At 40.8% G+C, this 101875-nt stretch overlaps 12 protein-coding genes across 14 annotated transcripts; 3 read left to right on the top strand and 9 right to left on the bottom strand.

Moving 5' to 3' along the window:
- Nucleotides 1-267: 267 nt before the first annotated feature.
- On the bottom strand, nucleotides 268-9710 carry tfe3b (transcription factor binding to IGHM enhancer 3b). Of its 2 annotated transcripts, none has more exons than XM_069713919.1 (9): nucleotides 9578-9710; nucleotides 6259-6493; nucleotides 5948-6172; nucleotides 4150-4245; nucleotides 3306-3417; nucleotides 3121-3177; nucleotides 2791-2866; nucleotides 2499-2664; nucleotides 268-1875 (listed from the first exon to the last, which is right to left on the bottom strand). In XM_069713919.1, exons 2-9 carry the CDS (start codon nucleotides 6448-6450, stop codon nucleotides 1417-1419), a joined length of 1383 nt encoding a protein of 460 aa, XP_069570020.1. In that variant the 5' UTR covers nucleotides 6451-6493; nucleotides 9578-9710; the 3' UTR covers nucleotides 268-1416. The 2 variants fall into 2 exon arrangements, with proteins under 2 accessions (XP_069570020.1, XP_069570027.1); XM_069713926.1 differs by having other exon boundaries at nucleotides 2499-2646.
- A 387-nt stretch (nucleotides 9711-10097) lies between these two features.
- gnl3l (G protein nucleolar 3 like) lies at nucleotides 10098-15738 on the bottom strand. The gene is made up of 15 exons (XM_069713915.1): nucleotides 15652-15738; nucleotides 15513-15556; nucleotides 14084-14194; nucleotides 13879-13995; nucleotides 13699-13782; nucleotides 13357-13492; nucleotides 13176-13279; nucleotides 12896-13040; nucleotides 12453-12540; nucleotides 11731-11908; nucleotides 11511-11653; nucleotides 11290-11426; nucleotides 10577-10743; nucleotides 10302-10473; nucleotides 10098-10187 (listed from the first exon to the last, which is right to left on the bottom strand). The coding sequence occupies exons 1-15, from the start codon at nucleotides 15662-15664 to the stop codon at nucleotides 10123-10125; spliced, it is 1704 nt and encodes a 567-aa protein (XP_069570016.1). The 5' UTR covers nucleotides 15665-15738; the 3' UTR covers nucleotides 10098-10122.
- Nucleotides 15739-20503: 4765 nt separating this feature from the next.
- Nucleotides 20504-23563, bottom strand: LOC138629904 (red-sensitive opsin). The gene is made up of 6 exons (XM_069713903.1): nucleotides 23461-23563; nucleotides 21560-21856; nucleotides 21291-21459; nucleotides 21039-21204; nucleotides 20709-20948; nucleotides 20504-20602 (listed from the first exon to the last, which is right to left on the bottom strand). Exons 1-6 carry the CDS (start codon nucleotides 23561-23563, stop codon nucleotides 20504-20506), a joined length of 1074 nt encoding a protein of 357 aa, XP_069570004.1.
- A 6989-nt stretch (nucleotides 23564-30552) lies between these two features.
- Nucleotides 30553-33954, bottom strand: LOC138630076 (blue-sensitive opsin-like). The gene is made up of 5 exons (XM_069714188.1): nucleotides 33576-33954; nucleotides 32540-32708; nucleotides 31596-31761; nucleotides 31115-31354; nucleotides 30553-30754 (listed from the first exon to the last, which is right to left on the bottom strand). The coding sequence occupies exons 1-5, from the start codon at nucleotides 33952-33954 to the stop codon at nucleotides 30650-30652; spliced, it is 1059 nt and encodes a 352-aa protein (XP_069570289.1). The 3' UTR covers nucleotides 30553-30649.
- A 987-nt stretch (nucleotides 33955-34941) lies between these two features.
- On the bottom strand, nucleotides 34942-37256 carry LOC138630086 (blue-sensitive opsin-like). Its single transcript, XM_069714200.1, has 5 exons — nucleotides 36878-37256; nucleotides 36587-36755; nucleotides 36336-36501; nucleotides 35742-35981; nucleotides 34942-35043 (listed from the first exon to the last, which is right to left on the bottom strand). The coding sequence occupies exons 1-5, from the start codon at nucleotides 37254-37256 to the stop codon at nucleotides 34942-34944; spliced, it is 1056 nt and encodes a 351-aa protein (XP_069570301.1).
- A 12723-nt stretch (nucleotides 37257-49979) lies between these two features.
- Nucleotides 49980-67354, top strand: hcfc1a (host cell factor C1a). The gene is made up of 28 exons (XM_069713878.1): nucleotides 49980-50113; nucleotides 51369-51569; nucleotides 52803-52951; nucleotides 53770-53930; nucleotides 54026-54234; nucleotides 54411-54495; nucleotides 54622-54728; nucleotides 54830-55009; nucleotides 55096-55338; nucleotides 55433-55581; nucleotides 55685-55867; nucleotides 55957-56178; nucleotides 56539-56643; nucleotides 56757-56973; nucleotides 57499-57635; nucleotides 58836-58983; nucleotides 59113-59333; nucleotides 59627-60626; nucleotides 60916-61064; nucleotides 61263-61397; nucleotides 61514-61826; nucleotides 62743-63018; nucleotides 63105-63211; nucleotides 63327-63461; nucleotides 63544-63729; nucleotides 63853-64150; nucleotides 64655-64718; nucleotides 64821-67354. Exons 2-28 carry the CDS (start codon nucleotides 51374-51376, stop codon nucleotides 64858-64860), a joined length of 5415 nt encoding a protein of 1804 aa, XP_069569979.1. The 5' UTR covers nucleotides 49980-50113; nucleotides 51369-51373; the 3' UTR covers nucleotides 64861-67354.
- Nucleotides 65749-69705, bottom strand: LOC138629899 (ras-related protein rab7). Its single transcript, XM_069713890.1, has 5 exons — nucleotides 69602-69705; nucleotides 69240-69366; nucleotides 68836-69054; nucleotides 67389-67514; nucleotides 65749-67300 (listed from the first exon to the last, which is right to left on the bottom strand). Exons 1-5 carry the CDS (start codon nucleotides 69655-69657, stop codon nucleotides 67214-67216), a joined length of 615 nt encoding a protein of 204 aa, XP_069569991.1. The 5' UTR covers nucleotides 69658-69705; the 3' UTR covers nucleotides 65749-67213.
- A 4306-nt stretch (nucleotides 69706-74011) lies between these two features.
- Nucleotides 74012-78385, top strand: gata1a (GATA binding protein 1a). Its single transcript, XM_069715625.1, has 6 exons — nucleotides 74012-74110; nucleotides 76009-76223; nucleotides 76324-76827; nucleotides 77172-77317; nucleotides 77433-77558; nucleotides 77683-78385. Exons 2-6 carry the CDS (start codon nucleotides 76010-76012, stop codon nucleotides 77968-77970), a joined length of 1278 nt encoding a protein of 425 aa, XP_069571726.1. The 5' UTR covers nucleotides 74012-74110; nucleotide 76009; the 3' UTR covers nucleotides 77971-78385.
- A 3807-nt stretch (nucleotides 78386-82192) lies between these two features.
- On the bottom strand, nucleotides 82193-85032 carry LOC138629882 (bcl-2-like protein 1). Its single transcript, XM_069713866.1, has 2 exons — nucleotides 84382-85032; nucleotides 82193-82819 (listed from the first exon to the last, which is right to left on the bottom strand). Exons 1-2 carry the CDS (start codon nucleotides 84892-84894, stop codon nucleotides 82679-82681), a joined length of 654 nt encoding a protein of 217 aa, XP_069569967.1. The 5' UTR covers nucleotides 84895-85032; the 3' UTR covers nucleotides 82193-82678.
- Nucleotides 85033-86311: 1279 nt separating this feature from the next.
- Nucleotides 86312-90136, bottom strand: adnpa (activity-dependent neuroprotector homeobox a). 2 transcript variants are annotated; one of them, XM_069713822.1, is made up of 4 exons: nucleotides 89980-90136; nucleotides 89408-89520; nucleotides 89218-89310; nucleotides 86312-89118 (listed from the first exon to the last, which is right to left on the bottom strand). In XM_069713822.1, exons 2-4 carry the CDS (start codon nucleotides 89513-89515, stop codon nucleotides 86779-86781), a joined length of 2541 nt encoding a protein of 846 aa, XP_069569923.1. In that variant the 5' UTR covers nucleotides 89516-89520; nucleotides 89980-90136; the 3' UTR covers nucleotides 86312-86778. The 2 variants fall into 2 exon arrangements, with proteins under 2 accessions (XP_069569923.1, XP_069569931.1); XM_069713830.1 differs by lacking the exon at nucleotides 89980-90136 and adding an exon at nucleotides 89726-89961.
- Nucleotides 90137-90322: 186 nt separating this feature from the next.
- mafbb (v-maf avian musculoaponeurotic fibrosarcoma oncogene homolog Bb) lies at nucleotides 90323-99446 on the top strand. The gene is made up of 5 exons (XM_069713843.1): nucleotides 90323-90393; nucleotides 91786-91857; nucleotides 92030-92134; nucleotides 93210-93287; nucleotides 97449-99446. Exon 5 carries the CDS (start codon nucleotides 97730-97732, stop codon nucleotides 98714-98716), a length of 987 nt encoding a protein of 328 aa, XP_069569944.1. The 5' UTR covers nucleotides 90323-90393; nucleotides 91786-91857; nucleotides 92030-92134; nucleotides 93210-93287; nucleotides 97449-97729; the 3' UTR covers nucleotides 98717-99446.
- LOC138629873 (DEP domain-containing mTOR-interacting protein) lies at nucleotides 91711-94923 on the bottom strand. Its single transcript, XM_069713855.1, has 9 exons — nucleotides 94781-94923; nucleotides 94466-94644; nucleotides 94241-94364; nucleotides 93828-94006; nucleotides 93408-93620; nucleotides 93181-93318; nucleotides 92989-93059; nucleotides 92019-92123; nucleotides 91711-91902 (listed from the first exon to the last, which is right to left on the bottom strand). Exons 1-9 carry the CDS (start codon nucleotides 94861-94863, stop codon nucleotides 91777-91779), a joined length of 1218 nt encoding a protein of 405 aa, XP_069569956.1. The 5' UTR covers nucleotides 94864-94923; the 3' UTR covers nucleotides 91711-91776.
- Nucleotides 99447-101875: the final 2429 nt, after the last annotated feature.

Below are 101875 nucleotides of genomic sequence, written 5' to 3'. Positions count from 1 at the left end.
AAATAAAAAGTAGGCCAGTGTTAAAAAAAACAAAAAACATGCAAACATTTTCTCAAACACACATTCATTAACAGTACATAAGGTCGTGTTAATCTGTCAAATTAAAAGACATCCTAAAGTTTGTGGCTATTTGATAGAATAATAATTGCGTTGCAGGTTCCACTCAACAAACAATTATACATTATTATTAATATTATTATTATTATTATAAAGGTGAGACTAGTGGTTGGTTTAAAAAAAAAAAAAAAAAGGGCCAAAGCCCTTTAAATTCATACTACAATGAACAATAATGCATTATTAGAAATATCTCTTTTCATCATCCAGAAGAAAAACAAAAAACAGTAGAACATGCTAATTGGTAAAATCACTCAGTGATCACCAAGGTCACTGAAGACAACACAGATATTAGTCAGAAGAAACTACATGTGAAACTATCAGGCATAAAAAAAAAAAAGTGTAATGAACTACAGTACTGTTGTAAAAGGATGAAATTGTTCTGCATTTCTCACACGGTTTTTACATTTCCGTTGACTGAGTGAAAATCTTGAAAAATAAAACGCTGATTTGTAATTTGTAGCTACTCTGGAAGAAATCCTGCTTTGGCGAGCTAGCTGCAGCAGCACGTGATTCTCCACTGCTTTTAAGGTTCATTACAAATACATGCGACCCGGGCGTTAGCTGTCCACTGTGTGTGTGTGTGATAGGAAGAAAAACGGACAAAAGCTTTCATAAAATGCATAGACTGCCATCAAATAAGGTGCAATAAAATTGCTCAAAATAAAATACTCTTATGTACAATATGCAGTAAATATTTCACAATGTGCCAATTCACTATAACAAAGATCCCTTCTGTAGCTGCTGGTGAAACAACCCAACACGGATGAGCATGCGACTGCTATGAACAAACCCTGATTCCAGTCAGTTGAAAAAAACAAAAAAACCCACAAAGATATTCTGTAATTTGGCATCTCTTACTAAGTTTATGCCAAAGTTGTCATGTAAAAGGAACCTCACAGCTTTCTTCCCCACAAATAATATAAGCACATAATAAATTCAAATATTATATCCCTCTTAAATCTTAAAGAAATCTTATAAACTATTTAACGTAATATTTCTTAATGCTAGGTCCATGACCCTATTATACAATAATCTTTTTCATTAAGATTGCATTTATAAACCCAGAAATAGTCATGTGATCAGCTCCAAACAGGAACAGTAATAATCAGGTCTGTATGGCAAATCATTCAAGGACAGCTTACTGTCTTCTGATGCAACAGCTATGTTAGTTTTGTTCTTAAAGATAGCTACTTTGACGTTTTACGTTAAGTCCTATAAATATACTTGTGTCATTTAAGGATAGACTGCACTTGCTGACATTCTTGTCCCTACAGACAGTCTCTGACCACACAAGGCTCATCACAAGTCCTCGTCCATTTCAAGGCTGCTCCTGCGGCTGCTGGTTTTAGAGGCACCTGGTGACAAAGGAGAAAACAGCGGCCCGGCCACCGTGTGTGGAGACAGTGTGCACCCCTCATCCATGAGAATGTCCCCCAAGCCCACGTCAGGGTAGAGACCCGAGCCGGAGCTGTCGTCCAGCTCGGCAAAGCTCAGGCTGCCCAGGTCCAGCGGGCTGCTGATGGTGACTCCTGCAGGTGAGTCCGAGGAAGGCGGGGACAGGAAGGAGGCCGGCAAAGGCTGTCCGATGGCTCCCAGACTGAAAAGGTTCTGGGTGGACACTCCTACTGTGCTGGGAGGCAGAGCTTGGCCACTCTGTGGCACTGCCTGCTGCTGCATCAGGGAGGGATTGGAGCTCAGACCAGATGAGATGTTGGTGGAGGTTGAGAGGCCATGGAGCCGTGCCTGCATTTCCAGTTCCTGCAAAAAAGGGCAGCGAAAATGCATTCAGATGCCACATCCTGAAATGACTGACAATGATGTTATTTTTACAACACTCAGACATTTTTATGCATTTTGGATGAGAAGAGTCACTCCTGACTGAAGCGGCTACATTCATCCCGACAGACAGGGATAACGTCAACATCAGATTTCATTTCAATAATCCAATATCCATTCTTAAAATTATGAGATACATTTTTGCATTTCTGTCTTTTCCTAGGAGCCATGTTGCATCTGCTCTAACCTTTATATGTATGCACTGTTGTAAATGGATCAATTAGTGCTGCATGATGAGTATAATATCTGCCTGGAGGAAAATCTAGTTATTACTACGTACATATTAAAGTTGTTTTAAGTTAAGAATTAACATTAATGACAGCTATTATGAGTTGCCTTGAGCCACGACAGTCCCATAAACACATATGCCTTTGGTGTGCACGTGCCTCAATGCGTTTGCTGGTCGAGCACTACTAACGAGCAACTCAAGAATTTGTTCAATAATAAATCACTCTACAGCACCACTAGCAGTCAAAAAGTCCAAAGTGTGCCTTTAAGGTATTCAGCCAGATATGGGGCCCAGAACAAATCATGCAAAAACTGACCTGGATGCGTAACATTAAACCGTGGTTTGCTTGTTCCAGCTTTTTCTGTCGCATCTCAATATCCTTGGATCTCTGCTGCTCCTTCTGTAACTTCCTGATGTAGTCCACAGAGGCTTTCAGAATGGTGCCTTTATTCCAACGCATCTCCCTGTCATCAGTATGATGACAGTAAACAAAAAGAAAACACACAAAAAGGTATGATTACATTGTAACAAAAGCTATAACACTACAACTACATATGTATTGAGTGACTGAGGAAGATGATTATCCTAAAAACTCAAACAGGACTTACGGGTCACTTGACTTTGGTATCAGAGTACCCAGCTCTTTTATTCTGTCATTGATGTTAAATCTCCGCCTCCTCTCAACTGCCAGAGTGACCAGCAGGGAGGAAAAACAAAGGCACATAAGTTTAGCTCCAACAATTATTAAGCAAGCATTATTAGGTAAACAGACAGAGACAGAGAGTTGAAACAGGTAAGAAGTGCATGACCATGTTGTTAGGATGTTGTGATTCTGAATCTGCATTGTGCTGTTACATAAGCTTTAGCTGTATTCCTGATGTTGGTGCATTCACATTCAATCAAGTGCTCATAATGGTCTGATATAAACGCTGACTTACTGAGGTTATGGTTGTCTTTCTTCTGCCTTTCTTTCATTAGTGCTTTGGTATCTGCATCTGAAAACCAAAGTCCGTGTTTCATACCATGAAAAGTTGTAGATCTCTATTCACCTGTTCCTCTCTCTAATTAAACAACAACAACAAAAAAGAATCACAACAAATCTTTTAAAAGTTAGTTACTGTACCAGTAATTTCCCTTTTAATTTTTGGAAGATCAGCAGGGCAGGAGTTGCTGACAGTAAGAGTAGGTGCTGCCATTCCAGGGCTGTGGTAGACATCCAACAGATTTCCTGGGAGCTAAACAAACAAACATCTTACAATACATATCATGAGTAGTCAGTGATTGTCATTAAACTAGAAGCAAACATGCCAAAAAGGAAGTCTTCCCCATTTCTGCTTTCATTTAGAGTGAACATCTCCTTGAGTTGAGAACTGGTTTCTGTGGCATCAGACAAATACTCCAAATACTCCTAAAATATTGCAGTGTCTTTTTTCTAAACTTAATTTTGAATGCTACTTAATGAAAGCACAAAACCCGACCACCTACATCACATTTTTTAATTGAAGCTGAACAATTCCTGAAGTCACTTAAAAAAAATCTGAAAAAGCATTTACCTCGCTGTGCTTCTTTTTTTTGTCCTCCAAAAACATCACCATAATTCTCATTTTTTGTTTTTGTGGCAAAGTTTTATCCTACAAATTAGTTGTCAACCTAATAATCCACTGTGTTGCCTCTCCTTGTTTTGTACCCTCTGATAGCTTTACCCCGCCCAGCCAGCACTTTCGTGACGAATAGTAACTCAGTGCCAGAAGTATATATTTACTCCTACAACTTCAGAATTCCACACATAAAAGAGAACATCCATTCACAGAAAAAAAGACACCAAGAGCACATAAACGGTTGGTGACAGAGCAGCCTTTAATCCACAATGTTACTCTGTCACTGTCCAATTATAGAAGAACCTGTAAATTCTAGAGGAAAGATGAAAAAGGAAGTATTCAGTCAAATCAATACATTGTTCTTCTTACCGTGCTAGGCAACTGAAGACCTGAGTCGATCAATGTAATGATGTCGTCATTAAAACTGGATTCAAGACTGATGATGTCGTCGATCACATCGTCAATCTAGATGAAGTAAATGAGAGAACCGTTGACAAAGTAATTGGTGTGAAAGTAGTCAACTTCTATGTACAGTGGTGTGAAAAAGTGTTTGCCCCTTTCCTGATTTCCAATTTTTTTGCATGTCTGTCACACTTAAATGTTTCAGATCATCAAACAAATTTAAATATTAGTCAAAGATAACACAAGTAAACACCAAATGCAGTTTTTAAATGATGTTTTTTATTATTAAGGGAGAAAAAAAATCCAAACCCACATGGCCCTGTGTGAAAAAGTGTTTGCCCCCTCCTGTTAAAACAGAACTTAACTGTGGTTTATCACACCGGAGTTCAATTTCTCTAGCCACACCCAGGCCTGATTACTGACACACCTGTTCTCAATCAAGAAATCACTTAAATAGGACCTGCCTGACAAAGTGAAGTAGACCAAAAGATCCTCAAAAGATAGACATCATGCCAAGATCCAAAGAAATTCAGGAACAAATGAGAAAGAGAGTAATTGAGATCTATCAGTCTGAAAAAGTTACAAAGCCATTTCTAAATCTTTGGGACTCCAGCGAACCACAGTGAGAGCCATTATCCACAAATGGAGAAAACATGGAACAGTGGTGAACCTTCCCAGGAGTGGCCGGCCGACCAAAATTACCCCGAGAGCGCAGCGACGACTCATCCGAGAGGTCACAAAAGACCCCACAACAACATCCAAAGAACCGCAGGCCTCACTTGCCTCAGTTAAGATCAGTGTTCATGACTCCACCATAAGAAAGAGACTCGGCAAAAATGGCCTGCATGGCAGAGTTCCAAGACCAAAACCACTGCTGAGCAAAAAGAACATTAAGGCTCGTCTCATTTTTGCCAGAAAACATCTTGATGATCTCCAAGACTTTTGGGAAAATACTCTGTGGACTGACGAGACAAAAGTTGAACTTTTTGGAAGGTGTGTGTCCCATTACATCTGGCGTAAAAGTAACACCGCATTTCAGAAAAAGAACATCATGCCAACAGTAAAATGTGGTGGTAGTGTGATGGTCTGGGGCTGTTTTGCTGCTTCAGGACCTGAAAGACTTGCTGTGATAAATGGAACCATGAATTCTACAAAGTCTTTTTCACACAGGGCCATGTGGGTTTGGATTTTCTTTCTCCCTTAATAATAAAAACCTTCATTTAAAAACTGCATTTTGTATTTACTTGTGTTATCTTTGACTAATATTTAAATTTGTTTGATGATCTGAAACATTTAAGTGTGACAAACATGCAAAAAAATAAGAAATCAGGAAGGGGGCAAACACTTTTTCACACCACTGTATGTATTGTGTTGTGATCTAAAACAGTTGGCATGACAACACAAAAGCCAAAGTAAGCGTTCTAAAAGAGGCCTAGTGTCAAAGAGAGAGACGTGTGCGAGAGAAGCGCTGGCATGGTTAAACTGTAAGTGCTGTATTTAACATGTTATTGTGACAACAGGCCAACAAGGGTATGATGACAGAAGGCATGCATCATCACAGTGGGACCTTTAGGCACATCATTACAGAACAAACACTAAGTAATTAAGCAAGACGTGAGCTGAAGGGAAGACACTTCCCCAAAAATGCACTGTAAATTTGCAGAAAAGCAACTATTCAGATGGTTGTGTAATCTGCTGTACCAGCGAATAAAATCCAACAAAGAAGAAATTAAACCACCGGTATAAAAGCAGGAATTTCCCATACTTCCTCCTTGTTGGATCCGATGTTAAGCAGAGCCATAGGACTGTTCGGTGCACTGCTGGCAGTCGGGGCAACTTCAGGGGCGGAACGGGCCTGCGCCACGGGCGACACACCGAGGGTCTGAGTAACCACCATGTTCCCCAAAGTGGTGGAGAGGTACTGCTTCACCTGTTGCCTCTGTGCTTGCTGGATGTGGTACTTGGTGGGGTTCTCCAAGTGGGTCTGCACCTGATCATTTAAACAGGTGTTAAAGCCTCATGTCGTAACATTAACCCACTGCACAAGTGATGAACACACAAATAGCTCACTCTTACTTTCAGCACCTCCACGGGCACCTGTGCCGGAGGGGGACGGGCAGCATTTGGGGGCATAGTGACAGAGATCGCTGGAGTTGAGTCAGAGCCCCGGAGCTGAGAGGCAGAAGCCTGCTGCTGGGCCTCACGTCTCTCCTGCTCCTGGGCTTGTTCTCTCATCAGCTGCTGCCGCAGCAACACGCGTGACGACATGACTGAGACTGAGGCCGAGGCCGATCCCGATCTAGGGGTGGAGCTGGAAAGCAAACACAGAGGGATGGAACATGTTAGCCAAGAACCACAGATATCTTTAGAAAAGTAATGCTGAATGTTCCGAAACTGCTCCTCTTGATGGGCGACAGAGCGCCGGGGGAAGTGAGCAAGTCTTGAGCAAGTATTCCAAGATATGTCGAGTTACACACATTTTTGTGACCCACTGGTTGATGTGCATTTTTCAATTTGAACATGGACCTGAAACTTGAACAGAGAGCACAGGACATTTTTTATTCAACTTTTGGGGAACAGAAAGAAGTCTCAGGGAGTCAAATTTGGTAAAGGTGGTTGGTAGTGACCATGTTGTTATTGCAAGCAAGAAACTAGTGTGTTTTCAATGCGCAATCAGCAGGCACATTGTCATGTTGCAGAACCGACATTCCATTGTGCCACTGTGGGAAAAATTCACGGTGCACAACTCCGCCAATGTCAAAGACGTCTTCCCCCTCTGGAAACCCAAATTTCACACAAAACACCTCATTTCTGTCGATTTTCTGAACAATTTCAAGGGTCTCCTTTGCAGATATCCCAAGTTTAACATTTGATGTGTGCTCTCTGCTGAAGTCCATGGTGAAATCATAAATGTGCCCATACCACCGCACATAAAAGCATGTGTAACTCAGGTTGGGATGTTCACCAAGGTTATAGCTTCCCCTTGCTCTGTGCATGTCACGTGGTGCGTACCGCTCGCGCACCAATAGCGCAGTCTAAGAACTTTTATTAAAATGAATTATTTTCTGTGTAATTTGAGAAGGTATGGGAAAAGGTTTGGAAATCTTGAGAATGCCTCACTGGCTCAAAAATGGACTTCCTGAATTAGTCTGTAAGGCTCTACTGTTGATTTTTCCTGAATTTAAGATATCTATGAACAGGACAAAGCCTCAGCCTAAACATGTCACAGAGCAACTACTCAACATCCTGCAATAAAACCTCCTCAGAGGGAACCTCCAGCTGTGTGGCTATTCAACTGTTCAAGACTAGATGATGAATCCTTCTGTGGGCATCATCACCAACAGGGACTGGTGAGTGCACATGGAGAGGGATCTTATCTAGTTGCCCTAAATACTGCTAACAAGGGAGAAACGGTCAGTCTACACAGCCCAAAAAATACTGCTTACTGTCTAAACTAAAATAATACATCTTTTCATACAGACACAGACAATGTGTTCTTTTATGATACTTATTTACTTTGGACAAGGCTGCTGCTGTCAAAATGCAACTGTAGTCAGCTGTCACCACATCTCTCAGCTAATTTTCAAAAAAAAAAAAAAAATAATAATAATAATAATATTAGGGCGGCACGGTGGTACAGTGGTTAGCACTGTCACCTCACAGCAAAAAATAAATAAATAAAAAAAAAAAAATAAAAAAAAAAAAGGTTCTGGGTTCGAATCCGGTCCTGGGCCTTTCTGTGCGGAGTTTGCATGTTCTCCCTGTGCTTGCGTGGGTTCTCTCCGGGTTCTCCAGCTTCCTCCCATCATCCAAAAACATGCACCTCAGGTCAGGTTACCTGGCGCCGTGCTAGTGGCAGCCTGCTGCAGCATCTCCCCCCTGAGAGCCCCCCTGCTGTAGTGAAGAAATTTCCCCTCGGGGATTAATAAAGTGTATAAAATCAAAAAATAAAAATAATTGTTGAGATTTGCTGTTAAGATGATGCACATGCAGCCGAAGTGGACACACGGGGACACACCGTAACTTGCAGGTTCATCACTTTCTGCTTAAAGCTTTATCAATATCATTTTGCTGTAAAGCTAGATTGGTAAGGTTATTATTGCTATATTTCCTGGCAGGAAACACCATTAATACGTTGGTAATGCCCTCTCCAACAATTGCTTCTACTTCTACTTGTGTTTACTACTTATGTTAAACTGCAACTGAAAGATCCACAAACTTCACAACAATTTAAGCAGCAATTGTGGCAACTTTAGTAGTAAGTGTCCTTCAGAAAACGTGCAAGTCTTAACGTGGTAGTGGCAACTTCAACAGGTCTCAGTGACACTAGCATTTGTTCCAGATTAGGTTTTTTTTCTGATTTCCAAAGCCTCTTCAAGTCTTGATTTTTTTTTCTTCAATGACTTTTATACACGTTCAGGATTTGAGGAACTGTGACATCGCTGTTACGTCCTCTCGTGTTGTGTTTCGTCTGAGAGACACTGAGGAATCATTTTGACCTCCTCACATCCCGACCCAGGGCTGCTTTGCGCACGCGCAAACATAAATTACACTCCCCCGTAGGTTAAACCACGCTCGGGACTTTCATTTACATCCTTCGTAATTATAACATTAAGTCACGACGTATTGCGACCACAAGCTTATAAATAACAGCGACGGCTTCGTACTCAAATCTCGCATGTCTTGTCGTATCTGGGCGCAAACCGATTTCTGGCTTTGCACCGCGACTTCTCGGGAAACGCGTCGTCGGGAGTAAAATAGTAACGCAGTCTCTGTCCCCTCGCCACGTTTGTTTCCAAAACAAATACAGACCCGCGATCCAAAAACACATGTTGAGCAGTTTTGGCTGACGAAGTGTTTCTTCGTAAAGATGCGTAAAACAAAAACATCGCGATGTCCCGCTTTAAAAAAAAAAAAAAAAAAAAGTGTCTCGTTGTCGTTTCATACAAACCGACGGCTATTTTTTTTTTTTTTTAAATTAACAAACTATATTTGTGTGGTCTGGGACCTTTTAGGTACGTCGGGTAGACGCTGGTTTACTTTCAGCCGTTTTCGTAATTTCTATTTTTAGTCATCTCCGCAGAGTTCATTTGACAGCTCAGTTTTGCTAACAGGCCCACGTCAACGAGCAGAAACGCGATTTAAAAATAAAATAAAAAGCTACTAATAAAAGAACAGACTGTTATTGTGCAGCTACAACTATACAACTGGAGGGTTTCCTGGTTTTTGTTGAAGGTTATTCTGTTCCGCAAACGACACATCCACGGCAAAGTAAAAAAAAAAAGAAAAAAAAAAAAGAAAGTAACCGCTTAGCTGACTACCGAGCGCCCATTAGTTGCCCAACAAGCTAATGCTACGTAGCACGGCCAACTTATTTCAGGGTAAAGATACGTACTGTGAAAACAGATGTGTTGAACGTAATCACAGCCATAAATCCTCGGAGTCCTCCGCTTTCTTTGCCATTTCTGGAGGTCGGTGGACGCAAACTCGACAGTCGCTAGCTTCGGCAGTAAACACGGTTGTTTACGTCGGGCTGACGGTCTGACGTCATCACACGCTTGTTACCCGGAACTTGTTGACAGCTATAAATAATATAAAGTTTAGTCGGAGGTGCAATAAGTTAACACTGTAGTATTTAAATGCAAACCAGTGTAGCTGCGGTACTTAATAATGTCATATTTTACCTGACCCACAATAAAAAAATAAATTTTAAAAATTTAAAAAAAGAAGAAAGAAGCAAAACGTTTGTAATAACTGAGGAGCAGTGTGTCTGAACAGGAACATCATCTATCTAATTAGAACACTGCATTATTTTCTTTAAATAAATAAAGAGGCTAAAGTTGTGCTGGTAAATTGTGACATATGTAAACATCAACCAGAATGCTGGCAACACCAAATAAAGACCAAACAAAATGTTTTTACTCTTTTAAAACTTTAATTTTAATCAGAAAATGAGAAGTCCATTGCAGATGTCAACGTGTCTGAGAGTTTCGTGGCAATTTTGTCTGCAGAGGAAACAAAAAGATTGATTTGATTGGAAGATTTATTTTAGGTTCTCAGCCTGAACACACTGTAGATAAAGTAAGAAGCGTTAGACTGAGACCAATAGTTATACAAACCAGCTCTTTTCTGTTGCTTCTTCCTCTTCTTGCCGGCAGCCAGCAGTGCCTGGCCCTGCTGCAGAGGATCTAAATTCCAGATATCCTTCAGATCTGGAGCCCTGGGTGCAGCATCATTTGCAGGCAAGTCGGTCTTCTTCTGGGATTTTATTTCCACGGTCATTGGTCCAAACTATTTTGAGCAGGACACAATATCAGATGTAAAGTATTCATTGAATGAAAACAGTCAAGGGCATGGCGTACTGTATTTTGATTAAGGACATATAGTTTCTCACCTCTGGATCCTGATCGTCCTCCATAGATTGAGTTTCATCTTTAAATGCTGGCTCTCCCACTGACCCTCCTTCCGTTTCCAGCTCAAAAGGTGGCACCCTCGGGCTACCTTGTGTCATTCCAGTGGTTTCCATGCAGAATCCCATTTGGATGTCGGGACAAGATGACTCTGAAAAACAAATCTACTTTGGAGAAACTATTGCTTCTTTTAAGTGTTTTAACAACACAAGCCGTTTAGTCTGACAAGATCAAGGTACTCTTAGGAATCCCGTTTCCCTGTTATTAATAGACCTGGATGTGAGATGCAGAACAAACTTAGATAAATTCTGCCCCTTACAGGATCTAAATAGACCAAGTAAAATGCTGCCAAGCAAAAGTTTTAGGGAGAGTAACCTTTCAAATGTCTTTTACATCCACTTCAGCTGTGAAAGGTGCTATAGCTGCAGCAGTAAAGCTTCAACTATTGCAGTATGTAGCTGCTGATGTCTGTTGAAAGCATCCTATTAAAGATGGGTGTCCAAATAAGACATCATAGAAAGGAAATCACAGAATCACGCACTTAACATATAATACTAATACAATGAGCGTGCAAGATATAAGTTTGTATTTTTATATTATTATGTTATTATTTCTCAATTTTATATGTGATACTATTAAATACAAGTAAAGCATTTGTAAGGGTCAGGTCAAAGTTTTAGATTTAGATTTTCTTTACCTGCAAGAACTTCCTGGTTTCCTTTTTCCAGCTCATCCCAGTCAAAGGCTTTACCCATTTCTGTAACAATCTCGGCACTGACGTGTGTTGGGAGAGTGTGTGTCTCTGGAGGGTGCGTGAAATAGCTGATCCTTCCCCTTAATAACATAATATGGGGAAATTAACACAATGATAAGAACACCAATTGACTGTCATTTCTAAAACTTTGAATTTTGACATACCCTGTCCAGTCCATTAATAAACTCTTTGCTGCTTTATCAGTGTCAGGCAGTCCTCCCTTCCTTAGTTTGCCTTTCCGCCGGGCAAGCAAAGCCAAGAACTCCAAAGCTGTATGAAAGTCTGGAACGCCATAGTGCTCCATGATCTGTGTATCCAGCAAGGCTTAGAGTGAGTAACATACCCACTCGATAAACAAGTTGTTGGAGTGGTGACATTATGTACCTGTGCCTTGTTGCACCGTCGGAGGATGGCTTCAACAGGTGGAAGGGGATCCACAAGCTGTTCGATTTTCACACAGTTACGAAGAATCATGGCAGCATCAGTTGTTGATGTTGCCATCACAATGCCGGGACAGTCCAGAAGCTTAATGTGTTTGTCCAAATGAACCTCTTGAAGACACCTGAAATCCAAAAAGAATATCAGCAAAACCAAATGATTAAAGACAAATTCACTGGCAACAGTAACTTGACCAATCATTAGTCAATTTATAAAGCAACATTTTTTTTAAAACTTCACCAGCACCAGCTTCAAAAAGGAATGTTTGTTTCCCCACATTTCTGTCATAATAAACTCATAATTTTGGGGGTTTTGACTTTTGCTCTGACAAAAAAAGACAATTAAATAGGGTTATTACTAAGGTTTTTTTGTTGGGGCCCTTTACACTACTTCTGACAATTTATAGACAACACAAAAATATATAATTAACAAAAGTAATTTTCAGACATTGATAATGAAAACAAGAGTTTTCTAAGAAAGGATTTTACTAAATTGCTGGAGGTTTTCCATGTGTTAAGATACTTACCACGGGGTAACATACAATATTTATGTCGACTCAAAAGAAAAGCATAACCCTGAGGCATTGGGACCCGTGGGCCCATTTGGACAGGGAGAAGACCAGCTTTAAGCATAATCAGCACAGGATCAACATCTTAAGTTGTACTTACTTAGTGACACCAGGAGTGGCTCCAACATTACAGGCTCGTGCCCGTTTCAGACTGTTGATCAAACTACTCTTTCCCACATTAGGAAAACCTGCAAAGTAGCAGGCAAAACGGATTAATGTTACACAACCTTGTATTATAAACACGGAAAATCTGGTGTGTTGTTTCTCGTCTTTACAGAAGTCAATTCAGCCACATCTGTTCGTCATGATTTGTCTGCACAGCCTATGAATCAACTCACAATTTAGTGATGCTTTGTGCATGCAATTTGAGACTTAAGCCTGTTTTCTTCTGTTCACTGATTGTGTATTGGACTCTGAAAGAGATGTGCGACCTACATTCAATACTGTACACAGACAGAAGATTGTAGCTGCTGTTTCATGCAGCTGACATGCTGCTGTATAGCCTGAGCAGACATTTTAGGCGTTCCTGGATGTGGTGCCTACCTACAACACCAACTGTGATGGCCGTCTTTATGTCCAGGTTGCGGCAGTAGTTTCCGAGTAGCTTCATCAAGCAGTCTGCTCCAATGCAAGCACTGCTACTAAGAAGCTGTGTGGTGGCTTGTGTCACTGACACAGTACTGCGTTTCTGCCCATGTCAAGACATAAAATGAAACCGTGTTCATGTCAAATCCACTTTAACAAACTTTTATAATATAGTTTTAATATTCTAATCTTCATTTGGATTTTTAGAGGGTTGAAATATAAATGTTTTACTACTTACCAAGTTCTTAGACTGTTGCTGAGTAGATGCTTTGAAAGCCACAGTGGGAAACTCATTACGAAGATATTTAATCCACTTTTCCACAATTTCCTTTGACACCAAATCTATAATCAAAGTCAAAACATTAAGTATTTGTCAAAATAAATGGCACTTATAACCACTTTGTTACTAGCTTTCTTACCGATTTTATTCAGGACCAAAACTATCTTCTTGTTCATTCCACTTTGAATGACTGCCTGCTCCACCTGAGGGCATCTACAGCCGAGAGGGTCACGTGCATCCAAAACCTCCAAAATCACATCGGCGGTCTCCACTACCTTTAAAAAATCCAAAAAAAATCCACCATGTCAAATCATGTTAACTCTATTATGTTTTATGATAGCTGAAGTAAAGAAGGCTGAAAACTAATTTATGGCTGTGTGTAATTAATTAAGCATTTACATTTCTTTTGACAGCTTTATCATGAACTGCAATATTCAACAGATACAGACTAATGTGTAGCAGTGATGCAGCAGCTATGTACCTTTTTAAATTCTCTGTAATATGCCTTTCTCGAATTCTCATTTTCAAAGTTAACATGTTTCTCCAAACTCTGCATATCTGTCTCCTGTGAGGACAAAGACAAAAACAGAAATCAGTACAACAGCATATCGTATGGCATGCAGTGATTCTAATTGGAATTCCTAAATAAACTCTTATTTACCCTCTGCTCAAACTCTCTTTGTCGCTGTAATATGTCATTCTGAAAGCTTTGCAAATTCCTCCTCTTCATCAGCTCTCGTTCCCGAGACAACTTCTGCTTCTCCTGGAGGTCTTGAAGCTAACGAGGCGATTGGAAGGACTGATTTACCAACATATTAACAGCATTGTACCATCAAATCAAGTTGAGCAGATTTTCAAAGATTTACCCTTTGCTTGCGGATTTCCTCTGGTTTTCTGTGGACCTTGGCATGTTGTACGGCTGACTGCTCTGTATTCTTTGCCCGCCCCGATGAGTCACCCTCTTGTCCATCTTTAGTCTGTAGAATATGTATTGTTAAACATGGTATTGTAGTTTGTTAAAAGGCATTTTTAAATAGGGCAGAAAAAAAAGAATCAAATTAGCTATTTGGAAAAGAAAGCCTGGCTTCATCAGTCTGCCAGGACATCCAGGTGTCTCAAAATGATTTTGTTCTTATTAATAACAGAGATTAAAAAGAGAGATATTTCCTGTGGGGTCAATCCTGTGGCGATGGAGGTTATAAACCTCCAACATCTCAACAGCATTCACATAATTTCTGGAAACTATAAAGACAGAAAACTATATGAATTTTCACCAAGCAGCTCTGAAAATGCCTGCTTGATTTTGGTCTACGTACCATTGTGAAGCAGCTTTTTCTGACATGACCGTTATGAAATCTAAGTTTAGAACAAGACTGACAGATGAACATTTAAACAACTGCATCAGAGTAAACTTAAGCGGATACACTCCAGCATACATCTCTCGTTTTGATTCCATGGAGTGCTAGTCCACCCATTAACTGTAGAAAAGACTCATAATACGCATAATACATACATGTGAACTACAGATGGAGAGAATGTGGAGGGAAGTGATATATGGACAGACAGAAAGCAAGGACAAGTAAGTAATAAACATTCTATTGCTTTCTATGACTGATGTGAGTAGTGAGCTTCATCAATTGAAAATGTAAAGAAATGCACACAGAAAAAAGCATGCACATGCTGTGGAACTTAAGCCGTTTTGACACAACATGCGTGCGTGTGTGTGTGCGTGTGTGTTGAGTATTGTTTACAGAGAAGGAGCTTATTCAGCTGGTTTGGGTGGAGCTCAGCTATGTGAATTCATGTTACTAAGCGTGAATAGCTGTCAAACACTTTCATTTTTGGTAAAAATAAAATAAAAAGGTAGGAGACTCCTACCATACAGGTAGTTGATACGTGTTTCATTTAAAACTACTGTGCAGTTGTTTGCGTTGTTAAAACCCTGTTAATAGAAGCATTAACAGTGGCACTGAATGTTTAATGTACACTGTGATAAAGGGAATAAAGACACGTGTTATTGTAGGTGCCACTCAGTACTACGGATACTCCCCAAAGGTCCATTACAGAACTCCTTCACACAAAGCAGCTAAAGTGGGACTTTGGCTGATCTTGGTATCATAATATGATGTTTCCAGACAGTAAAGGTCGATCTACAGTTCATGTGATACGTTTTCACAACGCTTGTAACACGGCTATAATCCTGTCGAACACATAATAGCTCACCAAACAACTGAAGTGTTGACTTTTAGCAGTAACACGTTAGCCACAGATAACATTAGACGGAGTAGCAATTACCTTCAATTTCCCGAGGAAGCCGAGGCGTTTAGCACGTTTCTGTTCTGTAAAATACAAGAGACGACAAAGTGAGTTCGTTTAAAACCGTCCGTACTTATTCACGACGAACTTATATTTAGTCAAGGCGATAAATACGCACTAGCTTTAGACATGACTTCCCCCGAGGTCCTGTGCTTCTGAGCTCACGTGTGCGGGGAGACGAGGCTGGCCAGGCGCACACGATGACGTCCGCTACTACATCCGGCTAAATGTCAAAATAAAAGTCCGCTCGATTCTTGACACTTCGGAAAATTTAGCCCTTTAACAAGTGTTCCGGATAGGACATCCACCTTACCTATACATTACACTGGTTTAGGTCCCAACCAATGACACAGACTATGGATATTGGCTTCTTTTTGCATTCATTGTTAAATTCACTTAAGCACAAAATAAAATGATGAAATAACTATTTTGGTGTCTTCTTTTTCCTTTCCCCCCCACGTATATTGCACTGACAACAAAGCACTTATAATGTAGGCAGGGTATAGGCCTCAGGATTTGTATTCTATTTTTTCATATGAAAATATTTCTGACTGCATGGTAACAATTAGCCTACCTCTCATCCCCTTTGTATTGATTTTGGCTTAACTCTTATAGAATTGGGAAGCTTCCCTGACCACAACGTGCAAAAAAAAAAGACAGCAAGAATTTAATGTAACTGGTGTGAGAGGAGCTTCTGCGCCCTTGACCCATGCTTTTCTGGGCCTCACACAGAGGTCACTATTTGCAGGAGCTTACTGAATGTGGTTTGTGTTATTGTTATATTGTCATGCAGCTTGTCAGAGCCCAGCCTAATGCGCTGTGCACAGAACTTGATAAGATTACAGTTAGACCTTGGTGACCACATAAGTCTTAAGACTTAATTGGATGAATGTAGGTTCCATAGAAATTTGTGATAGTCTCAAGAAGTGACATTAGGGAAATAATACAACTTTAATTCCTCCAATGGCTCATGGCAGGTAAAGGCCCAATCTCATTTCCCATCCCATGACCCTACCCCTCGTTTAGGAGTGCCCTCTACTTGGTAGTGGGCCTTCAGAGGGATAGGGCTTAAAATCTTAAACTAAGGAAATAAGACACCACTCGTTGAGTCAAAAGTAGCCGCAATTCTCCTAAATTGATTATTAATACGTTTGTAAGTCTCCAAATTTGAAGGGGAGGGGATTGGTTTTACCTTTCATCTTTGTTTGATCCATGGATGGATATCATAAGCACATGAGACAGACTGATGGTGATACAATTTTTTTTTTTTTTTAAACAGTTTACTGTAATGGTCAATTTTTTTACATTAATATTAATATCTTATCACCGTAGATAAACCAGATGATAGAATTGTCATCAGGAAAGGTAGGTAGGTAGGTAGGTATATACTTTATTAATCCCCGAGGGGAAATTTTTTGGCACTTTTAGGATGCTTTACTTGGTTTTGAATTTGGATGTATCAATGTATCAATACATGGTTTTCTGTCAGTAGTTGATAGAATTTGTTTCCTTTTTGCAACCCAATATGCAACCTGTATTTAATGTCTTCTAAGTTTGGTCACTCAGCCATTAATGCTTTGTCATTGTAAGCACATGTTTCATTCCACTGATATTCAAAGCGCCTTTTAAATGCAACATAAGGTAGAATTAGTTAATCTAATTATTTTAATCTCCTAGCATCTCCTAATTTGCTTAACTCTCATGCTTTAAGGGCAACCCCTTTAATCATTGCTGTCGAATATCATGGTAGAACAGATGGAAGTACTCAAAAGTACTTTAAGAGGATTAAAAAATATATCAACCCAAGCAAGTGTCTCACCTCAAGGGCAGTGGTTGACACTAATAAAGTATAATTACTCATCAAGTGCAGTTTTACATGCAATTTTGACTCAAACTGTGTAGTTTTTATGATATTTGATACACTTTGTAAGCTACTGTTATTGTTTGATTAATGTTCATATCATCCCAAATTGTCAACCACATTTTTTGTAATTGTTTTCTTCATTGGGACATTTTATAAAATTTAAGCGCATCAAATGTCTGTTATGTGATGGAAAGGTACAGCTCTATGGCAACTTTGCATTTGGAAATAATAATTGTATAGCTCTCTTATAGACCCAATGCATATGACAATATATTGAGTTCTATAAAGTTTCACTTCACACATTCACAGTTTAACTAAAACTAAAGCATAAGAGAATATTTTTGAATGGTAGCAACTGCCACAGCAGTTTCTCCCTGTCCGACCGCTGTATTGCCCTCGATAATGCAGGTGAAGATTTCTGACATACCCACAGGCCCAATTAGCTTAAAAGAACACCTCAGGTTGTACCACTAATTTAAGTGGGTCATTTATCTCTGCCATGTTTGCTCTGTAACCTTTTAGTCTCTCCAGAATAATAGTTCACATGAGGGGAAGGCAGATATTTACCATGGCTGGAGTAATGGTTTAATCTGGTGTGTTTGTGTTTTTCCCGAGTCCAATTCCCTCACAGGAAATGCGTCACAGAAATATGAAGAGCTCCACTGTAAACCCCGGTAAGTTACCAGAACTCAAAACAATTAAGGCGACTGATTGCTTTAAAAACATTTTGTTGATGAATTTACAAGTCAACTGTTTTTAGAAATTAAATAAACCCTTTGATTACATATAAAGTTTTCAATAATTGAAAACAAACTTACTGGGTCGTAAATAAAAACCCAGAAAAATAAATAATATTGGTTGCAAGGGCAGACAAATATATCCAAAGGTAGCACACTCACAAGGGGGAAAGGTTTTTCAGAAAAGAGATTTATTGTAAACTAAGCAGGGGAGCTTTAATGCCACTCTCTGAGGCTCAGTCGATGTGATATATTTCCGCTGTGGAGAAGATTGTGGGTCAGAACAGCCAGAGAAGCATGCTGGCTGGCATACTGCAAAGTACTAGCAAATGTAGTAGGACATCCCGGTATTTTTCACTGAATTTTTCATTGAAAAATATCACTTTACTCAACTCAAAAGGAAGAAAATGTCCCAGGATCCTTGAAGATAAACGTTTACTTACACAAGTATGTATAATAGTATTTTAGTATGAATTGATAATTCTGTAGCTTTTAAAGTATTATATCTTAAAAGCAGACTAATGCTTAATTTTTTGTCTACATTGAATTCACTTATAATCGAAGAGGTAGAGTTCATACTTAATATTTTTATGCACCTCATGACTAGTATTTCCATGTGATACCGTAATGTTTTGTCACTCGGTCAGACTGGCAATTATCATCACACATCTGTCCCAAATACATGGGTTAGTATGGACGCCAACTTAGTCTGACTTACTGGATGTAGACTGTGGGCATAGACCTGCCATTTGCCAGCTATTGCAGTCAACATTCCTCTTCCCTGCTGCCTTCTTTGTGTTACTGTCTTCAGAATCCTTGTCACAATTGAAAACAACAGTAGCAACATCCGAGCATCAATTTACACACTAAAAAAGTTTTCAAAAAGATGTGATCATGCAATAAGGTTCTTTTCAGTGTTTTGCTGTGATCACATTTAAATTTCAGGATTTACCTCCCCACTGGCAAATGTTCCACCAAAACAAGTTTGCTCAGACTCTAATTTGCAAGTACACGGATCCGTCCAGCATTCAGGGATTAGCGTCGCCCAAGATGATTGTGATTGATTAACAGAAAGACCAACAAGCCAAAGTCTTTTTTTTATCCCCAATACCAGAATGGTATTTGGGTGCCATGAGACACTTCACCAATGCAGTGAATATAGATAGGTCTAGCTATACACGACTAGGGCCTTCTAAACCTACTGGACAAACTGAACCAACTAATAGGTCAGAAGGTTACATTAGTTATGACCTGTTATGACCTGATTGTAGTAATATTGATGGGAGCAGAAGAAGTTGAGTGAAGGAGTTTGTTTCTAAGTCCATAAGGGCAAAACGGTTTGGGGTGGTGGGATGAATGAAACACAGAATTATTACCTAAGACACTTTTGTTTGTGTCCCGCGTGAAAACAAAAGTAAACATGAAACTTATTCTTGTTTATGTCTATCAGTAAGTGCTGACCAATTAGCACGCAATTGGTGTGCTAATACAATTATGGAAGAAGGGTTTGTTGTTTTTGTTGTTGTTGTTTTTTTTATTCTCCTACAGAACTTGCCTTCCTCTCTTTCTGTCTCACCACTGCAGTTGCTCTTTTCATTGACCAAAGTAAGACACAGAAACACATTGCTTTTGTTTATTGAACATTGAATATAAGTTTGGAAGCAGCACTGATTGACAGAGACATATGGTTTTAGTTTAGACTTATTTGTAAAAAAAAAAAAAAAAAAAAAAAAGGGGCAATTAAATTTTTCTTTAGTCACTCCCATTTTAAAACCATAGATCAGTTGCTGGTGGTATTTGATATTTCTGTTTGTCCAAAGCCAATAATACCAATGTGTATTATAAACACATATTGGTTTCAGCTGTGAACATCATTTAGTCTTTTTGTGCTAACTTAAATCCCAGGTGGATGACAAAGACAAAGTGAGACAAAGGTAATCTCACACTCATGACTCAGAATCTATCACTAAATCAGTCAAGTATATTTGTACTTGAACAAATTTGAGACCATGTGAACATCTGTGTTGTAGTAGCTTTTTAAGATACTAAATTGTTTGTAAAGTCTCTTACTCAGCAGTAAAATGAACACCACTGCTGTAGTAAAAAAAAAAAAAATCACCAACAGAAAGACTTGCAATATGCTTGATATCTTTATATTCATTTGAAAAAAGACCAGTAATATAATGATTCTTTCACTTCATATATGTTTTTTCGTTTTTTCATTTGCCAGATAGCTATATTTACTAAAAAACAAACAAAACAAAAAACAAGAGAGAGAGAGAGAGAGAGAGAGAGAGAGAGAGAAATATGAAATAATAAATATGCACTGTACAAATCAAGTTTTTTTCCAAAACAGAGAACCTGGCGGATTATGCTGGAGCCACAGAGGAGACCTCTGTCTTTGATGTGGATACTTCAGAGCCATCATCCACTTGTTTGCCAAAGAGTTGCATGATGCATGTGCGGAACTGATGAGGAAGGAATAAAAAATAAAAAAAAGTAGGTTAAAAATGGAAATAAACCACATTTGATATGGTAACTGGATCAAATTGGCAATGAGACTGCTATGCCCACCTGTCTGTTCATGAAGACATAGATGATTGGGTTGTAGATGGTGGCGCTCTTGGCAAAGTATGCAGGCATGGCAGCAGCCAGAGGATGAAAGGCATATCCAGGGTTGGCCGCAGCGAAGCAGGCAAAAAAGGTGTAAGGTCCCCAACAGAAACAATAAGCAAAGATCATGACAACGACCATCCTGGATACTTCTCTCTCAGCTTTCTGGGTGGATTCTGATTCCTTCTGCTGCATGGCAACCTGTGGTTAAAAAAGAAATCAAGTGTGTGAGACTTTGTCAAGCTGTGGTCTATTTTATATCCAGTTAAAACCACGAGTAAGACAACTTACTGCACGGATAGCCATCCACACTGCAAGGTAGCACAGGATGATGATCAACAGGGGAATGATACAACATGTAATCATAAGAGCAATCATGTAGGACTGGACTCCTGGGTCTTCACTTCCACTGAATACATCAGGTCCACAAGAAGTCTTCAGTCCATGAGGCCAGAACCTGATACAAGAAAATGTTTAAGTTTTTATAATGTCAATGTTTTTAGACATACAGCTTATCAGTGAGATGAAAAAACAGCGGACTACCTGCTCCATCCAAAGAGGGGGCAAGCACACCATGCTGCTGACCAGACCCAGGAGAACACAATTCCACCGGTGGCCCATTTGGCATCAAACTTAACATTTCCAAAAGGTTTGCACACCACTACCCATCTCTCCCAGGAGATGATAGTTAAGGACCAAAGAGCGCAAATACCTTTGTAAAGAAGCAAGAAACTCAGTAAATTCATGGAACTCCTGAAAACATATGACCAAAATATACGCTCTTGAGAAATAGAAACATTTTGAATACTTACCACAAGTTGAGACAATGAAGCCCTCAAACTTACACATTGGGTGTCCCAGAATGAAATAACCAAAAACCTGGTTGCACACACTGATGGTGCTGGCAAACAGTGTCTCTCCCAGATCAGCAATTGCAAGATTGACCAAGATCCAGTTCAGAGGGTGACGGAGTTTCTTGAACTTCATCGTGGCCACAATGACAAGACCATTGGTGAAGACTGATAGAATGACCACAACAAACATCCAGAATGTTGCAAGGTTGTAAACCCATCGGGGAGCAATATGGTAATTGGGACCCTCAAAGGGATCTGAAAAAGAAAAACCAAAAAACAATCACGTCAAGTTTGAATCTAATGTGGTCTCACAATTTCTCCTGTCCACATTGTCTTACTTTGAAAGTTCCTGGAAGCATTGACTTTGTGAGATAGCACATATCACTGTACTCATATCATTTTATCCTAATACACATGGTACTTACCGACATTCAAACCGACGACATTCAAATATACCTTCCCCTCAAATCTGGAACTGCCTCTATAAATTCATTAATGAGCTGCCTGGCTGATGTCAAAAGCTGGCTCTCACTAAATTTTCTACGCCTCAATGAAGGCAAAACAGAGATCCTGCTAATCAATCGCTTTTGCCTTTCAGCTGCTATACCGGACAGTGCTTCATTGTATCTTGGCCCCATGGCAACCCACTGTAATTTCCATGTCAAGAATCTTGGTGTGATTTTGGACTCATCTTTTTACATTGGATCTCCAAGTTACGTCCGTTGTCAAAGTCAGCTTCTTTCAGCTGAGATCTTTAGCTACGGTCAAATCGTTTCTCTCCTCGGAAGACCTGGAGAAAGTTATTCATGCTTTTATCTCCTCTAGATTGGACTATTGTAATTCTTTGTATTCTGAAATCGGCAAAAATCTTTTATCACGCCTTCAGTTGGTGCAGAACTCTGCAGCGAGACTTTTAACTGGTACATGCAGGCATGAACACATTTCACCGATCTTAAAAGCCCTTCATCGGGTACCGGTCCAGTACAGAATTCATTTTAAAATTGTAATGTTTATTTTTAAGTGTCTAAATGGAGCCGCCCCAGCCTATCTGTCCGACCTACTGCAGCCCTACATCCCACCTCGCTCACTCAGGTCTCTTGACCAACAGTTTTTAGTTGTTCCTAGAACAAAAATGACAACCTGGGCCGACCGTGCCTTTTCTGTTGCTGCCCCTAGGCTCTGGAACAACCTTCACCTTCATATTAGTTTGTCATCCACCTATTTATTTTTAAAAACCTATTTATTTTCACTGGCCTATCCACTTTGATCTTAACTCGGCACTTTTTTGTGATTTGTGTTAGCTTGTCTTGATTTTAACATTACTTGTTTTTATTAATCCAGTCTTTTCAAATGTATGACTGTTTGTCTATGTGCAGCACTTTGGGAAACCTTTGTTGTGTTTTAAAATGTGCTATACAAATAAATTCTGATTGATTGATTATCAACCAAATGTTGAAAACGTCAATAAAATGTAAACAACAGTACTGTTCTACAACTGTTCTGCATTTGAATCAGATTGTGGTTGAAGTTATATTGAACACTATCAGGCAGAAACTGATTAAATGCCCTGTGAAGAATTTTGTCTGTTTATGTGTGAGCAAATACAATTAGATTGACATCTGGACAACATATTTACTTACAACTGTCTTACTCTGTCCAATTATTTGCAATACTACTTTATTAAACTGCAAGTATTACCTAAATGTAGTAAAATAGTTACCAAATATGTACATTTTAAGTTTATAAATGTCAAGTTTGCAGATTTTTACTTACCTGGTTTTTGTCAAAGTTTCTCAATAAATCTGCCCATCAAATTATTGAAAAAAAAAAAAAAAAAAAAAAAAGCGTTAATACTGTACCTCTGGTGTGGTTGCTGTTTGTGTAAACGAAGGCAGAGCCTCTTGTTGTATCTTCATGATACCGCCTGGCAGCGAACGCCTGTTTCCCCCACTCTTCTGCCATTCTGTTCTCAGACAGGAGGTCCTCAGCTGTCAGCCTGTCTTGTCACTCGCAAACTCCTTTGGTGACCAGTGCTTTGCATCTCACTTTGGCTTTTATACCCATGTTTCAGAGACCTCTGATGGGATTAGGTCACAAACAAAGTAAAGTCGGGGTGTGCCACTTGACAGTGATACTCAGCAGCGGAGCAATAAACTTATTTTGAACTGTAATTAAAACCATCAGCTAATGGGGTTAAGACACAAACGCCAGAATAATCTTGTTTGAAAGCGGATTTCCGTCCTCTCAGTTGAAATGAGGATTAGCTCTAGGACCTTTGACTAACACATGAATGTAAATCTTTACTTTTCATGTTTCTCAGTGAAGCCTTCAGTAGACAATATTGTCTATTTCTTAATATAATAGCAATGGAGAAATGAAAAAGTAATAAAGTTACACTGCATTTGTCCATCAAATGATCATTAAGCTTAAAGCAAATGTTTTCTTTCTTTTACTTTAGGATGCAGAGAGGAATAATGATATTAAAACACTTTACATCTGCTACATAACATTTTAAAACGATCGCTGAAAAACCAGGCACAACAATTTCATTTCATGTTGAGTATGATGCTGTGGTCTTGATGTCACAAGGACAGATACAGGAGATCATTCCTGCCAACCGCAATAAGACTGTACAATAACTCACCTCTGGCAAAATCCATCACACAACAATAACACTGTTGTCTGTGTTTCTTGGTTGTTTGTATATAATATATATAGATATATAGCTATATACTGTACTGTATATACTGTATATACTGTGCATTTTATATTTTATATTTTATTTTTTTACTGCTATTTTACTGCTATTTTATTGCTTTTCTATTATTCTATTATTATCTTATTGCTTCCTGTATGCTGCTGTAGCGAAAAAATTTCCCCTCGGGGATTAATAAAGTAACTACCTAACCTAACCTATTGACCATGGTTGACACGCAAAGAGGGTCTGGTCCAAGGGCAGCTTAAGTGGACAAGTGGAGATCCACAGCACTCTAATGGTGACAGTTGCAGTTGTTGACATGTGAGGGAAGTAAGACACCTTTAATCCCTCCGGAATCACGGTTCACCTCAGAACATGGGATTTTTGGCATTCCCTTGAGCCTCCAACTCACGTCATTGACCTTATGGCAAGTGCCAAGTCCAGATATCCTCATTTATGAGGACATGAACGACTCGAAGGAAAACATACTCACTGATGGATGCCGCAGTTCAAGGCATGCGCTGGTTGTTTGTTTTGCATCAACAAAAACATGTTTCCATTATGTGGCTCAGGTGCAGCTTGGTTGGGCAAACCAGTCGAGGGAACACATGGCTGTGAGAATGGCTGCGTGAGATGGTGGATTGAAGCCCTGCACAAATCATATTAATGTTTATTAATTATTCTTATTTCGTTTTAATGTGATTATGGGAAAAACCTGACAGTCAATGTTTTTACTGTTAAATTCAAATACGTTTTATGAACAATTAATTTGATATTAAAATTATTAATATTTTCATTTAGTTGTGAATTTCCTGCTGTGCACTTTATTTTTGACAACTGACATTGAGTGTCAGCTGTCTCTAAAAACCTCTTGAGTCTTGTCAATTCCCAATAGGACAGTGTTTCATCTGAGGGAAAGTGCAGCCAGTGATTTGGCAATTTGGTGCTCTCTTGTATACTTAATACAAGCACCAACTGACTTGTTGTCCTAGTTTGTTTTTTGTTTATAAATTCTGCATTAAATTGAATCTTAATCTGAATTAACTTTATTTGTTCAGATTAGATGCTGCTGTTATGTCACATTAGTTTAGGCATGTAATGTTACATGATCCAAAAAAATGACTTAAAGACTGGATTACGTAAACATTTGCAATCCTTTCAAGGAGACATTCTGTTTGAAATTCCTTGTTTCTACTTTAAAAAAAAAACACATGCTTCCTTCCTAAAAATGTAGTTACAGTCCATGTCATATTCTGTTCTGCTCCTCCAGTCCTTGTTATCTATTTCAAAAGAAGTGCAATTTTTGTGAGGCTAAGTGTGTGAAAGAAGCCCGGGTTTTTCTCTCGATTTTTAAAGACTACATCCTCCAAGTCAGTGACTTCCATTTCTCCCAACACATTAATAAATAAAAAAAAAAAAAGGCAGAAGTGAGTACTCTTGCTGTTTATCATGGTGAACATTCCTGTTTATTAGCCCTAAACAACTTGTTGTGAAATTACAAATTCTAACGAAGCCAATTCATCCTGTCTCCTATGAGGCTATTCGAAAAGGTGGAAACACTTTTGTGTTGGACGCAATCGGGTAAGACACCACAGTACAGTACAGTTTAGCGAAAGTTTCTCAACATTTTTAACATGTCTGTCAGATTTGATTCTGGTTAGTCACATTCATTCTCTGGGACATTTGACAGAAAGCCCACCAGAACAGTTTTGTGTTGAAAGACCGTCTGATACAATTGGTTTTCTTTCATTCAACATAAAACAAAAGAAACCATGACACAAGCCCATAAGATTCACATGCTGTATTATCTGAGTTGCTTTATGACGGTGGGACCAGCCACATGTGAAGATCACAATATCATCAACTCATATTCTAGATACATTTTGAAATGGACACGCTACACGTTGATCTTCTTACCCGCTTATGTTAATGATCTCAAATAGAGTTTGCTATTTAAGGAGAATGCTTTGATTAGAATCCAGGTGGGTCAAGTAAAAAGTAATGATGACAGACTTTGTAGGTGCTACATGTTTTCTATCGATGGTGCCCATACACTGTGGGAAGCTCCAAAGTTTGGGACGTTAAGGCAACAAACTCCAGCACACGTCTACGTAGCAGACCGATGTGTACCCTGAATCTGTATTGGAACACGTCCACTGGTCGCATTGGTCAGCATGCATAGAAACAGAAACCATGAATTGGACTTCATGCTTCTGATTCCATTCAAGCCTCAGATGTGCCACGAGACAGCACCTCACATTTAAAGCAGCAGTTGTCACATTATAGTGACAAACCTCTTGTTTACTGTAGGTTGTATAACTTGGGAAGTTGCATTTTCCATCATGAATTATGAATTTAGCCTGTAAACTCACAGACCTTCACACACATCACAAGCTCCCCAGTATGCAGACCAACAGTAATGCTCCCGACCCAAAATAATGATACCAGGCTTTTTCCAAGAAAGACATTATGTTGGGACGTGGGCAGAGAAAGCACCAGTTTAAATTATGATATTATTGACAGGTGAATTCTGTTTAGTCGCTTTGGTTTCAGGCTCTTTGTGTTGTACTCACTGGGACCCTAGAACATTATTGTTATTATTATTATTGTTCATGTTATTGGGAGTGCCTACAGACAAAAGCGTCAGGCTTCTGTGCACTAGTGTAACAGCCACATCTCATAAAGAGAGTTAATTATGAACACTTTCAGCTGTCAGGTTTTCAAATATCTTATTTTGAAAGACACTCTTCATCTGCACTGGTGAGAAGCATATGAGGGGGTCCTTGATTGTGGATCTTTTATCTGATGAAGGTTGTTCCAAACAGATATGCCATGCAGCACTAGCTGACACAACATTAATATCCTTGCTTAAGGACAGCATCTGTGTTGTGACACTTTCATCTTGGTGTTGAATCTCTTTGACGCGTTGAAATGCAAGTGACTATTTCTCATGCCGCAGATGACCAAATCAGATTATACGGACAACTCAGGTTCCCCGACCAATCAGATTAACACAGAGTATTTAGTTTTGGCTCACTCCGTAACAGTTTAATCTCTCCGGAACAGAGGTTCACTTCAGTTGAAATTAAAGCTCCTATAGTGGTTTATTTTAATCCTGTGATTCTGTGTTTTTGTCTAGTCCACTTCTTGCACAGGTAACTCACAGATTTGGTAAGAACTCCATGTTGTCTAAGGACTTTACAAGAAGACTTTCCATGAAGAAGATGGACCTTGTAACCTGTGAACCTGTACATTTTTCTTCTATTTCCCACTACGGTATTTTCAAATATGTATGTATTCATGTCAGTACTTTCCTTAACTGAATTCCCACTGTAGTTTATTAAGTAATACTAATTTAAACAAACATATTTTTAGCGTGTGAAGTTAACTAATTTGTAAGGGAACCTTATTGTGATTTCAGTATCTTAATGAAAATGTACATATTATCAAAGAAGTGGATTGATAGTCGGTGGTGCTTTATTTTATTTTTTTTTTTCCTTTTTACTGCGATTTCCATGTGATGCTGTGATGTTTCGAGGATAGGTCTGGAATTCCGCTAGTTCTGAACTATTCGTGTTTGGTAAAAGTTCACTACTAGCAGAACTCGGATTTGCTCTCGACTACCGACAGGAATCTGCATGACCACCATGACCAGGGGATGAAGGTCTGGTTCTATTCATTTGCCTTCCGGTGGTCTACATGTGTAACGACAGTTAAACCCTGTAAAGAATTACACTGGTGTGAAGTGAACCAATTCCACTTTTGCTACCATGGTCTTGTGTTCCCTTCACATCAGGTAATAATCCTACTCTCTTATGTGTGTGTAATCTGTCGTCCAGGGGCAGAATTTTTTTGTCTTTACTTTTTCCCCCGCTGCAGCGCAGAAAATCCACGATGGCCAAAAACCCAGAGGCAATTCTAACCATGTTTTTTCCAGGTTTGACCGATTAAGTTCCATGTCTTACCAGCCTAATATTTAATAATCAGATTAATTATATAAATTGTATTTGTATCTACATTACTTATCAATTATGAATGTTATCTACACAGGAAACAGCTTAATAAAGCTTTTAGTTGTAGTTACTTAGGTAAACAGCAAATTATAAATAGTTATTCGGAATAATATTTTCTTAAAAACTGGTTGTTGTTTTTTTTTCTTTTATGATGTGAAAATAATCACAGAGTAGAATGGCTGATCCAATCCAACTAACCCTCTTTGGTTTATTGTTTTGTTTATTGTGTTGAAGTATTTCTTCTTCTTAATTAATAACTGTTGGCATTCATGATTAGTAATTACGATTCTGTTTATAATCATTTCTGTACCTCTAAAAAGTGATGATACTTGACCCAATTTGAAAATGTATTCTGCTTTCATTGTATGTAGAGATGTGTGTGTATGTGTTCACATCCCCTCAACTCTACCAGCTAAAGCTCTAAAGTCTGATTGGTGAACAACCTATAGTGAAGCGCACACCTTGCGGGCAGCAGGTAAGAACGACCAACAGACAGCGATGAAAAGTAACTAAATACATTTACTCAAGCACTGTACTTAAGTATTTTTTTGAGGCACTTGTACTTTGCTTGAGTATTTTTATTTGATGCTACTTAATACTTCAACTCCACTGCATTTCACAGGGAAATATTGTACGTCCTACTTCACTACATTCATTTTACAGCTTTAGTTGCTTTCAAGATGTAGATTTAACACAATGGATATTATAACAAGTTTTTAAATGACAGCATATTGTTAAAGATTAAACCAGTGGTTTCCAACCTGTTTGGTTCTGATGTCTTACAAAAAGCAGTGTGTAGTCAAGGTCACATTTCAGAAGTCTATGAGTTGTTAACAGCTCCACCAAATAGGGATTTGTCATGTTCAAAAACTGAAAATGGATTTGTGGTTTTCTTCTCTTCTCTCCCAGTAATCATCTGGTGACCCCTGTGATTTATCTGCTGTCCCTGTATATTAAACTGGATGTAAAGTTATTCAAACTAGCTCCACCTGCAGCAGCTGCAACAGTAACATACTCTCTGATGCATCACTATTAATAATCTTACAGTCATGTATTATATAATAATATATCAGTCAGAGAGACTCAACATGGAATATTAATTTGATACAATTATACATTGCGCTGCTAATATGCATGTACTTTCACTTTGATTGAATGCAAGATTTTTACTTGTAAGGAAGCATTTCTACATGACTGTATTGGTACTGTTTCTTCTGTTTCGGGCGGCATGGTGGTGCAGTGGTTAGCACTGTCGCCTCACAGCAAAAAGGTTCTGGGTTCGAATCCGGTCCTGGGCCTTTCTGTGCGGAGTTTGCATGTTCTCCCTGTGCTTGCGTGGGTTCTCTCCGGGTTCTCCGGCTTCCTCCCATCATCCAAAAAAACATGCACTTCAGGTCAGGTTACCTGGCGCCGCGGTCGTGGCAGCCTGCTGCAGCATCTCCCCCCTGAGAGCCCCCCTGCTGTAGTGAAGAAATTTCCCCTCGGGGATTAATAAAGTGTATAAAATCAAAATCAAAAATCATTATAAGTAACGGATCTGAATACTTCTTCCACAACTGATCACAGACCAATTTAAACCGTGTGCGGATGTGGGTTTTCAGACAGATTAACTCAATACAAACCTCTTAAATAAATGAAGATCAAATCATTGAAAACTCAGTATTTCAAGCGATTGTTCACGATGGAGCAGATACAGTGCAGTCGCCCACTGCTGTGGAGACTCGCTCATCAGGTATGGCGCCATCTGCAGCACAACTGCTGCACCTGTCTGCATCTTTCACTACAAAGTGGTAAATTATTGCAATTTATTTATTGCAATAGTAGTAATCTGAATTTTTGAATGTTACCTTTTTCCAAGTACACATAAGATCAGCTTTCTGATCAGCTGATCCAGGGTGCTCCTGTATCGTCAGTAATTGTTTATCATCACATATAAACTGTCATGTTTTTTAATTGTTTTTAATGCTTTATTAGAGTACAGATTATGTGCATTTACATGCAATATATACAAGTGTATACTTGTGAGTCTTGACATAATAGCTTCAAAATCGTTCATAGAAATTCCAACCATATTACAAGCTATAACTACAGTAATTATGGGTTTCAGCGACCTGCATCTTTATTTTATTAAGAGAAAAAGGGAATTGACAGAATATGAGACTCAATGATTGTGCACTTGTAGTGGAAAGCCTTTTAAGGAAACAATCACTTCATGCTGCAATCATTTATTTATTTCTCCATATTTTTTTTATTTCTCTTTGCATAAAACTCTTTATCTGTAAGAATCATAAAAATCTCTTTAATGCTATTTCCAGTTTGTGAGCATTCAAAGTTAACCTAAGCAGGTCCAACTTTAGAGACTTCAGTGACTGATTGACTCGTTGATGACTCCTCCTCGTCGCCTGCACTCATCCCCAACATCTGCCTCATACATGAGCGGAACTGAAGGAGGGATCAAAGGTAAGCAAATTAGTTGCATTCCTGTATTCTCTGTAGTTTAAGGTCAAATTCTGATAAAAGTGACTCCCAGAAAATGTATTAAAAAAAATACTTGGATAGATAATGATTCTTTTGTCCAGATCAGTCCAAATCAATAAATAATTAAAGACTAAGGTATGTCATATTTTCTCAGAGGATGGCACCTTTTGTATTTTCTGAAAGCCATGTTTAGAGAGCATCAGTGACCTTGTCAGTGATAAGTTCACGTGTGGTTTGTCATTCTTTTTAAACTTAATCCAATTTCAGATCAGTTGAACAAATACTGCCTGCCTGCAAAATGTTTTTTTTTGGCAATGAGCCCACCTGCTTATTAAGGAGGATGTAGATCATAGGGTTGTAGATGGTGGAGGCCTTAGAGAAGCAGGAGGGGATGGTCGCCAGCCTTAGGTCGAACGGTTGCCCACGGTTGTTGACAACCCAGATTGCAAATGAGGCATAAGGCATCCAGCACACCAGGAAGCCCAGCACCATAATGACCACCATCCTGGTCACCTTCCTCTCTGCCTTCTGGGTGGAGGCAGACTCAGCTTGGGCTTTAGCTGCCTGTTGAGACAGATTAATTGTCAGAATCAGTGTGAAAATGTTAAAGAAGTGTTAAAGAATATTTTTTCTTTCCCTTTCCCCCTCCCTGATGAGTTGTTAGAATATGTTTATGTTATTTATTTGTTGCTGTTGAGTAATAGTATGCTCGTATTTTTTTTTTTTATAACCTAATAATATTCCACATAATAAGTTGAGATAGTTTGGCCTTGCACTCTATCAGCCTAAACCATACATTACCTACCGATTTGAGCGTTAAAAGCAGCTGTGAGTAGCAGAAGACGATGGTAGTGAAAGGGACAGCAAAGCAGAAGCCGAACAAGAACATCACATAAGACTCATTGTTAAACTTGTTGTTTGTTGTGTACCAGTCTGGTCCACAGGAACATTGCATGCCCTCTGGGATGTACCTGCAGAGACAGACAATTAATTAGTTCAATTCAATTCAATTCAATTCAATTCAATTCAATTCAATTCAATTCAATTCAATTCAATTCAATTCAATTCAATTCAATTCAATTCAAATCCTTATATATATACATATAGTGTAAAATCACCATGGATTCTGGTCCTGATACATGTTAACATTATACATGGCAATAAAAATAAAACAAAAGGTGCAAACAAACAGAAAGAACCACCCAAATTAAAACATTGTTGTTGTTGAACTATGTCCATTTGTCAGCAAAGGGACATATCTTTATTAAAACAGAAGGTATTGTTGAAGGTGGATTGTGAGTTAGCCAGGCAGGGAGCTGGTTCCACGGACAGGAGCCTAAATACTGAAGGTCCAGCCTACTTCTGGAAACATCATAAACGGTACGCAAGCCTGCACTCTTAGCGCGCAGAGTTCTTTTGGGCTATCATGGTACTAAGAGACATGTGATGTAAGGTTGAGCTTGATTATGAAGGGCTTTGAATGCCAGGAGCAGAATTTTAAATCTAGTTCTCAGTTCAATAAGAAGGAAGTGTCGTATGATGTAGGGAAGCTAAGATGGGGGTAATATGCATTAATACTCTACATGCCTGCATATTTGGGAATTGGACCAGAGAAATGGTTCTTGTTTTCTTTTCAAGAGCTCTTAAAGGGAGGGAACGTTTTGCAACAAAGAGTAGAGAATAGTAATAACTAAAAGAAAGTTGAATAAAAAGATCTAACAAACTGTTGCTTGGTCTTTATGTACTGACCTGCTCCATCCAACGAGAGGAGGACCTGCAGCAGCTAAGGCAAAGACCCAAGTGACTGCACAGCAGGCTATAGCGTGGTTGGGCTTGAAGGCAAAGTTCCCCATTGGCTTGCAGATAACCAGCCATCTCTCAAAAGCAACCACAGCAAGAGACCACAGGCTCACCATGCCTGGAACAAGACAAAACAATTATAAAACACTCTTATTGACTTCAGTTCCCTCACTCAGCTGCAAATTATATTGCGTATTTTCATTAGAGATAACAACATGATAGATTTGGGGTTTGAATATTAGCTTAAGTTTAAAAACATGCGTTAGATATTGCCTGCAGTCCACCTTTTTATGGTATTTGGCCCAGATTTACAAATAAGTACATTTTCATCACATTTTCATTGAAAAAAGTTTTACGGTATCCAACTTTAAAAATGTTATAACTAGTACTTAAAATAAAAAATTATTGGAACAACATGTTCAGTTTTTTAAAAAGCTAAAAGGTGAAAAACTTCAGAGGCACTTGGAGGCTGTCCTGGCAAAAACAGGCAACTTACTGTATATTTAAAACAACAGACAGCCAGGGCAAATACAGTAAATGAAACGTAGTATTAAAATCTTCATCACCACAATCTAAAATTAAAACTTCAACTCTTTGTACAAGTTCAGACATTTATCCCACAGCTCTGTTGTAAAAAAAACTTTTTCTGTAAAAATAACATACATTTTGTCAATTAATAGCTATTCTTAGCCCCTCTTGGAACTAATCACTAACTCCATTTGCATACAACTAAACAGACAATAAGTATGTATGGTGTAATGGGAAGAAGAAACAGCTTAGAGTAAGATTAAGCTGTTTTTTCAGATTGGAAAAAAAATATTCCCATGCCGTGCAGGCTTGCAGTGTTATTGTAATTGTCCTTTACCAAAAAATTTAACATCAGTACAGATTTTCTACATGTTAAAAATGTTAAGGCTTCAGGATAATACAGTGATAAAAATGAATGCCTCAGTGGTGGTATTGCAAGTCACCAATTCTGATTTACCACCAAGAGTTGCTGCAAATCCTTCGATCTTGCAAAACAGCGGACCAAGAATCATGTATCTGAAGGCGAAGCAGTAGAAGCAAGTGAAGGAGCCAATGGAAGCGACGAGGAGGTTTGCCACTGCCAAGTTCACAAGGATGTAGTTCAGATGAGTCCAGAGCTTTTTGTATTGAACAGCACATGCAATAGTGAGGGTATTGATGGCTGTGCCCGTCACAAACAAGAAGAACATAAATGCTGACATCGAATAGAAGATCCCAATGCTCCCCAAATGGTCCTGGGGTACAAGGAAGGGGCTGAAGGCTGTGATGTTGTTGGTTTCCAGAGGCACTGGGATCCAGAAGTCTTCCGGCAGCTCCGCAGGATGATTGCCCCTCATTTTGTCTCTAATTGTGTTTCAAATATAAACTTGAAGAACTGTTTAAAAATACTTTAAATGTTTTTACTGTCCTCCACAGAAGAGCCCTTCTCTCTGATGGCTGCCTTTATAGGAACTCTGAATAGTACTCAGGCTCAATTTAATTGGCTCAATAACAGGATTTAAAGCTTTCCATTCATCCCCAGTATAACACCACCGCCATTGAGCTAATGCAGAGATTAGTATGTCAGCCAGATTTGGCGAAACATCTCATTACATCCCAGTCTAAGAGTCCTCTTTTTGTAATCCACATAATCTGATCACCTGCGATGTCCAGTAAACTGGTTAAATGCATTTGACTGTCAGTAATCTAGGTTGTGCTGGTTTACCTTTGGCTACATCTTATGTCTCTTGGCATGAAACCATTTCTTTTTTTTATAAGGAAATGGCCTCCTTGTTTCCTGAAAGGAATCCATGTCAATCAGGGAAGATGTGTAAACTTGATAATATGTGTAGTGTGACAAAGACATTGGCTAGCAACATGGTTGAAAGTGCAAATAAACTTGGACCATCCTGACTGGAGATCAAATAATGTAATAACCAAACATAGAATTAAAATGATTGACAAAAATAACCTTCCTGGCAACACCTTGCATTATACTGTATAACATAAATAACATAAATAATCACTCACTTTCAGGTAACAGCTTGTTTAACAACTTTTTGTGTGCTAAAGTGAATATGTCCCTTCCAAAACATAAGAAAAGTGTATACAGTATCTGTCCAATCTGGTAAATATATTATTTTCCAGTATTAAAAAATACCCAGACTCAGTAAACATGTTTGCAACTTTTTTTTTTATAATTTTTTTTCATTTGCAGATTCTTTATGCTGTCTTACTTGTATTGCAACATTTATTTTCATATGACAAAATATGAGAACATTCCTTGTTATTTACAATTGTCAAATCACTAGCGGCAGATAAATCGTCAAGAGTCGTTCTACAGTCTAAGCAGGCCCGACTTTGGAGACTTCAGTCACTGACTGGGTTGTTGAGCTTTCCTCTTCACCTCCACCCATCCCCAGCATCATTAACATGCATGACCGGAACTGAAAGGGAAAAAAGAAATGATTAGTGAAATCGTCAAGCAACTAGCTCCTTGTCTTTCCCCATGTATCTTTGAGCATTTCAGCACCTCAAGTGGTTGTATTAAAGAAGTCACTATGGCTATTGCTTATCTAATTCTTCAAACAAAAGCACACCCCACCAGAAGCGACAGTGACCTTAATTTAGATTACACTCCTGGCAAATGAGATAAAGAACTCGTTAAACATGTTTAAATTAGGATTATGCATGAATTCAATAAGGAAGATCTGTTCCCTGCTATTTCATCTTCCTTCCTCTGTGGGTATATTTTTCTTGCTGCTCTTTTTTTGTTTGCCACTTCCGCTTTCCCACATTGTCAAGTCACAAAGTCGTAATCTTGTCAGATCTTTACTTGCCCAATGATCTTTCTGCACACGCTTTTGAGCCAATCAGTTTCGCGTCCCAGTTCTTTAAATATAATGTACTTATAACATAAAATGTGACACTCACGCACCCCTACACTGATCTGTGTGCCTGAGACAGACATAAGTACATGAGATAGTAAGACAGCACATATGGTGCCAACAGGTTGGTGGAGCTTCTTATCAGTGTCTCTCAACTGTTGTTCCACATGCTTCTTGGCAACAAAGTGCATCCTTTCCTAGGTTAGCTTTTCATCACAACATCTGAGTGACAGAAGCTTTTTTGACAATGAACCCACCTGCTTATTGAGGAGGATGTAGATCATAGGGTTGTAGACGGCAGAGGCCTTAGAGAAACAGGCGGGGATGGTCGCCATCCTCAGGTCAAACGATTGCCCACGGTTGTTGATGATCCAGAGAGCAAAGGAGGCATAAGGCACCCAGCACACCAGAAAGCCCAGCACCATGACGACTACCATCCTGGTCACCTCCCTCTCTGCTTTCTGGGTGGAGGCAGACTCAGCTTGGGCCTTCGCTGCCTGTTGACGCGGGGGTTCAGATCAAAGACATGCTAGTTTGGCGTTTGCATTGACTGCACATGTGAAAGGTGATAGAGCAGTTTAGCTTGTGCTTCGATCTTGGAAATCATACTTATTAGGGATATTTATTTATGAATGGTACAGCATTGCAAGTCAGACAGTCAGATTATGATAGATTTGACCTGTTAGATTTGTGCTTTATTAAACCATAAAATTGACTAAAATAATAATGTTTCTCAATCATGGTAAGATGTTTTTATTGTTACAAGCAAGGATTATTTCTTTTTTGAAAACCAAAGGAACTTTTAAGCAATAAATTTTCAATCTTAAATTTCATTTTGTGTTTAGTCTCACCATTTTCAGTGTAATGAGCAGCTGGGAGTAGCAGAAGACAATGGTGGTCAAGGGAACAGCAAAACAGAAGCAGAAGAGAAAGATCACATAGGACTCGTTGTTGTATTTGTTGTTTGTGGTGTACCAGTCTGGTCCACAGGAGCACTGCAGGCCCTCTGGGATATACCTGCAGGGTTGATCACAAACATGTTGAGCACACCTTGCAGCTTTGTACGGCAAACCAAATGTAAGTGTGTGCGTTTGGTACTGACCTGCTCCATCCGAACAGTGGAGGCGCTGAGGCAATCAGTGCAAACACCCAGGTGAATGCACAGCATGCTAAAGCGTGGTCGGGCTTGAAAACAAAGTTACCGAGTGGCTTGCAAATGACAAGCCATCTTTCAAAAGCTATCACAGCAAGAGACCACAGGCTCACCATACCTGGAATGACAGAGAAACAATTTCACTCCTTTTTCAATTCGCTATAAGTTAGACCAGTGAGAGGAAGTCAGGCTCAAATGGAATGTGTGTGTTTTATTTGCAACCTACAACTTGAACCTTACCTCCAAGTGTTGCCATAAAACCTTCCATCTTGCATGCCGTGGGACCAAAGATGAAATACCTGCATGTAAAGGAGCAGCAGGCAGTGAAGGCGCCCACACAGGATACAAGAAGGTTTGCAATGGCCAAGTTCACCAGGATGTAGTTGAGGTGGGACCGGAGCTTCTTGTATTGGATGGTACACGCAATGGTGAGGGCGTTGATGCCAGTACCAACCACAAAAACGAAGAACGTGAATGCTGCCATAGAGTAGAAGACGCCCAAACTCCCCAAGTGGTCCTGAGGAACCAGGAAAGGGCTAAGTGTTGTAATGTTGTTAGTATCCAGGACGACTGGAATCCAGAAGTCTTCTGGCAGCTCCATACCACGAGTAGACCTCATTTAGCTTTTTCTGAAAAACTGTTTTCCTTACTTATGGTGTAGTCAAACTAGACGTCACAAGCAATGTATCAAATGATGAAAATAAAGAATAAAGTTTGAAGAAGCAGACACTGCAATGTCAGGATCTCTTCTGTCTCTCTCTATCGCTCTTGATGTGTATTGATGTTTATAAAGGGCCCAGGATAAAACTTATCCCAATTTGAAGTTAATCAATTATATAACTGACTAATTCATTGGCTGATTAGTTAGTTGTTGTAAGTCATTAAGTCGTTTATATAATGTCACCTCTGTGTTTTTGCTTTGTGGTGCCAAAGATGTAGGAGGCTGGAGGTTTTCCGATCTCTCAGGCATCTCTGATTACAGCTTGTGTGAAGGATGTAGGACAACTTCTGCTGCTTTTTGACCAAAATCACTCAGTAGTGCGAATTTATTTAAACTGCCACGGGAAAAACCCTTGTGTCTGCTAATGATTGGGATACATGTGTTCATGCTTATCTGATTATTGCTTAAGAGATAAAGTTTATCTTTATAAGAGGTTATTGTTTAAGGTAAGTAAGACAATGATATAAATTATGAATATGCTGAAAGTTGTCCACAACTTCCAAATTCCAACATTTAGGTCTTTTTTTGAACAATTGTCTACAGTTTGAATTAAGGAGCAGAAACAAGCATGCAGGTACCTTTTTTGATATGGACATGACATCAAAACTTGGATAAACATGTTAATCCCACTTTCTTAAAGACGTTCTCAGCAGGTATTTGCTTCTAATCTGGTTTCAAATAACATTATGTCTGAAGCAAAGTAGAGAGTAATCCACTCTGCTGGTTTAACTCAAGCTTTGTGTCACCTTTTTGGCATTTTGCCTTCTTCACTGACGTTAAGGGATTAAAGCTGATACTGAAACTGCAGAAGTTGCTGTCTGTAAGTCTGTCATTCCAGCCACCCAATGGGGACGACCATGTATGCATTATCCTATCAGAGCAGAATAATGAGAGCAATATGTTTATTATTGTATTTATTTATTCTTTTTTTCTTTTTTCAAGTTTGCAGTGCAAATAATAGTAGTATAATTCAGTAACTATGCAATTTGTTGCTCAAAACATCATCATGTGTACAAATTTATAATGCACAAATGATCAGTAATCATAATTACAGGCCAGATAGCATCAATTTATAATTTTTCTATATACTTGAGTTGTTGTTTGCTTTCTGGTTCTAATTAGCCACATTAACTTTATTATTATCCTGTTTCTAAGAATTGTTTATACCTATTTGTGTTTAGCTCAAAAAAGGAAGTAGCTCAAGCTAGGTTATTGTTTCGATGTAAGGGCATTTTTTTGTTTATATCTATCTATTGTTGTGGTCTATCAATTATAAATCATGAGCTTGACAATAGGAATAATGCTAAAATGTGAGGTTAATGCTGTTCTTTTTATTTTTTAATTTTTTTTTTTTTTTATTGTACTCTATTAATCCCCGAGGGGAAATTATTTCGCTACAGCAGCATCCCGAGCATTTTGTGCCTTCCTATCACTGTTTTGGGTTTTCAGAGTGACAGGACGTCCAACAGACCTGTTTATTGGGTAGAACGTAGATAACTGGGTTGTAGAAATCAGAGGACTTGGAAAAGACGGATGCGATAGAAGCAAATCCTTGGTCAAAAGGTTGTCCACGGTTGTTGATAATGCAGAGAGCAATGGAGGAATGAGGCAATCAGCACACCATGAACTCCATCACCATGACGACCATCATCCTGGTCACCTCCCTTTCTGACTCCTGGGTAGAGGCAGACTCAACTTGGGCCTTTGCTGCCTGACTCGCATAACTTCTGCATTTCCGATGGGTCTATCTGTTGCGTCACACAGGAGACGCTTTTAAGTTTTACATTTTGTGATTGTAACTGACGAAATTATTGTTTATGTCTCAAGTTCAGCTGATATTTAAAACATCCTTTCCCTACGGAGCAGCATTTTACATTCATTAAACAAAATAAAATGCTTTCTATTTTAATTTTTGCTTTACAATAAACATCTGCATATAGCACAGGGTAATGGTGGTGAAGGGGACGGCAAAGCAGAAACAGAAGAGAAACATCACATAAGATTAATTGTTGTATTTTTTTTTTGTGTGGTGTACCAGTCCACAGGAGTACTGCATTTGGGTGATCACAAACACGCTGAGTATAAATTGCAGCTTTGCATCCTGACCAAATGTAAACGTGTGTGTACTGACCTTCTTCATCCGAACAGTGGAGGCAAGAGACCACAGGCATGGTGAGCCTGTGGTCTCTTGCTTTGATAGCATTTGAAAGATGCCAGGAACCATATCATTTAGAATTGATTACATTAGCGTCTTGATACTCAAGTATCATTGATCTTTACACGTACATCTCCAAATTCATTTTACCTCTAAGTGTTGCCAAAAAACATTCAATCTTGCATGCCAGGGGTCCAAAAATGTCATATTTGTATGAGAAGTAGCAACAAGCAGTGAAGGAGTCCAGACAGGACAAAATAAAGTTCACCATGGTCAAGTTCACCAGGATGTATTCGAGGTGGAATCAGAGCTTCTTGTGCTGGACACTGCATGCAATGGTAAGTGTAATGATGAAAGTGTCCATAGTAGATACAAAAAACCGTGCAGTGGCCATAGCATAGAAGGTCCCTGAGTTTGCTGGATGGTCCTGGGGGAACAGGGAGGGACTGATGAGTGTAATGTCTGTATCTAAAAGGACAGGGATCCAGAAATCCTCCTGAAGCTCTGTGACACACCGGGCTTCATTTTTCCAAGCATTTCAACAAAAGAAATCTAAAATAAATGTTCAAGTGATCGTCACCTCAGAGTCTTTTGCAGGTGCAATGAAATAGAGTTAGCAGTAAATTAATAGGCCTGTCTGATTTTATTTATTAAATGGTTAATTAATTGATTCCGGCCAACTTTGATCAATCAGATTACACTGCAACAGGAAGCAATGCCACATCAAACTGGTATACAAAAAAAACAAATGTCATGTGGTTTTAGGGTATCTGCCAATTTCTGCTCCTATCTCAGCACTGAGACAATGTTTCAAGTCAAAATAGATGATGCACAGCACACTGAGACACACACACACGCACACACATGCACATACCCAGACAAATTATGTAGATGTTCTGAAATAAACATGTATGCACCAATAAGCAGTTTAGTTGAGTTTTGACTCTCAGTGGTTCAGTTGGCGCCAATAAAGGCGGAAGGACACAGTGTTGGCATTAGCAAATCCAGTCATCAACGCTATTACGACTGCTAATCACATTCAATCTGTCGTCCGTTGTCCTCCTTCTTTGTCGTATCAGGATCAAGAAAGGATTACACCATGTGTGGATCTCCGCACAAAGCAGAGCATTTTTCCACATCACAATCAAACATTGCAGCATGTTACTGTGTTGAAGGTCTGTGACCTTCAATAAACAGGTGGATACTGACAAATATCAAATCAGCCAAAGGAGATGAAGAAGATCATCATCTGTTGAAACTAGGACTCAATAAAAAAACACAAATATGAAAGTGGGTCCTACTATATAACTTTAGGTCTGCACTTCCTGTTTGTAAAATGTATAAAGCTCTGCAGTTTGTGGACACAAACGTGTTTTTTGTTTTCAACAAAATTTCTTACTGTGTACGGCCAGTGTTTCAGCACTGCCAAAGGACTGTGTGGGTCAAACATCTAAACCGGGCAGGGAATACGACAGGTGTACAAGGAATTTGTCCAGATGGCCTCAGCTGAAATTAAGGTCAGACACATGGTGCAGTACATATAGAAGATTTCCTGCTCGAACAGAGTTCATTCATACTCTTGTATCTTTGTACAACGGTCATAAAAAAGAAAATCAATATATTTAAATAAATATAATTTGTGTTTAGTATTAGTGCCAATATTATTATCATTGATGTTGACCGTCATTACAGTGTTGAACTATGCTATGTAAGCACCCATGCACATGGCCTGAGCAGTGGTCACATATAGTCACAGGAGCAAGAATGGCAGCACCCAGCCTTCTGACATCTTTGTTCAGCCTTCAGCCTCCTCTAAGTGAAATTTTACATCTTCTTCCTGTAAAAGAGTGGACAAGCAGAACATACTAACTATGTGTCACTGAATGGGTACTTAATACCTGGTTGTGTTACTCTCAGTGACAAGCCTGCAGGACAGAGTGTGGTAAGTCTACTTAATAAAGTTTACTGAGTGCTTTACGCTGCCACACATCATAACTAGTTCAGTCTCAGGCCCCTGAAAGGAGTGCAGCTTTCTCTCATGATGTAGGGAAAGCGAAAACATGTGTCCTAGGTCTGAGTGTCTTCCCAGTTCACTGGGCAAGCTTCGAAACTGCTGCCATCTCATTAGGCAGTTAATTTTGGTCAATTAGCCTCTGCCACCGACAATACAACAACCTGAGGCTCCTCCATGATATAAAGCTGTGCACATGATGCTTCAGGCTTATGCAATCCAGATCTGTTCAGCATTCACCATTGCCTCCAGCCTGTTCCTCTCAAAAAGGAACAAAAGAGGGGTTCAGAATTATTAAATCCAATTCTGTGGCAGCAATGCCCTTTTGTCCCATGGATGCTCACAATGCCACCAGCATGGCTGGAGTAATTTTACCCACTCCAACCTCTGTCTCCCTTCCAAATTCAGAGAGCATGAACAAAAAGGAGTTAAGGTCAATGAGAAAATAATTTTCCCCAAATATATTTTAGTTTCTAACTTTTTTTGACACGCTAGTAATTCCATTTCACTGTTTTTTTAGACTCATATATTTCCATGCCATTGTTGCTTGTGTGATTGAAAGTAGATACAGCAGTCAACAAAGAATGTCAATGACCCATGTCATGTACCCCACCCTGAACCTATGGATCATATTAGATCATCTCCATCAGCACATTGGAGCCTCAGCACTCAGTTGCTGTGGAACTGTCGATGTTCAAATACCTGATTCTTCTTGTAGGAGCTCTCATCCATGTAGGATTCAAAATTGAGATTAAAGATTTAATTCTTGACCCTGTATGCACAATGGCCTCACCCCAAGCATCAACGTAGCCTCTGTAACTTTTTATCTCATCACATGATCTTCACTTGGTCATTTGTGTTTTATCCCTGTTTCCACTAATAGATCTGTTAATATTTACTATCTGAGATGTGTCCCCCTGTTTCTGACACAAACTGCCTTGCGGTTGCCTCAGCCAAGTAGTCAAGTTGCAGTTTACATCCATGCCCAGACTCATATGATATATGTTGTGAGACTTTGTAGGAATCCTGATCTATACAATCACAACAGCTTCGAGATTGAGACCCATAATTACTGACACCAATTTAGTTATAGTGTTATAGATGGTATTACATTTAGTCAGAGTTATGATGTAAATAATGGCCATTTGCAAAAAATTATGATGTCCTTTGACATTTTGGATATAAAATTGTATCATTTTACCATCCTTTTTGTGAAATTTTGTCAGTAATTGCTGCATGAATTTTGTGAGATAACTTTGACCTTTGGCCACCAAACTCTAATTATATCATCTTTGAGTCCAAGTGAATGCTTGTGCCACATTGGAAGAAATTCCCTTGAGGCATTCCTTAGATATTGCTTTCATGATAGGGGATAGATGTGAGGTCACAGTGACCTTGAAGTTTCACCCTTGGCCCCCAAAATGTAATTAGTTTATCCTTGAGTCTGAGTGAACATTTGTGCCAAGTTTGAATAATTTCCCTCAAGACATTTTTGACAGATCGTGTTCACAAGAACTGGACGGACGGCCAACCTGAAAACATAACTCCTTCGACTATGACTGTCAGCGGCGCGGAGCCATAAAGACACTCTATATTAATTTCTGTTAATGATTTATGGCCTGCTATTACACCATTTTTATAATAACAGTACATTTATTAAACTTCTTTAAACATCGCATAAAAACACGCATACATATACACACACACACACACACACACACACACACACACACACACACACACACACACACACACACACACCACACACATGCCACACACTCACATTTGCACACATGCACACATGCACAACACACACAGACACACACACACACACACACACACACACACACACACACACACACACACACACATACAAGTTCAAAACTCCACGTGTGCAGCTGTCCTAACTTGCCTTTTGCTGTTCGTTTCCCGACACGGGAACACAACAAAAACAAACAAACACAACCATGCACACACACACACACACACACACACACACACACACATACACGCCACACATATGCCACACACTCACATTTGCACACATGCACACATGCACAAACGCACAGACACACAGACACACACACACACACACACACACACACACACACGCACACACACACACACACACACACACACACACACACACACACACACACACACACACACGTTCAAAGCTCCACGTGTGCAGCTTTCCTAACTTGTCCTTTGATATTCATTTCCAAACATGGGAACACAACAAAAACAAACACACACACACACACACGGACACGCACACACACACACACACACACACACACACACACACACACACACACACACACACACACACACACACACACACACACACACACACACACACACACACACACACACACACACACACACACACACACACACACGTTCAAAGCTCCACATGTGTGCAGCTGTCCTAACGAGTCCTTTGCTTTCCCTTTCCAACATGGGAACACAACAAAAACAAACTCACTCACACACACACACACACACACACACACACACACACACACACACACACACACACACACACACACACACACACACACACACACGCGAGGTGTGTGGAAAATTAGTTGTGTTGAGTTGGAATGACGTTGACTAACAAAATGTACCACAGAATTGGGTGATAATTTATGTGCTTCTTTTTTACTCAAAAATGAATTATAATTTCAGAAGAAATGAGCTCTAATGACCAAAAATTATAAAAAGCGTAAAACCAGTGTCAGTGAGTTGGAATGAAGTTGGCTGACAAGATTTGACAAAAAATGTTGTGATGAATTTTCCATTATGCCTTACAAGCACTAAAACTCAGACCAGGTCAGTTTTGACAACAGGAGGACAACAGGTGTGACTATTTGCTGCCATCGGAAAATCTGAAATAGTTTCAAAAAACAATTCTGACTAAAATATGACAGACACCAGTCTGTGATAACGCAGCTCTCGTATATTGTCCGCGAAGATAACAGGAAGGTTAAGGTCACTGTTTTAATGTTTCAGCAGGTTAATGAAGCTTTGTGTGCAAGCTTAACAGCTTGACGTCAGAAGCGATTAGAATCATTGCCATTCACAATAGGAGAGGAAGAAAACAAAGGCTTACGACCGCATTAGGATGTGACTTTGTTCTTATATTATGATCACATTGGTTCTCTGATTCTCTTTTTTCTCTAATTCGAGCCAATGGGGTAGTTGAGTCACCCCTTGTTTCTTGACAACTACAGACAAAATTGGTCATGTGACCACAACATTTTGAAGAGTCATCCATTTTACCCTGCGATGGAAACCAGCCTATGGAATATGTGGTGAATACATTTGAGTTCAAAAACATTTTTTGCGATTCAAAGTGATTTTTGTATATTCAAAGAATCATGATTCTATTTTCTGAACAATAAGAGACAAGTTTTAAAACTCTCATGTTTTTGCTTTAATAAGTTCCAATATGAGGCTATAATGTTGGCATTATATGAACTCTAAACCACTGGATGATACAAGTTTGTTAAAATGCAGGAGAGAGGTAATTTGAACCAAAGAGCCTGACAGTTCTGCTATTTATGAATTATATCATTTGATGACCTCACTCAGTACTATCTACAAAATCAGATATACAGAGGGAATGGGGGTGACTGTCAACTGTTTGTCACACTATATATAAGCTGAACTACGGATGAGAGACTTCGAGCAATGCTGGACATCTTTTTTGAGTGTACATGTATTTGCCCCTTCTTGCAAGAATAAATGTCCGATATGTTTGATTTTGAATACAACCTCTGAGTAATTTTTCTAACATCATTAAAGCATTATTAAAGTAACGTATTGATTATACACTGCATTCTTCCATAGTATCACCAACATGATGTGGCATTTTGAATTTTAGACCCAAACCCGTCTTCTATAAACAGAAGACAGACAGGGCTGAAACTCCACAAGTGCTACTGCGCGCAGGTGTAACTGTCAATTCCCTTTTCATCTGTACATTACCAGCTATTTCAGTATGCACAAATGTGCTTCTATTGACCTTCCTTTGCTTTGATACAGCATAATGTGATGTGGAAATGTTCAGTTTTACTTCAACATAATTAGTAGTACAGTTTAGCCCCATGTGGCTCAACTTATCCTCAGCTTCAGGGGAAAAGATGAGCCAAGAAAACATCTTTTGGTATTTTAGATCCAAAGTGATTATTTTCCAGTGACTGTCATTGGCTCATTTTAAAGATGTCCTAAGTAAAAACTGTCTTAAATTACCACACTGTCCTCTACATATTCCCAATGGCAGCTGTGCGGCCTCCAAAATCACCTCTGTCACCACTCAAAAGATAAGTGGCTTGTAATTTTGCTACAAATATAACATTCGGCACACATTTTTTGAGACCAATACAGATAATCGCCATTGTTTAAGAAGAGTGTACAGCCGATGTGCCATTTGTAATGCTATGATTTTTTTTAAAAAATACATTTAGTTGTTTAGACTTTTGATTTTACAATCATCTTTGGTTGCTTTCTTTTCTTTTCAATTAAAACAAAGTGAAGGCTCTTGAACCTGAACAAGACACTCAGATCTGCCATGAAGGATAAGTGGGAAAGCACACCTTCTCGTAAACATCCTTCTGCCATAATCCTTGAACCATGTCGCTGGTGTGGCTTTTCATCGTGATCTCTTGAGGCTTTCAGTGTTTATTTCTCCAGTTGCTTCCTAAGACTCTTACTGTGTAAACCAATACTGGCAGCTCAGAGCGGTACGGAAGATCAATGTGTTTGTCTGAGCTCCACGACCCTCTTAACCTTCTTTTGTGCTTGCTGGCAGCGGGTTAACACACATGTGCATGACCGATTATGTGACTAAGCCGTGACAGTACGATAAACTTGAGGTTGTTTTGTCAAATGAGTGGGAGGGATGGAGCAGCATGTAAGTGTAGATTTTTTTTCCAAATAAATCAAACCAACATAACAAGCACATCAAATTCCTCCATTTTCCTGGGTAGTTTGCTGTCATCTAAAAACGTTTCAGACCCAGGCACCTGCTATCTGTGGCCAATCAGGGAGATCCTTGGAATCTGTATCTACTTTGACTGCAGCACTCTTTCCTCATTTAGAATTACATTGGCCTTAACTGTACTTTCACAGAAACACTAATTAAAGTACCTCCTCAAGAGGCATAATCAGAACATACAAATTGTTAGTGAAATTGATAAAGAAAGAAATATCTCCCTCTTTAAACTGATCAATATTGAAGCAGAAAAACAAACAAAAGCAAAAAAACATCACAGACAACTCAAATAGAAAGGGGAAGTCCAGGCAGGTTAGGAGACTAATGGCTGCTATGGAAAACCTGCGTGAGCAAATAGAACAGACACAAGTTACCAAGAATTTCCCAAATCATCTCATCTTAACAATGATCAAATGAGCAAGAGGAATGTGCACCCTCCTCTCAGCATACTGGTGAATTAAGCCAAAGAAATGACATATTGACAATGGAGAAAGTCAGCTCCAAAGTTATGCAGTATAGAATGCAGTGCATGTATGCAAATTACAACAAAAATAAAAAAGAATCTTGCTTTTGTGGCCATGTTTGATTTAAATCTAGAGTTGTTAATGTTAGGCAATTGATAAAAATGAGAAGAACACTATCGCTCATCATTATTCACCATGACAGCAGCCCTGAGTCCACCATTCATTTGGTTATAAGTAAAACATAATAGGTTTTGACTTTACAAACAAGGAAATATGGAGTCTTTTGGTATCACCACTCTTCTCTTCTCTTCTCTTCTCTTTCTTTATTTCATGTTCTTGTCTTTATCCGATCATTATTGTGATAACATCCCTAATGAGTGTCCGAACTGTCTGACCGTATCTTCTACGACATACTTCCTTTCCTGCAGCACGCATGACAAGCATGCTGACATGTGTCTACCATCTTACTTTTACATTTCTTCACTTCTTCAATGAAAAAAACGTTTGGGACAAACTATATCAATATAACTGAACATTTTGCAGAGGGTTAAGTAAATGATCTCAATTGATCTGGTGACAAAACCTCATTTCTAACATGTGTTCATGCCGACTCTGTCAAGAGGAGACTAAATCTCTTTGTGGTACAGTGGTATTCAAATTTGTTCTCTTCCTTTTTCTTTTCCTTTTCTGTGTTGTCATTTCTGCCAATGTCTACTGCTGGGATGTGATTAAATGAGAAACACAAAGGAAAGATGTTAATTGAATACAAAGGAGTACAACACATAGAACACATAATAATGAAGGTTCAACTGAAGGAAAAGTGCTTTTAAACATGTGATGTCATGTTGTAGATGCACATAAAAATATATTCAAACACAAAAGAGTTTACATTTTGTAATGACATAAAATGATGTGAAAAGTTCAATGTGTGTGCTTTTCCTTTATTGGCCATGTGGGAGCTAAAGGTGCAACAAGCAGCTCAACTTCTGATGAAATATAAGTGGTGTCTGAAATTGTGCTGGAATCCTTTCATCATTCAGTCAATGTATATTTAATTGTTGAAGGCTGTGTGATACTGCAAAAATAAAATGTATGATTGTTATTGATACAAGGACTGCAGTGATCTCATATAATTCCCAGCATAGCTCAGCCGGCCTTCTACCAGGACAGGTTTAATCAGACAGAAAAAGTGAAAACAACTGTGGGCCTTCCAGTTCTCATTTGGACTCTTTAATCCATGACTTGCAATTTTGTTGATGTTGTTTTCACTTATGGACAGCACACTGACACACTTATAAAATATGTAAACGATGAGAATCAAAAACTCATTGTTTCCACCTGTCATATTTGTACATAACTTGCTCATTGTAAACTATACACCGCAAACTATATAAACAATGCAAGTCTGCCCTCTAACGGAGGAAAAATATATTGCAACAAAGGGCAATACTTTTTCTGAACAATAGCTATTAACACGACGCAGACAGATATTACAGATACAGAAGTTAATTTTCTTTGTAATAATTAGATGGCTCACATCTAGTATAACACCCATAAAGATATGATTTTTATTTTTATTTTTATTTTTTAATTAAAAAAAAAAAATTGTCATACAAAGAGTACAATTGTTGAGGGAGAAAAGGTTCCTCTGAAGCCTCAAATACTAAAACTATGGCGTAGTTACTAGCGTACACTTAGGTCACACAACTCAGACAAATGCTAACAATGTTTTATAAAACAGGCTGATAAAGAAAAAGAAACAAAAATCCACGTGAGCAAACAGGATTTTCTATATGTGCAGAAATGTCTTTTTTTTTTTTACATCGCATTAGATAGACCCTGCCCCATTATGCTCCATATTACCTGCTGAGTAAGCATTAGTCTGTCAAACTTAGTGTCAAAATCAGCCCTGCTCCAATTTTGTTTCAGTCTATCCTGCAGTCTAAGGCTTTTATGCTATTATTGACCAATGTTAATTTATGTCCACCCCAGGTACAACAAACCACTATCTATTTTCCTATTTTCTGTCAAAGTTGGATTTCCACAGTAATTCACTGTAAACTGTTTTCTATAAACACAAACACTCTGTCAGCTTCACTACGGTGGATAAGACTCCTGCCAGGGATATGTTGATGAATACCAACTAAATAGAGCCTTTAAGATTCATCAAATATTTTTTTTAAAAAAACAACCCGTAATGCAGTTTTCTCATTAAATCACATGAGAAAACGGCATTAATACGGCAAGTAAAGAATGAATGCATCTAAACTGCAAGACGCGCTGTGAAAGTATTATCAAATTTGTTTAGATACAATGAACAATATGATTTAAAATGTTGTATAAGTAGTCTAAAGATTTTTTTTTTTTAGGTTTCTAATGTCATCCATGAATATCAATCAATCCCAAGCACCCTTGTCACGCATTAACTCAAATAGGCCTTTCTGACAGTTATTTAACATAAATAATAATAATAAAAAATAACTTGTCAGAGAAGAGGAACGATGTAGTTGTGGACGCTGATGGTATTGTAGTAATGCAGTAGGCTATTTGTATCAGCGGAGGGCGCACTGATGGTGTACGTGGGCGTGTCAACTTTAATATGTGTCAGCGCTAAATCTGTAAATTGGTGGTCAAACATTATTGTTGTACATGTGTGGAAATATCTAAGTATGTTCAGACACGACTAAAATCAGCATCACCCGCAATATTTAAATAAAAGGGGCTCTAAACGGATGTCGCCATCTTTACTAAGGGACAATAACCCCACTGCTGCAACACAACTTGTTGTAATTTGCTTAAACTCGTGATTTGTTTACTTTCTATACATTTCGGGTATTTATTGAGGCACGTCCCCGTACGGAGCGTCGTATCCCGACGCACGATTGCAAATATCAAAAACGGTTTACGCGTTTCAGGCTGTAATGTTCCCGAGCGGGTCTCTGTCGCCATGTTTACTTTGGGTGACGCCAACTCTCGTCCATTTTCCTCCGCCTCTGGTTGTCAAGAAGATGGCAGCTTCCAGGCAGGCATGAGAGGAAATACTTCTTCACCAATCGAATGAATTTGGATTATTGCCGCCAGATTGAAGCGCATACTCGTGTTTTTGCAATTACCGCATCGAATTAAGTAAGTAAAAGTCGGGAATTCGCGTGCCTTTAGGGGGGTTTGTTGTGTTTTGTTGGGAGCAAGACCGCCCGGCCATTTTTCTTGAGGGAGCTGTAGAAGTAGGCCGATTGTCGAAAAGATGGCTGCTTCCAGAGACGGCGTGAAACAAAATAACACTCCGTTTTAGCCCTTTAAACCCATTCAGCCGCGTTTTAAGAGCGCTGTTGCGACTGCGTCCGCGCCAGGTAAACGACGCACGCGAAAACAACTCGAAACCGCGTTGAATTTAATTGTGAGATTTCACGACGCTTTGACAGATGCCCAGCCGTGCGGCTAACGCTGTTAGCTTCCTGCTAAACGTGCTTCCCGGACCGCGCTTGAAATATCAACACGTCCCTGCTGCTAATTGCGTGGCTTTTTGTTTTTGTTTTTGTTTATTTTATTTTTTTTAAAAAACAACGCTCCCGGCTTGTTGAAGTAAATCTCAGAAACACGTTTCCTCCCTCCCCCCCTCCTCCTCCTCCTCCTCCTCCACAGAAGTTAATAACTCCGTTAAATGTTGTCGCACCGGACGGCTAAAGCTTCGCAAGCTACAATATGGCGACTCCCAGAGAAGCATGAAAACAGCAGACTCTCTCTGACGGACTCAAACTCGACATCGAGTCCGGGGTTTTGCAGCCGCGCGTCGCTCCGCTCGGCTGCTCGACTCATTGAACATGTTGAGGTCGTAGTGCGTTTCCGCCCGCTGCAGCTGCAGCGGCGGCGGCGGCGCAGCAGCAGCGGGGCGAGCGTGTCGCGTATTTTTCTTTTTCTTCCGCCATTTTTCCGCCGGGCGAGTCGCGGCAGTGGGGGTTTGTTTGGCTGCAAGATGGCTGCTTCCATGGACTGAATTCAATGGTTAGAAACAACTCAGAAAGAAGTCGGGGTAACGAGGGAGGACGGGAAGGTTTGAGCGTGTTGGGCGACACGGACGGCGACGTCCGTGAATATTGAACCGGGCTTCGCCCCCAGAAGGTCCCTGTTGTGTGAATCCGGTAGTTTGTGTTGATTAGCCGGAGCTAACCTCGGCGGTGCTCGTCGCTGCTGTGGCCGCACAGACCGGCTCCGAAGTCGGCCTCAGCGGACGGTCGCACGCCCGCCGGTCGCTTTTATACGTGTTGTTGAATGTGGAGATAGCGCAGTGACTTTGAACAGCTGAGACAAACGCTTGTTTTTTTGTTTGTTTGTTTGTTTTTGTTTTTTGTTGTTGTTGTTGTTTTCCCCCCCTTTCTGGTAGAAGTCATGTCTGCCCCTGGTTCCGCGGTGTCTGGGACCACGGCGTCGGTTCTGCAGCCGCGATGGAAACGGGTCCTCGGATGGTCCGGTCCCGTCCCCCGGCCCAGACACGGACACAGAGCTGTAGCCATAAAGGAGCTCATGGTGGTCTTTGGCGGTGGGAACGAAGGGATAGTGGACGAGTTGCATGTATACAACACTGGTAAGCTGAACTTTGTGTGTGAAACTTGTTTGTTGATTGTTTCCCGAAGGGAGTGTATTTTTCTTTTTCTTTTTTTTCTTTCATAGATTTATAAATATGAACAAGTTTACAGTCTCCGGCTAAAAACAGTCCTAGTTAATATGTATATATATATTCGTGATGAGCAAAACTAAGTCGCAGACAGGCCTCAGCAGGCCAAACTGAGCCGTGTCTGGTTAAATGTGGCCCCCTCTGCCGGACAAATGTTTAATGCATGTTAAAAAAGGCGGGCTAGAATAAAATGGATGATGCTGGTTGGTTTAAGCACATCCACTGCCCCAGTTTCCTACAAATAAACCAATAAGCACAGACAGACTCAGCAGTTGTGGTGTATTTGTGTGTTCCCATTCTTAAATGTAGATATTGGTTTATGTTCCAATCTTAATTAGAGGGTTGTTTACCACCTATACTAGTCAGGAAATGTCAGTCTTGTTTATATCATAACTTCCTTCTTTATTTGAATGACTTGACATCACTGGGAGAAGTAGTATACATTCAGTAAAAGTACTAATACCACACTGTAAAAATACATCAGCACAACTTAAAAAGTCCTGCATACAAACCCTATTTCAGTAAAAGTGTGTAAGCACTATCAGCAAAATGTCCTTGAAGTATATAACATAAAAGCACAAAAAGCAGTACATTCTCCCTGTCTGTGTTCTACTATTATATGTGATGTTATTGGATTGATATCACCTTTGGATTAATGTGCATTTTACTGCTGTAGTTATTTAAGGTTGTACCTTTTTGGACTACTCTATATACTGCTTGTGAGTTTAATCTACAGTAATATATCATATTCCATAACGTCAACAAACTCCAAAAACAATGCAGTTTCCAGCAAATCCAAGTTGGTTTTAAATAGCTTATTTAGCTTAAAAAGTAGGAGGTTTTTCTCAACCCATAAAGGAATAACTAATCCTTCCGTTTATCAGAAAACTTCAAAATCACCCAGTTTGGAGGTACATTGTTTTTACAGGACAGAAAGGTTATTAAAACGCTGTATTAAATCTTAAAACTAGCAAAAGCTGTCACAGAAAGGTAGTGGAATAAGAGTGCAATATTTACCTGGTAAAGTATTGGAGTTGTATTTAAGTACAGTACTTGAGTAAATGTACTTGGTTACAGTCCAGCTCTGCTGATCGAGGTAAGCCTCCAAAGATAACCTCAGTGTTATTGTGTTTTCATTTCTAGCAACAAACCAGTGGTTCATCCCAGCAGTACGTGGTGATATTCCCCCTGGTTGTGCTGCATATGGTTTCGTCTGTGATGGAACAAGGTTGCTGGTGTTTGGGGGAATGGTGGAGTACGGGAAGTACAGCAACGATCTCTATGAGCTCCAGGTAATTTTCTTTAGAAATAACCAATTTATCCAGCAATAGCTAACTTTTCATAACATTTCCACATTAATGTAAAGAAAGGCTTCTAAATGAGGTATTTGAGGATTTTCAAGCTTAAGTTTTCTAGGTATGTTGTTTATTTGAAAATAACTCTTATTGTAACTCCTGAAAGAATAGAAAAGGAGACAGACATGGTTACAACATAAGTAGTGTTCATGTGCAAGGCATCATACTACTAGTTCAATACAGACGAGACGTTATGCACTAAGGGTCTTTCATATGTTATCGTTGATGATAATACAGTTATCATTTTTTCATATGATTTTTGAAAATACATATCTTGATAACGACAATACTTCAACCTAATGACATAATACTGTTACGCAGCGTAACCATACGACATGTGTTTGCAGCTTATCCAACAGCCAGTATGAATGAAAGCCGCTGTATTCTACAAGTTTACGTGCTTAGTTTGAGTTTAATTGACTGTCGCACTATTTCTCCTCTATGTGCTCTCACGAAGGGCAGTTCTGCCCCAATTCCAGACACAGTGTTCCACTTCACCCTTGTTTTAAAAACTAATCAAAGTTATCCTGACATGTCATGTTTAGTTTTGCCGAAGTGACTATTTTTCATATGACATTAAGAATAGCTTTAGTCAGTGGAAAAGTATGTTTAGTTAAAAGTACAGCTTTGACAACAAACGCGTCCTCAGTATTAGATTGTAAGAACATGGAATGGGGTCAACTTGTGACTTTTTAGTTACAGCTTCTGCTGAGAAATAATCAAGGGATATGTTTTGTCAATGGTTTCTGTCACAGGCCAGCAGATGGGAATGGAAAAAGTTGAAAGCAAAAAACCCGAAGAATGGCCCCCCTCCTTGTCCTCGTCTCGGCCACAGCTTTTCACTGGTTGGCAACAAATGCTACTTGTTTGGTGGACTAGCCAATGACAGTGAGGACCCAAAAAACAACATTCCCAGGTACAGAGGTTTTTCCAGGAGGTAGTCAGTGGGGCTCGTTGAAATTGCACTTTAACCAGAAACATGAGTGTGACTGTATTTCTTTTATGTCTCAGATACCTGAATGATCTGTACACACTCGAGCTTCGTGCTGGTTCCAGCGTGGTTGGATGGGATATTCCCATCACATATGGAGTTCTGCCTCCTCCACGTGAGAGCCACACTGCTGTGGTATACACAGAAAAAATAACCAGGAAATCTCGCTTGATAATCTATGGAGGAATGAGCGGTTGTCGTCTTGGAGATCTATGGACACTTGATATTGGTAGGTTTTTGAAGTGTAAATGACCAAATCAAATCACTTAAATTATGAATGTCTTCCGTGACCCCTTAGAGACTGTGTTGAAACACCCAATCAGACAACGATATGTGCATTTATCTGATTGCATTTAAGTAGACGTGCTTTCCGTCTAAGACTTTCCTGCTTGTCATTGTCTGCAGATACCCTGACATGGAACAAACCTTCAGTAAGTGGCACAGCGCCACTTCCCCGAAGTCTTCACTCTGCCACCACCATCACAAACAAGTGAGACGAATGCTGCGCATTCCCAATAACACATTGCATTTTTCCTTTAATCATTGTTGAAATTGCTTGTGGTAAAGTGGGCTTAGTAGCAGGAACTCACAGTGATTTCATTCTCTCATTGTACAGGATGTACGTTTTTGGAGGATGGGTTCCTTTGGTAATGGATGATGTTAAAGTGGCCACACACGAGAAAGAGTGGAAATGCACAAACACTCTTGCCTGCCTAAATCTAGGTTTGTCCACTTCTACATTTATTACAGTAAATTTCAAATTGCAAACTATCGAGTGAAATCAGCGATACCAGTGTTAACTTTTTTTTGTTGTGTTTCTGTAGACAACATGTGTTGGGAAACCGTGTTGATGGATACTCTTGAAGACAACATCCCCAGAGCCCGTGCCGGCCACTGTGCTGTGGCCATCAATTCCAGACTCTATGTTTGGAGTGGCCGTGACGGTTATCGGAAAGCCTGGAACAACCAAGTTTGTTGTAAAGACCTCTGGTACCTGGAAACAGGTAGGTGCGCTGTAACATGAAGGAAATTAGTGGTTCACCTTGTCACATTGTTATATTTTGTTAAAATTGTTATTTTCCACCATCAGAGCGGCCGCACGCCCCTGCCAGGGTGCAGTTAGTCCGTGCCAACACAAACTCTCTGGAGGTTAGTTGGGGGGCCGTCTCCACAGCGGACACCTACTTACTGCAGCTGCAGAAATATGACATCCCTGCGACTCCAGCTGCCGCCTCACCAGCCATGTGCGCCACCCCATCGCAGCCTGTTCACTCTCCAAAGAGCCCTGCACCAGCTGCTGCAGCACCATCTGCTCAGAGTTTACCACAGACAGGTATTACACTGGTGACCGAGGATTCCAAGTCCTCCATATCTGTTGTTAATACACCAAGATGACACGAGGTCTAATCGTTTCCCTTATTTTACAGCCGTTTTGAAGGTTGCAGCTCATCAGGCTGCCACAGGCGCTTCTGTTGTCACAGTTCGCCCCAGCCAGCCGGGGAAATCCCCTGTCACTGTGACATCACTTCCTCCAGGTGTTAGAATGGTAATGCCTGCTCAGACTACTCAAGGATCGGTGAGCAATTTTGCATGGCATTTTGTCCCGTTTAAGATTTGACATTAGGTGTATTGTCAGATCAACAAATGCACTAAACAATATTCTACTTTTCTATTTTTAGCCAATAGGAAGTAGCCCTCAGATGAGTGGCATGGCAGCTTTGGCTGCTGCAGCTGCAGCAACACAGAAGATCCCGCCTTCTTCTGCAGGCACTGTTCTCAATGTTCCTGCAGGTGCCACCATTCTCAAAACTGTAGCCGTTTCCCCTGGCACAACCACAATGAAAGTGGCTTCACCAGTTATGGTACACATCTCAATGATTGTTGTCATTTCCAGCATTGTGTGCATTCTGACAGTCACAAGTCAGTGGTTAAGATAATTTTGTGCTTGTAGGTCAGCAACCCAGCCACCCGTATGTTGAAGACAGCTGCAGCCCAGGTGGGCACAGCAACTGCGTCCTCTCCCACCACCACCAGACCAATCATCACTGTGCACAAGTCTGGTGCAGTCACAGTGGCTCAGCAGGCCCAGGTAGTAACCACCGTGGTGGGAGGAGTCACCAAGACCATCACCTTGGTCAAGAGTCCCCTCACCATGGGCAGCAGTGGCACTCTGGTAAGAATTTTGTAGCACATTGTAAGACTAAAAACAACTCTGAGAGCACCCTTTGGTGCTTTCACAGGCATGCTGTAAGTCATGGATTCTGTAAATTGCTCTATTCACACTTGGTTTGTGTGGGTTTTGTTGTTCGGTCACAAGATGGTGACAACATGACTGAACTAGGAAGGGAGGGTGTAAACGTTGGCTTATAGTGGCGACTGTTGGAAGTACCTTGATTTAAAAAAAAAAAAAAAAAAAAGGAGCATGATGTTATAGATCTGCATGACTTTCAGTCAGTTAGGCCTGGCATGATCCACCTTCCCCCTGATGTTTTCTGGTGACTGATGAACTTGAGTCTCTCTCCCATGTCGGCAGATCTCCAACCTTGGCAAGATGATGTCTGTGGTACAAACAAAGCCAGTGCAGACATCAGCTGTCACAGGCCAGGCTTCCACTAACCCTCTCGCACAACTCATACAGGTCAGATATCTGCACGAACGCAGGAAAAAAACAGGAGGTAGCATAAAACCCCTGAGATAGGCACCAGATAGCTTTCTCCAAATGGTTTGTATAACGTGTGCCTTTCTCCCCAGACAAAGGGTCCCCTCCCAGCCGGCACCATCCTGAAGCTGGTGACCTCTGCAGATGGAAAGCCCACAACCATTATCACGACTTCCCAGGCAGGAGGCGCAGGAAACAAGCCCACCATCCTCAACATCAGTGGCGTCTCTCCTACCACCACTAAGCAGGGCACCACCATCATCAAGACCATCCCCATGTCAGCCATCATGAGTCAGCCTGGAGCTACAGGTCTAAACTCATTCAAGTTTACAGTGATAGAATGACATAATTGAATAGCCTGTGCATTGAGATCAGCACTATTAAATGGTACTGAAATAGACGCATTCATACAATTTCTGGAAATAAAACGACTGAAACAGAAACATCTGGATGTAAATCACCATTAACGTTGTTGTTACAACAACATGGATGATGCCAACTACTATAAGATTGGATACTTTTTTAATTTAAGTTCAGTATTAATAAATATAACCTTCCCAGCATTCAATTAAAAACTATTGAAATTTTGCAATCAAGTAATACTAACCGACATAATCAATATACTTTTCATGTGACAATGTGGAGCACAATACAGCAATTAGAAAAACTAGACACATCAACGAGTTTAACACATCACCCCACCCCAGTGTGGATGAAAACAAAAGGCAAGAATTTGTTTGCAGTTGTAAATCAGTCATTAGGTTAGGGGTAGTGGGTGTTCAGTTCTGCAGAAAAAAAAATGTTTTTCATGTTCACATGTTTTTGTCCATGCAGGTGTGACGAGCAGTGCGGGCCTAAAAACACCTATCACAATCCTTACCACGAAGGTGATGACCACTGGAACTCCTGGTAAAATCATCACTGCAGTACCCAAACTTGCCACTGCAGCCGGCCAACAGGGACTAACACAGGTAAACTGATTCTGTTTTTGCATTCTTGTAGATATTTATTCAGTCCCACCAGGAAATAGCAATCTTACAATCACAATAATTCACGCAAACTCCGCAATATTTCCAAGAGCTTGCAAATTTGATAAATTCCCGCGATTTTTTTCTGCAAAAAATGTCGTCAGCAGAAGCTGTGCTGAAAGTATTAACAGCATAAAGTAAGTCTTTTCAAACCAAACTTGCTTTATGAACACAAATAACTCCTCATTTACAATCAGAAAGGCTCTGCTCAGGCTCATCTCATCACGAAAGCCAACTCTGTGCAACCAGAACAAGCGGAAAAAAACAAACTGAATACATATTTATTCCTCTATCAGGTAGTAGTTAAAAAAAACTGTTTATTTTTCTCAACTTGCAATTTTTCTAATTCACTCACTAAAACGCTGCAAATTCCACCGCAATTTTTGCCACCAAATCAAGCATTTTTGATCGCAACAATCACCAAAAAAAACTGCAAAATCCCGGCGGGACTGTTTATTTTGCTGTCCTTTAGAATTCATCATTAGATTTCCACACAAGTCCTAAAGGTGGGTAAAGAGAACCCAATCAAACAAATGAGAAAAACAATATGTTTCAAGAAAATCATTCAAAATCACATATCTGTCAGTGGCAAAAGTATGTGAACCTCAAGGATTAGCAGCAAAATGGAAGTTTAAAAAGGGGTCAGGAGTCCTCGGTCAATGGCATGATAATCAGGAATGAGTGGGCACCCTGTTTGATTTAAAGAGCAGGGATCTTTCAAGTCTTGAGTCTTCACAACACACATTTATGGAAGTGTATCATTGCACAAACAATATCTTTTTTTTACAAGCTTAGACAAAAACAGTTGTTGATGCTCATCGGGCTGGAAAAGGTTACGAAACCATCTCTGAAGGGTTTGGACTCCACCAATCCACAGTCAGACAGACTGTGTACAAGTGGAAGAAATTCAAAACCATTGTTATCCTCTACAGAAATAGTCATTTAATAAATGACCAGATAAAACATTTGTATCTCGTTTGTTCACTTGGGTTCTTTTTATCTACTTTAAGGACGTGTGTGAACATCTGATAATGTTTTAGGTAATTTATTCAGAAACTATATAAATTCTAAAGGGTTCACAATCTTTCAATCATTACTGCATGTTGCAGCTGAGAAGACTAAACCTGAACCATCTGTCCCTAGGTGGTTTTGAAGGGTGCTCCTGGGCAGCCCGGCACTATTTTGCGCACTTTACCCATGAGTACGGTGGGTGGTGTTCGTCTCGTTACCCCAGTCACAGTGTCTGCCGTGAAGCCCACGGTCACCACCCTGGTTGTCAAAGGCACTACTGGTAAGAATAATTATTCTTGTGATTTATTTTTCAAAGTGACTCACTATCAGATGGCAAATGAGTTATCACAGATTTTGTACTTTGTACAATAGTCTCTGATTTCCTCTTTGAATGGCTACTTCTTCCCAGGTGTCACCACTCTTGGCACGGTCACGGGTACAGTTTCCACAAGCTTGGCAGGAGGCGCAGTTGATAGTTCCAATGCCTCCCTGGTTACCCCCATCACCACACTGGGAACCATCGCTACCCTGTCCAGCCAGGTCATCAGCCCATCTGCCATAACTGTGTCAACTGCTCAGACTAGCATGACTTCTGCCTCCACACTGCCTTCCTCAACTATCACAGTCCAGGTAAGAACCAGCAGCTCATCTGTCATCAGTAAATAGCATTTGCTTTTTTTAGTTGTTCAGCTATGAAGTCATTCCAGTAGTAGTTGTCATTAGCTTCAATTATTATATTGCAATCTAATAAAAAGTTTGCAAGGGTGAAGATCTTGCTGCCTTTTCTTGTAACCACAGAACAATGGCAGAGCTGCTGCAAAGAAAATAACAGAATAGGATCAAGGGAGAGATAATAACATTGTTTTTAGTGTGCAACATACTTTATGCCGTGAAGATCTCTGAAATTGCTTTCTTCTCCACAGAACCAGCCCACACAGGTGACTCTGATCACAACTCCCAGCGGTGTAGAGGCTCAGCCAGTGCAGGATCTACCTGTGTCCATCCTGGCTTCACCGACCTCTGAGCAGCCCAGCTCTACTGATGCTGGAGCAGCTGGAGAAGGCTCTGGAACAGTCACCCTGGTTTGCTCTAACCCACCGTGCGAGACCCACGAGACGGGAACCACCAACACAGCCACCACTTCGTCTGCCACCATCGGCGCAGGACAGGTCTGCTCGAACCCGCCCTGTGAGACCCACGAGACGGGAACCACCAACACAGCCACCACTTCGTCTGCCACCATCGGCGCAGGACAGGTCTGCTCGAACCCGCCCTGTGAGACCCACGAGACGGGAACCACCAACACAGCCACCACTTCGTCTGCCACCATCGGCGCAGGACAGGTCTGCTCGAACCCGCCCTGTGAGACCCACGAGACCGGAACCACCAACACAGCCACCACATCCTCTGCCACTATGGGAGCAGGGAAGGTGTGCTCCAACCCACCGTGTGAGACCCACGAGACAGGCACCACCAACACAGCCACGACTGCATCTTCCAACATGTCTGCGCTACGCATGTGCTCCAACCCACCATGCGAGACCCATGAAACGGGGACAACTAACACAGCTACCACAGCGTCATCGAACATGGGAGGAGTTCAGCAGGTGTGCCCCAGTCGGCCTTGTGAGACCCACATGACGGGCACCACCAACACATCCACCCAAGCTTCATCCAACATGAATGCAGGCCAGACGGGCACCGTGCAGAGAGTATGCTCTAATCCACCCTGCGAAACTCACGAGACGGGGACCACCAACACTCCGTCCACAGCCACCTCCAGCATGGGAGCAGACCAGACCAATACAGCGACGGGCCTGGTTCAGAGGGTTTGCTCTAACCCGCCCTGTGAAACACACGAGACTGGGACCACCAACACCGCCACCACTGCCACCTGCAATATGGAGACAGGCGAAGGCACAGGTATACAAACATACAGATACTATATATTTTCCTTTTTCTTTTTTTCTTTGTAACTAATGCCCTACAAACAAAAAGCAGATAGTAATTCAGCCATACATTCAGAATCCTTTGCATTTAATTGTTCTTGATGTAATTTCAGGCTATATCAGCTATCTACTTGTTCTTGTTTATTTACAAACAGAAACTCAAAGACCCAATTTGCTTCATGGTTGATGCTTGTGTTGCATCCAAAGGTAAAATTAGTGTATTGGTAAGCATTTTTATGATGTTTTTCTGATCTTCTTAGCAGCCCAGCAGACAGAGGAAGGAGCAGAAAGTAGCAGCACCAGCACAGAAGTGGCCTCCACCACTGCAGCTACCGTCATGGCGACCACCACCCAGAGCAGGGCCATCACAACTGTCACTCAGTCTACACCCGCCCCCGGACCTTCTGTACCTGTAAGATTACTACCACAGTCCCTGACTGAGTTACCATCAGCCATTACTGAGTGATTGGTGTAGTTAATGATCTCTACCTCAAGGCTGCATGTCTGTGTTAGATGTCATAATGTAAGAGAAAGATGTTATTTAAACAAAATTTAAAAAGAAAAAGTAATTGCTGACAATGTGTATGTTCTTGTCTTTGGTTCCCTGCAGTCAATCTCATCGATCACAGAGGGGGTGAGTACTGCTGCCGGCTCCACAGAGGAACCCATGCAAACTGATGAGGCAGCATCAGCAGAAGCTGCACCTGCTGAGGAGGGAGCCACTGCTATGGAGACACAAGCAGAGGTGAATAAAGAATAATGTCTCACAAAGGCAATGTTAGCGTCACATTTTGAGATTCCCTTCAGCCGTGCATTTTTTTTGCAGTCATCTGATGGAACTGCTCTAATGTGTTCCTCCAGGGAGAAGCGGCGGCGGCAGCAGCAGCAGCGGCGGCGGCGGCGGCAGCAGCGGCGGCGGCAGCAGCAGCAGCAGCGGCAGCAGCAGCAGCAGCAGCGTCAGCACCAGCGACAGCAGCAGCAGCGACAGTGTTGAATCTGCCTTCAGAGCTGATGTCTGAGGGCCAGGGAGCCACGCTGATGGTGACAGGGCTGTCAGATGAAGAACTAGCTGTGACTGCCGCAGCAGAAGCAGCTGCTCAGGCAGCAGCCACAGAAGAAGCCCAGGCCCTCGCAATCCAGGCCGTCCTTCAGGCAGCTCAACAAGCCGTAATGAGTGAGTATCAGTAAGGCTTAGTTAAGTAAACTTTGGCCTTGATTTTGAATCACAATGTCACAGATAAAGGTCTCGCTCGAATTATGTGGGAATAAACGTGGAAAGCTAAATGTATTTTATTTTTACTAGCCAAAAGTTGACAGGACGATCCTAGGCAGAACCAACAGCAGTTTGTTCGAGTTGTGCAACTACTGAAACCCCCAAGATTTTGCCGTTTCAAACAACAGTTTCTGGGCGTTTATTTTTTTTTTTGCTTCTGTTGCATTTTTAGGCACCGTGGGCTCATTTTTCACCGCACCAGCAAGTCCTGTACCTTTTTATGTAAAGAGCACAACCATGGCTCGAAGTAGGAAGAACTCCAAAATGTCTTTTATGCAGTACAACACAGTTTTATTATCATTAAAGAAGAAAAAAGTGAATTAGATTAGACATTCGATTATCTATTTGCAAAATGTGAAAAAATATTTCATATATATATATATATATATACAAGATTTTTCCAAGTGCCTACGAATGTTAGCAATATAGGAAATAAAGGGGTCGGTTCCACATGCTATGCATATTGAACTATTTGCATTTTTCCAATTTATACAAACCTCTCGCCGTGCTCTCCGTCTTATCTCCTTTATGCTTATTACGTTACTGTTGGTCATTCAATGCGTTATGGAGCAGAATTTTCATTGTTCAAATGAATCTAGATCATGCAAATGGTTAATTATAGTGCAAAATTTAAAATGAGATATGTAGATCATAGGGATTTTGATGAAATATCACTGTTTTAAGCTTAGATTTGGTTATTTTTCCTAACCAAAGTGTTCAGTGTACATGACTACTTCAAGGAATTTTTTGCTAAAGAAAACCTGCCTTTCCAGCCCGTAAGGTTCAGAGGGTTAAATATTATCTCTGTCATTTACAGATGAGGGTGATGGTGCTGGAGAAAGCCAGCAACCCACCACCATCCCCATTATGCTGACCCAGCAAGAACTTGCAGCGCTGGTCCTCCAACAGCAGCAGCTGCAGGAGGCTCAGGCTGCGGCCCAGCAGGCCGCCGCGGACACAAACTTGCCCACGGAGGGCCTCGCTCCTGCCGACAGCCTCAACGACCCGTCTGTCGAGAGCAACGGACACAACGAAATGGCTGCCACGGTCACCAGTGCGGTGGCGTCTCTCTTGCCGCGTGCGACTGCTGAGAGTAAGTCTGCGTGCTCTTTGTAGTTACTTGGTATGTGGCTGTGTACAGTAGATTGACCTCTTTGTGGTATTCGTTCCCCGACACAGCACTTGCTCCATCAAGTACATTCGCACCCTCTGCAGCAGTGGCAAGTCCAGCCAAGCTGCAAGCAGCAGCCGCTCTCGCCGAGGTTGCCAATGGCATCGAGGGAGAGGTGAGTCATTGTAGTATTACGAAACATCTGATTGGTTCATTCAGGGAAAAGAGAGGGGGGGGGGGGATTTTTTTTTGTTTTTTTTATTGACTGTAAATTTGGTATTTCTATACAGAAGCAAGCCCCTCAGCCAACCCCAGTGAAGCCAGTTGTTAAAAAAGAGAACCAGTGGTTTGATGTTGGAATTGTTAAAGTGACAAATATGGTTGTCACCCACTTCTATGTGCCACCAGATGATTCTCAAGGAGATGTAAGTATCTCAGGGGGCTCCGTTCATGCTCAGATGGCTACGCCCTCAGTGGATCTCTAATCGCTTCTTCCCCTTTTGCCAGGATGACTCTGGCATCATGCCAGACTACAACCAGATGAAGAAAATGGAGCTGCAGCCTGGAACGGCTTACAAGTTCCGTGTTGCTGGAATCAACGCTTGCGGTCGTGGAACTTTCTCAGAGATATCTGCTTTTAAGACTTGCCTGCCAGGCTTCCCAGGGGCACCTTGTGCCATCAAAATCAGCAAGGTAAACCCACCTGTAAACACCCCCCCCCCCCCCCTTGTTGTGTTGTGCATTTTACATACTGCTGTTACCAGCTCTTGAGCCATTGCTTCAGACACTGAATACCTGTTCACTGTCCCTCCTCAGAGCCCCGATGGTGCCCACCTGACCTGGGAGCCACCCTCGGTGACGTCGGGGAAGATCATCGAGTACTCTGTGTACCTGGCCATCCAGAGCAACCAGACTTCAGAAGCCAAGGCCTCCACCCCGGCCCAGCTCGCCTTTATGCGTGTGTATTGTGGACCCAACCCCTCTTGCTTGGTGCAGTCGTCCAGCCTCTCCAATGCCCACATTGACTACACCACCAAGCCAGCCATCATCTTCCGCATCGCCGCCCGCAACGAGAAGGGCTACGGTCCTGCCACCCAAGTTCGATGGCTGCAAGGTGAGCGCCCAAACTGAAAATACCGTGAACATCCACATTTCAAAACCTTCCACCTCTCTCGGCCTTGCAAATGGCACACCAAATGCACGTGCATTTCGCTTGGCTTGAAATGAACCGTCAAGGTTTTCCACTGATTAAACTAAATACCAAGATAACATCTGTTCTACTCGACTATTTATGTCTGACTCAGAGGTACAGGAGGTATTGGAAGTTTATCACTTGTTGCCATATATGAAACAACTTTTGGGAGATGTATAGAGACCAAATGAAAGGTTACTGTGATTGGCTAGTTAGGTGCCCTCTAATCCTGATTGATTGATTGTTTCGGTCAGACCACAATCAATAGAACGTTAAATGTTGTTGGTGACACGCAGTGGTCAAAATTTGTTACTGCAACCAAAACTCGAATGAGAAAATATTGCTTATTGCAGCTTTAAAATGACTGATTCAGCGAACAATTTATTGATAAATAGATACATTCTAATCCATTTTTATGCTTCCTAGAATCTGGTAAAGACGCCGCGTCTGCAAAACCAGCCCCCAAAAGACCAGGCACCTCTCCCGATACGTAAGTACAGTATTCCTGCTCCACAGTGTGCACATAAGCTCGACATGAATACGGCACTGCTGAATAAAACAACTTCTTCTGGTTTTACATGTCTTCCTGCAGTAAGACTACTGGTCCAAAGAAAGCAAGGACGGACCAGTGAGGTTGCCCAGAGACCCCTCCCAGTCTTTTGTCCTTTGTTCCACTCGCTGTCCTTTTATCAGGAAGACTGACCTTCAGCCCTCCTCCACCTCTTCATCCTCATCCTAATCTCATCCTCCACCCCTCCACGTCTCAGATCAAGACAGCAATGGAGGCAGAACAACCGTATGAAGCCAAGATGAAAGTCAATCTGAGAGATGTTTCTGTAGATAAAACCCTTCCTCCTCGTTCTGTTGGTCGTACTATTTTTAGAGCAACACAAACCTAGAAGCACATTATCTTTTTCAGTCACATCCCCTTCCATCCTTTTAACATCTATTTTTGGCTTGTTTCAATAGTTGAACAGTATAGAGAAGCATTTACATCTTTCACAAACTGGGAGCCAGCCTGAGTGCATTGTTACCTATTTTTTTTTTTTTTTTTTTTTTTTTCTTTTTGGTCTGTTTTGTGAATTCTGGGGGGGACGTAGAGAGAGACTACGTGAAATGATGTACAGTGTTGAAAAGGCTGCGGAGGCATTAGCTTAGATGAGAGGAAAAATCGGTATGGAAACAATAAAGCACTTGTCCTCAACGAACGAGGACATTTTTATTTTTTTTTCCTTTCTTTTTTTGCTCCAAACAAATTTGCTTCATCGAGAACCAAGTCTTGTACAGTCATCGTACTGGACTCCAGTCTACTGGTAATGTCATCACTGTGCGCTTTTTACCCCAACGTGAGAACTGGTGGCCGACACTTTGAAATGGACTAAAAAAAACAAAAACAAGAATGACAGAGGAAGAGATTTGTAGAGTGAATCACAAGACTTTGCGAGGACTGAGACTTGCAGCACACACACAAAAAAAAAAAATCTTGCAAAATCTTCCCAAAAAATTAGCAAGCAATGATCTTTTGTGTAGTTTATTTTTGTATTTTTTAAGCTTTTTTTTTTTCTCCTGTGTGTATGTATGTTGTGTGCATTTTTAAAAACATCACTTTTTTTAACTGTTGTTCATCCCCATAGTTTGTGTTTGTGGGAAGATGGGTGGCTGTGTTGAGGTTGCCACTATATTTTTAAAAACAAATCTTCATTCAGTTGGTTGTATGTTCTTGTTGTTAACCGATGGTAATGGAAGACAGAACAACTTTTGTATTTGTTCCAAGTAGAAGCGCAGAGGTTATAGGACTGAAGGGAACTTTTCAAGTGGACCCAGGGAGAGGAGAGTTTTCATTTTGTTTACTACTCAATGCTTGTGTTGCTTCATTTTGCCAAACATGGAATTTCCCGGGGAGATGAGGAAAAAATACCATCAGATCTTTTCCTCGCCCCCTTTAACACCCCGCTCAGTTGTCCTACGCTTTTTATGCTCATGAATGTGGTGTCTCACCTCTTCTTTAATCTTTAGAACGGCAAATTATATAAGTAGACCTATTTTTTTTCCCTACCCTATTGATGTATGTGAATCCATTTAATAAATTTGAAATTTTTTTTTTTTTTTTTAATTTTTTTTTTCCTTCCACGGCTCTGTATTTCAGACGACAGATGGTGTGCAAGCGAACTGTGACATGTAAAACCCGTATGTCTTTGAATGGGGATGTCTTGGGAAGAAAGCTTACATAGCTGGAGTGTACTCACTTGTAAATTAGTTCGTTCATAGAGCAAGAATAAAACAAACAAAAAAAAACATCTTGGCCTTTTATATAATTACCTGTATCAAACTGTTTTTACATGTTGGTCATCTCTTGATTGCCTTTTGTGTCTTTACTTATAAAAGAAACAAATATATATATAAATATATATAGTCTCCCTGATTGTTCTAATTTGCTTCTGTCAAGCTGATTCACTGTAGGAGTCTGGATCACTGCTAGGTTCATTACAATACAAACTTGTACAGGGAGGAGGTTTCTGACTGGACATGAGTGTATATCTACTTTGTAAGGGTGGATTCAGTTGTTATGGTAACGGCCAGGACGAGCAGAGCTGAGGTTTCCGCTTGTCGGCCTTTTTATCTCCGGCTCGCACCTCGGCTTTCGTTTGTGATTTCTCCCGATTTCTTTCTAGAAATGAACTTTCTCTTCATATGCATTCATAATTTTGTGCGTGTCGGTGTGTCTGTTGAACAAAACTAGACATGCATGCAAAAGCAGTGTATTTTAGTAGTGATGCCTTAAGTTAGACCATAAGCTGAAGGTTCTCAAAAAAAAACAAAAAAAAAAAACATTTAATGAGTTTGTTCCTCTCTCCATGTGGTATACAATTGTGTCCTTTCCTTCCACAGTACCTTTGCTGGGTCACTATTTTTGCACCCTCGTTAGATAGGTCATCATCAGCAGTGCCGAGGTCTCTGAACTTTCCACTGGGACGAGTGCTCCTCTCAGCACTCACAGGTGTTGCGAGATTCTCTCGGCTGTTTGCAGGTTATCTGGAAATGTCCTGTATTTTCCAATGTGTGTTTTTTGTACTGTAGGGAGTAATGTATCTTTTATCATCAAAAAATAAACATGTTAAACATAGACTTTGTGTCTTGCCTCTCTTGGATACAAACTCACCTGTTGCAAGCCGCTGTGAGCCGCCCTCACGAACGGCTTCTCTACGTCTCGATCCTCCTTGGCGCTTCCCTCGAAGTACTGTGCTCCTATTTCTTCACACCACTGCATGGCCTTCCTGCGAGACACCTGCAAGGAAACAAATAGTTATGACATGACAGCAGAGAGCACACAATGTAGAAAAAAAAATGTAAACACAGTTCCAGAACTGGGCAGTAATTACTAAGTGGGACATTTTTTAATGTCCGTTTTCATTACTTTATAAAAGGAATCTAAAGGAAAGGTGACTATGACAGAGCAAACCTTGCAGTGTAGTAAGATTAATAACAACTGTTCATTTGAACAAGTTCTCTGGATATTATGTTGACTGTGACTGAGAGCTGCAATGATTATTTTCATCAGATATTCGGTTTACAAAGATACCCAACACAGAAAAGTAGAATATTGTCACATCAAAGAAACTGTAACCAGAGACTGATTCATATCGTTAATACATTATCAAAATATTCTAAGCCCACTCATTTCCAGCCAACTCTCAGCTGTAAAAACTTCACTGGTGAGTTTTGAACACAATTTATTTCTGTTCTGTGTTTGCAGTGCTTTAGTTAACTGTATTTCTACTTAAATATGGCTCACAACTACCTTCTTTTTATTCATGAAATATAACTTATTTTACAGCGCACTCATTTCAACACCGAACATTTCACTCCAGAAGTGGGCTCTAAACATCTTCAGAAGTTAATCATAATAGTGACGCCATCTGTGTCTGAATTCTAGACATCCTTTCACTTCTATTTTTGTCTTCAGAGCTCACACAATCTTTAGCGTGTCAGTGTTTTTACTTTACAGCCGCCTCGGTCCCATTTATATCAAACTATGAAAACAGTGATTACTTGTTAAATAAAGAAAAGAATAATCAACTGTAAAATCAATAGTGCGGATTGATCATAAAAAAAAAAAACTTGAATCTAAAATTCCTATTTATTATTTTAACCGTGGCCGGATTAGCCTCCCGAGGGGCCCCAGGGCAAAGGTTGTTGTTGGGCACCTACTGACGCTCACAATATACGTTTCATTGTTGCCTCCAGTCACCAACCAGAGCTGAAGTGATGTTGGTCAGTCAACTGGCCGAAAATCAGTCGTTAACTGTTTGGAAAATTAATTAATTGTAGGCCTATAGGTCTTTTTTTTTTTAATTTTTTTTTTTAATGTTCTCAAAACTCCTTTTTGATGTCTTTGGCCGCGCCGAGATTTTTATTTTGGTCAATCAACAATACCAGAGCTACAAAATGAATGGTGGAGGACCAGCCACAGTTGATATTGAATTGCGTTGGTTCTAATTTCCAACAAATATGCAATTAATCCAATTATTTCCACCTAAGTGACCCAAGGTGGTTAACCTGGGCCTCTCAAACAGGCTGCCGTGTGACTGGAGAGGACATGGACTGACCTCCCTGCCGCTCAGGTCAGTTTTGTTGCCCAGTACAATAAAAGGAAAGTCAGATGGATCCTGGGGCTCGCCCTGGACCAGGAACTCCTTCCTCCAGCCCTCCAGCGCACAGAAACTGGCCTTGGAAGTGACATCAAACACCAGCAGGCAGCAGTGGGCTCCTCTGTACAGAGGTGTACCCAGAGACTGGAACCTCTCTGTCCCTGCTGTGTCCCAGATCTGACACACACACACACACACACACACACACACACACACACACACACACACACACACACACACACACACAGTGGGAAATATGATGCTGTGGATGTGCTGTCCCATATGAAATCAACATTGTGAGTGTGTGGATCCTGGTCGTGTGTTTGTTTTTCATTGCACCTGCACCGGTACAGATGAGTTACCTGCAGGGTGACTGTGTCCCCTCCGAGGTTGACTGTTTTGGAGAAGAAGTCAGTCCCTATCGTGGCCCGGTACATGTTGGTGAAGCGGTGATTCACATATCTGTTCATGAAGGAGGATTTTCCCACCCTGAGCAAACACACATAGGCCACTCGGTAAAGGTACAAAGTACAGTACTCTTCCTCTTGTAGACACATTAAAACATCCAACTGGTGTCTCACCCTTAAATAAACGATTAATGTTGAAACCTTTGTGAATATCCACAAGGAATCAGGGTCACAGTAATTCGAGAAGACAAGAAAGTGAAACTGAAACAACCGTAAGCAAATCACAATGTTTCAATTAAATACGATTTGAGAGTTACCCGGAGTCTCCAATGAGGATTATTTTCAGGGTGACAGGATCCTTGTTTTCTATCATGTTCTGCTGGGCTCAGGTTCCTTCCTCCGGAGCTCCGGTTGATGATGCCTTCAGGTGCTCCTCGAAGTTTTCCGTTTTCTTGATTCCACGTGTGTCGCAGGAGCAGCAAGATAGTGTTACTCAGGAACAACCCACCCCACCTCCCCCTAATAAAAAAGTATTTGTATGCATCACATGATCGCAACTCTGTCTGGTTCGCACACATCTGACCTCTGTCCTCTTTTTCCATCATAACACAAAGACACCGCTGATTGTAACACTTTGCTAAAGTAGGAAATATAAATGAATGTCCTATCATACAAAAACACAGATAGACTTCTAGTGTCATTCACAAAAAAAAACAAGGCCTTTTTTTTTCTGTTTAGATATTATATATTTACTTCAATTATTTTTATGTACAACATTGTCAATTCAATGATTTCTTTATTCCCCACTAGAGAGCAGTGTAGGCTTCAGGTGATACACCTTTCCTTCAGGACTTTCTGACAGTTTGTGCCATTAGGTGGTGTTATCCTCTATACTTTAAGGATACTTCTTGGTTGTTGTTTTTTACTGAATGTGAAGCTTAATTATTCAATAAACTTGAGATATGATCAATAAAAAGGGGAGGGGCGGGGGGGAGTTAACATGAAAAGTAGGAAACAACAACAGAGGTTCAAATGCTGACGCTAACTCAGATTTTGTTTGTTTCAGCTTTTTCTCTCATTCAAGCAATAGATAACAACATTTAATACATCTGCCCCCCTAATACTTAACACAAATGCAAATATCACAAAAGAAAACAGGTAATACTGTATAACATCAGTGCTGACTTTATCCAGTGCAACCAAACACTGTTTAAACCCACACAACTGTGTTTTAAAAGCTTGTGGAGATCCCAGATTTTTCCGAGGCAACATATGACTTTGTGGATTTCAGACAAATTAAACATCTTGATGCATGTTTACAACATTTCAATGTGATGTGATGCCGATGGCTTTGAATGTTTTACTCAGTGTAAACATCACATAATGTCAATGAGAGCGGGAAGCAACTAATACAGACTACACAATATACTGTATGATAGTGACAGGAAATGTGGGGTAAAATGATTTCTCCAGCATAATCAAGTGTTATATAAACTGGGGACTGGATTTAAAGAGGTTAATATGACTTTTTAAAGCATAATTAGATTGCTGACTACCAAAGACACAAACACACATAATACATAAGACAACAGATATGTAGAATTTATGTGATAATCAAAGAGAAAAATATCTGTCAAATGGTTGTTGAACAACTAATGAAACAAAACTGTTCGTTTCGTTAGTTAGAACTACAAATATGAAAGTGAAAAATCAGAGAAAGCACATAATTACATGAGGTAACATTTCCTGTATCTGTCATGCTCAGACTGTCAGACTGCAGCATACTGAGATTACACAAAATCAGCAATGGAAAAAGCTACAATATCTCAGCTTTGGTCACTCAGACGCATAACTTTATTAGTCATTGCACCGACACACACCCATAATGCACTGCTGCTGCACAAAACATCGCTTGGACATCATGATCCAACTCATGTGCAGAGAAAACCACTACAAATGTTACTAAACCGCTAAAAATGTAACGTGTGCGTGTATGACACAGACAGAGAGAGAGCTCTCGTACGTAGCCTGTTGCTGCAGTCCTGCATGGCAGAGATAAGACCACCGCCTTCACAGAGGCCTGTTTCTTGGGAATTAGAGAACTGTCCTCAAAGTCCACTGGTGACACACACTGTCATTCGTCCCTCAGCTACAACGGGCTCACAACCTTTCCAACTGTCCAACTGGTCTCAGCTCAAACTGTTTCTGACGTTGATACTGGCAACAGAGCGTCTGGCTTGTGTGTGTGTGTGTGTGTGTGTGTGTGTGTGTGTGTGTGTGTGTGTGTGTGTGTGTGTGTGTGTGTGTGTGTGTGTGTGTGTGTGTGTGTGTGTGTGTGTGTGTGTGTGTGTGTGTGTGTGTGTGTGTGTGTGTGTCTCTCAGTCACAACACGCATTTTTACAGCCTTGTGTGAGTTACGCGGTACAACAGACATGCTGTAGTCTCCTATTGGTCAGAGTGTGTGTCTGTGCTGCTGTATGACAGTGAGCGGCAGGCTTGTAATTCCTGGCCTCTTCCTTTCATCTTGATAACCTCTTATCAGAGCAGAACAGCGGCAGCAGCCACATCCCTGCCCAGCTGTCCACACTGCCACAGAAACCTCGTCTCACTCTCTTTCTCATAATACAGCGCTCATTCACACACGCTGATGTTCTCCGTGATATTCAGCTCATTCCCATTTAATTATTTACATTACTGTCCTTAAAAGTATTCCCTGCCCTGCCAAGTGAACAAAGGGATACGCACAACACAATAAAGTAGCATCGCCTGCTTTCTTTCCTGTCTATCCTGTTCAAAGCCATGGCAAGCTGGAGCCCACCCAGCATGCAACAGGCAATTTTAGTTTTAAGATCACCATACCTTACTTAAACTCATATCCATAAAGCAGAATCTTCGATTTCTTCCCTTTGGAAATGTTACTGAAAGGATCTGAAGTAGCCCATAAAGGAGATGGAGAGCAGGACTGGAACGGAGAATCCCGTCTTTTATAGATGAGTTGTTTTTTTCTGGTTTCCCTTCCGTTTGTACAATCTTATAAAGTAAATGTTCACACCTTATTCCCTCTAAAACCTGATATGTATACATGTAACAGGTTTCCACTTCTCCTGTGTTCCCTGAAACAAAGAGAACACCAGCTGTTAAACAAGTTAAAGGTGGTAATGCTCATCAGGTTTTCATAATCTAAATGGAACTGTTTGAGATATCGAATAAAAAGCTAAACTTATCTTATCACAACCTTTTTACTTTTTACAAATGCTCAAATAAGAGTTTTACTACTTAGATGTTTATAGCCTACTTGTTTTGTTTGTTATTGTCATGACAACACTGAATGTACGCTGCATCATGGTAAACATATCCTTTGAAATTAAATCGAAGCAACAGAAATTCTGGAAATTTCAACTTTTTGGACTTTTGTCTCCCATAAAAAAAAATTCAGGCCCACATCCGCAACTCATTTGAACTTTAGGGTCACGAACCACCGGTGAAGGACCACTGCCCAACAGTTAGTGTCTTCAGTTGCTCCAGCCCTGTTAAAGGACACATTTCTGTGTATTTCCTGACACCTAACTAGTTGACCTTGCTGACCTACCTACACACAGGTAAACTGGACAGTTTAGGGAAATTTGTGATTTAACAACAATTTTGTGGCACAGTTACCATGACACATAGATCGATTTGCATCTGGCTCAACTGATGAAGTTTATCTGGCTCTCACTTAACAAGGATCATTTCTGTTGAACAGCTGTGGGTTTGTAAATGGCAGAAAAAGACCTTGTTAATTTTTTTTTTTTTTTTAAAGAAAAAAAACTTTCATCCTTCCCAACTGTTCTCCCCCTCTGATTTCCCTGAAAACTGTAAATGAACAAAGAGAGAGGAAAGTTGGGAAGCTGCTTTGACTACCAAATGACTGGGACAGTGTCGGGCTTGTGTGCAGCCACGCCGTGTCCAGACCATATCTCTCACCTTATGATTGCAGCTCCTTTACCGATTTGCATTACTGTGCTCCACTCCAAGCTTTGCCGGACCACAAAGAAATTGCATCTTTGCATTTTATATCTGCTTTGTTCAAATGACTGTCAAACACTTTTCCATGTGGGCTTGGTCTTATCAGGGGCTGTATGCACCATTCATCAACAGAAAAAAAAAAAAAAAACAATGCTCACTGTCCTGCCTGCAAATGTTGTATAATGCCCAATACATCACATTTCGGAGTGGATCTGGTCAAACTTTAAATCTTACAAATAGAGAAACTGTACATGTTTATGTCATGTAAAATACACCTAGGCTTCTTGTGTCTGTCCATCAGCTATAATTGTAATAATTACCTTGGTTTGGTGCTGATATGCTTTTTGTATGTGCTTCTTCAGTGGAAATCATCAGAGATACATGCATGTTATCAACACTACACAAGCAGCACACACAGCCATTAAGGAAGAGCAGAGGAACTAAGATTTAAAGCCGACACCTTCACCTTCTGCACATCCTTCAGAGGCCACAAACCTTTGATAAGACAAGGCATTACTTGTGTTTTGTAGATAAATTACACAGCTATATTCATGATTCGGGGTGTAAGTATGTTACATCTGCCCTCATGCCAGCTTTCTCTCTCTGGACCAAAGAGGTGTGTCTTTTTGAAAAAGTTGTCCCCAACCCCTCCCACGGATGGTCTCGTAGCCCTAAACTTTGCTGCTGGCTGGAGAAGTTGTTCTTGTAGCCGTCAGCCTACACTGAGGTAGACAATCGAGCCGAGACACTTTCCTACCTGGCTGCTCAAATTTGACCCCGAGTCCCACTGTTGCCCTCGCTCATCTGTGACATCCACTCAGGTAGGTGACCTGCAGATTTTTGTCTTCTGCTGGTCTTATATTTTTCAGCACATATTAGTGTATTACTACAATCGATTTGTTTAGAATGACTGGCAAATTATGCTGATTAACTGTAACTGTGCATTTGAAACTTTCACTGAGAATTCAGATCACCTCAGACCTTTTACTGCTTGAACTGTGACATGTAGAGAGGTGCGAAAACTTTACATTGAGGATGCCCGAGATTCTGTTTCCTTCTCAAATGAAAATTATTTTTCTTTTAAATTTCAGTATTGTATATGGATTTTTATAATTTTTTCCTACATTTTACCATAGATATATCAAATGTTATGATTAATAAAATGAATTTGGCTTGATCATTACATTACTTAGAGTTCAATGAATTTACATATAAATAACACATTTCATCCACTTTATGTTGTAGGTATTCGATTTGAGTCTGAAAATCATTTAAATGATTAAATTTTACCTGACAACCAGTTGAAAACCAGAAACAAAAACAGGCGCCTGTAGGTTACAGTATTCCAGGACTCTTATATCTACATATATCTACAGGCGCCTGTTTTTGTTTCTGGTTTTGTCTGAGCAGCCGTCCACAACAGGCTGCCTCACCCTGCTGTGTTTTGACACTTGTCATATTTCTTCTCCACCAGATTTCTATTAATCAGATGAGATTAGGGGTCATGTTGTATCAGTGGAGCTGGATATATTTAGCATTATAATAACACCGTCTATCAGATTTTCTCAGACTTTATCAGACACTATCAGTCTCGTCTCTTCCCTCTCCTCCTTCCTATAAAGATACAGAACGAGAGCGGCCTCGACTGTTATTGCAATTCCCGTCATCTCGCTGCAACATACGCTGCGCGTTAATCAGCGCTGTTTGTGATATAGCAGATGAGCTTTCCAGCTCAAGGACTAAAAATTAAATCGTTACTTTGAATTCTTTTTTAAATAGAAATAAAAAATTGATCAAAAGAAATAGTAAATGAAACAAATTTAGAAGACGGGTGTGAAACAATTTCACATAATCTGTCAAGCAGTGTGACAGACTGTTGTTAACAGTCTCCCTTAAAAATAAACAGGCAAACAAAACTGTAAGCGTGAGAGTGTGTATGCTGTGCTGTTTGTCCACCCTGCAGGGCGTCCCCAAAGGCATTATCTTTTTCAACTAGCACACCTTTTGTAGTAAGGCCACTTACTTTGGGAACCGTTTGGTCACTGGCTGCATCACTACATTTATAGACCCATTTATTTTTAGTTTTCGCTTTCAGCCACAGTCAAATGAGGATCCTAGAAAAGGAAGTTTGAAAAAGCCTGCTGTCGAGAGATCTCATCCTTGATAACTTAAAGTTGCTCTGGTTGTTAAGCGAGTACCTTGATGATAATGCATCTGCTTCAATCAGAGTCAAAGCTTGTCCAATCATTCTCATTTGAATTAACAGAATTGAACAGTATGACGAGTTCAAGTTCAAGGAATTTAGCTCTGTTTTTTAAGGTGGTTCACAGTTTTCTTAAACACAGTTTCAAGAGTAATTTCCACCAAGACAGACACATGCACCTAAAAATAAAACCAACAAAGCCAAAAGATGCAACTATTTAAAAAAAAATATATATTAACAACAACATACACTGTCTGTATAAAGGGTTGTGTGCAAAGAGTCCTGGAATACTGTAATAAACACTAAATGACTAAAAGGGCCACTATTTTCAAACTGTAAATATACTTTAACTGTATTGTAAATCACACAGCTGTACACACTGTGTCTTTTCAGTGTGACCAATCACAAGAAATCTAATTTTAGTTTAAGTTTTTGCTAAATAAACCCGTAAAGTTTCATTAAACAGAGAGTTTACTGTAAATGTCCTATATCTGTACTCTGGTTTTTCCACGGCAGTATGGAGGATTCATCAGACCAGTCCCACTGGGTGTCTCCAGCTCTGCTCAGCTCAGATCCTCTGGCCGGTTTCTCCTCTGATCCCAGCCTGTTGCCTCCAGGAGAAGAGGGTGAGGCCTTTTACTCCAGCCAAGACACAGACTACACGACCCTGCCCTCTTTCTTCTCCAACCCAAGCCACAGCAGAGTGCCATCCACCTACAGGCACGGCACGGGTCAGTGCCTCCACCCACTGTCACTCAACAAATCCATCTCCTCGTTCACCCTCCCAGTCCTGATCTAACTTGTCTCTAACTGTCTCTCCTGTTTCCAAAGTTCGACAGGTGTTCACCTCACCGAATCTCCTCAGCAACCTTCAGCTGCTGGATGGGCCACCCAGCCACTCCCTGAGCTCACCCTACAACTCCCAGTCCTCCACCTGGAGCAGCAGCTCTCTCACCAAGACCCCACTGCATTCACACACAACCTCCCTCTACACCCCCGGAGTCACAGCCTCTTTCACCACCTCCAGAGACGGATACTCGTCTCCGGGCAGAGAGGACAGGGAGAGCCCACGGCTGCAGGAGGCCTTGAAGGCGGAGCGCCTGAGCCCGCTGGGGGGATTGGGTGCCAGCAGCAGCTTTCTGAATCTGACTCCTGCAGCTGGGAGTCTGTACACTCCTTCATCTCACTCCCACCCGCACATGCTGAGCCCCTACAGCTCATACATGAGCAGCCCACAGGAGTACAGCTCTGCTGCCCTTTACTCCAGCCCCGGAGCCTGGATCAACCCCTCGTACTCCCCAAAATTCCGCAACAAGATAAGGATTTCCACTCCAGGTGAGAATACACTGACATCTGTCATTTTCTGTGATTGGATTCATTAGTCTACTACATTACACACCAGCAATGGTGTTTCTGGAGCTTTTGATCATACTGCATGACCTTTTTCAGTAGATTCCTTAAAGAACATTTACAAAATGAACATTCAAACATTTTTAGTTCCATGACAACAGGGCATGTGCAAAAACACGACTGAATGTGGTGTCATACTTTTGTCAAATAAGAGATTGTGTCCCCTCGTTAGGTATTAACTTCTCTTTTATGTAACGTACTATTATGAGTCATTATAAGTCACCCTTGACAAGCCCACTGTATAATGGTGTCATTATAATTTCTAACAGAGGCAAGAGAGTGTGTTAATTGTGGAGCCACAGCTACCCCTCTGTGGCGCCGGGATGGTACAGGCCACTACCTGTGTAATGCCTGTGGACTGTACCACAAAATGAACGGCCAAAACAGACCTTTAATCCGGCCCAAGAAGAGACTGGTATGACCTGCTGAGATGGCCTTTCTTGGCTCCTTACTAAACTATTAAATTAATCATATGCCATTGTCAGAGTAGTTTAGAAACCTGATTTTTTTTTTCCTTTTCTGTGTTTCAGATTGTCAGCAAGCGTGCAGGTACTGTGTGTGCCAACTGTCACACAAGCACAACAACACTGTGGAGACGCAACGCCAATGGAGAGCCTGTGTGTAACGCCTGTGGACTCTACTTTAAACTGCACAATGTGAGTCAGCCCCAATCACAACAAAACATTTTTGAAAAGCATCCATAAACTGCTACAGATCATTTTTACCCTACATCTGCTTGTACATTTCAATTCAGAAGGCTTGATTCCTTTCTTTTCCCAGGTCAACCGGCCCCTCACTATGAAGAAGGACGGCATCCAAACACGCAACAGGAAAGTCTCCAACAAGAACAAGAAGAGTAAGAAGGCTGCCTTGTTAGAGCCGTACTCAGAGTTGACACAGATGCCCTCCCTGAACGACAGCGCTGGCCCCTTTTCCTTCGGTCCCGGGACTCTCCTTACCTACAACCACACGCCGCACCTCATCCCTACACCATCTCCCCTGCACCCCTCTGCCAGCCTACCCTACACACACCACCTCAGCACTGGCATGGTTCCCACACTGGTGTGACATAACAGATCAGGCAGATGTACATATTCAGTAATCAGCGTCTTGCTTGTTTGCCAGTTATTTGAGTGGATTTGTACAGATGTGTTTTTATATTGAATGGAGGTTTCTGTTTATTTTCTCTGTATTTTATCAGAAAAAACATTTTGTCGATAATATCTTTATTAGGCACTTGTTTCAAGTCAGATGAAATCGGTTGTCAACACACCGATAAGGGAATTCATTCAGCTATAAATACACAAATCTGATTGGACTGCCATATCTGTGTGACTATCCCTTTTTTTCTTATTCATGATGTGAAACCATACTTTACTTTTGTGTTCCGTGGGTCTGTTGTTGTATTTGCATAATTGTCAGTACCATTTTTAAAACTCCACGGAGAAAATAATAAAATGCGTGACTTATTCTGTTGGACTTATGAAGGCTTTTGTTTCAAGTCATTTGAATTCTCATCTCAGTGGCCTGACCACAGTAATGCCTCCTGTGTGGTGTTATTGTACTCACCTGCTCAGGTATAGTGATGCCTTTGTGCAGGAACTGCACACTTTAACAGTGGAAGTGTACAGCAGGTATGCAAATCCTCCACTCCGCATAGGTGACAAACTTTCAACTAAAGTGCAACACTTAATTTTATATTTAAAACGGCATTGCCAGTTAATAAACTCTCTCTCTCTCTCTCTCTCTCTCTCTCTCTCTCTCTCTCTATCACACACACACACAAAGTTCATGCTTGTATTTGCAATTACTCATCATTTGAATGCTTGGAGGGGGATTATTTTTTTTTCATGCATAAATTTTCCATTTTTATGTCGGAACTGCAAAGGTCAGAGTATATGCTTCGTTATCATAAGTAAAATATTGCATGATATCACAGCCCTTCTTCAGCCGAGGAGTCAATGCACCTCCATTTTGAGGTGAACTCTTAAATCATTGCTTAAAACATTAGCATTCAGATCCTTCTCCAGTACCATAATTATTTTTCTTACCACACAGGTTAAACTCTAGTACAAGTCACAATCTTATTTTAGTGAAAGAATATTATCAGCAAAATTTACAGTATCAAAAAATTTGTTCAGTCTGAAAATTCTAAATCTGAAAGTAACAACTGGCTAAAGTAGCTCAAACAAACATAATGGATTAAATGATGTAATATTTCCTTATTCCTTATAGTATTGAGTAAATGTACTTAATTTTTAAAGAACATTTCTTATTACTATGAAATTTGACATACTCTAGATGTAAGCAATATTTCAATCTTAAATTTTCTGAAATGTTGGGCTACTGCGATTGTTTATATCGAGGAAACTCGCTCATTAAACCAGCTGTTTCATATTGATCACACTTGTGGCCATGTCTTGATAGATTAGATTAGATTAGATTAGATTAGATTAGATTAGATTAGATTAGATTAGATTAGATTAGATTAGATTAGATTAGATTAGATTAGATTAGATTAGACGAAGCTCTCTCACTGAAACTGGCCTAAAAAGACAAAGAGAAACCCCTCAAATGCAAAGAAACACGATGAATGCAGTATCCTCAAAAGGTGTCCGTATCTAAAATGCTATACAGTAAAAACAGCACAGTGGCATGTCTGTGTAGTGTATTTTTTTTTGTTGAGCAGCAGGGCTGGGGTTGCTCACTCAGGACTGGGGGATGACTGATAAGTTATCACTGAGGCCACAGACCCCAAACTATCCACATACTGCTGGCACCGCCACTCTCACCCTCCCTGTCAGTTGCTCTGTGAGGGCCACAGTGTGTGCTTTAGAGACAAATACACATATCACTGGAATCATCTGAGTAAAGGGTCATATGAGCGTGGATTAAAAACAGTTTGGTGTCATCCCATCATGTTTCATAATCAGTGGGCACACAGAACGCTTCACTTGAGATAAATCTCGAAACCATCACTTGTATCAGTTGTGTTTATTTGCGCGGTCGATTTGTGAACGCTTCGCTGCAGACATCAAGGAGAAATAATACTTTCATTTATGCCTTTGGTTTCATCGTGGTGAGCACAGCCCTGTTAACATCTGGGCAAGCCACCCACTCATAACACGCACCACTGTGTATATTGGCGGTAAAGCAACTATTAGACAGAAATTTCGGTGAGAAGCATTTTCCCATTTAAACACCTGAGTAGAAAAAACCTAATAGAATATTTTAATTTTGAATGCAGCTTAATTTAATTGAAAATCATCTGTTAAAATACTTCACCCCCTAGTTTTCCAGATGAACCTTGATGTAGTGTATCGTAAATTACTTGTAATGATGCCCTGGGAAGTTGAGTGAGATGAGGGGCTTTTCTATGTAAATCCATTTGCCACATCTACTCAAAGGTTCCCGTAAAATACAGAAGCCCATACTGTTAAGGAGTAATTAGAATGAGTAAAAGTGAAAAAAAAAAAAAAAAAAAAAAAGAAATTCACATGATTTGGCAAGCACATCCATAATTTATACTCTTTTCCTCAACTGCCTCTATCTGCTGTTTATCTGCTGCAGCTGTCAGCTCCTCTCTGGGGAAATGGCAACAAATGACGGGGATAGATTAGCAACCACAGGCCTGCTCCTGTTTGCTCACAAGGCCATCCGTTAGTGGCCTTCTCTCTCCTGCCACTACACTGTTTGTCTCTTTTCCCATTCAGACTGTTGTTATCCTCCAGAGCTGTACAATGTCTTTGCAGAACCTTTTATAACATGATTCGATCATACGTTGTGTTATATGATCATTTTGGGAGACAGAATAAAAAAGAATTAAAGCCATTCCCGGGCAAGTTCATGGTTTCATGATGTCTAATTTAGCTTTCCTGAGGAATAAAAACAGAATAGCTTGCAGACACTCCAAATGTTACATCTACAATGAGAAATGAATTTAACTTAATCAAACTATCACAGCTTGAAAGAGTATAGTACGCTCCTTTTGAAATATGTGGTACACAAGCACCCCCAGATGGTAAAAGCACAACACTGCTTACTACTGACGCTGTGCACAGGATGTAAAACCCTGGCCACTGCAGTTTAGAGATAACACCATTTATGTTTCTGTGTGTGTGCAATTCACAAGTTCATCTACACAGCTGATGCACATTAGGAGAGCACTGAACTGAATATGAGATGAGGACAACACATTACATATTTACATTATCAACTTCGCAGGCAGAACCTGCATGATTTTATTGTGTCAATATGGACCAGAATCTCGGGACGAAGGTTTCCACCACCTTGTTGAAAATATGCCACGAAGAATTAAAGCAGTTCTGAAACCAAAAGAGGTCCAACCTGGTACAAGCAAGGTGAACATATTAAACTGGCTGGTGAGCAGCGGTGGAAAAAATATTCTGGTCTTTAAGTTAAGGTACTACTGCCACACTGTAAATGTAAGTCCATTCCAATCCTGCATTAAAAAAAAAACCCCTTACTTAAGAAAAAGTATCTACGTATTATCAGCAAAATGTACTTGAAGTATCAAAAGTGAAAGTACGCAAAGCAGTAAATGATCTCCGTCAGTCTTTTACTATTAAATATGATATTTTTGGATTAACAATTACTGTTGCATTCATTGGAATTTTACTGCTGCAGTTAATAAAGGTTATGCTTATCTTAACTACTTTATATACTGTTAAAGTTAATCCACAGTAATGCATCATCATTCCCAAGATTATCAAATATTTGTATAATTTCTGTTCTGTAAGAACCACATATCTCTAAAGAGTCAACAAACTCAGAAAAACAGTGAATGATCTAGCAAATCCAAGTGAGTTTTCAATCAGTTTTTAAACTAAAAAGGAGACTTTCCTAAACCCATAAAGGAACATCTGATTATTCAGTCTATCATATAAATTTAAATTCAAAATCACCAAATTTGGAAATATATATATTCTTTTGCTGAACAGAAAGGGTATTAAAAACTGTCATCTTAAAAGTAACTGAAGCTGTCAGACAAATGTAGAGGAGTGCAAAGTGCAATATTTGCCTGTTAGTTGTAGTGGAGTAAAAGTATATAGCTGTATAAAATGGAAATATTTAAGTAAAGTACAAATACCAGAAATTTGTAGTCAAGTACAGTACCTGAGTCAATGTATTTCCACCAGTACTGTTGATTGTATGTGTACATTGATATATGGAGTACTCGGGTTGTTGGAGATTGAATAGAGTTGTGTGTGTATTTCCACATTATTTCTCTGGACAAATTATTCAGCAAAACCAGATAAAGACACAAGAAAAACATAAATATATTTATTATTTGAAACATGCCAAAAACTCCAGCACAGCCAACAAAAGGAGCTGAGAATTACACAGTGAGAAGGAAATATAACTTGTGCTCTCTGTCAGTTTGTGAGTCATAAAAGTTGGTCCTGGGGTAATGCACAAAGGAAAACAAATTAAAATAAGCAGGCTCATTGGACCAAGTGAATCTGTTCCACTGTCTTTTAGCTTATCAGGTTTAATCCAAGCACTTCCAGTCTGGAGAGTAACACCCTTAAACAACTGAAATACTGGGTAAATAAAATAAAACGACACTGGACAAAGCGGGGTGAGTAGTGAAACAGCTCACCAAGCTACATATTATAGATACTCCTACAAACTTATCCACATTCGGTCAGTGCACAAGCAGACTGGGCTCTTTTGTAAACATGAACTATTTAGTTTTATTTCTGTTGGCATAGCATTACACAGGGTGTGCTGTGACGAGCGAGACGCCGCGCCTTTACCGTTTCTTAACAACGAACACACCGACCAGCACTCCCGTTAGCAGCGCAACTCCAACTAGCAGCCATCTCTTCAGAGTCTCCCGAGATCTCCTTGCTTCTGCAGCGGCGTCTCGCCCAAAAATCTCAGCAAAGCAGGCCTGAAATAAAAAAAAAAATTAAAAAAAGGAGAGGAATTTTAATGTTACACAATGTCTAAATCTACAGTTATGGGCAAAATATATATTTTTACTTTTTGCACACATTTTTTTTTTTTTCTCAAATGACCAATTGGTTACTGTCATTTTGGGTATGTGTAGATCACATGTTGCTTGTATTAACTTGCATATGTTTGTGTGTGCCCCCCTTATACCTTACACAAGATGAGCTAAAAGAAAAACTAAAATTAAAATGTACACTTAGTACATATTGTAAATGCTACAATACTAGTGTTTTTTTAAAAGTTTGTATCATGTATCAGTATATCTTTCTTTTTTTTTTGGTGTGTGTGTGTGTGTGTGTGTGTGTGTGTGTGTGTGTGTGTGTGTGTGTGTGTGTGTGTGTGTGTGTGTGTGTGTGTGTGTGTGTGTGGGAGGGAGGGAGGGAGGGAGGCGGGGGGAGTTGTATGCACACTTATACACCAGTACCTGTTTGACCACATGGCAATTGAACCCTTTTTTCTTAACTTCTTTGTTTGTAATCTAAATAATTGTGAATGCTATGTAAACTAGGAACAACTCGTCTAACTGTCACCAAAGAATATTGCAGAAATCAAATATGAAATCAAAATCAAAAGGGTTTCTTTTCTGGTTTACAGTGAATAATAGAAAGCCCGTTGTGGAGGTTAAAAAACAATATATGATCATGTTAAAACTTGTAGAAGTTGTGAGGAGATCCGGGACAATATTGTTAAATCACAGATATACTGGTATCGGCGTATATTTTGGCTAATAATAAAACTTGTTTGTACAGAACATTACACAGCACCTATCACTTTACATTCATCATTCCAAACTGTGTTTATTTATATTTATTTTTGTGTATATAATGTATATGTGTGTGTGTGTATTTTTTTTCATTGCTCTTATTTATTTTTATTTTTTTATAATTATTTTGTATCCATCTTATTTTCTATATCTCATAAGTATTTGTAAATGTGTTCATATTATGTGCACTTTTTTTTGTATTTCTCTACGCTGCTGTGACGAGTAAATTTCCCCACTGTGGGATTAATAAAGTCAAATCTATCTATCTAAGCGTGCTTTGGTGCAGGAGTAGTTTTTACCGTCACTGCCTCTCAACTTTCACAACCATATTTCAACCAAATTTCCATGAAGTGAGAATTTAATTCTCAATAAGGTAGAATTAAAAATGTTTTCCTTTTAAATTGTGTGACTCAGTCATGCTTGTACCAATCCAGCATTGTCTTTTTACTCCAGTTTATCCCAATACCTCAACTCAGAGTCTCTGCCAGCACCGAGTACAGATTTCATGGCAGTCCTCTGTTTTCCCCAACATTTACTACCTCACAACATGGACGGTGTGGCACCAACACGTAAGTAGACAGCCCACCATAACTGGATGATTGTAAATTACAGTGGAAACGGTTCAGTATATGTATCACGAGAGCCACGGTCAACACCCGATCTGCTTAGTATAGTCAGTATTGTCACACATATTGTCCCCAGACCCTGAATGTGGAGTTCATCCCCCGCTGACTCACCCATCCTCCTTGGCTTTCGACCCACGGGCTGATGTTCTCATCTAGGTACGTGGTCATCCAGTCTGCGATGCGGGACACCAGCTCGCTCATATCCTTCTCCACACACTCCACACAGAGCACACCTCCGAAAGCAAACAGGCCTACGATACGTCCCCAGTTGACTCCATCCTTGAACACCTCATCCATGACGCTCTTAAAGCTGCGGTAGGCTGTGTCAGGTGTGATGTCGAGCTGCATGGAAAGATCGCTAAAAGCCTGCGTGAAGAGCAGTTCAAACTCGTCTGCCGAGTCCTGAAGAGCTGATTTTACGGCTTCTAACTCACCGTGTTGCGGCCGAGAAGCGTCCGCCTGACCGCTTCTGACCAACATGCCATTACTGGCAGCCGAGTTAGCCTCGTCTCCATCGGTCCTTCCACCAGCATCCTCCGACCTCAGCAGAGAAGTAGGGTAGTTCCTCTGAGACAGCTTGTAGCTTACGAAGAACTCCACCAGTTCTCGGTTATGGCGCGACATCGTTTCGACCCTGTAAACCTCCGATGCACAGCGAGCCTATTTAAACAACATGATCTCTCCTGCCATTCCTCCGGGTCCTCCAGCTGTCACATCAGAGCTTCTTCACTTGATTCAGCACTCAGCAGCAGCAGCAGCAGCAGCAGCCTGGAAGCAGACAGGGATGTTAGTTGCATTAACACTAAACATTTAGTGACCCGTGCTGCTTTGTGACAGCATCAATCTCTACAGACCATTTAAACTGGCTTCAGTTGTGCGCTTTTAGTTCTGTCTGTTACATTAACATTGCTGCGTCATTCACTTTAAAAGCAGATTTCCAAATGTCACATAACTGGAGGGTGAACTCGGGGGAAATACAAACCTTTATCCACGCAAGTAATCTGGAGCAGATGTTTGGAAAATAACGCTTAATAGGAGCTAGCACACAGCAGCATTATCTGACTGGCAGCCTTTCAAGCTCAGCATTAGGAGGTCCAGTAACGTCATTACGGTGATCATCGTGCCAGATGGGTGCGTCTAGATGCCAACTTGCGATCGCTGACAGCTCCAGCTACAAGTCACGTAGTAAAATGCTACCAGCTTTTAGCTTCAGGTGCTAACTAGCTGCTAAACCAGTCCACAGGAAACGCACCAAAAACAACTCCAAACTACATCCAACGTGCTGAAATGAGGTGATCATCGTGGACAGTTATACTTACAGTTGCTACAATACCGTCTCCCGGTTGAGGATGGAGCTATTGCCCTAATAAAATATGCACTTCTAAATGCAAACACAACATGGACATTTTTGCAGCTGCACACTCCATAGCCTGATGCACGCTGGCGGTTGGCCAATTATGTTACTGTATCGGCCAGAAGTCCCGCCCCCTCCTGCTCCTGCACCAATCAACGAGTGCGACGACCTAGAAAATTGAGAGGTCTGTGAAACGTAGATATGACAGAAAAATCATGGGGGGGGGGGAAATAAATAAATGTTTTAATAAATGCATTTATTGATCTAAATGGACTGGGTCCTGACCTGCTTTTATTATTTAATATACTATGAAGGTATTTCATTCAATTTAATTTTATATAGAATTGCAGTTTACTTAAAGTTTCCTATATTTGTACAACTTGTCAACAAAGAGAACTTATGCGAGTTCAAACTTGTGTGTCAATTAACAAAGTGGCTATGTAAAAATGTAGTGGTCAGCTGTAATTAAGAAGCTCACTAATGTGTGAACTGTTTTAAACCTTCTCTTAAATTCACAAATTCACATTTAGAAAAAGCATGTATTTACAAAAGGTTTACCATTTTCTCTTTCAGTTGAACCTTTATAAATGTAACGCTTGAAGCTCCATTATGTGCTGCACAAAACGTTTTAAAATGGCTTATTCCCTTGAGACCGGCCACTAAAGATAACTGGCACAGACTGAGCAGCAATAAAAAGGTTTTTTTAAACAAACAAATTTATTAAATTGTGTACATAAGCAATTAGCAGATCCTACACTTTTTAAATGTGAAATGACAATTTGATACAGTTCAGTCAGTTGAAAAAAAAAAAAAAAAATATGGAAGCAGGTAAAAGTTGGCAAAAATCTTTCATACATAGTGTGACAGCTAATGAGTGAATTACACAGATTTTGTGAAGAAACTAACAAAGAATAATGGCTAAGATATATACAATGTCACTTAGATATGCCATATACAGAATATATGCACAATAGTGTAACATTTTTTTCAACACTGGATGGGAGGTCAACATCTGGAACTAACGAAGTTTAAATGTCCTTGCCGTTTAACCGAAAATTTCAGGTTTGTAACTGTCTGTGGACCAGGATTATTTGTCGTAATGCATACACTTTATAAACTGTTACTCAACCAAGGCACACTGCTAGGCAGGGATACTAACAGAAAGTCATCCAGGCATTTGCGTTCCCATCTTGCAAAGAGCTCTCCTTTTCTCTCGAAGAACCGTCCGTGTCCGCAGGTTGTGTGTCTTCAGTCAGGTTTATCAACTCCTCGGATTGTGCATGCTCGTGTTGGTCTGTGTCGACATTTCCATTATCAGTAGGTTTATCTTCCGTTTCTGGCTCATTGTCTGAGTCAATGAAAATGGTTTCTGTACATGTGCTGAGTTTTAAGGTACAGTTTAGTGTCTCACACTGCTTGTTTTGGTTTGAGCGTGGAGGACCGACCTTAAGGCCTCCAGCCCTTCCTGCTGAGGTGCCATCCAGCTTGCGCTCCTCAAAAATCAGGTCATGTTGAACTTTCTTTAGAGCCTGCATGTCAAAACCGAGCAGAACTGCCACCTTCTTGTTCTCACAGTGTCTCTCGCACATCTTTCGCTTGGTTGCAAAGTGACATGTGATGTCAGATTTCCACAGCCACAGACTTGCAGAAAGCTTCTCCTCTTCTTGAGAAGAAAGGTACGGTCGTCGGTTGAAGTATTCTGTCAGGAAATTTTTCCTGTCCTCGTATGTCTTGTGCTCATAGCTTCTGGGATCCAGAGCAAGCCCATCAGATTCAGCCTGATTTCCAAAGGCAGTGGTAGAAATCTTAGAGTCCTTGCCCAGTTTGAGCCTCTTGAGGTTGGGTGTGGCCTGCACTGGTGGCTGCCTCTTGAGAAAGCCAGCCCCAGACGAGTTGAGAGTCAAGGCAGACTTGAAGCCTTGGCCTGCCTGGGTCCGACCAACAGCCCTGCACTGCACGAGATGCAGCGTGATTGTGGATGCTACCATGTTACTGGTGTACACCCCTAGGCAATGAATGCACTTGTATGTCATCTTTTTCTCAACAGGGTGCATTGTCTGGAGCACTTGATGTCGCTCCCTCAGATGCATGGCCAACGCGTCAGAGATGGGACCTTTGAGGATGGTGAAACACAGCGGACATACCGTCTTCCCAACCTCCCCCTTTTGAAGATTTGAATGGAAATTTCCAGCAAGAGGTTCACTTTCCTTATGAATCATTCTGGGAGCGGGTAGTTTGATCGGAAATGGAACACTGTTCTGAGGAGGTGCATGCTGGTCTTGACCATTGATAGGTTCCTTCATGTTAAAAGTGAGAACAGCAAGCTGAACATTACTGGGCCTATCTTGTTTAATGGTGAGATCAAAGGTTAGAGGTGATGCGCCAGGGGGTCCGACAAACTCATCAGGGTGGGCCTTAGCTACGTGCTCTATCATTTTCTCAACATTGTGGAAAGCCGAGTGGCACTGTGGACAGGTTAACCCGTGGATCAGCATGTGGTTGAGCAGAGTGTCGCTGGGCAGATAGCGGTTGCAAAGCAAACACTTGCTAGTGAAGTTGTGGATTTTCATGATGTACTTGGCCAGGGCCCACACTTTTTTTGCCTTGTGTGCACTCTCAAAATGTGCACTGTAAAGGTTTTCAGGAAAAAGCTCATTGCAAACAGTACATATCTTCCATTTCTGTGTTTGGGATGTGTTTACACCAGCAGCACTATTTTCTGCCACAGTGCTGTTGCCAGGAGCGGAGACACGCACCTGACTGACTGCGATGGAGGACTGAGTTTTAACAATGGGGGCCACCGGCTTTAAATAACCAATTACTGGTTGTGGTGGCTCCGATCTAAGAGTGTGGCCTCTGCTGATGAGTACAGGAGCCTTCTGAGACATGGTTGGTAAGGCTTGAGGCCTGGAGACAATAATATTAGCATGTCCAATCATGGTTGTTACTTGAGCACCAATTCGCTCGTGGTACTCTATAACATGCTGCACTAGCGCCTCGTAGCTACGGGTGGAAAACTGGCATCGTTTACAGAGGATGTTGTTGCCATTAAGAGAATTAGCACCATTTTTGACCGATGACTCAGGAATCATATTAAGATATGGAGAAACGATGTGATGAAAATGTTCTCTGTAGATGTGCCTTCTCACAATATTGTAGAGAGTGTCCCGGAAGGTGCATTTTTTGCAAAAGTACATCGCTTTCTCAACACTGTTCCCCTGTCTGGCTCTATCAAGGTACAGTTTGTCCTTCTTTCCCACCATACCGCCCTGTGAGCTCCCATAATTTTGCCGTGCTGAACTGGGGAGGTGGAATATTTTAACATGCGTCTCCAAAGTTCTCTTGTTTGCAGTGAACGTGCAGTACGGACAGTTGAGCAGGATTTTAGCATCAAATACTTTCCTGTGCACGTTACGGAAGTGATTCTTGTAGCCTGAGTAGTATTTGGAAGAAAACGGGCACTCTGTGCAGCAATATGGCTTTGACCGGTACTCCTGAAAGACATCAGGAGGAAAAAAAAACAAGAGGCATTAAGAAACATACTGATTCGCGAACAAGGTTTTGAAAAAGCCTCGGACAGATATGAGGTTCACCTGTGTTTTAGAGTATGCCGGGTCCCATCCGCAGATATCAAGGCAAAACGTGTCCTTCACAAACTGATCATTTGGGCTAAACTCTTTGAATTCCTGTGGAAAGAATCACGTATTAAATCACGCAGGTCTGATAAGTAAACATCCTGGTTATTGATCGGGGTTATCGATCGGTTCTGTCGAGCGACTTCACCTCGGCGGCCTCTTTGCAGAACTCCAGTCCGATATCTCCAAGTGTTTTTTTCACTTGTTTCCTGGCTCTCCTGATTCTTGTAAGGTTGTTTACTGGTAGTTGATACATCTCTCCTGCAAAACAAACAAACAAACAAAAACAACAACAACAAGCTGCTGATTATTTTGAGGTGGTTTAGATTGAAGACAAATGGAAGCAAGCAAATTCTTATTTATAATGTAATGACAACAACAACAACACCCTTCCTCCTCGTGTCTCCTCAGTAAATGTCTGTCAACATATTTACTGATGATGATATAATCTTGTTCAAAGCCTCACGGGTCCGTTTCTGCGGGCAGGATTCAGGTCAGCCGTCTTCCTAACGAAGTGTTGACCAGTGCCCCCTGAACCCCAGAGCAGATCTGTGAGCTGTGCTCCTTCACGTCGTCCAGGGAGTTCAGGACTTAAAAAAGATTTACGGTTCATGTTGTTAGCTTTATTGTGTTAGCCCGTAATTAGCACCGAAAACTAGCCGGTTAGCTCTGGTTTCGTTTTACGTTGACAAAAAAAGCGGAGAAGCGCGTTTTACTCACCTCGCGGTACGTTTGCAGACTTAGCGGTGCAGAGGTTGTCTCCGCGACATCGATGACGGGCAGAGATGTAAAGTCGGGTCTGTGCAGGCTGGCGGCGATGTCCGCTGCACTCGACGCCGGTGCTAATGCTAATGCTACCGCCAATGCTCACGGCTCTCCGGCTGAGCGAGCGAGTTAGCCGTCAGCTGGAAGGACAGAGTGACGCAATAGAGAGGAGACAACCTCACGGGGGACGGGGATGTCCCGAAGGTGGTGAGCGCCAGGACCACCGGATGTCCTCCGAGTGTCTCTTCAACGTGCACCGGTGGTCAGGCCGGCTTGTTAGCTAACGCTATGTATCCCGATGATCATCTCCCTCGATCCAAAATGGCGACAACAAAAAGACGGAAGTCGTCGGAGGGAGCTTCGTACATCGTAGGTGGAGGTTGGGTGGAGGTTGGGTGGAGGCGGACTGACCCGAAGTTCGTGTTCATTTTAATGATGCTTGTTTGTAATTGTGATGAGCGAACACGTGCTGTTGCTGAAATCAGGTTCATGGAAACACAGTTTGATCTATTCAGTTCAGTTCAAGAAAATAAAAAGGGAAAAAAATAAATACACTGCTCAAAAAAAAATAAAGGGAACACTTAAACAACACATCCTAGATCTCAATGAATGAAATATTCCAGTTGAAAATCTTTATTCGTTACATAGTGGAATGTGTTGAGAACAAAATAACATAAGAATGATCAATGGAAATCAAAATCATTATCTCATGGAGGTCTGGATTCAGAATCATACTCAAAATAAAAGTGGGAAAATCAGATCACAGGCTCATCCAACTTCTGTGGAAATTCCTCAAGACAAGTCAAAATGAGGCTCAGTAGTGTGTGTGGCCTCCACGTGCCTGTATGCACTCCCTACAACACCTGGGCATGCTCCTGATGAGACCACGGATGTTCTCCTGAGGGATCTCCTCCCAGACCTGGATCAAAGCATCAGTCAACTCCTGGACGGTCTGTGGTGCGACGTGGCGTCGGTGGACGGAACGAGACACGATGTCCCAGATGTGCTGGATTGGATTCAGGTCTGGGGAACGGGCAGGCCGGTCCATAGCATCGATGCCTTCATCATGCAGGAACTGCTGACACACTCCAGCCACATGAGGCCGAGCATTGTCATGCATCAGAAGGAACCCAGGGCCCACTGCACCAGCATTTGGTCTTCCAATGGGTCTGAGGATCTCATCCCGGTACCTAATGGCAGTCAGGGTACGGCCCCCTCCATGTCTCCTGGTGTACTGGCCTGTCTCCTGGTGTACTGGCCTGTCTCCTGGTATCTCCTCCGTGCTCTTGACACTGTGCTGACAGACACAGCAAACCTTCTTGCCACAGCGTGCATTGATGTGCCATCCTGGATGAGCTGCACTACCTGAGCAGCTTCTGTGGGTTGTAGACACCGCCTCATGCTACCTCTAGTGGTGAGGGCACTGGCAAAATGCAAAAGTGACCAAAAATCAGCCAGAAAGGATGAAGACAGAGAAATGGTCTGTGGTCACCACCTGCAGAATCATTCCTTTATAGGGTTGTCTTGATAATTGCCTCATTTCCACCTGTTATCTGTTCCATTTGCACAACAGCAGGTGAAATTGATTCACAATCAGTGTTGCTTCCTAACTGGACAGGTTGATTTCCCAGAAGTGTGATTGACTTGGAGTTACATTATGTTGTTTTAGTGTTCCCTTTATTTTTTTGAGCAGTGTATAACTCTTGCAGTTATTTTTAAAATAATAAGTAGACTTTAACAACACATTTGTTTTCATTCCAGTGGTTCCATAACTTCCAGTACAACAATGCGAGGTCCTGTCATCACCAGTCTGGTGACAGTCCTGTAGTCCAGGTAAAGAACACACTGTCCATTCACCTGGCACACAAACTGCTGCACCTAAAGAAGACATTGTAAAGTTCATAAGTTAGATTTGTCTGTTGGGGTGCCGTTTGTGCAGTTTATAAACAACAACCATATCGCAATTTTTTCAGTTTGTGTAACAAGTATGTAACCTTAACTCCAGCAGCTGCTGCAGGGCTTCCAGGGTCAACCGCCTGCACATAACAGGGAGCCATGCCTCTGGTGACAAAGCCCCAACCAAGGTCATCCCCTATCACCTGGAATCACAGTGAGATGAATTATACTTTAAACTTGCTAAAATAGTACTTCTTTACAATAGCTTACAGTGAAAATAAATTTTCTATTGAAAATATATGAAGGTTCTTTCTAATATCATTTAGACTTTCTGTATACTTGAGTTTGGAGGGTAGGGGTGAGAATGGGGTTGCATTATGAGTATAAGTTGAAATGTTTTAAATAAAGTTGAAATACTATTTCAAGAATGAAGTCAAAATGTTGAGAATAAAGTCAAAATGTTGAGAATAAAGTCCACATTTCAAGATTAAAGTCAAACTTTCAAGGATATTGCACACGGCTTTAGGCCGAACAGTTCCACCTGAATCTGTCTATTTCAGTTTGCAGCAAGATTGCGGCCACATATTCCAAGTTGGTGTGATTTCTCTTCTGGAACACATGGAAATTTTGCTTCCGATTTCTGATGCTTATTGCCTCACTGTGTTTACCCTTAAAGAGAAATAATAATAAAACGGTTTTACTAAAACCGATTCTAATTTCAACTTTATTCTCGACATCATGATTTTATTCTTTACATTTAAACCTAATTCTCAACATATTGACTTTATTCTCAAGAATTTTACTGGATTCTCAATATTTTGACTTAATTCTCAACATTGTTCATTTAATTTTACATTTAGACTTGTTTTTGTCGTCTCCACTTTATTCTTGACATTTTTACTTCATTCGTGACATTTAGAAATTATTCTCAAAATGATATTCCAACTTTTTTTTGACATCTCAACTTCTCTTTTACCTTATTGTGGCCATAATACCACATCATATTTTAGGGACTATTGTTAGTTATATTAAATGAATTCTGTTAAATCTTGGATTATAATAACTCACCGTCAACACTTTCTTGATGAAGGGTGCACCAGGTGCCAATATCTCGCCACATGTAAAATTCCTTTTAAGGACTGTAAAACCATTGAAATGTTATGTTTATATACTTTCACAAGCAAGCCTCTATATAATGAACAATACAACTTGAATAACAATTTGAAATATGTGTCAGTTGAATAATAATTGCACACGTGCCTGATTTGGGGTTGAATCTCACCACCGAGGTTGAAGACAGCTGAACAAGAGGTGGGAGTCCAGCCGAATGTAGCTGAAGGGAATTCAAGCTGCCTCGACGTCCACTGGTAAGCTGTCTCAGGTCTTTACTTGACCCCACTGTTAGATTAGTGGCAAAATTATTATCTAATAGTTAGCATTCACCACAAAGTGCATATTGCAGAAACAGCAGAGACGTTTTCTTTTACCAGACTGGAAAGCACTGTTGTGCTCCTGAGGTGTGCTTTTGCGTAGTATGAATGGACTGTCGGGATGGTTGTCCTCTTGTGTCGACACCACCAAACCCTCATCAGGGTCTTGCTCACTTTCATTTAACAGTTCAGCTAGGCGCCGGCGTCGACGGAAATTGATGCAGAACTGATAAATTAAACCACCGTCGAAGAAATCATGCTTCTTTGCTCCTGGTGGTGGGAGGTGGGGAGAGACAGAAAGCATGTAACAACAGCGGAACTTTCTGTTTTTTTTTTTTTAAAGGATGAGTGAAAAACTTTGCAAAGACTCGATGAGAGTGTTTGCCTTTGATTGCAAAAGTCCCAGATGGCCACGCACTGCTAGCAGCCACCGACAGCTGTACTGTACATCAAAGGGCAAACGAGGACTCCCCTCACCATGCTGAATGATGCCATGCTCCTGCAATGCACGGCACAGCTCAAGGCCATGACGCCGGCTCTCTGCCTCTCCGTTCTGAAGGAGCCAGTCAATCAGTTGACACCCGGGAAAGGAGCGCTGATAGGTAACACCATGCTCCTCTCTCAGCTGCAAAATGGAGTTCTTGTCGGCTATGAGACTGAAGAAACAGACACAAAATCACAGATTCGATTTCTCATACCAAATTACTGAAAGAAAAACATGGATCGAACATTTAAACATACAAAATAACCAATATACAGCACGTCTGACAAGAGATTACTGTATTGCTGTGTCAGTAATTTGATCTCAAGCCTATTAATCAGATTCAAATATGATTGGCAACGCACTTGAAGATCATAATCCTGTTCAAATAAACAAAAACAACTCTTACTGTTCATACAGTCGTTGTCCTCGCATGAAGACTTTCACCTCTGTATTGAAGGGAAATGTGCCATCATCCTTGCGGAAACGGTAAAGCAGTTTGGCATCCTTGAATACTGGCCTTTTATCACAGACTGAAAAAAAAAAAGCAGCATACAGTTAAGAAAACTCTTTTCATTTGTACACACTCATAAAATATCTCTCTCCAAGCCACAGCTCGGTGCTTCCTTCTTACCGTGGTGGACAATGTCGTGGTCCATGAGGTGCTGCATGAGACACACAGCTGTTGCTCGATCCGAAGCTTCCTTGTGGCTCACGAGCCAATCTATAAGCTCCTGTGCTAGAAAGCAGTTCGGATATGTACGCAGGTGGTAGCGTCGGTCCTTTATCAGTTTTCCATCGTGAAGTTTTAACCTTTAAGTGATGTTCAAGTCAGCAATTAAACCTTAAACTTGTCATGTCATATACCTGCCCTTAAATTTGATATTTTCTGCAGTCATTTATCACCCCACAAACACACACACACACACACATATCTGTTTCCTCATACCTGAGTTGTTCTCCTGCAATCATAACTTCAGCCTTATGCTGTCTGGCCATGGCCTTTCTCCTAACGCTACTTGTTCGCTCCATGTTTGTTATCTCTGGACTAGAGGGTAAGTGACGCTCACTTTTAGTTGTGGCCCTTTGTGTTTACAAAATAGTTACTAAAACACACAAAGCCCCAATTGCCATGTGGGAGAGATGTTGTGTATACAGAGAGAGAGAGACATGGTGTGTATCAGGCAGGATGTTACAGAGAACATCCTAACTAAAGTGTAGAAATTCAAGTTTTTCTGTTTTGTTTTATTCAAGTTTGCATGAGATTTTCTATTGGCTGATTTGATCGTTCATACTATAGAATATTTTTCTCTTCTCCCATTATACAGAAGTTACATTTTCATTTAATTTGAGAGAAATAGATAACCTATATGTTGCCTTTGTGGTGCTAATGGTCCTGACCAAGCCAGCCACTTGATGTTTTGATGTAGTATTTTCTGACGTTAAATTTAAAGAGTTGCCTTTTTGAGTGCAGTTTAGTGTTTCTGTTTTTAACATTACAAAATCTGCAACATTATAGATAAGATACAGATATATGGTCTTTTTATGGTTGCTATAATTTCCCTAGATGACATGCTGTCGTGTATCATCCTGTAAGAAATGGATGAACATGAATTCATTCACATTTTAAAGTTAATCGTGTGGTTGTCCTTTATAAGAGAACCAAAAAAACATTCTAGTGACAGTAATTGTCTTCTGTGGTATGTGATATGTAACAAGATGAAAACAAAGGTCATGCAAAGTAGTCCTACAGGGAGACGAAAGCGTCTCTACTTCCCTGAGTAGATCCTCACAGGCAGTCCTTCCTGTCTACTTTGGCAGACCTTGACCCAAAACTAAGTGTAAGCCTAAACTTCATCACCTATCAAGCAGCTATTTGATTGGTGGATATTGTAGAAGGTTTTTATCAAGTGTCACTTCTCGGATGCAGGTAAAGTGAAACCTAAAGTTTCCCAGAACTCTTGATGCTATGGTGATGACGCCGTGTAAATTCAAGTTTTGTTTGTGAGACTTTTTATAAATGCTGGTTGTGGCAAATTATAATGTGAGCGTTTGCTGGTGATGTGTACTCATGCTTTTAGCATCCTGTCATTAGCATAAGTTATACAATAGCGTCACTCTGCCCTGCTGGCACAAATCCTATAATGTGTCCCTGAGAAATCCTTGCTCAGTCACACTGTCTCCTCTCTTCCTCTCTTCCCAGCAAATAAAACTGACTGAAACAATGCCTGGCCATTCTCGGACAGCAATTTCTATTGGTTTTGGCTTGAGTCCTTTTACCTTGTCAGTGAAGCCTTCACTGTCTTTGGAGTAAGCTCCGCCTCAGAGGGTCACATCAGGGCAGCGACATTGCTTAACCCTTTAATATCCTGTGCAGTGACTTCATTTCTGGACACCGAGGTGTTTACAGTGTCACAGGTGTTGCTGATCTATTGTCATAGAGCCGATGATGGTTGGATGCTAAACTAAAGCCTGCAGGGACTTCTCTGTTAAGGGATAGGAACCAGTCCCAGTTTATTCATTCCTGTTAACCGTGGTAAAATGAGCCTCCAGGGGCTGCCCTATGAATGCTTTGAGCCTTTATGCATGTGCACAACCCAGACTGTCAGAATAACCTAGAATTCATTGAATATTGACTCAGAATAATAAGTACCCCAAAAAAAAAAAAAAAAAAATTCATCAAAATAATAAAAGATGCACAATTGGGAGAAGATAGACAGACCACACCTGTACATTACATGCAGTTTTTTCTCATGTGTATTATCTGATCTGACCTAACCCCGCTATGTTATGAATGAGAAATAACCTGTTGACAGACTCACAATTGTAAATCCATTTAAAGTATGAATCTCAGTTTACTGGCCACCATAGAAAAAAACCCTGCTCCCCCTTGTGCTCTGCAAGCCTATGAGTGTTTGTCAAACGGTACTGTATTATTTTAGTGGGACTCCTGCAGTGTGGACTGTTGGCCACAAGATATCAGTATTTACCTGTGAACCAAACAAGGAACACAGAAACCACAGAAGTGTCAAAAGAATTGTCTTGCAGACTCCCTTTTTGTTGTAGGAAGTGAATTCAGGCAGCCATGACTTGTATATGACCACCAATTTGATTATTATGAATCAATAATCACCAACTCACGGCTGAAAGACAAAATTGAGTTCAAACAGCCTAAGAATATAATATGTTAATATAGATTTGAAGTAGGCATATGTAATCCCATGTGTTTGATAAATTTACTTGATAAAAAAAATAACCAGTAATGTCCAGCGAGGGGAGCATTTATGCGCATTCAAATGGACACTATACCCTATATGTATATATAAAGATATATATATATATATGCATATTTCTAAAAGGTTCTATGGGATTAATAGGCCATTAATGTAAACTACAAGAAAATTAAACAAGAAATGCACATTGCAGGAGAGATATGTGCAGACATATACAGATTTTGGTCAAATCACGACCGCTCGTGGGGACAGACTCCGAGCAGCTTTTATGCAAATCATCCTCTTCTGCGTGCTTTCATTGGAGAGCAGCGTGGAGGTGTAGTCTGGAAGGCGTGACATCATGCCAATGCAGCTTTATGAAGAAAGTGCGCTTCTCCTGAACAGGCAGAGGTGCGTCCAGTCCTTTGGTACCAGCGGACTTCCAGTTTGTGGCTCCTGAAGCCAAACAAGCGGCGCGGCGCAGAATCACAACTCTCTACAGAGTTTTGAGAAGGTGGGCGCTGCTTTTGCAGAGAATTTTCTCACGAATGTTTTTTTTTTCTTTGTGAGCTGAAATCAAAGTTTGGACGTACTCCCATTTTTTTCAAGTGAGTGAAATTTCACTGACTGCATGAAATATCACTGGACATTTGGAGCTCTTTGAAGAGACCAGCTTGCCATTTAAAATGACCGCTGAGGCGCATTTACATTTGGGACTGCAGAAAACTCCCATGGATTTCGTCAGCGACTTTGACTTGATGAAGTTCGGCGTCAAGAAGGAGACGATGCAGGGGCTGGATCGCGCCTTCATCGGGCCGTGCAGCCAGCTTCAGAGACCAGACTCCGTCTCTTCAACTCCTGGCAGCACACCTGGCAACTCGGTGCCCTCATCACCAAATCTCAATCCAAACGAGCAGAGAAATAACCCCGGGAGCGACCAGTTCTGGATACCCAATAACGGGGTTTACCCCCAGCAAATGTACCCTCAAGCTTTTGGCCTGACACCCGAAGACGCAGTGGAGGCCCTCATCGGCGCCACAGCGCAGCAGGGACACCCATCTGCGCCCCACAGCCACCACCCGCCACCTTTCCAGGCTGACTACGAGGGGTACGGCCACCTGAACGAGCCTGTCCAGCATTACTCGGGCCTTCCGGGTCATCCCGACATGCAAGGTATTGCCAACAGTCACTGCCCTGACTCCTATCTCAAAGATGACATCGGGTGCCCGTCCCCACAGTCGCCGGAGTCCCAGCAGGTCATCGGTGCGCACCACCATCTCCAGCAGCAGCACAGCCGCCACGACAGGCGATCCAACGCCGATAACCACTTCTCAGACGACCAGCTGGTGTCCATGTCCGTCAGGGAGCTCAATCGACTTCTCCGAGGCCTAGGCAAGGACGAAGTGATGCGTCTGAAGCAGAAGCGCCGGACCCTGAAAAACAGAGGTTACGCACAGTCCTGCCGCTACAAGCGTGTTCAGCAGAAACACATTTTAGAGCACGAAAAGACGAGCCTGGTGTCACAGGTCGATCAGCTGAAACATGAACTCAACAGACTGATCCGGGAAAGGGATGCATACAAACTCAAATGCGAGAAACTGTCCGGTGCAAACTGTTACCACGAAACTGGCTCTACCAGTGACAACCCTTCCTCACCCGAGTACTTAATGTGAGTTTTCCTGCAGAACTGATTCTTTTCCATAGGGAGGCATTCATGTTGACAGCTGGCCTTGCTCTTTAACAAACAATCCCACGGATTCATCGAGTTTTAAATCATCATAAGGACATGACTCAAATAATTGTAATAGATACGACTATAAGCAACAAGTTATGAATGGAAAATTGCAATGAAGCATGCATGCAGGACATGTATGAGATGTTTTTATTTTATACAGGCATATCTGTATTTTGTCTGAAAGGAGATACTTGAAATCAGATGATATCTGCTTTTATCAATATACAACTTTGATCCTTCTGCTTCAGTTACAGATCTATCTTCTATTTGGTGATTTTCCTTCTCTTAGTTTTTGTTGCTCAAAATGTATTTTTTTGTGTTCATGCTTTTGTTTGAATAGGGAATGTGACAAATGATGCTAGAAATGATACTTCAATTATTTTTATGAAGGTAATTCTGCTGGACAGATGTGATCCTTATTTGCTTTTTGGTTTTTTTAATGATATACAATTATGCAAAAAAAAAGTTATTCAAATTGTTTTTCATCTATGTTTTTCATTTACTACGGATCAATAAAGCTATTGTGACTTTTTAAAATTGTGTCTCATCTGCTGACAAATCTTTTACCTATAAAAACTGTCCCTACAGGAAAACATTTACCTTAGATGCACAATTTTGTTGGTTATGTAATGTGTTGTAGTTATAGGAGCTGTAACATTTTTAATAATATTCACATTAAAAAAGGAAAAATGTTTGTAAATTCCTAAATGCATAAATCCAAAAAAATATTTGCATACGCTACATTCGACTAGGATATTGTAGTGTGTCCGTTAATGCATAGTGTACATAAACATGAAAGAAATTAATTGATTCATGCACAGTGTAGCTATAAAAACTACAAGGACAAAAACATTGTCTTCACTATCATTACTCTCGTGAAGACCTAACAACATTTTTAAAATACTAACAACATTTTTAAAATACTGAAATTCAAAGCGTGAATTTCAAGAGGTCCACAGTACTTTATATATCATCAAGTATTTAAAAAACAGAGGAATAATCACAGTGTTATTTATTAGTTAGGTCAGTGGTGAATGAAAGGACGAGTGGCTTTCTCTCCTCCCTGACCTTTGCCCTTCATGGTGTGCTGCTTCCTGTGGGAGCCCAACATGTGAAAGCACGGGGGGCTAACTGGCAGGGGCTGTGGGGCACAGATAAAATGGAGTGGAAATCAGGCTTCCCCTCTGCTCCCTTCCTCAGAAAAACAGATCACCTCTGCATTCATTAACAGAGGAAGAGAGAAACAACAACCACAGCACACTGCTTTGGCTGGCTCCGAAAGAATCTGTTCACTCGATATGTTTTTTTCTTTTTTTAAATGCTCAAGCAAATTTCTTGAACACAGATCATTCTCAGTTCAAGCCTACAAAAATATTTTGATGGCCGTAATAGTTCCAAGGCCAGTGTGATAAAGTGTGATAAGTGGTCACATTGTAAATTGAGTTTATAACCTCTGTGACGGTCTCTGCTCAGAAAATCATAGGGAGACTTTGTCACTGTTCTTTTAGCTGGGCAGGTGGCTCGGTTAACGGCACATCGCTTTAGCCTGGAAACCAGGTTCTCTTTTCATGTGTGACCCCTGACAGTTTTGACCTCGTTCTCTGTTTAGGGAAAGCAGCTCTAAAGTCACACCACAGGTGCAAAAGCATTTTCCTTCTGAAAACAGGCCTAATCCCTGAAGGTCAGCCCGCTGCACCGGGAGTCAATGACGTAGATGACTGCGTTTGTGAACATCAAGGATGTAGCAGCAAATAACCAGATGGTCATGTCACTGAATATTGATCTTATTGGGAAGGGTTAAGTAATAAGTGCCCATCATATATGACATAAGACTACATTTAAAGGCACAGTTTAACTTTACAACAGGGTTTCCTCTGTTTTAAATGTATTCATTAACCTAGTCAGATCACTACTGAAAATGAAATATATTTACCATCATTTTACTTATTTAAATGAAACTATTTGTTTATTAACTCTGTCACAAATCATTATTTTCAATGTCGTGACGTCAACTATAAATTACATAATCCCGTAAAATATAACAACGTTCAGTGCCAGCAGCACCTAAAATTATACTAAATGATATAACATTTAGACTGAATTATCTTGCGTAAGTGAATATTTGCACGTGTAATACTCGAGAACATTTTTGTGCAAGGCTTGCATGTATATACTTACATGTAATTTACATTGCGTACTCTGGTTTACTTCAGTAGGTGTGGTTTTTCAAACAGAACATCTCTTTGTGTGTGGTTGTGTGTTTGCACACTTGCATACATCTTATGTGGATTTCTAAGCAACAGCAGAATAATACAGTAGAAGTGTTGGCGAGGAGAGCGGTTTGTGGTGCTGTGTGACAGTGTGCAGGGTGCCATTGTAGAAACGATTAGCCAGCTCTTTTTCCCTCGCATGTGATAGGCTGGTGGGCCTGATGTGGGAGCCTCGCACTTCCATCCCCCTCTTCCTCCTCCCCGCCACCAACACCCCCAGCCCACAGCGCCTGAGGCTGACTACTGAGTCAGCAGGAGGGAAAGGTGTCTGCACGGCTGTGGCATCAGAACAAGAGAGAAAGCAAAATAGCTGGAGAAGGATAAAGAGCGGTGAAAATGGTTTAGAAAAGACACGCTTGCATTTTTTTTTTTTTTTTTTTTTAAACAGAAGGCACAATTGCACAGAAAAAAGAATGAGATGATGAAGCAGGTTATAGATGAATCACCATCATCTCTTATATTACTTCAAAATCTCATCTGCAGAGCGCTTTTTATTTTATAGCCACTAATAGGACATGATGTACACTCTGGTCACATACTTTAACACGTTGAATAATGTCTCAGAATGGCTGATGTTCAGTGAAAACACACAAACGTGTCCATCGGAGTCAGTTGAATGTGGTGCCAACCTCTTGGCTGGGGATTGCCAAGGCCTGGCTGTGTCTCAGACAGCGGACACAGACAGAGGAATGCTGCAGATACTGACCATTGTGTGGGGAGAGGCAGAGGAATGCAGGCTGCCAGGCTACGTACACTAACACCAATGAACACAGCCAGAGGCCTCGAGCTATGAGGGGAAGGCCAGGCCAAAAGACCCCACAGTCAAA

Source organism: Brachyistius frenatus, unplaced genomic scaffold, assembly GCF_029030835.1.
Source record: "Brachyistius frenatus isolate BFR_SWC_R1_liver_20210118 unplaced genomic scaffold, ASM2903083v1 Contig_4, whole genome shotgun sequence".
Classification (NCBI taxonomy): domain Eukaryota; kingdom Metazoa; phylum Chordata; class Actinopteri; family Embiotocidae; genus Brachyistius; species Brachyistius frenatus.
The sequence above is the reverse complement of the archived record's forward strand: the minus strand, read 5'-3'. Positions and strand labels throughout refer to the sequence as shown.

Coding starts and splice junctions, on each gene's coding strand:
- tfe3b (XM_069713919.1), bottom strand. CDS start 6,450: ATGTCGTCACGCGTGTTGCTGCGGCAGCAGCTGATGAGAGAACAAGCC. Junction 2,665..2,790: donor ATACCAAAGTCAAGTGACCC/GTAAGTCCTGTT, acceptor TTTTGTTTACTG/TCATCATACTGATGACAGGG. Junction 1,876..2,498: donor GTTTAATGTTACGCATCCAG/GTCAGTTTTTGC, acceptor CCTTTTTTGCAG/GAACTGGAAATGCAGGCACG.
- gnl3l (XM_069713915.1), bottom strand. Junction 11,909..12,452: donor GCCACTCCTGGTGTCACTAA/GTAAGTACAACT, acceptor TTTGGATTTCAG/GTGTCTTCAAGAGGTTCATT. Junction 10,744..11,289: donor AAACCAGGAAGTTCTTGCAG/GTAAAGAAAATC, acceptor TTTGTTTTTCAG/AGTCATCTTGTCCCGACATC.
- LOC138629904 (XM_069713903.1), bottom strand. CDS start 23,563: ATGGCAGAAGAGTGGGGGAAACAGGCGTTCGCTGCCAGGCGGTATCAT. Junction 21,460..21,559: donor CTTCATTGTCTCAACTTGTG/GTAAGTATTCAA, acceptor TTCTTTACAAAG/GTATTTGCGCTCTTTGGTCC. Junction 20,949..21,038: donor TGTGGATGGCTATCCGTGCA/GTAAGTTGTCTT, acceptor TTTTAACCACAG/GTTGCCATGCAGCAGAAGGA.
- LOC138630076 (XM_069714188.1), bottom strand. CDS start 33,954: ATGAGGGGCAATCATCCTGCGGAGCTGCCGGAAGACTTCTGGATCCCA. Junction 32,709..33,575: donor ATTTGCAGCAACTCTTGGTG/GTAAATCAGAAT, acceptor GTCTTGTTCCAG/GCATGGTGAGCCTGTGGTCT. Junction 30,755..31,114: donor ACATCCTCCTTAATAAGCAG/GTGGGCTCATTG, acceptor TCCCTCCTTCAG/TTCCGCTCATGTATGAGGCA.
- LOC138630086 (XM_069714200.1), bottom strand. CDS start 37,256: ATGAGGTCTACTCGTGGTATGGAGCTGCCAGAAGACTTCTGGATTCCA. Junction 36,756..36,877: donor TTTTATGGCAACACTTGGAG/GTAAGGTTCAAG, acceptor CTGTCATTCCAG/GTATGGTGAGCCTGTGGTCT. Junction 35,982..36,335: donor TGCTCATTACACTGAAAATG/GTGAGACTAAAC, acceptor CCGCGTCAACAG/GCAGCGAAGGCCCAAGCTGA.
- hcfc1a (XM_069713878.1), top strand. CDS start 51,374: ATGTCTGCCCCTGGTTCCGCGGTGTCTGGGACCACGGCGTCGGTTCTG. Junction 54,235..54,410: donor TCTATGGACACTTGATATTG/GTAGGTTTTTGA, acceptor CATTGTCTGCAG/ATACCCTGACATGGAACAAA. Junction 63,730..63,852: donor GTGCCATCAAAATCAGCAAG/GTAAACCCACCT, acceptor GTCCCTCCTCAG/AGCCCCGATGGTGCCCACCT.
- LOC138629899 (XM_069713890.1), bottom strand. CDS start 69,657: ATGATAGAAAACAAGGATCCTGTCACCCTGAAAATAATCCTCATTGGA. Junction 69,367..69,601: donor ATCCTCATTGGAGACTCCGG/GTAACTCTCAAA, acceptor GTGTTTGCTCAG/GGTGGGAAAATCCTCCTTCA. Junction 67,515..68,835: donor CTGACCTGAGCGGCAGGGAG/GTCAGTCCATGT, acceptor GTTTCCTTGCAG/GTGTCTCGCAGGAAGGCCAT.
- gata1a (XM_069715625.1), top strand. CDS start 76,010: ATGGAGGATTCATCAGACCAGTCCCACTGGGTGTCTCCAGCTCTGCTC. Junction 77,318..77,432: donor TCCGGCCCAAGAAGAGACTG/GTATGACCTGCT, acceptor TCTGTGTTTCAG/ATTGTCAGCAAGCGTGCAGG. Junction 77,559..77,682: donor TCTACTTTAAACTGCACAAT/GTGAGTCAGCCC, acceptor TTCTTTTCCCAG/GTCAACCGGCCCCTCACTAT.
- LOC138629882 (XM_069713866.1), bottom strand. CDS start 84,894: ATGTCGCGCCATAACCGAGAACTGGTGGAGTTCTTCGTAAGCTACAAG. Junction 82,820..84,381: donor TCGAAAGCCAAGGAGGATGG/GTGAGTCAGCGG, acceptor TTTTTATTTCAG/GCCTGCTTTGCTGAGATTTT.
- adnpa (XM_069713822.1), bottom strand. CDS start 89,515: ATGTATCAACTACCAGTAAACAACCTTACAAGAATCAGGAGAGCCAGG. Junction 89,311..89,407: donor TCTGCAAAGAGGCCGCCGAG/GTGAAGTCGCTC, acceptor TTCTTTCCACAG/GAATTCAAAGAGTTTAGCCC. Junction 89,119..89,217: donor CGGCATACTCTAAAACACAG/GTGAACCTCATA, acceptor GATGTCTTTCAG/GAGTACCGGTCAAAGCCATA.
- LOC138629873 (XM_069713855.1), bottom strand. CDS start 94,863: ATGGAGCGAACAAGTAGCGTTAGGAGAAAGGCCATGGCCAGACAGCAT. Junction 93,319..93,407: donor CAACAGTGCTTTCCAGTCTG/GTAAAAGAAAAC, acceptor CTAATCTAACAG/TGGGGTCAAGTAAAGACCTG. Junction 93,060..93,180: donor GAGATTCAACCCCAAATCAG/GCACGTGTGCAA, acceptor ATGGTTTTACAG/TCCTTAAAAGGAATTTTACA.
- mafbb (XM_069713843.1), top strand. CDS start 97,730: ATGACCGCTGAGGCGCATTTACATTTGGGACTGCAGAAAACTCCCATG.